At 40.3% G+C, this 116037-nt stretch overlaps 1 protein-coding gene across 3 annotated transcripts; it reads right to left on the bottom strand.

Moving 5' to 3' along the window:
* Nucleotides 1-14482: 14482 nt before the first annotated feature.
* On the bottom strand, nt 14483-109346 carry sema3c (sema domain, immunoglobulin domain (Ig), short basic domain, secreted, (semaphorin) 3C). 3 transcript variants are annotated; one of them, XM_073066582.1, is made up of 18 exons: nt 109030-109346; nt 90226-90364; nt 51465-51625; nt 50877-50939; nt 49073-49192; nt 46444-46534; nt 46234-46353; nt 44374-44516; nt 42903-43017; nt 41944-42013; nt 40503-40647; nt 37656-37878; nt 36019-36107; nt 27551-27592; nt 24637-24794; nt 21809-21876; nt 18597-18727; nt 14483-16362 (listed from the first exon to the last, which is right to left on the bottom strand). In XM_073066582.1, exons 2-18 carry the CDS (start codon nt 90326-90328, stop codon nt 15943-15945), a joined length of 2262 nt encoding a protein of 753 aa, XP_072922683.1. In that variant the 5' UTR covers nt 90329-90364; nt 109030-109346; the 3' UTR covers nt 14483-15942. The 3 variants fall into 3 exon arrangements, with proteins under 3 accessions (XP_072922683.1, XP_072922684.1, XP_072922682.1); XM_073066583.1 differs by lacking the exon at nt 109030-109346 and adding an exon at nt 107510-107529; XM_073066581.1 differs by lacking the exon at nt 109030-109346 and adding an exon at nt 102087-102404.
* Between the last annotated feature and the right edge of the window lie 6691 nt (nt 109347-116037).

The following is a 116037-nucleotide window of genomic DNA, read 5'->3' as shown; positions in this document are numbered from 1 at the left end:
TTGCTTCCTTGGATCAATGTGTTCACAAACTCACCATTAAAAGCCCTGAAAGCATTTCTTATAAGAAAACAAAAGATGTTGCAAGCTACCAAAGGTCTCGATTATCACTGAACTGTATACAACAAACCTTTGCCAGAATAGTGACTGACCAGTTGCTTACTTCTGAATCTTTTAAAGTCACCTTATTATGAAATTTCACCCCCAGTCTGTCTCATTACTGGAGGGACTGTGGGAGGAAGACAGCAATGGAAAGGCTAAAAGGACACATTTTAATGGCAGTGCTTAATCACTGTCAATACAGCCAGGAACAGAACGGAACTATAGCTGTTAAGTGACTGAACATTTACTGTAGCATTTACTGAAGTGAATAGTTAATTAGATGAAAATATATTTGCCTTCAAAGGAAACCTTCAGATTTTTCAGTATGGCACAATTTACTCAGCAACAGGGGTCCAGAATATAGTCCTCTTGCTGCATCAAGAGAACAGAACTGACGATTCACGTACAACATCTAAGTAAAAACTGTCAGCTGTCCATTCATTAAATAATGTGTAACAGGCTCCCGAAAATAAATATTTTGGCTGATCTGTTGTGTTGTCTGGGGGTGAGGAAGAAAAGTCATGTTGCTTCCAAAAGCACAACATTATCTTTTAGCAATTAAGAAGTGCACATTGACTGGACTCATTGAAATGGCATTCTGTGATTGCAATCAAATGAAAACTCTGTTTTCCAAGAGGAGGATATCTTTCACCATGTCTGCATTGGACTAACAAAACAACAGATTGTGCAACTGCCTAATACAATGATTTCACTCTTTTTAATAAGTATTGTACTTTCTCATAATGTAAAAACAGGAGATCTGTAAATTGAGAGAATCTCATGAACCGATGTTAATTCAAGAGCCTCGATGAAGAAAATCCAGGCCAGATTGCGCTCATGAATATTCTGTTAAGCAGCGGTGAGAACTACCGAAGAAACTGTTCTTGTACCTATCTGTGTGCCAGGACAAATAGGCACAAGAACAGTTTCTTTCCGTATGCCATCGGTCTTCTGAACACTTGAATTTTAGTCTATTATAAATCAAGTCCACCTGTACATTCAATGAGGCGGACCTCACTGTATATAGTTTATGATTATTTGCACTATTGTTTTTGTTTGCTTTTAATTCTGTACAGAGGGAGCTCAGGGAAACCGGCATCAAATTCCCTGTATGTGTCCTCATACTTGGCGATAGTAAAGGATTCTGATTCTGATTCTGAATAAAGAGCAGCATAACAAAAACTCTGGATGACTCTCTCACAGTCTGAAGATAAAAGAAGTACAATTTGTATCTTCATAACTTGAAGTTATTCCAGAGATGTTGAAGAGGCCTGGAGGTCAATGGCTGTCTTGCACAACTTGCCTTCCCTTCTCATGTCTTCCGTGAGCCAGTTACAGAAAAAGCTGTCACTCTCTACATCCCATAAGTGGCAGATACTCTGGAAATTATTTGATAGGACTATTATAAATGTAAACCAAATTCAGTGTTACATATATAATCATAAAGCTGGTAAAACATTTACAATCTGTGATGACAAACATTAAGGCGGTTTGTTAAATATAGTTTGGAGTGCCCTGGTAGTGTAGTGGTTAGCGCAACACTATTATAGTCGGGGTGTTCCAGAGTTCAGAGGTCAATTCCACCTGTAAGGAGTACGTACGTTCTCCTTCTGAGTGTGTGGGTTTCCTCCTACAGTCCAAAGACATACCGGTTAGTAGGTTAATTGGCTATTGTAAATTGTCCTGTTACTGCTAAAGAGGTGGGTTGCTGGGTGGTACGGCTCTTTGGGTAGGAAGGTCCTGTTCTGCTCTGCATCTCTAAATAAATCAATCAATCAATCCAAATAAAACCAGGGCTCCACACACTCAAAATAACAGGTTGATCATTCAAGATTGAGATGAGAAGACAACTCTACAGCGGGTGGAAAGATTCTTCAGAATAATTGCTCTGTGCTGACTATAGTCAAGACAGAGATCGATAGATTTTGGATTTTTGGAGAACGAAGGGTAATAGGATTAATGCAGGAAAGTCTGCTGACATAAAAGTGCAGCTATGACTCTATTGAATGTTGGAGCAAGTATGAGGGGGCAATGGTTATTAGGCTTTTGTTTTCAGTCCAAGGATGTTGGGCAGTAACAGATCTCAGGTAAGAACGATCCAAGGCAGAAATTATTTCTATCGCAATGTAATGGCTATTTATTGATCCCAGATGAAGGCATTGTAAAACAGTAACATATCTCAGTACAAGATTGTTAGCTGATAACAAATCTTGGTCAAGAATGCCCGGGCAGGAGCTCAGAAACAGATCTGGATCTATAGTGAGTGTTTAGAGTGGTAAGAGATATCATTCAAGAGTGTAATCAGGCAGTACCAGTTCAGCCCATTCCTGGGAGAGGACACTGACAACGAAGCTGGAATATTTTATTATGAGTCCAATGTTCCATTGAACTCCATGTCAGACTTAAGATAGGATTCCATTAACATCTTGAAAAGAAGTAAGAATAGAAAATATCGGCCACTGATAAAAATTAGTTTAAAAATAAAATTTAAAAATCTACTGATTTATTTGTTTTCAACTACTTACCTTTAGTTGAGAAACGACAGCTCAATTTTCAACAATGAATGGAAAGTTTCAGAAACATTTTGAAATAAATTACATTTTTAAAGCACCTTCACATAAAATGAAATGTAGAATTGCTTTTTACAATTAACGAATTACATTGTAATACTTTAATTTGGGAGTGGGCACCTTCAGGGAGTTTAGCCTCTGGGTGGCCCTAAATCATTAATTCAATAAAATCCGTAAACCTCACTAGTATTTTCACAGTTAGGCTTAATTTCTGGGCTGTAGGCATTGTTGGCATTTATTTCCTTACAATGTGACCAGCCAGCTTTTTGAAATATTGTCCATGTGATGCAGGGACTCCCATGTCACGCTGTTAAAAAGAAGGCTCCAGCAGCCTGTCCCCGCCAACACTGACCTTTCATGACCTTGAACCTCCTTGGTTTTGTTCCTACACACACCACACTGTGGCTGACCCTTTGTCGAACTTCCTTCTATCGTTTTTCCATTGCTACTTGTAGCTTTCATGCCCAGTTTAACATCAGCTGGGTCGTGGCTGTTTTGCTGTGACCCAGAGAGCAGTATTACACATTGCGACATCTTTATGAGACTGAGTGATTGCTTTTCTTTGGAGACCAGTGAGATACATTCGAGCATTTTAACCTCAGCATCTCTTTATTCTGTCCAGTTCCCCGCACCCCGTTTTTGAAGTACAGCCTGGTCTTTCCACAGACGATTATTTCTCTCCACCTTATCTCTTTCTATGGATGCAGTAACTGGGTGCAAATTCAACCAATTTTCTAAGAAGCACCCCGCAATGTTTATATGCGACTTCTGTGAGTGTGTGTGTGCCATGTGATTTTCCTGCTTATGTCTTTGTTGGTTCAAAATGTTGCAACCCTAACTCTATTCCATGCTTCTGTTAGATCCTGGGCGAAGTGTAGCAAGGATCAGCAAGTGACTTATATTCAATGCTTTAGTTTTCTTTGGAAGTATCTGAGGAAGTGAAAGTATATAAAGTGCTCTTTAGATATCACGGCTGCTTTTGGCATTGGACCTTATAGATGTGTACTTCCAATATCTATGTAACAGGAATGACCTCATTCACTTCAATATTGGACCATTTATTTGTATGATAGTCATCATTATTAGAAATTCTTTTAGACCACATGGCCAAATGCTATTCCTACCAACCATCAGTTGCCTACAACACCTTTCCATCAGTCTTATCATTGTGGCAATTTACTGCAGTGTAGAAACACTATGGCCTTCAGTGAGAAATAGATTGAAACTCTGTTATAGTTTAAATTCTCTAAACCTGCAGAATCAGGTTTAATATCACTGGTATATGTAGTGAAACTTGTTGTTATGCAGCAGCAGTACATTGCAATACTTAAAAATAAAAACTGTGAATAACATTAAATATAATAATAATAAGTAATTTATTGATCCTGAGTGGGAAATACTTTCGTTATAGCAGTGACATTTAAAAACACACTTATCAATGTGCAAACTTAACTAGTAATAACGTACAGAATAATAGACAATAATAATGTACCAATGTGCAATAATAATGTACAAAATAATAAAGCAGAGACTATTGTACTATGATAGACAATAGGCAGTAGGTGCAGGAGTAGGCCATTCGGCTCTTCTAGCCACCACCGCCATTCACTGTGATCATGGCTGATCATACACTAACAGTACCCCGTTCCTGCCCCCTCCCCATATCCCTTGACCCCGCTATCTATAAGAGCTCTATCTAACTCTCTCTTGAAAGCATCCAGAGACTTGGCCTCCACTGCCTTCTGGGGCAGAGCATTCCACATATCCACCACTGTCTGGGTGAAAAAGTTTTTCCGCATCTCTGTTCTAAATGGCCTACCCCTTATTCTTAAACTGTGGCCTCTAGTTCTGGACTCACCCATCAGCGGGAACATGCTTCCTGCCTCCAGCGTGTCCAATCCCTTGATAATCTTATTAATGATGTGTGCTCTCCCTTCACACCAAGGTGAACTGTTGTATATGCTTATTGCATTTGATGAGAAAGGTTTTCTGTAACGATCATTGTGACAGCGGAGCTGAATGAGCTATATATAATTGTTAAATTAAATAAGTAGTGCAAGCAAGCAGTGCTCAATGTCCATTCAGAAATCTGAAGGCAGACTGCATGGAGACAGGTTCTTCACCCTATCAAGTTCATGTTGACTATCAAGTAGAGATCTAGAACGGGGACCCCCAACCTTTTTTAATGCCCTGGACCCCTATCATGAACCGAGGGGTCCGTGGATTGGGAATCCCTGATCTAGATATATTCTATTTACCAGCATCTGGTCCATAGCCTACTATTCCTTGGCAATTCAATCGCTCATCAGTTGCTGCTGAAATATTGACAGCAATATTTCACTTTATCACTTATCACTTTCTCAGGTACAGTGTTCCTGAAAATTCTTTCTCAAACCCTCTATCTGTCTCTTACTTTGCACCATAAACCTCTGGTCTTGGGCACCTCTGCCAAGGGGAAATGTTCGTTACCATCTGTTCTACCTAGGTCTCTCATAACGTTCAACATCTCAATCAGGTCTCCTCTTATTTTTCACATCTTCAAACATATAGCTGAAAATGGCAGGAAAGGTACCGGTATATTCCATTCCACATAGGAACAATTCTGTGGCTCTCATTGTAAAGATTTGTTCAGGGGATGCAAGTGGAATCCCTATTTGAACCAAGTCCACTTACAGACACCCTTAGAGTGTAAATCTGGCGTCCTGGTTAAAGGAAGTTATAAGATGAGATGAGCTTTCGTCCGAGAGGACAATATCCTTGCCATGGCTTGGAGGCTTGCATGCCTCATTGAACAAGAGAGCTATGCTGGCTGGAGTCACAGCATTATGGTTTGGCTCTTGGTAGAGTCACCCATGCCAAACAGGTCAAAGGGTAGAAGCCAATCTAAGGGTGGTCCTCTGGTCCTCTAGGTTCTGGGGATCAGCTCAGGGCTAACGACCCTGACTGGTGAAACAAAATTGCTCCAGAAACAGCAACGAAGAACTTTCTATGTCTGTGTGTGACCGTATGGACAGACAGAGATGGAGGACCTTTGCAGCTGCCCTGAACACTGGTGTAATAAGCAATAAGTGAGTAAGTAAGCCTTATTTGTCATGTGTTCTGTACATTGACACATACAGGGAAATACTTCATTGCATAAACCAAATCAGCGAGGATTGCACTGGGCAGCCCACAAGCCTTGTCACACTTCCGGCGCAAACATAGTATCTCCATAACTTACTCACCCTAATTGTATGTCTTTGGAATGTGGGAGGAAACCTAGGGGACTCTCTGCTTTCTCTCACTAAGCTGTTCCTCATCATTTTGTTTAGTTCTAAACATGGAGAACAGGTGATTCCTGTTCACTTCAGGACAGGACATAGGAAAGCGGCAGCGCAGATCAAACTCTTAAAAATGCTATTCAGTTACTGCACTGTGTTTAACTCAGCTTGGATAGTTACGGTGGGGACTGTAGTTACGCTGTGGGAAAGGATGCACAGAGTGACTGACAGATGTGTCCTCATCAAGTCCTCCAAGGCAGCTCAAACTTCCATTGAGTTCCACCTCTCAGGTTGGGAAATCCCCCTGCTGAAGCATGTCAAGCTAAGCTGGTGCTCTGCAGCAGACATATTGACACCAGCGGGAGGAAATGTCTGTCAGGAGGATCGTCATTAAAGTTTGCTATCTTAAATGTTCTTTTTTTACTTTTACAAGTCTGAGTGAAGTTTGTCTTTGAACTTTTAATTAAAAAAGTAATTTCTTATTATTAATATTTTATGTTTAATGATCTGGATAAATGTGAAAATTTATGAAGATCAGAGGCAATCCCAAATTTGACGAATTAGATAACCCAAACTGATGAAATAAAAACGGTATTTACTCTAAAAGTAGATTGACATTATGCAATTCCTTTTGAGTGCAGCAGGTTTTTTCCAGCATTCTTTCCATCTTCTTGGATGAGCTCTATTAGATTTTGTTAGGCTCCAACAAAATCCAAGCTCAACACTACCCAGAATGAAGCAGCCATTTTGACTGGCACTCCACCCAGCACCCTGAGCATCCATTCCCTCTCCATTACCTGCGCACCTGTACCCACCAGAAAATTCCCTGCTGCCTATTGGCAAGGCAGCTTACAAACCTGTGATCCCCAACACTTAGAAGGACAGGGCCGCGGGTGCGTGGAGAAGTGATTGATCAGAGTCTGCGTTGAGGTTGCAGCAACTGCTGCTCCTTCACCATCTTTGGGTAAAAGCCCTTGTACTCTCTGTGTGGCACCATGCAAGTGAAAGGGCATTAGACCACGGGGTGCTTCAGGGCAGTGGTTCTCCAACAATGAGAGATGGACAATGAATCCCAGCTTTGACGATGATGCCACATCGCCCGAGTGGATGAAAATGTTTGAGAATTCCTCTTTCTTTCCCTTCTTAATTTCCTTTTGGTACCAATTATCTCGGTATCTGCTTAACCGCACCTAATTAACCTTCCAAACCACGTTTATGAATCCAAATCATAAAACAATCCATACAAATATTAACTTGACACCAATTGTCCATTTTCTTGGTGCCCGAGGTCTGAGTGCCTTGTGTTGTATTGTGCATCCTCCTAGGCTAGTGGGAGAACTAATAACTTGCAGTGATGGAAATCCTTACGGGACACCCTCAATAATCTCTCCGTCCAGAGAACCTAGCTTTGGACTGAGTCATCTGGCCATACAGTGCAGGAGTCAGTGTTGTGTAGCAGACAATGAGTGGCCTTAGCCCCAGCCACGGGGTGAGTGGGAGGACAGGGGTTGTTGTCCTGAGAAAAGGCAGTGATACACGGTGGACTGAGCTATCGCTACTCCCTTGGGGTGAACCAGAATCAGAATCAGTTAGTCATGAAATTTGTTGTATTGCGGCAGCAATACAGTGCAATACTTTAAAAAATATAGGTTACAATAAGAAATATTAAGATAAATAAATAGTGCAAAACCCCCCCCACAAAATAGTGAAGTAGTGTTCATGGACCATTCAGAAATCTGATGGCAGAGGGGACGAAGCTGTTCCCAAAACATTGAGTGTGCGTTTTGACTCCTGTACCTCCTCCCTGATGGTATTAATGAGAAGAGGACATGTCCTGGATGGTGAGGGTCGTTACTGATGGATGCTGCCTTGTTGAGGCACTGCTTTTTGAGGGTGTCCTCAATGCTGGGGAGGCTTGTGATGGAGCTGACTGATTCTACAGCCCTCCATAGCTTTTTCTGATCCCGTGCATTGGAGCTTGCATACCATGCAGTGAAACAGCAGCGACTGAGTGGCCTACTGGAGTGCTGATTGGTGGAGAGTCTTCAGACCCTCAGCGAGGAGTTATGGAGCAGGCAGCGGTCTGTGGTGAACTAGATATACCTGTCTGACTGCTCCTGTGGCTCCTCCCACAGACCCCTGCTGACTGCTCCTGTGGCTCCTCCCACAGACCCCTGCTGACTGCTCCTGTGGCTCCTCCCACAGACCCCCGCTGACTGCTCCTGTGGCTCCTCCCACAGACCCCCGCTGACTGCTCCTGTGGCTCCTCCCACAGACCCCTGCTGACTGCTCCTGTGGCTCCTCCCACAGACCCCTGCTGACTGCTCCTGTGGCTCCTCCCACAGACCCCCTGCTGACTGCTCCTGTGGCTCCTCCCACTGACCCCTGCTGACTCCTCCCACAGACCCCTGCTGACTGCTCCTGTGGCTCCTCCCACAGACCCCCCCCTGCTGACTGCTCCTGTGGCCCCTCCCACAGACCCCCCCTGCTGACTGCTCCTGTGGCTCCTCCCACAGACCCCCTGCTGACTGCTCCTGTGGCTCCTCCCACTGACCCTGCTGACTGCTCCTGTGGCTCCTCCCACAGACCCCTGCTGACTGCTCCTGTGGCTCCTCCCACTGACCCTGCTGACTGCTCCTGTGGCTCCTCCCACAGACCCCTGCTGACTGCTCCTGTGGCTCCTCCCACAGACCCCCCGCTGACTGCTCCTGTGGCTCCTCCCACAGACCCCCTGCTGACTGCTCCTGTGGCTCCTCCCACAGACCCCCTGCTGACTGCTCCTGTGGCTCCTCCCACAGACCCCCTGCTGACTGCTCCTGTGGCTCCTCCCACAGACCCCTGTATAAAGGCGACTGTGGTCTGCTGCTCTCCCTCATTTTCCCAGGATGTAGTGTTGTTCTTCAGTCAATAAAAGCCGATATCTCACTTCCTAAGTCTCAGCGTGAGTTATTGATGGTGCATCACGGTCTGCACTCTGGGAGCAGAAATAAATGCTAAATATTAACTTTGAACCGGAAAAAAGAGCAAAATATCTGCACATCCATCGAGAACGGGAGTTCAATTTATTGCAAGGAATGTTGCAAACCCATGCTGATTTCACTGGTTCATCCACTGGAATTTTCAACCTCAGTAGATTGATTTATTTCAGCACTCCCGTGCAGAGTGCTGACCTCCTAACAAACCATTAGCATCAGAATGGGCCTTGCTGAAAGATACACAAGCGTTGACATGCTAATATTTTCCTGCAGCTGCGGCCTCTGAGTGAAGTTTGATATCACCCCTTCCACAGTCGCTACTCTGAGCGGTCGTTGTTAAGCACAGAAGGCAAACCTGGCTTGTGGAAAGCCACTTTGTCCTCATCTTGATGAGATTTATTCACCGTTCTCTAAAGGTCATCGCTTATGGAAAACTCCATTGTGCTGCGAGATCTCTGCCTTCCCTTCCTCTCAGAATAAATCTAAAGGCAATGCTACTGTGACAACACTCCGAGAGAAGCAACAGGGGAAGATGTACAGTTTGCGTGCTGAGCCTCCCGAGAGTCAATAGCTAAACAATCCATATAAATATTTGTCCAGGGTAATGGAATTAATATTGATTTGTTTTATTTTTCTCAGAGACATGCACCAAAGCTTCCTGTTTAAGCAAATGCCCAGTCTGCACGGGAAGACTGAAGACTCAGGGGGCTAGTTATTCAGAGACACCGATGGAGATTGACTGTTGCTGCCAAGTGTGCAGTGGCCACGTTGGTCCCGGGCCTAGCACACTGTGAGATTCTGTGGTGATGTTATGCACACACTCTCATCTGCTGCCCCGTGACAGGATGCATGAAGAAAGTTTAGATACGTCTGCAACCAGGAAGGCCAAGATCAAGGGTTAAGGACATGGAACAGTACAGCACAGAAACAGGCTTTTCAACCCACAAAGTAGTGCTGAACCAATTAAAATAGTAATCAAATAGCCAACTAAACTAACCTCTTCTTCCTACACAGTGTCCATATCCTTTCATTTCCCCCCAAACACCTCTTAAGAATCCCTAATGTATCTGTCTCTACCACCACACTGGGTAGTACATTCCAGGCATTCACCACTGTGTGAAAAAAACTTGCCCCTTGTGGTGAACTACATATACCTGTCTGGACTGCTCCTGTGGCTCCTCCCACAGACCCCTGTATAAAGGCGATTGAGGCCTGAGCCCGGCCTCATTCTCCAGGATGTAGTGTTGTTCATTCTTCCAGTCAATAAAAGCCGATATCTCACTTCTTACGTCTCAGAGTGAGTTATTGATGGTGCAACACCCCTCACATTTCCTTTGAAATTACCCCCTCTCTCCTTAAATGCATGCCCTCTGGTATTAGAGATTTCAACTCTCAGAAAAAGATACTGTCCATCTATCAATGCTTCTCATAATCTTATAAAACTCTATCAGATCTCCCCTCAGCTTCTGCCACTCCAGAGAAAACAGCTCAAGTTTACCGTAGAACCATAGAACATTACAGCACAGAAACAGGCCTTTTGGCCCTTCTTTGCTGTGCTGAACCATTTTTCTGCCTAGTCCCACTGACCTGCACCTGGCCCATATCCCTCCATACACCTCTCATCCACGTACCTGTCCAAGTTTTTCTTAAATGTTAAAAGTGAGCCCGCATTTACCACTTCATCTGGTAGCTCATTCCACACTCCCACCACTCTCTGTGTGAAGAAGCCCCCCCCCCCCCATGTTCCCTTTAAACTTTTCCTCCTTCACCCTTAACCCATGTCCTCTGGTTTTTTTCTCCCCTAGCTTCAGTGGAAAAAGCCTGCTTGCATTCACTCTATCTATACCCATCGTAATTTTATATACCTCTATCAAGTCTCCCCTTATTCTTCTACGCTCCAGGGAATAAAGTCCAAACCTATTCAACCTTTCTCTGTAACTCAGTTTTTCAAGACCTGGCAACATCCTTGTAAACCTTCTCTGCACTCTTTCAACCTTATTAATATCCTTCCTGTAATTCGGTGACCAAAACTATACACAATACTCCAAATTTGGCCTCACCAATGCCTTATACAACCTCTCCATAACATTCCAACTCTTATACTCAATACTTTGATTTATAAAGGCCAATGTACCAAAAGCTCTCTTTACAACCCTATCTACCTGTGATGGCACTTTTAGGGAATTATGTATCTGTACTCCCAGATCCCTCTGTCCTACTGCACTCCTCAGTGTCCTACCATTTACCTTGTATGTTCTACCTTGGTTTTCCCTTCCAAAGTGCAATACCTCACACTTGTCTGTATTAAACTCCATCTGCCATTTTTTAGCCCATTTTTCCAGCTGGTCCAGATCCCTCTGCAAGCTTTGAAAACCTTCCTCACTGCCCACTACACCTCCAATCTTTGTATCATCAGCAAATTTGCTGATCCAATTTACCACATTATCATCAAGATCATTGATATAGATGACAAATAACAATGGACCCAGCACTGATCCCTGTGGCACACCACTAGTCACAGGCCTCCACTCAGAGAAGCAATCCTCCACTACCACTCTCTGACTTCTCCCATTGAGCCAATGTCTAATCCAATTTACTACCTCACCATGTATACCTAGTGACTGAATATTCCTAACTAACCTCCCATGTGGGACCTTGTCAAAGGCCTTACTGAAGTCCATGTAGACAATATCCACTACTTCCCTTCACCGATTTTCCTTGTAACCTCCTCAAAAAACTCTGATAGATTTGTTAAACGTGACCTACCACACACAAAGCCATGTTGACTCTCCCTAATAAGTCCGTGTCCATCCAAATACTTGTAGATCCTATCCCTTAGTACTCCTTCCAATAATTTATCTACTACACACGTCAAACTTACTGGTCTATAATTTCCTGGATTACTTTTTGAGCCTTTTTTAAGTTTGTCCAACCTCTTGTTATAGCACCTACACTCTAAACCAGGCAGCTTCCTGATAGATCCCTTCTGCACCCTTTCTAAAGCCTTGACATCTTGCCAATTATGGGGTGACCGGAATGGAAAGCATTATTCAAAATGCTGCCTAACAGGAGTTTGATAAACTTGAAGCATAACTTCCTGACTTTTGAACTCAATGCCTCATCCAATAAAGGCAAGCACACCTCCTTAATCACCCTATCAACCTGAATTACAAAACCTGGACCCCAAACTCCCTCAGTTCATCAACAGTTCTGGTCACCGAATGATAGGAAAGATGTCAAAAAAATAGAGAGAGTACAGAGAAAATTTACTAGAATGTTACCTGGGTTTCAGCACCTAAGTTACAGGGAAAGGTTGAACAAGTTAGGCCTTTATTCTTTGGAGCGTAGAAGGTTGAGGGGGGACTTGATAGAGGTAATTAAAATTATGAGGGGGATAGATAGAGTTGACGTGGATAGGCTTTTTCCATTGAGAGTAGCGGATATTCAAACAAAAGGACATGAGTTGAGAGTTAGGGGTCAAAAGTTTAGGGGTAACACGAGGGGGAATTTCTTTACTCAGAGAGTGGTTGCTGTGTGGAATGAGCTTCCAGTAGAAGTGGTAGAGGCAGGTCCAGTATTGTCATTTAAAGTAATATTGGATAGGTATATGGACAGGAAAGGAATGGAGGGTTATGGGCTGAGTGCGGGTCAGTGGGACTAGGTGAGAGTAAGCGTTCAGCATGGACTAGAAGGGCCGAGATGGCCTGTTTCTATGCTGTAATTGTTATATGGTTATATGGTCTTAACTCAAGCAACAACAACACAACAACAGCAACAAAGTAAAAGAACAAGAGCGAAACAAGCCCCTTTCCTCCATCCCACCCACTTACACACACATACCTCCGGAGCCCCCGGCCTCCAGTGGACTTGTGTATATGCAGACTCACATACATTGACTCCGACTCCAGCCTCGCCGACCCAGGGCTTCAACCTTCAGACTGCGAGCTTCGGTATCAAACCCAGCCATGGGATCTGGAACTCCAGGCCTAGAAAATCAGACTTTGACAGATTTCGGAACCTGGGACTCACTGACCTGAAGGGGGTGGGAAGGTTGGTGCAGGGGAGTGTGGTGAACTACATATACCTGTCTGGACACCCCCCCCCTGCTGACTGCTCCTGTGGCTCCTCCCACAGACCGTAGCTCCTCCCACGGACCCCGGTATAAAGGCAATTGGAGGCACTGCCCCGGCCTCAGTTTCCAGGATGCAGTGTGGTGGTCACTTGCTGCTTGTTCTTTCTTCCAGCCAATAAAAGCCTATATCTCGCCTCACGTCTCCAAGAGTTATTGATGGTGCATCAGGGAGTCACCAACCCTTGCCCACAGGACTTGTCGACCACGGTCAATGAACATGGGGATTGCTAGTCTTGGTCCACAGTGCCCCCCGATGTCTGGAGGGACCCGAAAGTGAGTCTGCAACTGTGGAGCCTGTTCGGTGATGAGGTGAGTGAGAACCGCCCTAATGAATACAGGGCAACTACTGCTCCCAAGCCTCCTGCTCTGTCCTCCCCCCCCGACTGTAGTGCTGAGAAGAAAGGGAGACAAGTCAAAATATGGGCAGACGGTGCTGAATACCTGCTTGTTTTCCGTTCTCATCCACGACAAAATCTTGCTCAGCACTTTCATCAGCATGGAGTAATAGAGCCAACCACAACTTTCTCATCCGCTATCAGGCCTCAACGCAGCATTCATCCCAGCGATGGATGCCCCGGCCGTCCCTGCACTTTTGAAAGTCTAGTTTGCTGAATCTCCTAGGAGATTGCAAAGGCACCAAATTGTTTAGTCAGTTCAAAAGTACATACTTAAAAGGGAAATGACTGACTGCAGTGATCGCAGTTCAGAGGAGTTATATCCCCTCGAGTATCTAGTAGTTTTGTGAGCTCTCTGCAAGACATCGCTGTTGATCGCTGGCACCATCTTGCCTTCTGTTATTGTTTTACCTTGTTCTACCTTAATGCACTGTGTAATGTCTTGACCTGTATGAGAATTATACTGGACTTTCAATGTCCTCAGTATAGGCATGTGGCAAAAATAAACCAAATCCAATTCCATCCACATTACTGGTCTTGTTACCTGTGGGATAAGGTGGTCAAAGGAAACATCTTTCATTGCCTTCTCTCCTGGGACTCTGATTGGAAATGCTCCATTTGTTAGGTGGTGGAAGTGGAAAGGACAAGGATACTTTAAGACCAGATCCTTTGGGGCGCTAAGGTAGTGTAGCAGTTAGCGCGACACAGTTACAGTCATAGTTCAATTCCCATGCATTCCACAAAGAGTTTGTACATCCTCCCCATGAACGCGTGGACTTCCTCCAGCTCCCTCCCACATTCCAGAAACAAACCGGTTAGGAGTTTAGTTGTTTATTGTAAATGGTCCTGTCATTAAGCTAAGGTTAAATAGGTGGTTTACTGGATGTGGGAAGGGCCTGTTCTGCACAGCGTCTGAATACATAAAATAAAATAAAATAAAGACAGCTGTCTATTAATCTGCTTCATTATATCCTGGAATGAGGAAAAGAACAATCGTTCTTGTAATGCACGGCATGCAGCAAACTGGAAAGAACATACATGTTAGTAAAGATTCACTGTGTCTTTGAAGATTTATTATCATCACCATGAAAGTACACTGTGTCATGTTTTACATAATTTAGATCAGGAGAATTTAATCTATATTTCATCATGTTAATCACTATTTTATATGAACAAAAAGTTCTGTTCAATTTGCCCTTTCTATGACAGCAATGTAATTTTCATAAAAACTGTACAAAGATATTTGAGCTTGCAGCTTACACTGGCAGACAGAAATACTATTTGCCCCCAATCTACACATTACAGCATACCAAACAACATTTAAACATACCAAAACATTTAAACATACTAAATAATATCTTAAACATTCACAATAAAGACACATAACACATTTATTTTTACAGTTAAGTCCTAGCAGGAATGCTAGAGATATTTGATATCATTTGTGGTTTTTTTCTGGTGTAGCTTATGTTCCACAACGTTAATCTATATGTCGTTAAGTTTGGCAACGTGTAGACTCAATAGTCGCTTACCTAACGAAAATTCATTTTTATTAAATGACCACATATTGTTCTGTTTTCATTGTGGATTATTCGTTTCACGAAGGACAATAGTGATTTTTAAAAAATTTGTTGCATCTCAAACTGGATAAGGGGAAATGCAATTACAAAACAAAACCGAGTTTGAAATAGGAACAGCAACTATTACAAACTCACAGCAAATCAATTAACGGGTCTTTAGAACCTGAAAGTTTAATGTGTGATGCTAACATTAACTTCTTTGCAAAAGATGACTGGATTGTTGTGTCCTTCCAATATGTCCTGTCAATACTTCTGATATACAGCAGCTTTACATTTTCAAAGTAACATCATTTTCTACAGTATAACAGCTATTTACGATAAATTGAAGTATATTTAATATTTAGTGAATTGATTTCTTAAGATAATTTCCCTCTAGGTTTTGTTCTTAAGATATCAACCCCCTCACATTTCACATAATTATAACATTAAAGCACAAGTTCTATTATGTCTTCGGTGTTCCTGACTCTCCCTATAGCACATTGTCATGACTAGTACCATTCCAAACTAATCATACATGTTCTCATGAAAATGAATTGAATGTTTCAGCCAGCCTGACCACTAAATTGTGATGAACTAGTCCTATGTTTGGCTCCTTTGCCTAGACTGAAGTGGTTGGAAGTCAAGGAGATAGAGCAGCTTTAGATTACAGATTAAGGCAGAGCCCTGAATTAAGTTTAAATGTTTCAGCAGAGTACAACTGCCTTCCAAGTGATTCTAACTAGACATGAAATTAAAACTAAATGTACATTTGGACATTACATACAAAGAAGTATTAAACCGAACTGTTCTGTTAATTATGGCATGCACAGGCAGTAAGAATTTATTTGTATTTTGAAAAGATAAAAATAGAAGAAAATGACTACAGATGTGTTCTGTACAATTCATATTAAATAGATTCATACTGACAAAGACATTCTTTGTAGGCAGTCCTCTAAGTAACAGGCAAATGGTTTCTTCTGTTCCGACTTTTTCTTCTGTCAATGAGGGCCTTTAATTTTGAATGATCTATTCTAATTGATAGTCCCTCCCCACTCTTTCTCTGCTTGTGCCAACTCTCTTTACAGTACTTATTGATCGCCTGCATTTCAGAGTAACTAAATAGTCCTACCAGATCCTTGTGAAGGACCTGCACTCCCCCCAAGTCGTTGGCAGCGCTCCAAGGCCACGGTGTTCCTTTGCTAATTTTGGAGGAAAGCAATTCTGTGTCAACAACCTTCAGCTTGACCTTGGTCACTGTGCTTTTAAAGTTGTTCTCAGTGGCCACACAGTGATAAATCCCTCTGTCGTTGCTTTGTACTGAACGAATCAAGAGGCCATGTTCGGTCACTAGAATTCTGTCATCTTGTTTTACCTGTGCACAAAGAGACACTCATTTTAAAATGCTGTGCAGCTTAAGGGAGAAAAGCATGTCTGAACAAATCATGGCTAGTATTGAATCACATTGTAAAGAGCTAAACTGATAGATAGGAACTAAGAGTAAGCTGGTAGAAAGCCTTGGCTAGTTCTCTTTGCAGTCCTGGGAACTAATCTCCCAAGCACCGGACGAGGCTACCAATATGAAATGACAATACCACAACAAAGGAAGAAAGCCAATAAGTATATGAAGTCCGTAAGACTATAAGATATAGGAGTAGAATTAGACTATTCAGCCCATCAAGTCTGCTCTGCCGTTCCATCGTGGTTGATCCCAGATCCCAATCAAACCCAGACACCTGTCTTTTTGCCATATCCTTTGATGCCCTGACTGATCAGGAAATGATGAACTTCCTCCTTAAATATACCCACAGACTTGGCCTCCACCACAGTATGTGGCAGAGCATTCCACAGCTTCACAAATCTTTGGCTAAAAGAATTCTCCTTACTTCTGTTCTAAAAGGTTGCCCCTCAATTTTGAGGTTGTGTCCTTTAGTTCTGGATACCCCCACCATAGGAAACATCCGTTTCACACCCACCCTATCTGGTCCTATCTAAGTTCCAGTGAGTACAGGTCCAAAGCTGCCAAATACTCCTCATATGTTAATCCCTTCATTCCTGGAATCATCCTCATGAACCTCCTCTGGACTGTCTCCAATGACAACACATCCTTTCTGAGATATGGGGCCCAAAACTGTTGACAATACTCCAAGTGCGGCCTGACTAGTGTCTTATAAAGCTTCAGCGTTATCTCCTTGCTTTTATATTCTACTCCCCTTGAAATAAATGCCAACATTTCATTTGCCTTCTTTACTGCAGACTCAACCTGTAAATTAAAGTAATCAGTAAATCCATAAGATTAAAGAAATAAAAAATATCAAAATCTTGACACAATTCAATGTTCAGACACACACATCTTGTTAATGAACGGACCCACGAACAGATTATTCGGTGACCTTTCTCGGCAGACAGCAGCAACCCTCATCCAGCTGTTAGCTTTAATGTTGGAAAAGCAGCTTAATGGGCTCGACAACAAGGCAACCTGCTAAAGCGCAGCGACATGAGAAGGGTCGACTGAGCATCTACCAAGGAAGTGGGAAATGGCGAAGTGATGAGATTTAGGAGAACAGTTTATCTTTTTCTGCTGATACCAAAACGGAGGCGAGGGAGGGAGGAGAGCTCCTCCATTCTCTTGGCTCCGCTCTGGAATGTGTGGAGGCAAAGCTGTTACGGATGGTGCACTGACGGAGAATGGAATTTTAGGCATGGCAAGCCTCACTTGATTAAAAAGCAGCAGCCCATTAAAAGAACGCCTGGTGAAACATATTTTCATTTGTTCCATCTGATGTCACTTTGACAAAATGACAGAGTACTTCGCCTATTCTTCCCTGGGGAAATGAATATTATCTTGCAGGCAGGGGAATTCTCTTGGTTTGCACAGATGGCAGATATGTGATCACCGGGACCAACCTATGGTCACGTTAATGTGAGAAGGTTCCACTCTGCAAATGTGCCTGTGAAGTCAGAAACAGAGATGAGAAGGCCTAATATTCCCAGTCCAGAGGTAATCCCACTCGAGTCTGATGAAGAACCATCCTGCATTATTGATATAAACATCACGTAGTCTGGACACAGCAGGAATACTTTTCTTTAATAACTTGAGAAACATTTCTAAGATCATTCATGCACATTGCTAGCTATTGCCCCCGTAAAAGGGGGAGCCAAGGAGCACACTGACAACCTTTAATCAGGGGTAAAGTTGAAGGGGAAATGCTGCAGAGGTTCACGCCATTGTTGATTGAACAGAAATCAAAATGGAATATCGTGGAAATAGCCAAATGGTCAGGTAGCACCTGGGGTAGTGAGCGTGAGAGAGAGAGAGTTAACATATCAGGCCAATGACCCTTCCGAACACAGAACATAGATTTAAACGAAAAACTAGGTTTAAGGTGCAGAGAAAGGATGAACGGATGGGGGAACTAAAGGAAAGGTGGAGAGATAAAAAGATGAATGGAGTCTAATAAAGGAGGGCGAATGAAAATAGATCCGACTGGAGCAATTTAACTTGGAAATAACAAACAGATTCTGAAGATTCCAGAAGATGAAGTAAAACAAAAGTGAATACTTGAAATGTGAGATGTGAAGTTGAAAATGTTGATTAAAAGTACTCACTTCCTTTCTTCTGTCATTTTCCTTCTGCATCAACCATTTGACGGATGCTTGGGGTGACTTCGGCGTGCACTCGAGGAAGGCAGTGCTGTTTTTCACTCCGTATTGCAGAAACTCAGCAGCGTTTCTGTACGCTGAGATTAATACACATCTTAAACATACTTGCGACACATGTATTACATTACTAATTAAGAGTCAAGAAGCTTGAACTGTTGACCGCAATGCAAAATATTCCTGGATGCCACAGGTTCTATTCTTTTGGACCAGTGGGACATGAAAAGCCGACTGAAGTCCATGTGGACCATGACGTGACAAGCATGCTCTGTTATCAAATTATTCAGAATTTTTCAAGGAGGTGACTACTAGATTAGTCAGGCAAGACTTCTATTTTGTCATATGCAAACCATCCCTAGATCTCAAGGTGCCAATTAATCCTGCCTCCCAGAATTTCTTTTCCCAATACTGTAACTTCTCTTTGGTGGCATATAATTTCAGAAAAAGGCATATATGCAAATAATCTATAATATTTGGATGGACTTTGATTTTGTATCAAAACAGATGCTGATGAGTTTATGGAAGTTAAGGCTTGCAAATAAATAGAAACAGACAAACTGAGGGGACATTTTGCACAAATTTAAGTGCATTTTGTGTAATTAAAATGCTTTAAGTACATTCCAATTCAAAACTGTAATTCAATTTTTCCTCCCACTGATACACAATGATAAGTTAACAGTTTTATATTTTTCTTGAAGCAAATTCCACACATGATAACTCAGGCAAACATCCGAAAGAGTGTCTCATTCAGAACTTGAGCTTTCAAAATTGTGATTTGTGAAGGGAAGTTGATAATGAATAATTTTGATAGCAAATGGTGAATGAAAGTGAGATAGATGCTCTGAAATTTTTCGGCTGCAATAATTACTTTCCTATACAATGGCTTGGTTATGTTAGTTATTTTTATACAGTCAATAGTTTGGCATGTGTTATGTATGATCTTTCAGTACACCAGTGCACATCACCAATGCAAGCAACTGTGAGAATAGGTAGACTCGAAAGGGTCTTTTTCTAGCAGCTGACACGACATTACATTATCAAGAAATTAGTTATACTTTCAGAACAGCTTATAATGGAAGAAAAAGGTCATATTTTAAGGGTAAGAAAAACGAAAAATAAACTAAGGTTATTGAAGACGCTACTGAAGGCCGGTAAAGAATTTGCCAGCTGCAAAGAAAAATATCCAGAGTCGAAAGTCTGAGATACTGTTTAATAGTGTGGTTAAGACCCAGGAGAAAATACTTCATAGAATGCATTTTTCTGTTTTTCAGGTTTCTGTAATGATAAGAAACAGGCACTCCCATCAGCTCTGATAACATTAAAAATATGCAGACCAGGGGTGGAGCCCAGCAGGCAAGCTAGCACATGCAGGGACACAACTCCTAACATTCATCTCTTGATTTACAGCACAACACAGCATGCCTGGCAATGTAACTTGGGTCTACTGACTGCTCCATTTTGTCTATGAATGTCAGTGTGAAAGCACAGACAGGCTGCAGCTTTCAAATGTACTTCATAAAATCTCTGCTCTCTTTTTTAAAGGAATGGGATTCCAGAAGAAGATGGAAAACTCTAGGGGGATTCTTCTTTATCTATAGTTTTATAAATAGTTTGTAATTTTGGTATGGCATGTAAAAAGTATTTGCTTATCGTTTACTAGGTGGGTAATTCTTTGACCTTTTTCTGACGATACTTTGCCAAGATGACATTTATGTTTCTTGGCTCCCAAATTAGAAGATGAGTCAAAATGGAATGTACTTTGCCTAAATTACACACAGACAAGGACTTCCAGCCATGCCACAAAAATATAGTAAAAACACCCAGGGAGCAGTGAGGGTGAACTTGTAAAACATGCAGTGGACTTAAAAGACGTGCTGTAATAAGACCAGGAGATTGAGTTTGTTCAGCTTTGTGAAAAAACTCCAAGCAAGCACAACTGCAGAGTATTCACATCTGGGTGGTTGGGAGAATGACAGCAATGTACTCAGACAGGAAGTGTGATGAATGATTGCCAAAATTTACCATATTCCACCGATACTATTAACTCACTAGTATGCAAACGCTGAGCCAATGAATCGACTTAGGTCTAGTCAACAGGTACAAGTGCAAACACTGAGCACACTTGAAGGCAAGAAGTCGGTCACCCCAGAATAAAAAAACTAAAAAATAATAACTTATGCAGTCTTGAACAATATCATCCTGAAGTGATCATTGGACAAGTATCTACCTTATTCATGTGGCACTTGTTTATCCAGCATTTGAACTGGGTCACTCCCTTCACTACCAGAGCAGACAAAGGAATGTGTGTGACTAATACTTGTCTATTAATATTGCCAACAGTTATCTCCAGGTTATAATGAACAAGAAGTATTTTAGGATGTAATGTTCCCAGAACATACCCAGACTCAAAATGTTCTGATGCCACAACATGCTAATGAATTAAATTTTAACTAAGAGTCAGGAACTAAGGAGAAATTACACAAATAAATTTGTCCAATGTTCACTTATGCGTTGCTTACATTTGGGACTGCAGTGAACAGTTCCATCTCTAGAACATAAACAGGAGAAAGAGGAAGTTGAGAGGTCTTTAAAAAAAACACTGAGCTGACACTTCAGATGTTTTAAAGAAATAACTCAACAGTCTGGGATCCTTTTTCCAGTAAATGTGATGAATACCTTTAAGATTGCGTAAGGGTTTGTTGATAGAAAGAAAATATTTTCTCCTACAGGCAAGACAAGAACGAGGGTCTTTATGTATAAGATTGTGACTCACACATATCGCAGGGAATTTAGGAGAAATTTCTCTATCTGCAGAGTAGTGAGAGTGTGGAACTCATCTCTGCAGAAAGTAACTGCTGCAGTTAAGAAAATGTCAAATTAATACAAGGGGAAATAAAAGAACAGAAGAATGTGTTGATGGGGCTGGAATCTAAGTGTGAAGAAGTTCACATGAAGTGAAAACCAACAGCTGGCCAAAATCTCCCTCGATACTGCGTACTGTATTTTCCATGTCCCTTTTTCTTTATTTTAAACAAATGCTAATTTGGAACATCTAACTTACTTCCTGTTACTTTGTGTTGATAAGGAATTTGGGGTATTCCATACCTAACTTTGCAGTGTAAATAACTGTCCCATCACTCATAGCAGAGTGTAATGCTTACCTTTCAGATTAAAGCCTCTGCACTGAGTCATTGGGTTGCCATGTCTCACATCCTGCCTACGACTCCTCCTGTGACCAGAACATAAAGAGAATAATGATGAGGTTTGCTCTGCGGGTATCTCTGACCACCTCATGAGCTCAAAGGTGACAGAAGAGATCTTCCATCTGCATAGTGGGCTTATTCAGGATAGGTTCTGCAGAAAGTTGCAGGTTTCGGCAGCAGATTCCAGCCTTGGCATGAAGGTCAAAATTTATCTTGCTACGCTTCGAGGAAATTGTTCGTTAAAAGGTGAAGTTTTCTTTGAAACAAGCTAGCTTTGTTCAATTTCAGGAAAGAAACTACTATTGCCTAATAATCCAGAATTTCTTCGCTCATGGGGAAGTTTTCATTTTGCGTAAGCACAAAGTCAGTCAACAGGCAATTGGACATGTGAGAGGTCAAGCTGTCTTGTTATAAGTAGGTTATTAGGAAACTTCAATCCATCTACAGGGAAGACCGCAAAGAATAGTTTGTTTGTCTCCTTCCTTTAAATGTTGAACTTCTTACTTAACGGCCCAACTGGGAATTCATCAGTGTTAAACTGAGCAGATTGGTTGTGTCATTTGGCATCATTTGAGTCCTGAGTTGAATCCTCAATTTAAATATCTTATTACCTCTCCACTTCTGCTGCTGCTGCCGTCCTCACTGAAAAACATTTCAACCTCATCTGCTCCACAAATGTGTGCAATGGCGATTATGAGCAGAGTCTGAATAAGCGATTAGTTTAATCAAAAGTAAAACTCGAAAGGAATCATTCATGGGTGTAATGTGCTGGTTCAGTGTTTGATATTCCCCTTACAGCTCCAAATTGCACACCTATTCAGAAACTCTCATTAAAAACAGAGCCATTCTCCTCAGGCTGGTGAATACATCGCCTTTCATGGGGATGAAAGCTCTATTCAAATCAGCGCTGGCCCTAGAGAATGTGACAAATACTCTACACTTAAAATACTAATTATGAGTTTGTCCCTTCCCTTGCAATTTCAGCATTACAGAACTGCTTTCATGTCAACAGGGACACTGCTTGTTTACTTGAATGGCTGAACTGAGACCATGGTTGCCCAATCGTTAGGATTCAGATGGTTGATCTGAAGGCCCCTTGGTTTTACAGACAAGGTATCCAGAGAAACCTGCCTAGCAGGGTTTGGTGGTTCCAGTATCATCTGGCCTAAGGAGGAGGAACAGGGCAATAGTCTTATAGATTTCTTTTTGAGCTGCAAACTTCTTTAACTCAATGGCTTAACATAATCTTTGAAACCCCACACAGGACACAAATATAAATATTAAATATGTATATACATGAATATAAACATATAAAAACTCTTACTTCAGTGGTTGGTAAGTTGATGGAGAAGATCCTGAGAGGCAGGATCTATGAACATTTGGAGAGGGATAATATGATTAGGAATAGCCAGCATATCTTTGTCAAAGGCAGGTCATGCCTTACAAACCTGATTGAATTTTTTGGGGATGTGGCTAAACACATTGATGAAGGTAGAGTAGAAGAAGTAGCGTATATAGATTCCAGCAAGGCATTTGATAAGGTACCCCATGCAAGGCATATTGAGAAAGTAAGGAGGCATGGGATCCAAGGGGACATTGATTTGAGGTTCCAGAACTGTCTTGCCTACAGAAGGCAAGAAGTGGTTGTAGATGGGTCATATTCTGCATGGAGGTTGGTGACCAGTGGTGTGCCTTAGGGATCTGCTCTGGGACCCCTACTCTTTGTGATTTTTATAAATGACCTGGATGAGGAAGTGGAGGGATGAGTTAGTAAATTTGCTGATGACACAAAGTTTGGGTGTGATGTGGATAGTGTGGAGGGTTGTTAGAGGCTACAGCGGGATATTGATAGGATGCAAAGCTGGGCCGAGAAGTGGCAGATGGAGTTCAACCCAGATAAATGTGAGGTGGTTCATTTTGGTAGGTCAAATATGATGGCAGAATATAGTATTAATGGTAAGACTCTTGGCAGCGTGGAAGATCAGAGGGATCTTGGCGTCCGAGTCCATAGGACACTCAAAGCTGCTGCGCAGGTTGACTCTGTGGTTAAGAAGGCATTCGGTGCATTAGCCTTCATCAACCTTGGGACTGAGTTTAGGAGCTGAGAGGCAATGTTGCAGCTATATAGGACCCTGGTCAGACCCTACTTGGAGTACTGTGCTCAGTTCTGGTCACCTCACTACGGGAAGGATGTGGAAATCATAGAAAGGGTGCAGAGGAGATTTACAAGGATGTTGCCTGGATTGGGGACCATGCCTAATGAGAATAGGTTGAGTGAACTCGGTCTTTTCTCCTTGGAGCAATGGAGGATGACAGGTGACTTGATAGAGGTGTGTAAGATGATGAGAGGCATTGATCATGTGGATAGTCAGAGGCTTTTTCCCAGGGCTGAAATGGCTAACACGAGAGGGCACAGTTTTAAGCTGCTTGGAAGTAGGTACAGAGGAGATGTCAGGGATAAGTTTTTTTTACACGGAGAGTGGTGAGTGCGTGGAATGGGCTACTGGCAATGGTGGTGGAGAAGGATACGATAGGGTCTTTTAAGAGACTCCTGGACAGGTACATGGAGCTTAGAAAAATAGAAGACTATAGGTAACCGTAGGTAATTTCTAAGGTAGGGACATGTTCAGCACAGCTTTGTGGGCCGAAGGGCCTGTATTGTGCTGTAGGTTTTCTATGTTTCTATGCTTTAACTGAAGTATCTATTTGAGTAATTTTCAAGTCAGTTGATTGCTGAATGTATACCTCTTTTATTAGGACCATGCAACACCTGCTGTTTCACTGACCTTTTGCCAGACAGATAAAACCTGGAGCATGATTTGCCATCCCAGGCACAGTAGGGGTCTCTGGCCAAGCAGCAGTCAGCACAAGCTGCACCGTAGACATGGCAGCGATGGAAGGACACCTGGGCAATTCCTTCATCAGAGCTAACGTATAGTTGTTGCTGAAACAAATAGATGATGGTGGTTAATACAGCTGATAACTTTTTATCTTGTTGACTGAAAACAACCTACTTCTGACACAGTTCAACAAGCAGGGTCAAGATGGACTTATGTGTTTCCATAGTTTTGCCCTTCTCACTTATCCAATCTCTTAAATGCATCTACAGTACTATGTGAAAGGCTTAGGCACATCTATATGTGTATAGGTAGGGTGCCTAACATATTTACGCAGAACTGTATTTGTCAACTTGTAGCAGAAAGTGAGTTTGTAAATCTGGTGGGACCAAAGGATGCTGGGAATGGAGAGAGTGGAGCGCCGTGGGAGGGGTGCGGGACAGGTGGCAGAGAAGGAATGCCAGGGAAGGGGTTGGCAAGGGTGCAGACACACTCAGCCCTGAGACACCAGGCAAGGTGTCTGATTCCAAACACCTTGTTTGATTCCAAACAATTGGTTAATTGATCATTACAGATTGTCTGTCTCGCCAGTGCTTCCCATCCCCTCCCTTCTCCTTTTCCCAACAATGATTCACTTCTCCCTGCCTCTTTCCCTCTCTCAGTCCACAGTTGAGACCCATATCAGAATCAGGTTTATCATCACTCACAGGTCATGATTGTTTTTTGTGGCAGCAGTACATAAAATTACTACAATTTTGTGAAAAACTCTCAGGCACCTAGCTATAAATATGTGCCCAGTTCTTTTGCACAGCTCTGTTTATTAGTAAAGTCAGCTGATCTTGTTAAAGTGGGTTGTATTTTATAAGCATTTTCAGGGTGAAAGGCTCCCCAAAACTCCTTATTGGATTTATTGATGCCATGCTATAAAGACACCATCTGTTCTGGTCACACCTGCAACTGGAAAATTCTTTCCAATCCAATCCATACAGTTTCGATTTTGGCCTCTATTTTCAAAGACAAAGAGCTGTAATCTCTTTTGACTGATAGAATCACTGAATATTAGTTTCACTTCAGTAAATTGTTTTGTACCTTCTCCATTGTCTCTCCTTTGATAATATGGAGACCAGTATTGTTAACAGTAATACAGATATTGCCTAAGCAAGATGTCACACTTAAGCTTTTTGCAATTAAATTTTATTGTTTTAGGACGAATGCAAGCCTTTGGAGATAATCCTATCTCACTAATTTTAGTGATATTTGCATGTAACCCATATGTTATTGTTTTCCCCCTTTAGATAGTTATTTTCCAGTGAATCTGTTTCATCCTGATTTGTTCTTCCAAAATCTACTACACCATTCTTATCCATAATGGAATTAATTTCCAGTTAATTGCAGGAAAGCAGCATCTATCATCAAAGACTCCACCATCTGGGCCATGCTCTCTTTTCGCCACTGCCATCAGGAAGAAGGTACAGGAGCTGTAGGAGCCACAGGACCCACATCACCAAGTTCAGGGACAGTTACCCCTCAGCTGTTAGGCTCTTGAATCAGTGGGTATATCTTCACTAAACTTCACTTGCCCCATCATTGAACTGTTCCTATAACCGATGGATTCACTTTCAAGGACTCTTCATTTCATGTTCTTGATATTTATTGTTTATTTCTTTATTATTTTTTTCTTCCTTTTTTGTTGTTTGTTGTTTTTTTTTGCACATTGGCTGTTGCCTGTTCAAGTTGGGCATGGTCTTTCATTGTCTTTAGTGTGTTTCTTGTATCTAACGTGAATGCTCGCAAGAAAAGGAATTTTAGGATTGTATATGGTGTCTCATATGTACTTTGATATTAAACTTACTTTGAACTTTTGAACTTTGATTCTGCAGGCTTTCCTGTATATTGTCGTTAATCTCCTTTTATTACTTACAAAATAGTGCTGAAATTACATATCTAATTCTCAATTCAAATGAACCATCAGGCTGCATACTGAAACTCATGAAATACATCTCCCAATTCCATTTGAACAATTCTTTGATTTACCCACGATCTTCTGTATTCAGCTTGCTTTCCAGTCTTTTGTTATTAACCTAGCTCCAGATGTTGTTATTTTAGTAACGTCTACCTTATTAAAGGCTCTTAGCAATATATTTATCTAATGCATGACTCAATCAATGCCTCTCTACTTCCTCAAATAAATCAATATTTGTCAAATATAGCATCCCACATTGAAAATAACTCTGAACTATATTATATTTTGAATTTCTGATTTTTATCTTCAAGTAAGAATTCCTGTATCTTGTCTACTATTAAAGCTAAGCAATTTGATCTCAAATTCTTTCAACTTTTCCATCGAGCTAATGGCTCTGCGCTGTGCAATACTTTTGAAATTCAATTCATTTGTCTTGAAAAATATAGTTCTTTCATCAGTGTGCCAAATTAAGCTGAAGACTAAAATATTTATTTTAGCAATCTCATTTTTGACCTGAAATTACAGAGTAGGTTACACTGCTTGCCAGAATTTGACAATCTCCTCTATTTTTCTACATTGAAATTGTTTGGTAATCACTTGCATCATAATGTTGTAATTTTTAAATATGAAATAACATGAATCCCCCTTTGTATCACATTACTGAAAAAAGTGATTTCACTCTGCTTGGTAGAATTTGATGTATAAACATGAGCTCCCATCTCATCTTTCCATTTTTGCAGCTCCAGAGTCAATACTAAATAATATAAGCATTTTGTGCCTGTTCAGAAACAACATTATATTTGTGCTACATCACAGCGAAACTATTTTACTAAGAACAATTGATCTTAAAATCCATATAATACATTTAATGAGATGATTGCAAATAAAATAAATATTTACCTTTTTGGATGAAATCTTCATTGTTGTGATGGCTGATCGATTCTATAAAAAGGAAAATAATCATAGTTATTCATGTATTCTTGGCATATCACCAAGTCAGCATTCTGGCAAATCTCCAAAAGTTTTATTAACTCTGCAGAGAGTGAACAGCACATAGACTAGATACAAACTTCTGTGTTTGTTATTGAAGTTATGGTTTTTTTTTCTGTGAACTACCCTTTAAAGGTTGACATGGTCTTTCGTTAATTCTATTATGGATTTATTGAGTATGCTTGCAAAAAAATGAGTATCAGGGTTGTATATGGTGACATATATGAACTTTGATAATAAATTTACTCTGAATTTTGGTATATTTTGTTTAGACTTCTGATTTTTCACTAGCTTGGCCTTAAGCATAATGCTCCTGATGGTCACCTAATGGACTAATAGAATTTTGAAGACAGCCCCAAATTTGAATGCAGCGAAAGAATGCCTGTATTGAGCACAACAGGCTGATTGGCCTTTCCTGCACAAATCTACTGATCATTATTGAATGCCTTGAAATGGCTCATGAAGGTCATATTACAAATTCAGATTGCTAAATTCATTTGCAATTAGCTATTGCCCAAGTGAAAACAAGCAATCATTTCATATTACAACACACACGAAATGCTGGTAGAACACAGCAGGCTAGGCAGCATCTATAGGGAGAAGCACTGTCGACGTTTTGGGCCGAGACCCTTCGTCAGGACTAACCGAAAGGAAAGATAGTAAGAGATCAATCATTTCATATTATCTGGATCACCTCAAAAAAAAAATTAAATGAAAAATTAATCAGAAATGAATTAAACTGAAACACATTGTTGAAGATAAGCACACAGCATTGTTACTTCATTATTTCAATATTTTCAGACAGACCACCTCGGATTGCTTAGGTTTGATTTCACAGGTAGGACGACACATTTTGTATTCAGCATTTTGTGACTGGGGCTGTGTTTAGAACTTCCAGATCTTGTTGAGTCAGACTGGAGGGTTGTGGAAACAACAATTTTCCCTTTGCTGAGAACCTGAGGTTTATTTATTTAACGATAAAGCACAGGCAGGCTCCACTGGACGCTCCAGCCCTTCAAGCAGCACTGCTCCAGCAACCCCCCAACAACCCCAACTTAACCCTAACCTAATCATGGGACAATTTTTTAATGACCAATTAGCCTACTGGGTATGTCATTGGACTGTGGGAAGAAACCGGAGCACCCAGCGAAAAAGATGCATTCCATGGGGAGGACATACAGAAACTCTTTTCAGAGGATGCCAGGATTGAACTCTGACCTCCAATGCTAGCCACTACGTTACCATGGAGCCCCCTTCATGAGATTCCCTGTATGTGCAAAAACCCAGGCATCAGCAAAACCAAACCTGAAAGTCAAAGTACTGCAGATAATAGAAATCTGAAACAAAATCAGAAAATATTGAAAAACCACCAGCTGATCAAACAGCATGCGTGGGAAGTGAAACCGTCAATGTTTAAGGTCTCACAGAACCGGGAACTGTTCTGATTAAGGGTCACAGATTTGAAATATTGACTGTTCCCCACTTCTACAGATGCTGCTTGGTCGAAAACCTTATCTGGTTTTGACACATTAAACAAATACGTTTGTCAGGTACATTGCTGCAAGATTATTGTTCATTTAACAGCAACAGGAGTTGTGGTTCAAACAACTATGTAATAGAAAACTGTAAAAGTTTAATTGAAATCCATTTGCTGGCATGTAGGGCTATGTGTGGTATATCAGAATTTTGAGAGTCTGGGATTGAAATATCCCTTTTCATTGAGAGAATTATTTCCCCCGGGTGACCCACTTGTCAGGCTTCTGAAAAATATAATCCAATGGATCTCGTTAGAGAGTGTTTAATCCCATAGGTTTGTTTTATTTTATCAGTACTTGATTAATGGCTGCACTGTAGTTGAACAGAGTGGAGATGCTTTGGGTAATTCCACTGTCAATTGGGCTTGATTAAAAACAGAAACAAAAGCAGAAAATGCTGAATATACTCAGCATCTCATGAAGCTTCTGTAAATAGAAACAGAATTAATGCTTTAGCTTGCAAACTTTTAATCAGAAATATAAATAGAAAAGAAAGCATGTTTTAGGTTGTGGAGGGAAGTGGGGAATGAGGAAAGGAAAGAGCCAGCTTGGTGACTGTACTGATGTAATTTTATGCACGTGACTAATACACAACTATCCTCTACTCATTATACCCTATCTGTATCACGAGAAGTTATTGTAGTTTGCTTAATCTACAGCTTAAACAGAGTTCATTTCTTGAGTAATTAACTTTGCTGTACAGTCAACTGCTTGCATTGAATGACATGTCTTGACCACTCCAAATTATTGGCTCATGTGAACTTGTCAATAAATGCTCCATCAGTTTCAACGATTTACAAGTGATGCTGAACTTGCTGGTGATATAAAACCAAATTCAAAATAAGCCAATTTCTTCTAAAAAAAAATGCCGTTTTAATCCGTTAAAGGAAAAGCTTGATTCAAAGTCGGCATTTGTTAAGAAATAACGTCCAACATTCTGAAATATTTCTGTGCTTTTAATTTGGATGTCAGTTGTACATAAACTTGTCAGTGACGTTCTGGCAGTCTGCTTGCTCCCAGTGGGTAAGCTCTTGGCTCCTAATCATAAAAGCAGAAACACCACCCACTGTCTCCTGTTTGCACTCATTTGGTTGAGGCCTATAGTTCTTTTCCCCCTGACACATTGACAGATCAAGGGTGAAGCAACTGAAAAATGAGACTCCCTCTAGGAAAAGAGACAAAAACTTCTGTGTTCCCTTTTGACTATCACACCTGAAGCCTCTTTGATGACTCTAATCAATCTTTAAATAGTTCCTACGTTGCTGCTACCTTCCTCAGAGAGAAAAAAAATACATACTTGACCAAAAATTAAATTATCTCCTTTCGACTGAATTTATATAATTAAAGGGATCAGTAAAACAACAGGAAATGTCAAGACCGAAAAATGTCTCCCACCAGATGATAAAAATTTTCATTAGCAAAAGTCATGGAAAATTCCTTTCCTTTTTAAACTCTTGTTCACAATGTGTTTAAAACACTGCCTAAAAGCAAAAGAGCATCAAAATAGTTTGAAGTTGAAACGTCAAAATATACTAGAAATATAGAGAAATACAAAGAGCCATTTTAATAGACGAGGGGTGATTGATAAGTTCGTGGCCTAAGGTAGAAGGAGTCAGTTTTAGAAAACCTAGCACATTTATTTTTCAACATAGTCCCCTCCTACATTTACACACTTAGTCCAGCGGTCGTGGAGCATACGGATCTTGGACCTCCAGTAAGTGTCCACAGATGGGTGATTGATAAGTTCGTGGCCTAAGGTAGAAGGAGATGAGTTATTTAACTCTCGTTAAATCCACATGCAATTCAACTCTGAATGATTATGCAGAAAATTTAAAGTTTATAACTCATCTCCTTCTACCTTAGGCCACAAACTTATCAATCACCCCTCGTAATTATCAGAAAAGGAGTCGCACCTGGAACTGTCCTATACAAAGACTTGTTTACATAAAAATAGAAAGATTCACAGGCAGAGTGGTATGGTGATTAAGGCTGATATCCAGAGGCTTCAGCTACAGTATTCATCCACAATCACAAACCCAAATGCCTGCACCACAGCTGTGGAATTTAAATTCAAGTAATGTAATTAGGATAGTTAAATGTAGAATGCCAAGATAGTATCAGTAGGCTGTGTTAAATGCCATCTTGTTCGCTGCTGGCCTTAAGAGAAGTGACATTCCCAGCCCTACCCTGGTGTGGCTTACATAGGACTCCAGTCCCAAGACATGTTGGAATCTTAAACATTCAGGGAGAATGCGGAATAGACCATAAACACTAGTTCTGTCAACAGTGCTTCTGATTCATGAGGTTCAGAGATTGCGGCAGCGGAAAGATTACAGGTCCACTACGGTGACTGAGCACTGGCTATGATGTTTGTAAATGCTCATGCCCATTCTCCTGCTCTACTGCTCGGTGATGGGGTACTGATGTGCTGCTGAGAGGCCAGATGCAAAGCTTTACACCAGCACTAGAGGCTATATGGATGGTGACTGTATTTGAATATGGCCATTCCCCTAAAGGAATAGGTGTCTTCACACTTTTAATAAGGAATAAGAAATAGGAGCAGGAGTTGGCCGTCTGGCCCATCGAGCCTGCTCCGCCATTCAATAAGATCATGGCTGATCTGGCTGTGGACTCATCTCCACCTATCTGCCTTTTCCCCATAACCCTTAATTCCCCTACTATGCAAAATCATCAATCAGCAACCCACCTAACTGCAGGAAACATGTAAATAAGGTTGAAAGACTACTGAGAAAATTTACGTGTGTTGCTGGGTCTGGAAGACCTGAGTTATAAGGAAAGATTGAATAGTTAGGACTTTGTTCTTTAGAATGTAGATGATTGAGAGGGGTTTTGATAGAGGTATACAAAATTATGAGGGGTACAGATAGGGTAAATGCAAGCAGGCTCTTTCCACTGAGGTTGGGTGGGACTACAACTGAGGTCATGGGTTAAGAGTGAAAAGTGAAAAGTTTAAGGGGAACATGAGGGTGAAACTTCTTCAGTCAGAAGGTGGTGAGAGTGTGGAACGAGTTTGGTGCATGTGAGCTCAATCATAATGTTTAAGAGAAGTTTGGATAGGTACATGAATAGTAGGGATATGGAGGGCTATGGTCCCAGTGCAAGTTAATGGGAGTAGGCAGTTTAAATGGTTTCAGCGTGGACTAGATGGGCTGAAGGGCCTATTTCTGTATTGTACTTCTCTATGAGTCTATGACTCCATAATCGAATCACAAACAAGACAAAATCTTCAGAAGTTGGAAATCCGAGCAACACACACAAACTGCTGGAGGAGCTCAGCGGGCCAGGCAGCGTCTGTAATTTAATGTATTTTAATTGCATTTATTGAATATCTTCTTAAAAACTACCGAAATCTACTTGGATCCACTTCAACAGTGACGTGATGTGATCAGAGCGCTGTGGCCAGTGTTCACACCCGTCTCGGGGGACAGCGCTTTTTCACGAGAAGCCTAATTAACCTGCGGGGGGCAAGTCCTTCAGCTCGTGGGTCTGGAAGAGGAAGCCCAGAGGTCCTGCGTGTGAGTTCACAGCCCAGGACTGCAACAGTGGTGTTGACTGAGCTGGTACTGAACTAACATTTGTCCCGTGTGGATAAAAGGGGGGAGAGGGTGGGGGGGGGGGGCAGGTGACCTGGCTCCAAATAGGAGCAGTCAGGTACAAATGTGGCCACAGGCAACAACTGATGAACCACTATTAAAGGCAGGTGGACAGGTCAGATTGGTGAGAGGGAGCAGAGGTTTTGGTGGCTGCCAATGGCAATGATAGATGCCTCATTAGAGGAAATTTATCCTCTTCTCGAGGTGGATGCAATCTTGAAATAAGGGATATGCTATTTGGGAGAGATGCTCCTCTTGGAAGGTGATGAAGCTCTGGAGGGCCGTGGAGGCTTAGTTACTGATTTCATGCACAATAAAAGTTTGGATATTAAAGGAATCAAAGGATGTGGGGAAGGAGAACAAAAACAATGAAGAAGAAGATCAACTTTAATCTTTCTGAATAACACAGCAGACTTAAGGGGCCAATAGCCTTCACGCCTGCTCTATTTCTTTTGTTCTTATACACCGAAAGGGAGGGCTACACATAAATTTCAGTTGTAAATTGGAATTACCTTCCTGCACATAATTAAGTCCTATTTGATGATCTTCTGCATGTAGCAATGATGCAGGCAACCAAACGCATGCAAGTTTTTTTTTCCTTGATATTCCAGAACTTTCTGCTCTGAAGCTTCTTGTCAACTAAAAAGATACATTATTATTTGACAAAGTTTAAATAATTAATTGAAAAATTCTTGGATGAAGGTGGGTAGAGATACTGAAAAGAAAGAAAGGAGAAAGAAATGGAGGAGATTACAAGTTGACGTGACAAAGTCCTTCTTGCCCCCACCTCTTGGTCTAATTTGAGTAGAAATATTTTGAGAATGACTAAAGATGAAGTGGACAGGAACGGTAGAGAGATTGAGAAGGCAGATTAAAGGGAACGAGGCAGCAAGGTGGCAGGAGGAGGGTGATGTGGAGGGATAGTGGACAACGAAAACAGGAAAAGCACAGGGCACATGCTGGGAGTAAGGAGGTGAAAAGAAAGACCACACCACCTTCCAAACAGGAAACAATGAAACAAAAAATTAGCAGCTGAGTAGGATAGAACACAGGAATGATATACAGCAAAGAGAGTTAGGAGGGAGACAATAGCACAAAGACAGTGGGGATGAGAAAGGACGCCACACAATTCTCCAACTCTGCAGTGACCTGCTCGTTTTCTGTTTAAATTTTAGATGTGTGAGCAATTATAAATCATGGGCTATAAATCCCTTCTCACAACCGTGGGAAAGCACCGGAGTGTAGCTGGAAATGGGCTTCAGCTGGAGCAAAGCAAAGCGCCACCCATTTCCAGGCCTCTTTGCCCCTGGTGGGTAATTCAACCCTGACGTTGTGCAGGATTTCCAGTAACACCAGAAAACACTTTCTATTGCAAAGCTTCCACAGATGCCATCAATAACAGTGGAACACGCAAAGTTCATCTGCAGTAAAAATTTGAGCCTCCCCCTGGTCTGAACAGTGACCGCGCAGAACAACCAGGATCTCCAAACCTTGCTCTGCTGAAGCCCGTGTTAATGAAAGAGCCAATACTCAAGGTGCATTTTTTTTTGTCCTCAGTGAGATCCATGAGATCAAACAGGGACTCATTTTGTAATGGGGCTGCTTCATGCTTCCTGGTCGTGGGGTCATTCCAGACATCCGCCATAGATCACTTGCAATAGTTCTCTGCTCACTACCCCATAACAGGGGTTTCCCTAAGCACCATTGCCAAACATAGTTTCTCTTTAGCCACAGGAGTAGGCATAATGATCACAGGGATTTGCCTAAATTCCATAATATAGATATTTTGATTCTGTATTCTTCCAGTGTTATTAGTACAGTGGCCTCCTTGGCAACCTCTTGCCAAAAGAAACCAATTGTAGCCCCAGCTTGCAGGATATCCCACCAGACAAATTATGTTCTTCTGTGGCCTGTTCCATCCATTCTGACAAGTGATACAAATTAGAAATACTAACTAAAACTCATTCCCACACCAAAAAGTACGATGATTAACCTCAGGATCTACCTTGTTAGAGTCCTGCACTTTCATGTTAACCAGCACTGTACTTTTTTTTTGGGTAGCTTTTACACATTATTCTGCATTGTTATTGTCACTATTTTTTTTGCGAGGGAGGGGGTTGGGGCCTTTTAGATCGTACAATGTTCCAGTTGCTGTCTTTCCATGTGGGCAATCTGTTAGTTTTTTTTTTGTGTGAGGTAGGGGTGGGGAGGGGAGGGTTTGTGGTTTGAAAGTTTTTTTTTCTTTTTTGTGCCGGGGGGAGGAGTTGATATATTTCCTTTCAGCAGCTTTCACGGTTTTTCAGCATCTCATGTCTACCCGGAGAAGAAAATATCAGAGTTGTATTGTGCATGCATACTTCGACAGTAAAAATGAAGCTTGGAACCTTTATCGTTCTTTTTTAACTTGGTCTAGTTCAATGCACTGTGTAATGATTTGATCTGTATAAACTGTGTGTGGTATTCATTGTATCTTGGTAGATGTGACAATAATTAACCCAAAGCAATATCAAAAATAATTCAACAAGATCTTGCAACTTCACAGCCCAGCCTGCCAAATCAAGGAAAACTGGTTTATGCTTGAATAAATAAACATTAAAATTGCTCTCCTCTGTCAAGTACTTTCCCTCTGAACTATTTGCCCTGCACAAATTATTACCCAAGAAGGTTTCCTCCAAGAATTCCAATAGTTGACTCAAACTTCAGAAGTATTCAAAGAAAAATCAAGCAGGGAGTTCACCCTTTGAATTGTTTACAAGAATTTCAAGAAATTATATAAATATATCTCGCTTTTATTTATTTTGATTCACTGCACAGTCCAGCTTCGGTTAGCTTAAATTTATAGCGTTGAGAAAAAAATGAAAATAAATGACTGCAATAAATAAAGAGCCATCATTTATCTCAACACATGTCCACTTCAAAAATCTACCAGTAAACTCATGGAATAACACTTCAAAGCGTGTATGGCTCGGCTGCCTTGAACACATTACAGATCTTCGGGGACTTGTATTATTACGAGCACACTCTCTACGTCTTCTGGAGCAATCTGGATATAAAGAAAGGGCTCATTGTTTCCACATTTTTCTGTGATGCAGAATCTAACTTGGCTGTTTATGGTTTCAACTAACAGCTTTTTTCTTATGAAACTCTCCTGAAATTTGGAAAGGCTCCTTACAAATTCCAACATTATGACCACATGCTGCTTAACCTGATAAAAAGAATTGCGTCAGACCTCAAATACTTCCATTTCTTCCAAGATAAGCTCTTCTTTGTTCGATGCATTTTTTGACAAAACCACAATCTTCTGGATAGTTCCCTTATCTGAAAGACATATTAGACACAAATCAGTTCACCTAAAAGAGGCTGGCTTAATGGAACCTTAAATTATCTGAATCATTTCATTTAGCATGCAATTCTGTTTGAATAACCCCATTAAGTTTCTGTGCTGTGTGTTGTTTGTTTTTTTAAACTGTTGGTGATAGTACAAAAATCAGTAAAATCCGACCCTTTCCATTGTGGAATATAGAACAACAACTGCAGGAGAAACACCTTCACTCTGTTTGCCGCAAAAGGCAGCATTTCCCAGCGACTACACATTTCAATTCAACTTTCCACTCCTATTCTAATATGGCTGTTCATGGCCTCCATGATGAGGCCAAACTCAGGTTCTAGGAATAACACCTCATATTCTCTCCGGGCAGTCTGCAACCTGATGGAATGGACATTGGTTTCTCCAACTTCTGTTGCTCCCTCATTCTCCCCTTTTCCAGTCTCCATTCTGGTTGCCCCCTCACCCCTTCTATTCTCCTCACCTCCCTCTGGTTCCCCTCCTTCTTCTCTGTATTCCATAGTCCACTGTCCTCTCCTATTAGATTCCCTATTCTTCACCCCTTTAACACCTCCACCTATCACCTAGCTTCTTAATTTACCCTCCCTCCCCCATCTCTTCATTCCACCCATCTTCCCTTTCACTTCGTCTCACCTATCACCTGCCAGCTTGTACTCCTCATCCTCCCCCAACTTTCCTATTCTGTTAGCACAACGCTTTACAGAGCTGGTTCAATTCCTGCTGCTGCCTGTAAGGAGTTTGTATGTTCTCCCAGTGACTGCACACGTTTCCTTCGGGTGCTCCAGTGTCCTCCCACAGTCCAAGGACGTTCCGGCTGGTAGGTTAACTGGTCATTGTAAGTTGTCCTGTGATTAGGCTCAGCTTAAATCAGGGGACTGCTGGACAACACGGCTCAAAGGGCCAGAAGGGCTTATTCTGCTCTGTATCTCAATAAATAAATAAAAATAAATTAAACAATGAACCGGTACACTATGAAAAGGTGCAGGCAATTCAAAGGGGGATGGGAAGATGAAGGTACTCCCAGCATAGCTTGAGGAGGTACACCAACCGCAATGCAGCCTTTTTGCAAGGGAGACAGTCTAAGGAGAACCAAGTGTAAGATGCGGTTCTGAGTTTGGGAGTGAGCCAACAATCCAGCCAGTTAAGGGGCCCTCGTCAAAGGTAGATACGATTGAGCTTCTCAGTTTATGAAACCATGGGCCTGCAGTGCAGCAATGCCTGTGGAAGTTGGAGGAAGGACACAGAGTAGGTGTCCGAGCAATCTGCTTCTAGCTTTCTGATGACATCCTTCCAGCATTATTATGTTACAGATCATTATATTTGGTTAGTACCACCTTGGTATGGTCAATAAGTGTATGCTGATTGGTAGTATCCCTAATTCTACAACTTTTTAGTAACAAAGGAACAGCTAGAACATTCTCCTCAGTCCAAGAAACAAAATGTTTTCCTCTTGTAATCCAAAATCGTAGGCCTTCATCGTCACTCTACTGGAATTTTGATTTTTTTTAAAGGTATCTTACCTGTACCAAGAAAGAGGACATGATATCTTCCATCTGCGGCCTTCACTTGGTCCACCACTATCTTTGTGTACTTGTAATCAGTATTAATCCTTACAATCAGTGGCTGCTTATTGATTGGATAAATAGAATTATACATCATGGGATGGTTCCGGATAAATGCAACTACTTCATCGGGAAACTCCTTTGTTGACAATGTGTTTGGTGTAAATGCTCCTCCAGGGCACTAATAATGAATAATGAAGGCAAAGTAAGTACAAACAGGTTTCAGTGAAATCCCTTGGCCTTTAGTTACTCATGTACTTTATCATGTCAGTTTAATTTACATTATTCTTCTGGACTTTAACATTCTTTTAGCAGTATGTATTGATTTATTATGCATGTAACTCTCCCCTTCTCCTGCTTTCAACTAGATAACTTTAGAAAGTAAATTATAAATGTTTGCTTGGTTCATACTGAATCATATTTTACACCGCTTAACAATGAAGAGCTGTGATAAAACATCGCTGACAATCTGGGAGTTCAAAGTGGCGCATAAAACATTTAAATGGGCAATGGACTTGAGTACATGAAATGCTGTGGAAAACATTAGGCCTGAATGTTCAAAATTGAATTGAAATCCTGATATTTTAATATTTATTTTTTAAACCTGTGAGTTTGTCAAACTGATGCTCCAAGATTTAATTTATGACATTTTGATCCAAAGCAAGACAGAATGATGAAGAAATAACTGTATTTAGACCTGAATTTAGTGATTTCAGCTTATAACCAGAGGTCCAAATTTTGTTTTGGAGGGAACTGCTGGTAATGTTTCTGTTACTGCAATTTCCATCACCTTTGAATCCATATTCAATTCTATTTATATTGTTACCATTCCTATTTACAATATCCTATTCCCTGCCTTCCACCGTGCAAACATACCGGTAGTTCATTGGTTTTCCTTTCTCTGCCGTCCCGTCCTCTGTACTTACTTAAATCCTATTATATCAAACTTTCTCCAGATCTGGTGCAAGCTGAACTCTGTTTCTCTAGATGTAGTTTGACCTTCTAACTACGTCCAGCATTTTCTGTTTTTATTCCAAGTTTCCAGTATCTGTGGTATTTCACTTTTGAAACTGAAGACAAATGATGGTTTTAGAATTTCTGAGATACAGGAAATGTAAGTGTTTTTCACATTGATATTATTTTTGTATATTCAATTAGTGATGAACATAAATTTGCTCTTTCAGAGTTATAGGACTGACATAGGTGACACTGATGCTAAATTGTGCTTTTAAGACCCACGGTATTATGGCCAGGTTTTGCATATATTAGCCTTTGTAATATTTAGATATTGGTAGTAATTAACAGGTATCCTATACTTATGGGCATATTTTAAGGATTGGGCGTTCAAGTGCCTGTTATCCTGACAGATAACAATGAAACAATATTTGTATTGGATGGAATTCAGTGAAGCATTAACAGATTAATTCCTCAGATAGAAGAACCAATAACATGAAGAAAGATCAGACCAATTGGGCTTGTTATATTTGCTAGAGTTTAGAACAGGGGTTCCCAACATGGGGCCATAGACCCTTGCTAAATGGTATTAGTCCATGGCGTACAACGATTGGGAACCCCTGATTTAGAACAATGAGGGCAGTTCTCAAAGAAATTTACAAAGTTTAACAGAAATACATAGATTAGAAGAGGAAAGACATTTCTAAGATTTGGGATCCAGGGTCACAGTCCGAGGATAAAGGAATTCCATTTAAAACTAAGATGAGGAGAAGTTTTTCCTCTTAGAGGGTAGTAACCTGTTGACTTCTTTACCACAGAAAGAAGTTGTAGCTAAAAAATTAAATATATTCCAAAAGGAGTTAGATAGAACTGGAGAGATGACGGGAGCTGGAGAGAAAGCTGGAAAACAGTATTGAAAATGGGTGATTAGTTATGATCAGAGTAAATGGTGAGAACGTTGACTAGCTTACTTTTGTCCCTGCTTTCAATTTTCTGATTAATGTCGACTTGCTGAAGGAAGTCTGTCTCGTAAATGATGGAGATGGTTCAGAGAGGCTGTCCCCATGGAAAATTCAGGATCACTTGACTTAAACTGATTTTACCAGATCCAAATCATTTTGCTACTCATTGTTATAGAAGTCAAAATTCAGTCATAGATGAAACACATATATTTTGCTGATTCAAAGTTTGTTTTCGAATAAAAATATCAAATGTATTCTTAAAGAGAATGGAAATAGTATTATAAATTTTGAATGGAATATATTTTCTCTTCCAGTTCGCAGTGTAGTCTTGGTTTTCATTTAGCCTTTGAGATTGCCTGTATCAATTAATGAAATGATGTATCAGGGACTCAATCAAAGTTCAAACTGACCCTAAGGGGCTGAGATGTTTGGTTTGGGCTTTGGATAAAAATAGTTCCTAGCATTATGGGAGGAGATTGGTGGGAAATCCAGGCAGACTAAGTTAAATTTGCTGAGATGAAAGTGAATTTGACAGCTAGTTTCCTGCAAAAGAAATAGCTGAGCACATAATCTTCATAAGTGAATCACATTGTTCATCCTATTGCAAGATTTAGATTGTTCACATCAAATGGAATTCCAAATGCTCTGCTCTGAAAAATGTAACATCCATCTGAAAGGTAGCATCTTCAATAATATTGCCACTTCCCCCCAGCATTCTACTGAAGTTCCAGCATAAATTATAAATTTCAAACATCCATGGTGGGGTTTGGAGCCATAATCCTTGTCTCGGAGGGAAGAGCGAAGTTGCTGTATCAAACCTGGGGTCTCCAGTAAAACTTCTAAAAAATGAGCGAATTATTAAGCAGTACATGGGGCTTTAAACACTCACAGTGCCTGGCCTGGGATATGGGATCCTGCCTTGGTATGGAACGTATTGATGGTTTGGTCCCTCTTTGTGGGCGAATGGTCCATTGAATACCGTGTGAATATCAAGCATGTTATAGACACACACAGCCGACCCTTTAAAAACTGAGCTGCAAAAACAAGCAGATTTGTGAACAATAAGAAAGAAGTTCTTACTTGCTCGGCACATAATGAACATCGCACACAGACTGAGTCTTAGGGGATTTCATCCAAATATTGAAAGCATTTTATAATAAAGACGGAGGTAGGTTCAGCTAGAGGCAGTAAGACTTAAAAGAAGATTACTGATGTTTAAGTTCTAAATCATTGTCCCTTTCACTGAAGGACATGCCTTACACTCAACTCTACAGAACAAAGCTCCAGCATTGCCTTCTGATCTGACCCACCCTCCTATCACACTAGCTGAATGCTCAACTCCACTGGCAGTTTCCAATTGCAATGAGGTAAAGGGATGATGTATATTGCAGGCATAGATATACCAAAAATAATTTGTGAATGGAAGACAGGAAACCAGCCACTGGTATGATAACATGTGGAAGAAGCAGCCTCACCTGGTTACTACAATGAACATCAGAAATAGTAATAGGAATCCATAGCACTAATAGACTTGTTTAGATAACTGCAAAATAACTCTCTCATGAAAGCTTTCAGTCATCAATAGTGATTGTGACCAAGATTCGTTGTCATCAATATTCAACAACTTGATGTAGCTTCCAAACATTTAAAAAAAATCTGTAGACGCTGGAAATTTAAAGCAACACGCACAAATTGCTGGAGGAACTCAGCAGGTCGGGCAACTTCTATAGAAGAAGGTAAACAGTTAATGCTTTGGGCTGAGATCCTTCATCAGGACCGAGAAGGAAGCAGGGAAAATTGCTGAATAAAAAGGTGGGGGAGGTGAAAGAGGCTAGCAGGCAGGTGATAGGTAAAGCCAGTTGGGTGGGAAAGGTCAAGGGCTGGAGAAGAAAGAACCTGATAGGAGAGGAGACTGGACAATAGCAGAAAGAGGAGGAGGGGACCCGGGGGAAGTAATAGGCAGGTGAGAAGAAGTGAAAGGTCAGAGTGGGGAACAGAGGAAGGGGTGGGATGGGAAATCTGTTCATCGGAAGGAGAAATCGATACTCATACCACCAGTTTGGAGAGTACCAACCAATAGGAATTGATGTCATTCCTATTTCTATTGTTTATCTAGAATAGTTTGGAGAACTTATATGCCAAAAACCCTTTGCTATGTTCAGCTTCATTCACAAACATTGCCTTACAAAGTAATATATCATGAGCGATCCATTTAAAATGATGAAATACATTACTTATTTATTCATTGAAATAATAAAGCTATTAAGAACTTCTTCAGATTAAAACCAATTGATAGAAAGTAAGAGAAGTCCTTTGGAGCTGTGCCTTACCTTGAAGACGTGAACAGTCCATAGACGAGCAAGCTCTTGGGATATTCTGTTTCTAATAAAAAGACATCCTCTGAGAGGGAGGGGAAAAAAAAAACACTTTTAGTCATTTGTAGATTCTGAAAATAATCCAGTGTTCAAAATGATAAATCCCAGGCTGAAGTGGAACCAAAGTGTCTGAATAGTTGGATTGTTTTTCCATAAAATACAAGGTTCTTGTTATTAAACGTGCTGAGTTATACTATATGGTGAAACCTCTTACAGTAATTTTATGGGAATAAAAGAGTTTCCTTGATTCAATAATTTTCATCATCTAACTAAATCAACTCCTGAAATACAGAAGTATAAATTGACAAGATGGATCTAACAAAGGGTGATTATTGCAAGTTGAAATGCTGCGTTCAAGGTTGTTTTAGGGGAAGATTCCTTAAAGCAACCTGAAGCAATGTGTGTTGAACCCGGATCCCAGTTACATCCTGCCTGAAGGATTGTTGTCAAATTTTGATGGTTGTTTTGAAATACAGAAACTGATAAGGTCACACACAAGCAATAATGTTTCAGAAGTTAGCTTATTACAGCCAAGTACACTTTTCTTTTGCTTTCTGATATGTCCTCACAGAAAGGCTTGTCAGGTAAACATTATTAGGTAGTAACTACTCAAAGGATGATCGGGACAGAGTAGCATTACAATGGAACCACAAGGGATTTGGTTAGCCTTTTGTTAAAATAAGCAGCTGAGGAACACAGGAGGCAAACTTCCATTTTTTAAAGAAGTTTATTGCTACAAGATGGACTATAATGGCTTTTCTTGAGCTCTTAACCAAGGTCATCACTGACCTGTTCTGGCACAAGAAGACAGCTACTCCGTTTCTCTCACTGGAACTCCATAAAGGAGGACTATTTATAGATTTAGTAATAAAAGATGTCAAAGATAAAATAAGTTTATAAAATTGTTCACTTACGCAGTTCATCAAAGTGAGTTTCTGTGCCATCATCATCTATTACTGAACATACCAAACGGGCCTTTAAGAATGTTGTCCATTTGTTAACAAGACTGCGCTGACCTCCAATGTCATTCTAGACAATAAACGAAATTTATAGTAAGTATGAAAAGAAGGAAGACTTTAAACATCTGTTAGCGGGAAATAGACTCAACACTGACTCTGTGTCCAATAACTCACATCTATAACGCAACATCCAAACCACATAGAAACAGGATCCTGGGTGATTTAGAAATATTTTATACATCTGTCTAGTGAAAAGTCTTAAATAATACATTTTTATTTCAATACAAGCTGCAACATGGAATATATGTACCCTTTCAGATTTGCTTAAGCATTAAGAACTTCCTATCAAAGACGGACCTGGACTGCTACGTTGCAGATATCACTGTGGTCTGTGGTAGAAACAGGCACCAATAATTATGGTGAGGAGGGAAGGGTATAGGGAAGAGCGATGGCAAAGTTGAAACCCAGCCTGGCCTGGGTACAGAGGAGAGGGTGGGCAAGCAGTGCACTTCAGACCCCCAGCAGATGGCAGACTAGAGTTTGGTACGGGAAGGAAGGTAGATTGGCAATTCTGGTGAATGGATGAACAGGACACGGTTAGCAAAAAGTGTTTATTTAAGAGGGTCGGGTGAAATACTTTTACCATTGACAACTGGTTGTCAGTCAGAATGTAAAGAGCCAGCGAATCCCATTTCCAATTCTTTACCAGGCTTCCCAGGCATGAGTAATTCAAGGCAGCAATTATTAGAGTCCAGCTGTGTAGCGGGAGCTTGGTTTAGATATTTTTCTCTCTCTCTCACACACACACACACACACACACACACACATCATCCAAACGAGAAGTATGAGGTTGAAGAGCTCTGGGTGTGGTTACCAGAGCAAGGGTGCTCAGAAGTCTGACGAATTTTGTCAGTGGCGATGAAAACAGCTTGTGCACAGTGCTTGGGAAGGGAGGATTGTGGACAGATGGGTTCTTCCTACTTATTTAATCTCAGCGGAACTTTCTTCATTAACACCTGCAGATCCTCAAAAACAATTGAACGGAACTTCAGATAATAGCTATTTCCACACTTATTACTTCTTTCCCCCAACGCTCTTCTCAATCAACAACTTCCTTCATTGCAATTGCACCACAGAGCACTTAAACATCACACTCTATGCATAAGTTCATATGATTCAATCTCCTATGCAAATGAATGATTCTGATTTTTTTTAAAAAACTTCTTGATATCTAGCCCTCCTGGATCTGTGTTAAGGTTCAAGTTGTATTGATTTTCAAATTGAAATATTTAATTTGGTTCATGATTTCAATTTCCAAGACAAGACAGGTTTAGCTTATTGAACAGCCAGATTGTCAATGCAAACACAAAATATCTCACCTGGCAACCTAATGAGATTTAAATCTACAGCGAGGTGATTTACTTACTGGACATATTCTGGCAATCCTGGAGTGAATTTGCTTGGTATTACCATTGCCATCTGTCACCTTCTCCCGGAGGAAAAAGTAGAGTTTCGCATCATTTGGGTCTGTGCCATCAGGAATGAACTGCGCATCCACAAATACAGGTTCTGACAACAGACAGAGACAGCAGTAAATACACACACACAGACAGACAAACATACTTTATTGATCCCGAGGGAAATTGGGTTTCGTTACAGCCGCACCAACCAAGATTAGCAGCTTGTACCAGAATTCAGAAATGAGATTTGATTGACTGTTAAAAGCCGGCGGAAAAGGGGCTTTCACTGAGTTAGGTTAATAGGGTGGGACAAGTATGAATCCATTTCTGGGAACACAGAATGAGAAAATGATGGAAAAATGCAGAAACGGATACATTGATAGGGCGAGATGAGGGGTGTCTGTGGCATCAGCCCCAACATAGGTTAGCTGGCTTATTTCTGAATGGCAATATCTGTGAATTTCTGTACAGGAACTCATAAAATGGTCTGAATGGTTCAAGTGACACTGTGAAAGCTTAACAGTAGTAGGACTTTCACCTACAACCTTTTGTCTCAAATGTGAGAAGTGTTAGTGAAGTGGCTAAGTAGGTGTTTCATAAAACACGCTACAATAACCAGAGTATAATTTGTTTTCATTTGTAGCAAGCAGAAACAAAGTGTAATGAAGTAATATCACACTTAGCTCACAGTTAACCACTGTTATTTTCTTTAAAATGCAACTTCAACTAAATTGGACACTTTACCAAGTAATATCCCTGATCTCTAGGTAAAATTTTGTATTATTGACAATAGGAGAAACAATTTTGTTTGTAGACCTGTAACCATAGGCATAATGCAAAAAGGTAACCAAGTTCCTACCTATAGAGAGTAAAAAAAAAGAGGACATGGGTTAAGGATGAAGGGGGAAAAGTTTAAAGGGAACATTAGGGGGGCTTCTTCACACAGAGAGTGGTGGGAGTGTGGAATGAGCTGCCAGATGAAGTTGTAAATAGGGGCTCACTTTTAACATTTAAGAAAAACTTGGACAGGTACATGGATGAGAGGTGTATGGAGGGATATGGTCCAGGTGCAGGTCAGTGGGACTAGGCAGAAAAATGGTTCGGCACAGCCAAGAAGGGCCAAAAGGCCTGTTTCTGTGCTGTAATGTTCCATGGTTCTATAAAAGGTCTATTATAAAGGATCTTGTGCTTTCCCAGAATATATGACAAATGAACTCTTCTTGAGCTTGCAGCCAGGTAGAAATATTGATTTTAGCTGATGTTTTGATGACAAACTGCCATTTTCATCAGGAATGATGCCTGGGCATGTCTAGTCTGCTGGTATTTATACCATTGTAGTCCATCCCTCCTGACTGGTTAGTGCTTATCTAATCAGTTTTCCAGTGTCCCACCTTGTTTACAATCGATTCCAGTTCTTACTTAGAGCAAGACCTTCGTCCTGTTAAAATTCTTTTCCTCTAGTTTTATTGCAAAGACCTCCCTCACCAGGCAGTCCCTAAAGCCACTGGTGCGGCACGGTAGTTTTGTGCCGTCGCAGTCAGTCTTTCGGCCATTACGAATGTGATGTTCTGCTCCTGTTGATTTCTACTGTGCCGCGCCAATAGCTTTTGGGACCCCTGATGAAGATGACAGAGTCGGTCATTGAAAAGTCGGTTAAAATTGATACCTGTACCCGGCTGGAAGTTGAAGAAGAGTTTATTCATATAGTTCTGTTATAGTTACCTTTTATTAGATTGACGCCATTAGGTGCAACTTATCCTATCCTTTACAACCACCATATCCCATGTCTAACTTGTATATAATGAGCTCTAATTAAGCATACCTACCACTTAACCACTTGGAGTTGTGCTGGTCTGTCCTTATACTGTTTCTTTTTGTTAGACTGCGAAATATTGCTGCATCAGTTCCCATGAAGTCAATGTACACCCCTGAAAATAACTCCTCATCTGAAGAGAACATGACACCATTATAAATATATTTACATTGTACTCCATTTTCAAAAAAGGACTATTTTTCTATTTCTCTGCTCTACTCACTGATCATAAAGGACACGGTGTCAACCTGAGGGTTAAATGAGCAGCGGCCCTTCCCCGATTCATTTTTTGACTCTATCATGAATATTTGATCCTGAAGAAGAAAGTGGAAGAGGAATGAGCTGTATTATTATAACTTAAGACAAGTACAACCTGCAGTTAGTTATTATACGGTTCAAGTAGAAAGAATATACAAACTATTAAAGGTTACACATACAAAATGCTGGGGGTTCTCAGCAGGTTGGCAGCATCTATGGAGGGGAATAAATAGTCAACATTTTGGGCTGAGACCCTTCATCATGTCCTCTTAACTATTGTTAAGCTCAGGTCTCATCGTCAGTACTTAGGGAGCTTCCTACTGGGTCCTTTTGGTGCAGGTGAACTCTGCACTGCTTTCTCCCCAAGAAGGCAGCACACAGTTAAGTCCCTGTTGGGTATAGAGTGGTGCAGATACAGTTGGCAGGAACTGCTGTAGTTTGGTTCAGGTGACCAGACGTAGATGGGAATCACAGGATGGCACTCCTGATCTTTTACATTTCACAGAAATGAATGCAAAAAAGAATTCCCCATCTTGGGCTGGTGACTCCATTTATCACAGAAGGATGTAGAGTGACCCAGTCTAACATTTGCTCCATCCACCCAAAGCTAGTTTCCAGCAGGAACCCCCATGTCGGAGAGTGGCACTATATTTAGATTTGGAAATGGTTTAATGTCTGTTTCTGGAACACATCAACATGGTTTAACATAATATTTGATCAAATGACTTTTGGGAAGAGTTCCCCTAATTTGTCCACATCCACAGCATGATAGATCAATTTCTATCACAATATTAGCCTTTAAAGTTAGATTTAAATGGCATTGTAGGAGTGTGATGACACGTGTATTCAGTGTTCAGTTCACTGCTTTGAAGTCCAGCTGTATATGGACTAGGTATGGACATCTGAAGCTGCCAAAAGCCACCTTTACTTTTCTAAGTGGAAGATGAGAATTTTATATGTGGGAAAACTCAATGTTGTATTAATGGACGGATAACATAAGGGATAAGAAAAAAATCAACAATTCTGGTGACTCAGCAATTTATCACAAATTTCAGCTGTGTCAAATCATTTAGCAGAGTTAACTTCCATAGCCTTTACAAGCCAGCAAGAATAACTATCCAAAAGTATTCCGGTTCTGGGCTGGAGACATGAAGGCATTTAGTAAATATAAAATGTTCATCCCACTGTTACTGCATACAATACATCTCTGTTGAAACTTGACCCTGGGGGTGTCTGGCACTCCATCTCTTTAGCATTATCTCTTTGACAGTTTTACTTCATAAGTGTCTAAGTAGCCAATGTTAAGTAAATAAAAATGTCAATTTTATCCTTTGCACCAAATGTTTTACGTTTCCGTGTTCTATTAAATAATTAGATTGGTCAGGCATTGCTCAACTTGCTGTTTCCGGTCTCAATTGGAACACTGTGAAAGGAGAAGGAACAAATAAATTATACAAAACTGGGAACAGTACTTCAAGTGAATTCTAGGCATGATCTGATGGACAACCGACTATCTTGTATAATCAGCATCGCTGCATGATTGGAAAACATCATAGGTTGGTTGCTAGTGGTAAAAATCAAAATTCCAAGATTTTAAGTAGTGCTATAATAGTCTGTTTAATATCAGAGACTGTATGCAGTATACAACTTGAAATTCTTAATTTTCATAGATATCCATACAACAGAAGAAAAACCTCAAAGAATGAATGATAGAAAAAAAATTAGAACCCAAAAGGATAATTTCAACTAACTAAATAAATTGTATTTTGGAATAAAAGGATAATTTAAATGAACTAAATAAATTGAATTTTGTTTTCGCCACAGGTGGAATTTCCTAGAATAATGGTACTAAATTTACAGGTACATGATAAGGGTTTCTTTTAACAATTTCTGTAATATATCCAATAGGTCAGTCTTTTAAAGTGAGACAGTGAGAGATCTGAGTGGGCTTCTTCCCTTAGGGTGACAGCTAAGGATGACGAGATTAGGGTAACTTGGATGACAGGGGCTATCAAGGGTCTGATGTAGAGAAATAAGGAAGCATAAGGCAGGTATAGTGGCTGAAAATAGAGGAGATCCTTGAAGGGTGTAGGAGAAACTTCAAAAAGGAACTAGAAGGAAAACGAGAGGCGATGAAATATCATTGACATAGAAGGCTACTGAGCAATAGGAACAGGATTGATAAGTACAAAGGTCAACATTAACAAGTTGGCCCAAAGGGCACGTGCCAATGCCGTACAAATACGACTCTATATTAATCAACACCAGATGATCCAATTCCACATTTTATGCAGTTTTCACTAAACTATAAATTTCTTCTATATCCCTCAAATTCTAAAATGGATTGCACACATGTAAGCAAATAGTTTTCTGCTACATTAAACAGTAACTGTACGATTCACTAATCAACCACTTGAAATGTTTGAGTTATTTCTGGAAGACAAGACAATGCATAAGAGAAAGTTTTTCAGGGCTACTGGAAATGTACAGGAAATTGAATCCATAGCAGTAATTACAGGGATTTGAATGCAGCATTTCTTTGGCAGCTATCTGTGCATTACATAATGTCAATTCATTAATGGTTTAACACAAACCTCAGATTTGCGACCTCTGTTGATGTATGTGCAGACAGGGCTAAATGCACCACTTCCACAAACAAAGAGATGAGTCCGGTTATAAACTTGAATGACACGAACAAAATTACCACATCCAGTCTGTCAAAAAATATAGAAACAAATATAAGAATTAGTCATGAATAGGCAATCTATAATGTACATATGAATAAAAAGCTGTTTTTACTAATAGATGATCACAATTGAACTAAATGATTCTGTGAGAAAGACAAGAGATTTTAAAAAATGCATTGAACATAGAACACAGAACAATACAGCTCAGGAACAGGCTGTTCGGTCTGCAATATTGCACTGAACCAGCTGAACAGCAAATCCAAAACACCCAAAAAATAATCCCTCCTACCTACAGAATATCCATATCCCCCCATCTTCCTTGCATCAATGTGCCTATCTAAAAGTCTCTTAAAAGCCTTTGATGCATTTGCCTCTACTATCACACCAGGCATACACCACTCTCTGAGTAATAATCTTGTAAACCTCTATCAGACCTCCCCTCAGTCTCTGGCATTCCAGAGGAAACAGCCCAGATTTATCCAGCACATGCCCTCTGAACCTGGCAGCATCCTGGTGATCCTCTTCTGCACCCTCTCCAAAGCCTCAACATCCTTCCCATAGTGGCAGCTGAAAATTGATTGTTCTCCATGTTCACTTAATTTGTTTAATTCCATTAATTTCATGCATATAGCATTCAAAGTCTTCATAGTTTAGTTGTTTTCAGTTCAGATGAGCTGCTCACCTTATCTCTGCCAAGTTACTTTTGTCAATTACATTTAACAGATGTTTTGTTTCAGGGAACAATCTGGGAAGGACAGAATTCCATAACCAGCTAAAGCTCAATATTATAGTAGATTTAAAGAAATGTTAGACATTAGTTAACTTGAAAGAGGGGAGATATCCTAAGGGAAAGGGGGGGGGGGGAAGAACATACAGATGTTTCCATGAAGAATGGAAATGTGATTGAAGATTGAAGTGACTTTGCAGATCAAGCTAATCCAGATAATTACAGGCCAGTCAGCTTAACATCTGTTGCAATGATGTGCAAGAGCAGAAGGATTTGCAGAATTAGCTTCATAAGATGCAGAAACTAATTCTCCAGGGAGGAAGGATATTTAAAAATCATTCAAGCGAATACAGAGTTTAATGGCAATAGGTACTGAAATTAAAAGCTAATATGTAATGGTGAATCTACATCAATTATGATGCAGTATTCTACAACAGACAAATAGCTTTAATGCAAATTATGAGGGTACAGAAAATATTTGTGAGGGTGTTGCTGGTATGAAGCAGTACACTAAAATACAAAAAAGGTCAGAAAATGGGCCCATTTTCATTTGAACAAAGCGGTATATGGGTGTTTCAAACTAAGAACAGGTAGGACACATGAAATGAAACTGATTGCTTCTCATGGTTGAGGAGCGTAGAACAAGGGACATGTTATGATAAGTGGAAGAGATTTAAGGAAAGGAGCAGGGAAATTATATTTACACAGAAGATTGAGAGACTGTGGAATTCATTACTAGATTTACTGACTGAAGTAGAGACCATGCTGACATTTAAGCATTTGATAGGTCATTGAAGGAAAGTGGAATAATAAAATATAGGAATAGACACATGGGATCAGAATTACTGCCCATGTGGAGGACAAATATTGACTCGGACTGGTTGGGCTAAATAGACCAATTCCATGTTGTAATTTTAAGTAATTCCATGTCTGTCAAAAAAAATATTCATCACCACAGGGAGGATCGAAACATTTGCTACTTACACTTGGATCCTTGCCAGCCATTTTGCATTCATCCACTTTATTGCCTGACGCTGGCCAGTGAACCTGATGAAAGATATTGCAAGACTTCAGCACAGCATTAAAACAATCCAGGACACAGTAAGTAAGCATTGCAACCAATGTGGACCCAGCACCACAGTCTGCTTATTGTGGACTGTTTTTTGTCTTACAGCACTGGAAAAATAGAGGAATAGGTCAATCGGAAAATAAAATGGTAGCATGTACAGCTGTTAGAATCAATCATCTCTGGGTACCTTATGTAAATCAGTTTTTTATTTTCAGTTTATATTGGAAGTCTTTTTGACACACAGTTTAGATGTGCTGAGAAAATTATTGGATAGAATCTCTTCAAAAGCTGCTTCTGAATTTCTTAGTTCTGCTGTACCTCTTGAACCAATGGGAAAATATGAGAGATAGCTTCCTGTCATAGCTCTGGAGGCCAGGATGGCTGACACATTACTGGGTGGTCCATACAATATTTGGATGAAATAGCGGATGGAAACCTTATAATAACGGTGTGAATCAATATCACTTCCATCATCCAAAACAAACTCAAGAGATTAAACTTACAGAAAGAGGGTTCTGGCTGATGTTGTTTACATTGAGAGACAGAACGTGATCTTTAGAGCCTACATACAGGCGGTCTTGATCTTCATCCATGAGTAGGATTCTATAATCCAAAGGATTCAAGGACAGACTGTAGAACTGTGATGTTCCGGTGGCCTTCAGTTCTATAAAATCAAGACACATAATAGCATTAATTGAATACAATTACTTTTATGGGTTCTTTGTAGTGAGATGAAATATGTCCTAGGACAGGCTAATATAGGGTTAAATGTTACATATCAGCTCTGGATACTGCCACTTCATTATCAGGGACGTTGCAACAATTTCCATCTGCTGGCCCAACCTGAAACTTTGGATGTGGTAAAGTTTCATTCAGGCCAATGTTAGGAAAAGATCACCTAGGCTACATAGCTGAATTTGGCTACACAGCCTTGGCAAACTTTCAGAACTGTTCAGCCATCCATCTTCATTGACTTCAAGCTCAACAGTCTAATCATAGAAGTTTAACAGTTCAGTGACCGACTTTCAGACCTCCCCGGCTGGCAAATCTATCCAATGCAAACAGTAACTTGCATGCAGTAATCACCCTGTGTACCTAGATGTTAATTGCTTCATTGTATAGCGGTAAAATGATTCCACGATTCCATAAGACACGGGAGCATGTCAGCCTATTACTCCTATACTCTGGCATAATGTTGCATCTTTCATTCTATCAGCTGATGAAAGACCTGATTGAAAAAAAAATCTAACTACACAGATTCTCCCATTAAACTCTTAAAACATTTTTCAAGACAAGAAATTTAGTTACAGACGTGTAAACAGCTTCAGGAGTTATGGAACTTGTTAATTCAACAACAAGCAGTCTTCAAAACAAAACTGCTTATGTGAAACCTTCCCACAGTAATCCAATAGAAGCATTGTCTTTAAGAACATAGCTGCTGGTTCACAGAAGGAGGCCACTTAAAAGATTTACCTTGGAAACTGACACGGCAAATCTGTTCTAAAATACTTGTAAAATACTTTATCAAATAATGTAACTTCCATTGATACTTTGAAGCCATCAAAACGAACTATTAGATGTGGGACATTCTGACAATATACCATTGTAACTAATCTGCAGGAGAAAACAATAAATACAAAGTGTGTATTTGTTCATTTCAAAAAATCCTTACAGAAATTGTTCATTTCTGACATCTGAAAACTTGGTTTTCTGACTGTTCTCAGGAACAGAGCTTTTACATAACCCAGGGACTGTATGTATTGTTTTAAATAACGGCATCACAATGTTAAAAATAATACATTGTGATAGTTCAGCAACTGTTATCTCTAAAAACACAAAACTGACTCAACTAAATAAATCTGTTATGAAACAAAATATTGTACTTTGGTGGATGTCTGTACTGGTTTGAGAACAAATTACAAACCAGAATTCAGTCTTAAGCATTTGGAAAAGGCTAACCTATGGTTCTCAAAGGCTAACCTATTTTCATTGAACTGAACATATTCTAGATCTTCCCAGTTCACGTTGTTTGATATTCAAAGTAAGTGCTTTTAGTTGAATCTCATGTCCCATGACTTTAAAGATCAGAGTACAATGCTTTACTAATACAATCAACAACATCAACTTTACCAAGACTACCGAGCAACTTTGAAGTTATTGTGGAGAAGCCCAATGAACGGCCCTGTTGACCTTCAAGTTCAAGGAAAGACCTATCCATATGGACAGCGTGCAGAAAGCGATATGATGTTTAGTTAGCGCACTGTGATGTTTCACATGCTGTTTCTGTGCTCCCTTCTATTCTGACCAACTTTGTCAACTATTCTAACATGTGATAAAATATGTTATGCAGAGGTCTGAGCTTTGCTAAAAATGTCAGCAATCTCAGGAATAGTTGATTAATTTTAATTTTCAAACAATACAGTAGCTGATCACCAACAAATGACAACAGACATAATGTATCTGAAGTCACCCATACCTCTAGGATTCTGGTCAGTTAACTTTGTTGTTCAAAAACAGAAGAAAATTATAATCCTGTCATAATTGACAAGGAAAACATACAGTATGTGAGGCTGCACTTGGAGTATTGTGCTTAGTTCTGGTTACCCTGTTACAGAAAAGATGCTATAAAGCTGGACAGAGTGCAGAAATAATTTACAATGATATTGTTAGAACTTGAAAGGTGGAGTTATTGGGAGAGGTTGGGCAGGCTAGGACTTTATTCCTTGGAGTGTAGGAGACTGAAAGAAGATGCTGTAGAGGTATATAAAATCATGAGGGGCATAAATAGAATGCACATAGATGATTTCCAGTTTTGGGGAATCAAGGACTAGAGGACATTGCTGTAAGGTGAGAGGGGACATATGTTATAGAAACCCTTTCCACAAGTGGCACTTGTGTGGGGAAGGGCTACAGAGGAAGACGTTGGGGCAGATAAAATAACAAAATATAAAGGCCATTTGGACATGTACTTGGATAGGAAGTGTTTAGAACGATATAGTCCAAAAATAGGCAAATGGGAATAACTTAAATGGGCACCTTGTTTGGTATGAACGATTTGGTCCAAAGGGCCTGTTTCCATCCCACACTCTATAAACTGTTGAGTTATACGTGTCCATTTGACATGCTGCAATCTAACTGCTTCAGTCTGTTACATTATCAGGTTTTGCTGAACCATGTGTGCCACTTTTATTATAGAAACTGCAAGTGTTATTTTATGCACTGTATTCTTTTTAGGATATGAATTTAGTTCAGTTAAATAAAATAGGCTATTCTTTGAGGATAATGAGAACTTGTTCCCGAGATCTTGCAGCAATAAAAGAAACTACATGCTGTACTTGGTCTCTCAATATGGTAACACTAACTTCAAGAGAAATAACTACCAGGGACCCCCCCCTATAATTTAAACACTTCTTGTGAAATATTCCTCTTTAAAGGAATGCCCAGAATAACATGATCTATAATTTTGTGGTCAACTTGTGCTGAAGGCTTGCACTTTCTTTCAAACAGCATCAATTTAGCTGACTCTGTCACCTTGCTCCCTTCCTGTAATCAAGCTTCTTCAAAAGTTCTCCCTCATCCACAGCCCCTGCCCCTGTACAACTTGACCTGAACAGTCAACATTCTCTGCTTTCTCCCCTCCTGCCTTTGCCAAGTTCACTTTGTCCACGAGATCCAAATTCTGCCTCCACTAAGATATCGACGGCCCTACTTCCTTTCGTGATTCTCCTTTGGACTGAAGTTGTTAAGTTGTCCGTTTCATTGCTTTTGTTTTCCCTGGCCATCCTGTCGCAATGAGGCCACGCTCAGGCTGGAGGAACAACACCTTATATTCGCCTTGGGTAGCCTCCAACCTGATGGCATGAACATCGATTTCTCGAACCTCTGGTAATGCCTCCCTCTTGCCCACTCCTTCACCATTTCCCACCCCCTTTTCCCTCTCTGCCTCATCTCCTTACCTGCCCATTGCCTCCTCTGGTGCTCCTCGCTCCTTTTCTTTCTTCCATGGCCCTCTGTCCTCTCCTATTAGATTCCCCCTTCTCCAACCCTCTATCTCTTTCACTAATAATCTTCCCAGCTCTTTACTTTACCTCTTCCCTCCCAGTTTCACCTATCACCTTGTGTTTCTCCCTTCCCTCCCCCACCTTTCAAATCTACTAATATTTTTTTCTCCAGTCCTGTTGAAGGGTCTTGGCCTGAAATGTCGACTGTACTCTTTTCCATTGATGCTACCCGGCTTGCTGAGTTCCATTAGCATTTTGCGCGTGTTGCAAGTACTCCAGCATCAGTAGCCTCAACGTACCATGCCATGATCCTCCAGTTTTCATAATCTATGGCCCCTTCTTCAAACCCCTTTACTCCTTCAAAATTCATGAATGTACTGCACTCCCAAATCTACTGTTCGCTTTTTTAGAATCAAAGTCTTAAATTGCACCAACCCGATACCATTTCCTGTTCAATTAGTAAAATGGCCCTTACTAAAGTCACTGACGCCTGCAATTGGGCCTGTGTTAAACAGTCTTTGCTTGTCTTCTGGACTCCTCTGCGACTTTTGACTACTCACAGTCAGACACACCGAAAGAGATTATTTGCTACATTGATTTTTTACTTTATTCCAAATTCCGATATCCAAACAATTATATATGTGTAAGCCAAATAACACCATTTGTTGCTTTCCATTCTTAAACTGACTTTTTAACCAATCCTACAAAGGATGCTAACACTCTAATTCTCTGGGTCTTCATTTTGTTAACCTCCTTGGTGTTGTACTTTGTTAAGTGGTTCCCTAAAATCCACTGCATTTCATTCATCAAGCTCCACTGATACTTTGTCAAAAAAAAACTCCGCTTGATTAGTCCAATGTGATCTACCGATCAGTGAGCACATCCACAAGAAACTCCGTCATGGGAAAGCAGCATCCATCATCAGAGATCTCCAACACTCAGGTTATGCTCTCTTCTTGCCGCTGGCATCAGGTAGAAGGTACAAGAGCCTCAGGACTCGCATCAGATTCAATACCAGTTACTACCCCTTAGTCATCAGGCGCCTCATCTATTGTCAAAGTTAGACAGACTATCTTGTAATTATATAGATCAGATTTTAAAGAACTTTATCTGTTTTCAAGTCCACCCAATGTCTTTCCATTTGCTAATTTTATCACTTCCAGCCTTACAATGTTTCAATCATTAGATGGTTTCTGTCTCCACCTCACTTTCCTTCTTAAGATGATCCTTAAAATTGCCTCTAAGAAAAAGTTGATCTAATATCACCTTATGTGGCTTGGCATCAGATCACTGGAGGATTTTTGAGATTCCAAGAATTTTACGAGCTTTTACTTGGTTAAGATTCCACAATAAACCGCGTGCAATTCAAGTCATGTTTTTACTCTCCCGTGCAAGTGGTCTTTAAGGAGTCATGAGTTTGATGGCTTTTGGCTGTTGTAAATGGTAAACTAGTAAACCAGTTGAGAGCTGAACTGCTTAAAGCACATTGGTTTGAAGTTTTTCCTTAGGAAGTTTCTACTTTGGTTCAGTATCTGAAATCAGACTGAATTATTTACATTTAAATTATTGCAAAAATAGAATATTCCTCACTAAGTCTCTAATTATAGTGTGAGAAGACTTCCATCTATTTGCCCACTTTCTCAAAGGATCTAGCTGAACGAAGTGACTGGCCCTAACTGAGCAAGGAAACTAATTCATATCTATGTACCTATTAATTTTAAGGACTTCAGCAACACTGTTGTTTCAATGGTCCAGTCCCTCTCATTACACATTTCTCCGAGTTTATGACTCATGATCACATCAGCATTCATTTGCTCAAAAATACGAAAACAAATGAACAGAAGTATTTAAAACTAAAATCTTCACATGAGGTACTAGGTCTTGAAATGAAACTCCAGGGCAGGGGTCCCCAAACTTTTTTATGCCATGGACCCAATTATTAACCAAGGGAACCCCTGATCTAGGGGAAGAAGATCAAGGAGAATTATTTATGTAATTAATATTTTCAGAGGCCATTTAAAATCCAGCTGCAGTGTGTTCACATTCTCAGCAAGCAATTTTGATGTATTTACAATTCTCTTTCACAGCTCTGACAAGCCACATAAATCTCCAATAAGATGTAAATGCGGTCTTGTGGAAGCTGTTCAGAATGATGGCCCTGCCTTCCCCTACAGAGCAGGATGAATGTGTTGTTCAGCTGTCAGCAAACAGTACCGGTCTGTATGGACGAGGTTTCCAACACTGCACCACTGTATTGTGAAAATGAGTAGTTGGGGCAGATACTTGTCAGAAATGGATCGGACTTGCTTCCATTTCCTGAAGCGTTTCAATTATTCCGGGAACAAAATTAACCTGAAATTGCGGAATTAAAGATTTTTTTTTATGCTCACTGAGTTTAACAACTAAATAAAACACCTGGAAAGTGCACCAATAAAGTTGGGGTTGGACTTGAAAGCCAAGGAAACAATGAAATCCCAAAGTTCTTATGAGGAGTGTTCTTGCTGTGTGCATCAGATACTAGGCCAAGGAACAAGGAATAGCTAGCTGAAGGAAGGCACTTGAGAGGGGGAATGGCATAAAAATGAGAGGCAAAAAAACAAATGTTGGCATTGTTGGGAGTCACAGCAGAAAAAATGAGGCTCCTCAACTTTTCAGATAAAACACTTCACTCCTGAGTTTCTCTTGGGCTGGGAGTCAAGCAGTTAAAGGCCAAAGTGAGCAGTAAGCATCGTCCACACAGCTTCAGGAGGAAAGCCAAGTGTTTTCGCTTCAGGGCTTCATACTTTCATTCTGAGTAAGTTTAAAAGTGGTGGATGATGACTAGCAAGATGACAGTGAGCTGGAACACAAGGCTGAGTGCAGGAGGCCATCACTGGGCAGTGAAGGAGCAGCACCTAGCATCTGACTGCTGGAGGAAGACTACGTCAGTAAGGTCTGGACAGGGTAAATGAAAAACGAGGGAAGAAATGAGTATTCTACTTATATAGTGAAGCTCATATAATGTTTGTATATTTTGAGTGACAGGCAATGTACAAAGTTTGCAGAGAAATAGTGTGTGAAGGAACATTAATATGTTTTTGCTCTAACTTTTAATTTTTAAAATGTGAAACAAGTTCACAAAGCTTGATTGTTCTTGGTAGTCTGCGATATTTCCAACCATTGAACCAGCGCTCTGGTCCAAGGGAAATTCATCTTCTTGAAGTGTTAGCACGTTAAGCCTTCTGATGGTTGGATGAATTGCACGTCTCATCTGATTTGGCACAAATAAAGGCTGAACCTGGGAGAGCATCCAACCAGAAATGTTAGATACCATTTGAGATGGAGTTGAGGGATATACGATATACGTTTCACAAAGCAATCCTTTTGTTTATTTACCCTGTATGTCTGCAATGATTTTCCTACTGATTTTGGTTTCAGCAGCAAGTCAGGAGCCAGTCTTCTTCCAATGGTTGCGTGGAGATGTTGCACCTGGTTTTCATTTCAGCTTTAGTTATATTTATGTTAAAGCATTGAATTGATGACTTGGTGACTGTGACAGGTGGCTGCAGATTTAGGAATGACCTGTCAGCAGGCTCAAGTGGATCATCTATTTTAAATAAAACCAATACCCTGGGATTATGTTAAACTGCAGGCTTAAATGAAAATAATACCCAGAGAAGATATAATTACTGATATAATCTAAATGTGCTACTCTTAGTTGGAAGAATTTGTGTAATCACAGGAACACATCCAAACTCAGTGAATTTTTCCACACCTTCCTTTTTTTCCTGATCTGTAAGATATACTGATGATCGAATAAATTAATTACGTGGCATATTTAAAAACTTTCTCAGTGTTGGTAAAATTAAATTTTCTTATCCAACCTTGTACTTCTCTGCCCAGATATCTCTGTAAACCGATCACTTACAGACTCTGAAGAATAGCATTGGGTTGATTTATCCTCCTCTGTCCTTGTCTGGGTCATCACAATCATATTTGTGGCTAAGTTTCAGAAGATGGGTAGCTCTGAGATAGTACCCACAGGGGTGTGCTTTTACTCTGACCAATAATCCTTCCCCATTGTAAGAGCAAGTTATACAGCCGTTAACATTTGCAGTTTGTAGCAACTTTTTCCTGCGCGAATTGCTTGCCCTGTTTCCAAAATTCTGCTACTGTAGTGGATGGCTTGAATTGACTTTATTTCTTACATCTTTCATATACATGAGGAGTAAAAATCTTTACGTTACATCTCCGTCTAAATGTGCAATGTGCAATCATAGTAGCAGCTGGAACAGTTTGTGGTTGGGGTGACTCGGGTCCCCAAAGATCCTTTGGGCCCTTTTTACACACCTGTCTTTGTAAATGTCCTGAATAGTGGGAAGATCACATCTATAGATGCGCTGGGCTGTCCATACCACCCTTTGCAGAGTCCTGTGATTGAAAGAAGTACAATTCCCATACCAGGCAGTGATGCAGCCAGTCAGGATGCTCTCAGTTGTGCCCCTATAGAAAGGATTTGGGGCCCATACCAAATTTATTCAACTGTCTGAGGTGAAAGATCCACTGTTACGGCTTTTTCAGCACACAGCCAATATGTACAGACCACGTGAGATCCTCGGTGATGTATATGCTGAGGAACTTAAAACTGTTCACCCTCTCAACCCCCAGGTCCATTGATGTCAATAGGGGCTAGCCTGTCTCCATTCCTCCTGTAGTCCACAACCAGCTCCTTTGTTTTTGTGACATTGAGTGAGCGGTTGTTTTCTTGACACCACTGTGTCAGGGTGATGACTTCTTCTCTGTAGGCTGCCTCATTATTATTTGAAATGAGGCCAATCAATGTAGTGTCATCAGCAAATTTAATTAGCAGATTGGATCTGTGGGTGGCGACACAGTCATGGGTATACAGAGAGTAAAGGAGCAGTCTTAGTACACAGCCCTGAGGGGCACCTGTGTTGAGGGTTAGAGGGATGGAGGTGAGGGAGCCCACTCTTACCACCTGCTGGTGATCTGACAGGAAATCCAGGATCCAGCTACAGAAGGCAGGGTCAAGGCCGAGGTCTCTGAGCTTCTTGTCGAGCCTGGATGGTATTACGATTTTGAATGCTGAACTGTAGTCCAACAACAGCATTCTCACATAAGCATCCTTCTTCTCCAGATGTGTAAGGACAGTGTGTTTTGCTGTGGCTCCTGCATTATCAGTCGATCGGTTGTGTTGTTAGGCGAAATGTAGGGGGTCCAGTGTGGGTGGCAGCATGCTGCAGATGAAAGCAACAGGACTCCAGTCGTTCAGACATGTTACCTTGGTCTTTTTAGGTACAGGGACAATGGTGGATGATTTGAAGCAGGAGAGTGCTCTATACTAGGAGAGCGAGAGATTTAAAATGTTTGTTAACACACCTGCCAGTTGTGTCATGCACATCCTGACTGGGATCCACCTTGGGATGCCGTCCTTTAGTCAATGGCACTACATACATGCATTTCTTTATCTTTAGGTTTGATGTGCTGCATATCCTTTAGTCACACCATTTGATCTGTTTATCTCACATATGAAAGGTCCATTTTCTTTCCATTTGGTAAGGTCTCAGACATTGGGTACGTTATATGTTCTTAAATAAATGAAGTTTGATACAGTCGTGAGATAGTGCAAATGACAGTGGTGAAAAGAGGGAAATTATGTGTAGAAGAAAATAGGCTGAAGGTTGGGTGGAGTTAAGTTACTGAAGTTTTGCCCTATGAAGTACTGGATATTTCAGAAGAAAGGCTGCATTTTTTAAAAATGAAATTATGTTGAAAGATGACTCCAGCACTATTATACACCGAGCAGCTGCCAGAGTCACACCAGCCAAGAGTTTGTGATTTTTTCAGTCTTGGCCAAACGGAGAATAACCGGTGATTACACAAATAGCTTTCAGACTGGAATACTCTAATGAGAAACACACCTTTAGTTAGAGATTCCTCTGAAACATTTATTATTTTTCAAAGGAAAACACCTAATTTCACGTTTTGAAAATCTGCCATCTGTAATGAATCACTGCCACTTCATCAGACTATGCATGCACAAAGCTGTTTTTGAAAAGGTGGGGTAGACTTGATTCATTCTGTTGATAATTCATGAGGTATTTTATACTTATGCCAACACAGAAGACCATTCTGTCAGCTTTGCACAGGTTTGCACGCGAGCAATCGCATTCCTCCTTACTTTACTTCCCTATGGCACTTCAACATATTCCTTCTCATGCATGTCCATCAAGTCCCTTTTGCTTACTTTTGTCATTAACCTACTTTACCGGGTCACATACAGCAGTCAATTAAACCACCGGTCCGTCTTCGGGAGGCAGGAGAAACCGGAGCACCCGAAGGAAACCCGAGCAGCCACAGGGAGAACTACTGTGCCACAATGCTGCCCTTTATAGTTACAAAACATATAAAAACATTGTAATTTGCTTCATGTCTTTTACGCACAGTTGCAGATCATTTCATTCTCAGTCAAACAATGAAGTGGCTTATTAGCAAAATTCACTTGCAAAGGTGTGAAGCTGCTGCGAATTCTATGCTTTCATGTGATTATCTGCTAAACTCAGTTAAGCACCTTATTAATCGGATTAGCTAAAACTGGTCATTTTTTTGTAAGGCTGCACTCACTTGTTATTCTGACTTTTATTAAACACTAAATTAATTTTTAAATGATTTACAGTTGGGATTCCTCTGAGAACTGGCACAGACTCGATGGGTTGAATTATTTCCTTCTATGCAATGAGGAATTACAAACAGAATTATGAACATACACCAAACTAAATTCTGATTACTGATACAAAGAAAAGTCTGCAAACTCACTCTAATCCACTGGATAAAGTATAAATTGGTTCCAGATTGCCACTGCTCCTTTACAAGTTACAACTGAGTATATTTTAGACTCAGTTATAGGTGAGGTAGTTTTTCATAGAATTAGTGGAGGCCTGTGAACCTCTTCTCTTACACTAATTGTAATTACTGACATGGGGTAATGCTGACTTTACAAAGACTATAATATTTTGGAATAATGTTTAAAGTGGTCGTGATGTAAAACAAGAACATGGTAAGCTTTTAAAATAAAAAGAGACCCCCAGAGATAACACAAAAAGCAGCCTAAATGCTGTTAATTATGAATAAAATCTGGAAGCAACAGGACCATAGAACATTAATAATATTCTTTGTAAGAAAGAAATGATCCCATTATAAGATGAAAAATTAGCATAATTTCACTTCACAAAGGGCCAGACTCAAAATGTTAACTTATCTTTCTGTTTCAGATCTGATGGAATTGCTGCCCAGCTCTGATACTCCCTGAGCTGATCATTGCAATTGTACAAATGGTAATGCTTTCTGTTGTACATTTAATATAGTAATATTTGAGTAATATTGTAAATATTTTGTTTGATTAAGCATTCTTTGTTGTTTATATAATTCATAATGGTTATAAGTACGAAGTACGTGAATGGTATACGTCATCGTGCGTACGATTGTGAGCGCCTCGCTGAACGTAAAAATGAAGTTAGACTTGCATTCTGGATCCTCTGCATTTCCTTCCAATTAGTTTTTATGTTTTGGAGTTACAAAACATAACAGTGGCAATGAGGTATTTTTAAATTGAACCTAAGATGGCTACCTACCTGCTAAAGTGCAGTGAGACGTTTGAGTTTTAAAAAACACAGCAAGAAATGGTCAAGTTCTAAAAAAGTCCAGTATGTGTTCTTTTTCTTTGGAGCAGTACATTTCCTTTGCAAAAGGAAAGACAACAGACTAAAAAAGAAGTCAGAAAACTGAAGAGTTCATGGGTTCATAAATAGTGAGTATCAGGTGAAAATAATCATAAAAAAAGAGCAGAAATGGCTGGCTACATTGGAAAGATTTACATGTTTACACAAAAGATAACTGGAATATGTATACTGAATGGATTGTGCAGTATTTTAAAACAAATGTTATAGCCAATAAGAAACAAGTGCCAAATTTGCTGAGTGCATTGGATTTAAGGCAGGTAGTTTGCTTCAAAATCTGACTGCTCCAACCAAACCAGCCAAAATGAGCTTTGCTGATATCTTGAGAGTAATGCAGGAACATTTAGAACTGAAACCATTTTAGGTTGCAGAAGGCTTTAGGTTTCATAAACAGAATAAAAAAAAAGAGAATCCATTTCAATGAACTTGGCTGAATTGAACTAGTTGTCTGAGCATTGTTGGTTCGATGATAGGCTTAATAATGTACTGGTAGATTGTTTAGTTTATGGAATCTTACAAGAAAACATTCAAAAATGGCTCCTAACTGAACACAACTTACATTTAAAAGACCAGTTGAAATAGCTGTATCAATGGAAACTTAAGCCAGAGCTGCAATTGAATTGCAGTCAGGAAAGAAAATTAGTGTGAACAAATTGCAGTGTCTAGTTGGAGGCCTACCTAGCCAAAGAAATAGGATTACCATTGTGGCAGAGGTTCATATACACCAGACAAATGCAGATCTAAAGGTGAAACTTGCAGAAAATGCAGAAAAGTAGGGCACATACAAAGAATATGCCGGGCAGACTAAAATAAATGGTCTGCCCAGGGAAGAGTAAAAAGATAAAAAGTTAAGGGGCAGTTTCAAAAATTGCACTAATCTACATGCTGTTGAAGATAAATCTGATAATGATGAGAGTGACACGGGACTGAGTAGCCTTGAGAGATATAATGTTAAAACTAACAATGGACAAGCAATATGGCCTACACCAGAAGTGAATAAGAAATAAACAACAAATTAATTAAAATGGAATTGGATATTGGCTCAGCTGATTCAGTCATTCCACAAAATGAGCTTGAATGGCATTTCAAAGGTACTGAACTGAAGCCCATAGTTATCCAATGAAAAACTTATACTGGAGAAAAGGTAACTCCTGTCAAAGTTACATTCATAACAGTGAAATACACCAACCAACAAACCACATTGAACTTGTATGGAGTAAAAACGTGAGGGCCAGCATTGTGGGGATGCGAGATAACTACAGCTTGATTGGAGATCCATCCACAATTTGCATGCCACATCCCCTGCAATAGAATTAACTGAAAGGGAATTAAGAAAGATACTGGATGATGCCACATTTGTCTTTATGCTGTAAATCATGAACTGTTTTCCAACAGACGGCAAACAGGTATTGGTGCCAACCTCAGTGCCTCAGGTTGGAAAGCATATTGGACCCCAAGGAAGGACCTTGCTGTTCAGAGGAATCGTAAAAGTAATGAAGGCAGTGGCTAAACTACAACAGCTTTTGTTGTCAATATATCTGAGAGAGCTTTTGATATGTTAACCAGGTAGTTACTTGTGAAAGCAACGCCAACAAAATAATGGAAGAACTCAACAGGCCAGGCAGCATCTATGGAAAAGAGTACAGTTGATGGTTTGTGCTGACTCCCTTCTTCAGCATCATTTCCACAGATGCTGCCTGGCCTGCTGAGTTCTTCGAGCATTTTGTGCATGTTGCTTGGATTTCCAGCATCTGCAGATTTTCATTTGTTTGTGATTAAGTTACTTGTGAAATGTGGTTTTGTTTTAAGCTGGAAGAGACTTCAAGGAACTTCAGAAAAGTTGCAAGCATTTGGCTTTTGTGAGTATAAAGAACCAGAATCTGCTCTGTGTGCATTGAGGTTATTGCATGAACTACAAATGGGAGATTTAAAAAAACTGCTTGCAAAGGTAGATGCAATGACTAAAGCCCAGCTGGTCAAAAAGAAAGACGTCAATGGAGGTATGAAAACAGAGGATTCATTAGATGAGGAAACCAAGAGCAGAGATCAGATCGTAAAGAGAGCAATAGAAGGATTAATAAGAGAATACTCCAGTGAACTAAATGCACCTTCCCAAGATCAAGATGTACAAACTAAAAGTAGTAAAGAAAAAGTAAGAGGAGGACATAAATACTGTGGAAATGGAAGAGGATAAACAAGGTAATTTCCTGAGAAATCAGCAAATTCAGAGATACTCTTAAGAAACTAGAAGAGGAAAATGGAATGCAAGAAAAAGGAAGACAAATATATATTAAAGCATATTGCCTTCTGAGGTACCAGGATGACAGTGGTCTTCTTAAATCAGGTGTGAACCACAGGTCGAAGCAGGGAAAGGTTAAAATTTCCACAAGCACCCTACCAGATGATCTAATCTGTGCATTGGTTTTGCCTTGTGGCACCAGATAGGATGCTCAACCTCAGAGTTACAATCAAGTTGACGTAATAGTGTCTGAGGGCACCTCATATTCCTCTCACCTGATGAAATTTGCCTGATGCTTCAGAAGATGTTGTCAGCGGTATCAATCGGCTATGTGGCTACGGATGTCTGGCAGAAGATGAATTGAAATGCCAGGCTGTTGCATGAGCCAATACATTCAGCCAAGTGTTCCCAGCCAATTTTGAGAGTTGAATGCATATGTTTAAGGGAACAAGGAAACTCTGAATACAGTGCATAATTCTCTTATAATGACACAGGGTGGGAGTTCCCTGGTCCTGTAATCTGAAAATAACACCAGAAAAGCTGTTTTGTTGAAAGATTAAACACGATTCCTTTCCAACAACTTTTCTCTTTTCCTTTTTCCGGCCTAACTGCACAGTTCTTCCTTCGCAGCTGAGGGGCCAGACTAGTGATTTGTCACTTTGAATCCAGCCACCTTGAGATTCAGTAGGTTAGGCTTCCCTCCAACTCTTCGTCTGCAAGCTCATTGCTTTAGGTTTCATTGAAACATCTTACTCTTGCCTGTCTCTTGTGATTTTCCCCAGCTGCTATACCAAATCTTCTGGGCTCACCAGTATCGTTGTGCTGCTTCAATCCTTCTGCTTTCACAAGTTGTAAGGTGTCTTTGCCCCACCAGTTTCTTGGTGGATGGCAGTCAAGAGACTTGTGGCCCACGAGACCTGTACCATCCATTCTGCACCTGCATCGTGCCATCTGCTCTCACTGACTTCACCGGAAAGTAATCACTTTGTACTGGTTCCAACAGCAACTTCCCAAACCTGCAAAGATGGAACAACACTCCCAGTTCACATCTCTCGCACTTGGCCTCTGGCCCGGGAGGAGAGCTCCGTGTCTGCGTGAGACCGCAAATAAGAAAAGCAATAACAACACAAACAAGGGTTCAACACGGGGAGCAGTCTCACAATATTGTTAAAGCTTCGACTGGAGATCAGTCAAACCTCCTATATTTGCCTCAGTTGCTTTCCATTTATCTTGATCAAAGCTTACCTTAAACACAATCCATCACATTGACAAAACGGAATGATTATACCTCAGGGACAATTCAGCACAACTTACAAGAACAAGACTGCTATCTGAATCTTGAAGTCTAGTGCCACTACTTTCCAACTGCACCAATACAAAATTAAGTCGTTTCTCTCTAGAAATTCTGGACAAAGAAAAAGAAATATCAGTGAACAAAGCTGACTGACTGCTCCCTCACAAAGCTATTAAAGCTCTCGAAGTGCTTCCTCAGAATGATTTCTTTTGAAATATCATCAATGTACAACAATTTAGAAAAGGGTTAAACATTCCCATGTTTCTAGAAATGGTGGGAACTTATTTGCAACTGGGTGTGTTATATATTTTCACATTGTAAACTGAAGACACTCAGAGACATTTTATAAGCTAACAACTCTCTCAGAGTGGTATCAAAATGTCAACCAAAACAACTTTCAAATGATATAAACAGCAAATCTATTAGATTTGCCCATCTGCGTTCTTCACAAGAACACCTAATGTATACATTCCCACACAGGCCTGAAAACAAAAGCCATGCACAGTGAGTGGTGGATTCTTACTGTTAGTGACGTGAGCTGTTTCAATTCTGAGAAGGAACCAGAGGTGGGGGAGATAATATTGTGCCCACAACAAGGTCAACAGCTGGTTAACAGGAAAGCTAGAATGGCACAAGGCCATTTCAAATCCCCTAATGGTATCATTTAGGAGAGTGATAATATTGGCAGTGCTGCTAATCTAAAGACATAAACCACAATCACTGGATCCTCTAAAAGGCTCAAATGATCATCCTCGCGATACTTTGACATTTAGAAAATGTAAAGCCAGAACCAGACCATTGAAGAAACAGGACAATCCATACAACAACACACTATTTTTGCATATCAGCAATAATTGGACATTAAATCCATTATAGAATCCTAACGGGAATTATCAAATACACTGTGCATTGTGTCGACTGTTTGATTCTCACATAGATTTTAGTGCACAACTGTTCATTTACTTTCTGGTCCAGCAATATGATGTCAGAAGCTATTGGGCCAGTGCGTAAACAGCAGGTCTCTTTTAGGGTCATGCCGCTGGCTAAAGTCAATATTCAGCTGTTGCTTAGCAGCTGCAAAGGAGAAGACACAATGAATACTCCATCTGTCACAGGTGTCACCCAGAATGATAACCATCTGCTCCCGTCTCCACGTGCTGCCCTCATGCCACTTTGCTGCCTCAATTGCTGGGACTGTGGTACCTTTAAATCTAATCATTAAAAATTGCCATATAATAAATGAGTAAATATCATATTTTTAGATAGTTTTAATGAAAACAGTGATATTTCAAATCATATCTAACTCCTTGCTAATCAAAATCTGAGTCAGGTTTAACATCACCGGCAGATGTTGTGAAATTTGCTGTCTTTGTGGCAGCAGTACAATGCAATATATAATAATAGAGAAAAATACATGAATTACAGTAAGTATATATATATATATTAAATAGTTAAATTAAGTATAAACATTTAAAAGGTATTGAGGTAGTGTTCATGGGTTCAATGTCCATTCAGAAACCAGATGGCAGAGGGGAAGAAGCTGTTACTGAATTGTTGGGCATTTGCCTTCAGGCTTCTGTACCTCCTTCCTGATGGTGGCATTGAGAAGAGGCCACGTCCTGGTGGTGGGGGTCTTTAATGATGGGCACTGCCTCTTTGAGGAATCACTCCTTGAAGAGGGCCTGGATACTGCAGAGGCCTGTGCCCATGATGGAGCTGACTAAGTTTACAAGCCTCTGCAGTTTATTTCGATCCTGTGCCGTAGCCCTGAGACTGAAACAGCCGGGTTTCATTATCAATTCAGAATGGCCGCCAATGATGGGAAAGCAGCAACTGATGAAAATAAATTCAAAACGGTGGTCCTGGTGTCACCTCTCTTACAGTCGTGCGAAAATGGAGGCACTTAGTTTGAAAAAAGGAAAGGATAAAGCACCAATTTTGGAATCCAGCAAGCTTTAACTTAATCCATACTTGTTCGACTTTCTGAAATCCCTTACCTCTTTGTTCGTTTAAGTGGTACTGCAGTTGAATTATAATGCACAAAGCTAACATTACATTCCCACACTCGGTTCTTCCTCTGTCCATTTTATGAATGACAGCTCCATACACAATCAATGCCCCGAAGGTCGCCGCAGTAAAACAGCAGCAATGGTCGGATTATCAGAGGCTGCACCATAACTATGTGAACCATCACTTGTAGTGAAAATAAAGGAACAGATGGATTTCCAAACAGAGCACTGGGGGCAGTAAAAGGGACTTTGCATCCATCACCACATTCTTCTAACAGTATGAGCACAATGTAAAGATTCCCTTTGATCAACCTGTCATTATGACAGACCATTGAACGCTTATGTCACTTTGATAATAGGACATAACACTGGGTTCCAGTCATTGTTTTGAATAATTGTATGTTTTGATAGACGCGTAGCATTTAGCGTAATGTGTTATAGCGCCAGCTATGTGGGTTCAATTCCTGCAGCTGTTGGTAAGGAGTTTTGTACATTGTCGCCGTGACTGAATGGATTTCCTCAGGGTGCTCCAGTTTCCTCCTGCATGGATTAGGATTAGTGAGTTGTGGGCGTGCTACGTTGGCCCTGGAAGCATGGCGATGGTTATGGGCTGCCCCCCCTCCCCCAGCACATCTAGAACTGCGTTGGTTGTTGAGGCAAACGTCACGTAGAAATAGGTGTGCACTTCACTCCAATCTAATATCCTTTCCAATGCTACTTCAGTTGGCCTATTTTTTGAGATTATGTATAACAACCATCATTTCTTCATGTGAATTGTTTGTGCAAGGATAGATTTTTACCTCAGAGCTTAAAATGAATAATCTCTAAAGTATAAACACATATCGGTGAAATCGTACTGCCTTAATGTTTCATGATATTACAGTAAAGATTATGGTCCTTTGGAGGAAAATTTATAGTAAATGTTCCTCCAAAGGACCATAACCTTGTCATAGAGTTTGGAGGCTTTCATGCCTCAATGACCTGGAGAGCTATGTTGGCTCGAGTTAGGGCCACGTGCTTTGCTTCTTGGTAGGGTCACCCATGCCAAATTGTCAAAGGATAGAGGACAGGCTAAGAGTGGTCCACTGGTCCTCCAGGTATTGGGCGTTCAGCTCATGGCTAACAACCCTGATTGGTAAAACAAAATATTTATAGAAACAGCAATGAAAATTCCGTCTTCTGAGTGCGATGGTATTCCTGAGTCTCCACCCAGGACTTGCTTGACTACGGTAGTGAAAACCAATAGAAGTTACTGACGTGATGAAGGAAACTCTGAACACCAGCAGAGATGGAGGATCTTCATTATTGCCCCAAACCCTAGTGGTATAATGGGCAGTATAAGTACAGTAAATGTTAATTTACAGAAACATGTCACATTTGTACTGTTAAACTAATCACACATGAACTAAATCTTTCTGTTTGCTCTTTTACTTCATATGGCAACTCTATAAACCTAAGAAAATCCATTGCATTATTAACGAGGACTTTCACTGAAGAAAACTTTGAATTGCTCATGTTGTCATTATGGTCAAGAGTCAAAGCCTTCTACAGTGAAATGATGACACAAAACATCTGTCTTAACTGATTCTAAAATGTGATACAAAAACACTTAAATCACAGCATAATTGCAGACCAAATTTAAACTCACAATTCTTCCAAGTGTTCCCAGTCAGTGAAGAGGTAATGCATATCATAATCATTGGTTGCAATATACAAGTGGCACTAGAAAGTTTGTGAACCCTATAGACCTTTCTCTATTTTTGCATAAATATGACCTACAATGTGATTGGATCTTCAAGTAGGTCCTAAAACTTGATAACGAGAACCAATTAAATAAATAATATATTTATTGAGAAAAATGATCCAACATTACAAGTATTTGTTGGAAAAATTATATGAACCTCTGGGGTAATGCCGTCTACAAAAGCTATTTGGAGTCAGCTGTTCCAATCAATGAGATGAGATTAGAGGTGTGAGTTGCAGGGGTGTCCTGCCCTATTAAAAAAAGACACACAAAGTCAGGATACCGACAGAGCCTGCTCTTCTCAGGAAAGATCTGTTTATGAGCACCGTGCCTCGATCAAAACAACTTTCAGAGGACTTTATAATAATTGTAGAGATGCATGAAGCTGGAAAAGGCTACAAAACCATTTCTAAAGACATGATTGTTCATCAGTCCACAGTAAGAAATAGTCTACAAATGGAGGAAACTCAATACTGTTGGTTTTCTCCCTAGGAATGGGCATCCTGCAAAGATCGCACCAAGAACACAATGTGCGATGCTGAAGGAGGTGAAAAAGAACCCAAGGGTAACAGCAAAAGACCTGCAGAAATCTCTAGAACTTGCTAAAGTCTTTGTTCATGTGTCCACTATAAGAAAAACACTGAACAAGGATGGTGTTTGTGGAAGGACACCATGGAGGAAACCACTGCTATTCAAAAAAGAAAACATTGCTGCACATCTTAAGTTTGCAAAAGACCATCTGGATGTTCTGGATGTGAGTCCTGACAAAGGGTCTCGCCCCAAAACGTCAACAGTGCTTCTTCCTATAGATGCTGCCTGGCCTGCTGCGTTCCACCAGCAATTTGTGTGTGTTATCTGGATGTTCTACAATATTTCTGGGACAATGTTCTGTGGACAGATGAGACAAAAGTTAAACTTTTTGGCAGAAATGCGCATTGCTACGTTTGGAGGAAAAAGGGCACTGCATACCAAAACCAAAACCTCATTTCAACTGTGATGCATGGTGCAAGGAACATCATAGTTTGGGGCTGCTTTACTGCCTCAGGGCTTGGATAGCTTGCAATAATTGAGGGAACAATGAATTCAAAATTGTATCAAAACATTTTACAGGAGAATGTCAGGGTAGCAGTCCATCACCTGAAGCTTAATAGAAGTTGGATAATGCAACAAGACAATGATCTGAAAGACAAGAGGAAATCGACAACAGAATGGTTTAAAGAGAAGAAATTTTGTGTTTTGGAATGGCCGAGTCAGAGTCCTGACCTTGATCCTACAGAAATGTTGTGGAAGGACCTGAAGCAAGTAGTTCATGCAAAGAAGCCCACCAACATCCCAGAGTTGAAGCAGTTTTGTAAGGAGGAATGGCCTAAAATTCCTCCAAGTTGATATGCAGGACTGATCAACAGTTATCGGAAACATTAGGACGAAGTTATTGCTATCCAAGGGGTCACAACAGTTACAGAAAGCAAAGTTCACATACTTTTTCCAGCAAATACATGTAATATCGGATAATTTTTCTCAATAAATAAATGAACAAGTATAATGTTTCTGTGTTATTTATTTAATTGGGTTCTCTTTATCTAGTTTTAGGAACTTACGTGAAGATCTGATCACATTTTAGGTTATATTTATGCAGAAATAGAGAACATTCTACAGGATTCACATACTTTCTAGCACCAATGTAAATCTGGTTTAAGAGTCCATAAAAGGCCATTGCTGCATTCAGTATCACCTCTGTCACATTTGGCAGGATCATGCTTTTTGGGTTTACTGTTATTTCCTCGCCTCTAGACTTTCCCAAGTAAATCACTACTTTAAAACAACAGCTTTTCTCCCAAAGCATTGTCAGTGATAATAACGTCTGTGTCTTTGACTCCCATATCTGCTTAACTTCCAGATTAAACACAACGTTGGCAAAATGGCATCGATGTTTATCAGAATTGTATAGAGAATCTGGGAGAGTACTGTCAGCTTCACTGATAAGTGTTAGATTTGTGAGATGCAGAAAATGCCCCAACTCAAACAGTTTTGCTTCAAGGTTCAAAGTTCAAAGTAAATTAATTATCAAAGTACATATATGTCACCATGTACAACCCCGAGATCTGCTTTCTTGCAAGCATACTCAGTAAATCCAATAACCATAATAGAATCAGTGAAAGATCGCACCCAACAGGGAGGACAGCCAGTGTGCAAATGCAACATAATTTGCAAATACAAAAGAAAAATAATAAATAATAATATACTTATGATTAATAATAGCAGTAATAATAAAAATAATAATAAATAAGCACAAAATATTGAGAACATGAGATGAAGAGTTCTTGAAAGGTTGTGGGAACAGTTCAGTGATGAGGCAAGTGAAGTGGATTGAAGTTATTCCCTCTGGTACAAGAGTCTGATGGGTGAGGGGTAATAACTGTTCCTGAACTTGGTGGTGTGAGTCCTGAGGCTCCTGTACCTTCTACCTGTGTTAAGAGACCTGGGAGGTGGTGGTCCCTGATGATAGCTGCTGCTTTCCTGCAACAATGCTTGGTGTAGATGTGCTCAATAGTGGGAGGGCTTTACCCGTGATGAACTGGGCCATATCCTCTACTTTATGTATGCTTTTTTTGTTCAAGGGTTTTGGTGTTTCCATACCGGGCCATGCTGCAGCCAGTCAATACACTCTCCACTACAAATCTAAAGAAGTTTGTCAAAGTTTTAGATGTCATGCCAAATCTTTGCAGACTCCTAAAGAAGTAGAGGCACTGCTGTGCTTTCTTCACAATTACACTTAGGGGCTCGGTTTTAATACTTGTGGAAAAGGATGTAGTTTCTCAGAGTTTGGTCCAAAGTCACTCTTAATTTCCCTGTGCTTCCAGACACTTGGAAAAAATCCAGAGCGCTCCGTCACGGCAGCTAGGTGAGTAGATTAAACACAAGTGCTTCCAGCCAAGTCCGCACTTCATTAATGTGTGAGTTAGCATCAGGAACACATAAATGAAAGCTGCTGAACGGTTACAACTCCAAACTTTTTCATCAATATTCTTCAGGGACTGGAGTTTTTCACCTGTGTCTGGCCTGGTCAAAAGTTCCTCTATATTGAACCCTGACCCCTCTCAGGTCAGCATTAAGTGTTGACTTGCGAATGTTGCCCAAGAACGTAAGCAAATGGGTTCACAAGAGCAGACCTTCCGACTCATTTGTCAGCATATTCCTGCTTTTCTCTGTGTTGATTGTCTCGTTGGCACGGCATTCGCTGGCCCTGAAGCACTGCTTTCCTTGGGATGAGAACTCCTTCAGAACATCATCAACTGAGGGTGCTTAACATTTGGGAGGAGTTCACCACACCAGAAACCAGTGGTAATGTTGCACAGATCACAGAAAAACAACACTGAAAATTCATCGGTTTGGAGCTGTTACAGCCTCTGCTGCTTTCATTATGGTAGGACCACTCTTCAGTACAGAGAGCGATACAACCGATGCTGGAAACTGAGGAAAAGTTTCGAGTTTTACCACCACCCACTTAACTTATCTCTTGCTAAGTAAGCTGCACCTGAATTTCTTAATAAATGATAAACTGGGAACATTGAAAAGGATGAGTTAGTTTTAACTCTATTCTGGGTCTGTTTCTTCTTGCTGAGGCTCACAACTACTTCCCTGAACAAGTCAATGGTTTATTGGAACACAATCAAGATATTTAAAGATTGGTTCTTCTGTCCTTTGACGCTTATCTATCACCACACCCCAGTAAAGCAAAACACAAGAAATTCTGCAGATGCTGGGAATCTTGAGGAGCATGCACAAAATGCTATACATACCCCTACACCCACCTCCTTCACCACAATTCAGGGCCCCAAAGAGCCCTTCCAGGTGAGGCAGCACTTCACCTCTGAATCTGTCGGGGGTCATCTATTGTACCCCGTGCTCCCTGTACAGATTCAGGGACTGCGTCATCAACCATTTTCACTCTATCCGCCACAAAAGGCAGTACCTTCAGTTCAACATTTTAGTTCAACTTCTGATCCCCGTTCTGACATACCGGCCCATGTGCCCTTGTATTGTCACGATGAGGCCATTCTCTGCTTGGAGGGGCAACACCTTATACTCTATCTGGCTAGCCTCCAACCTGATGGCATGAACATCAATTTATCTAACTAACAATAATTTCTCCCTCCTCCCCTTCTTTCTTTTTCCATTACCCATTCTGGTGCCCCTTATCTCTTCTCTTCTCCTCACCTGTACCTCATGTAAACCTGATTCTGATTCTGATATCCCTCTGTTGCCCCTCCTCCTTCCCTTTCTTGCGTGGTCCATTATCCTCTCCTACCAGATTCCATCTTCTTCAGCCCTTACCTCTTCCACTTACCACCTCCCAGCTTCTTACTTCATACTGCTCCTATCTCCTCACCTGGTTTCATCTATCATCTGCCAGCTTTTACTCCTCCCCCTCCCCCCATCTTCTAATTCTGGCTTCTGCACCCTCCCTTTCCAATCTTGATGAAGGGTTTTGGCCTGAATTAATGACTGCTTACTTCCCTCCATAGATGCTGCTTACTCGCTGAGTTCCTCCAGCATCTTTGTGCACGTTACTCAGAAAAATACAAGGTTGTAACCTAATGACGGCATTGGGAAATGTATGTCTATGTTCCTTGGGACAATTAAACTGTCTGCCAATTGAATGGGATTAAAATCAGACTAATAATCTTTCCATTTTTTTAAAATGAGAAAAGCCTTGTGCATTTCCATTCTGAAACATACTTTTAACATTTACAAGGTGAAAAACTCCACAACAAATGAAATTATGTGTTGAAAGCAATATAATTAAGCCTTTAAAACAAATTACAACCCAACTCCCTCTCCACATGTGCCAAACAATATTGGTCTTTGATAAAGTTCAGCTCAGTGATCCAATGACTTGTCAACGTTATGACCAAACTGTCAAGGGAAAGGATTTCTGAAAGTGTATTTGGTTTTTCTTCACAGCTGGTAAGCAGGCCACGGTCTGCTGCCTGGTGTTTGGATAAGGTTTGTTTTGTTACAGGAGTGTGAAACGGCCCAACATTTCTGCTCTCACAGATTGCACAATGCGGCCCATGTTTCCCAGGACAAGACTGGAGAGGTGGCATTACGAGAGGATGTGCAAAGTGGTTCTGGTATTAACTTATGTGAGGATTTCTTGCTAAGGAACGTCACAAGAAGGTGAAGAGAATAGGCACACTGTTGCTTTTGTTGAAAGCCAGGCACTTCTTGAAACTATGACGTGTAAATTTCCTTTATATGGCACTAAATTTATGTTAGAAGCAACATACCTCTTTGCTTTTACATAAGCATAATAGAGTGAAAGCCAATGTGGAATTTTTCCACTGATTAGCAGTGGCTGGTGCTGGGGCAATTTCCTGTGGAATACATTTTGATCTTCTGCCACCTTCAGGAAGTACTGAGACTGAGAGATACCCGGCTGTGTAATCACACACACACACACACGTTCAGTCAGCTCTGCTACTTCAGTTACAGGTTTTCAGTGTCAATTGGCTGATCAGTTTTCATGGTCAGAGTGCCACAGGTTCCTGCTACATACAGTCAGATCTATCTTGCAAAAAGTTTCTACGTTCACGACGAATCCTGACAGGAAAGTGAATTAAGCCTTCTGGTGCAGAAAGAAATACTGCCAGGTTTGTAAACACTATTTCCTGCCAGTTGTTACCTGCTGGAGTTGAACAGATTGTATGACAAAGCGTGGAACTTGGATATGAGACAGGAATATGAGCCTTTCCTCTGACAGCCTCAAAACATTGATAGGAAGCCTGGTAACATTTCCCAGCTCAATTTCATATGGCCTCTACTGTTCCCAAATGTGATTCAGAGTTTTTCCTGGAACCTAAAGCTGGCTGTTTCTGAGAGAGACAATGGATCAGTAGGGTCTTTTTCCATTTTCACACGGGGTGCTGCCCCATTAGCCAGTGACGTCGGTAAACTAGAGACACAACAGAAATTGTAGATGCCGGAAACCTGGAGCAACAAACACAAAATGCTGGAGGAACTCAGAGGTTCAGGCAGCATCTACAGAGGGAAATGAACAGTCAGTGTTTCACCTGACATCGTTCATCAGGACATCATAGAGATTCTGATGAAGGGTCTTGTCCCGAAACGTTGGACTGTTCATTTCCCGCCATAAATGCTGTCTTAACTGCTGAGTTCCACAAACATTTTGTGGGTTTTGCTACAATGGCAAATTAGTTGTCTAATTGCAAGTAAAATGATAATGAGTCTACCAACTACAGAATAGAATACTTTCAAATAATACTACCCATTTCCCTGGTACAGTGTTCTTCACCTTCTCTTTGTGTGCCTCGAATGCCTTTATTACAGTTCCTCTGCCTGACACACTAATATAAACAGTTTCCGTTTTCATCGTAACAATTTTCTTACAAAAACTTGACTCTATTAATGCAGGCCCTATGGACTGTTACATCTTTAGAATAATGATCTTGATTAGTTTTATTTATCTTTCTCACATCTTATGCTTTTGAATAAAACCTACGTTTTAAATTCCAAACTAAGGAATGGAACCTCACTGGCTGTTCCTGTAAGCTTTGGACAGGTGATCTCACCTCCTCTTGTCCACCCTTGCTGCCTTCACTATTCACCATTCTGTCCTTTGGGCCTTCAAATCCAAGTTAGCTGTTCTTTTCCACTTTGGGCCTTGAATTTTAGTTACCAAGTCTCCTCCCTTACTCTTCCCCCTCCTTGCTGCGTGGCCCTACTCAGCCAACTCCTCAGGACTGCATTTATTCAACCTCCTGCCACCTGCACCCCGTTTTCCATTGGCAGCGGATATTAGCTCCATTGAATTTGATCAGGCACACCTCTCGCTATTATGGTTTCTTTGCCTGACACACTAATCTAAACAGTCTGCATTTTCTTAGCAATAAAGTTCTGTCAAAATTTATATTCCTTTAGCTCAGTTCACTTATTGTCCCCATGTTCCACTCATGTTTCAGGCCTCGCTGCCACAGCTGGGCCGTAACGTATGCCAATCCACAATCAGAGACTAGGTCTCAGAAGGGTAGATTCTGAGGCCCGAGCTCTGGACCGTCCTGACAGCCATTAGATATCAATGACGTTGGATCTTCCATTCAGTCTTTCAGATGATCAAAGACACTCAATATAAATGTAAGTAAGAAAAATTAACTTGAAAGAGTAAAGGAATACAGAAAGTTTAATGAAATGTAATGGCGCCAGCATTTAATGCTCTCATTCTAATTTGGTTGGAGTCATGTACATCTGAGCTAAGTGCTTGCACCATTGCAGAATGGTTGAACCATTGTCCTAATCAGGCATCCCACTGAGCTGTTGTCCTTGATCCTAAGGGGCCATCTGAGAAGAAGCAGCAACTGATTTTCAGCATGGTGCTGAGTTTGGCAGGGTATGGGAATCAGGTATTTGATCTCCAGGACATTCCTGATCGCCACACCCTACTGCACAGGTGCAGATGTCAGGAATTAATTGTCTCACCAGGAACACCTCGCTCCTGTGTCTATTTCTATTAGACTTGCACCAGAGTAAATCCTGTGGAGACTTAATTTAAAGCGATGTTGGCGACGCAAAAGCCAAGCAACCTTGCACCCTGAAGGCATGTGACCATCATGTTTGAGCCTCCGATTTCAGGTAGTTTCACTCCAGAGGCCGTGCAATCTCAATTTTAAAAGGAGCTGAAGTTTCATCAGGCTCTGAGCTGGGTTTAACTTCACGGAAGTGAACCAGATATAATTGATCACACGAAGGGTCACATTGAGCCTTACTACAATAACGTGAAGTATTTCTCTTCCTACAAGATCCTAAACAGGATATGGAATTCACTGCAAAGCCTATGAGTTGTTAATTCACCTGCTTGGAAGCTTACGCCAGTTTGTCAAATTCATCGTGAGCTGCCTAATTCAGGGATTATAGTGAAAAATCATTTTAAAACAAGGTATCGTTTTTCCTGTCAGAGCAAAATACAGTGGGTGAATTAGACATAATTATCTGGCACCACGTCCAAGAATCAGAACAATTAAGAATTGAAGAGTTAGTTGATGACATATATATATATGTATAGAGTAATGCTCTGTAACATGCATTTGCACCGAATGTTGGGTTTTGCTACAACAAGTGTATGGGACATTGGAAAAAATGTTGAATTTCCCCATGGGGATGAATAAAGTATCTATCTATCTATCTATCTATCTATCTATCTATCTATTGACCCATTGTTGCCTCACCCTGAGTAATGGTCTTAGAAATTTATTCCAAGAATGTGCAGTAATAACAGTGCACACTCAATCACAGGGTACCACATATGGCAATATAATCAGGAGCCTTCTCAAAAGTGGATCATTTCTGCCCAGTGAGTATTTGCTGGGAGGACTGCCACTCAGTTTCTAAACCAGCACTGGGATCACAGAGAAAACTGCTTCACAACATTGGAATTTTCCTCCATGCACGACACTGCGTCATTGATTTTGGACAGGCAGAAATGTATAAATTGCAAATCCTAACAAATATTTTTATAGCCTATGCTGAAAGGATAATTTAAATGATGTTCTTTATCCAGTGGCAGCATTTTATTGCAGTTCTGTCCATTTACTTAACCCATTAATATCTCTCCCACTAAATACATTTCATCCTTATACTTGGATAAATCGTCTCCTACCCATAAGAATTTGAATGAGACATTTCTAAATAAGGTGAATAATTGCAGCCCAACATAGATTCCTGCAGTCACATCCTGCCAAGTTGACTGCCTGCCTGTTATTCCAGTTCTCTATTGCATGCTCTTTAGTCAGAGCCTATTTACTAGTGGGAGCTTGATGAACTGTCAGGAAGTCCTTGATACTTTGTAAAAATCCTCGGAAGTGGAAATAGGCTGTCGACAAGGCACCAGTTAAAATGCTGTGTAATGGAATGGATTATCTAGTAATTAAAAGGAATGGATATCTTTTGTTTTGGAAAATGGAATGTCATGGTTTAATTGTTTTCTGGAACAGAGTCTTGTTCTGAATATTTTGGCATGGGAGTGTTACATATTGAGTGTTTGAAGCTGGCTGGATTATCATTCTACTTAAAATGTGTTGCTATCAGTAATAAATGTTTCAGTGATCAGAATGTTAAAAGTGATCAGAACTTCAAATCAAAGAACTGCCACACGATAAGTTCTTTTCAAAAAGTTCCTGTTCCCAGAAATCACTGTGCATCTAATCATTTTCCATGAGGTAAAGCAGGCCCGGTTCTCAGAGAAGGAAGCTCCAACCTGATAACACTGCTCAGACCTCTCTGTAGCAAAGTATTCTTTCTCCAAAGCTTTGCGTGGCGTGGTGAGCTACTGTATTCATTTGTTATTGAGGCAGGAGACTCGCTGCCAGCCTGTTCGAGGACCGTGTAAGTAGAACATGTGCTCAGACGGCAAGGTTTATTCTGGGTCTGTTTCAACTAAAACATAGCAGGGCTGCAGAGGAAATGTGCAGCAGGAACAGAATCTATGTTTGGTGTTAATGACTGTTTTTAAAAGAGCGTTCTCTTTTGAGCTGCACAGTAGAGTGTCAACTAGACCTGCTCACAGCAGGCGTGGGAAGGGTGAGTGGATGCTGTTTGGACTAGATTCCATCACCAGGATGAATAAGTTATGTATTTTATGAAAGAAATAGAACTCTTGCAGGCATGGTTTCTATGAAGAATTCAAATAAAGTTGAATTCTTGGGAGAGAATTATTCTGCAGAAATGTTTGTTTTTGCTGTTAGAACTGGACGTGCACATACATGTCTGTGGTAGGTGGATTTCACATAGGATCTGAATATGGGGCATGAGCTAGTACCCATGCCAGTGTTGGATGCAGGTGAACACCCTGTGGCTAATTAGGTTAATTGCAGTAGCAAGAAGGCTGAATCGCATTATATCGTGGCTTCCAGAAAGTCAGAATTTTCCAGTGTTTGACAACTAGTGATGTTCAGTCTCTGTGGTAATGTAGGAGACTCAGCTGCCAATTTGCACACAGCAAGTTCCCTCGACCTGCAATGTGAGTTATGTGGCATTGCTTAAAGCCCCTGTATATCTCAAAGCACTTTACAGCATGATTTATGGATTGTCAGGTCATAAATATGATAACTAATTTAATAAGCATAGAATATAATAACAAAGCCACACAGCCCTAATATGATAATGACTGTTCTAGTCATACTGGCACAGGGGAATAAATCGGCCTAGGCGACAGGAATCAATCCTCAGCAACTCCTTAAAAGAGTGCTATAATTTATGTCCACCTGAGAGAGGATATGGGGGTTTGTTTAACATTTCATTTGACAAATAGCACCTCTAATTGATCAGCTCCTTTTCACTGCTGAGTAGGCATGTCAGCATGTGCTTACATCCTTACATTCAGACATATCCATAATCTTCTGATGGAAGAGACGAGTCCATTACCAGTTAAATCAGAGCTGACGTTTCACTGTCAGAACAAGGACACATGGCTTCTAAATGGGTCTAGTAAGGCCTGGTTTGTGTGATTACTCAGAGGCAGTCATACTGCTTGAACAAAAAGATTGAACTAATGGGGGAAAAAAAATCAGGAAACACCACTGATCGAGGAACAACTTTAAATGAAGGCAAACATTAGAAAAGAGATTCCAAGTAATCATCTCGTCAGCTGCCCTGTGTTTGAAATTCTAGTTAGTAAGGAACTTAATCAAGTTATAGTTCCTCCAGCTGATTTTTGAGTGTGGAACAATAAAGAAAGTGATAAATGTTTAAATTGAATGCATAGAATGTATACAATACTTATGTTACATTTTAGCTGAGTTAAAGGAAAATATTTTGCTCTTGTACTTCCATTCACAGGATAATTCCTAACCATTTCATGGTTGTATGCAAAGATATGGGCAGGCTTGTTAACTATTTAATTTCCATGGGACAACGGCCCATTTTTTGTAGTTTGGTGGAATGGAAGGCGAGACATTGATGAGAAGAATTATCTGTTCTCTTTCCAAGTTCTATTTCAGCATCTTAAAAAGCTACCTAATTCACTCAATACTAGCGATATTGACAATGCAGCAATCCACCATATACACAAGAAATTCTGCAGTTGCTGGAAATCCGAAGCAACACACACAAAACGCTGGACAAACGCAGGAGTTCAGGCAGCATCTATGGAATTGAATAAGCAGTCAACGTTTCGGGCCGAGACCCTTCATTTGGACTGGAGAAGAAGGGGAAGATGCCAGAATAAAAAGTTGAGGGGAGGGGAGGAAGAATAGCTGGAAGGAGTTTGTCAAGCCAGTTGGGTAGGAAAGGTAAAAGGCTGGAGAGGAAGGAATCTGATAGGAGAGGAGAGTGGACCACAGGAGAAAGAAAAGGAGGAGGGGATGAAGGGGAGGTGAAAAGCAGGTGAGACGAGGTAAGAGGCCAGAGTGGGGAATAGAAGAGGGGAGGAGAAGTGAGATTTTATTTAGTGAAAGGAGAATCAATCCATTATATGCATTATTTCCTCACATATTATACAGAACTACTGTATCATGTTTGGACACAGCCTCAGATGTAAGATTCAGTCAACAGGCATAATGCATACTAACATAAAGCAATGAGTTACTTCATATAAGTTAGTATTAATCATATCAACAAACAGATTAACTGTGCTTCTTGCCGGAAATAAAGATCAAGTGCATTTTACATTGGAAACATTAACATCCTGGATTCTGGTCCTGGGTCTCTCAACACTTTAGAAGCAGCTGTGGAAAGACCAGTCCCCCTTGATGTACAGGAATAAGGTATTAAAAAGGAGAAAAATTAAACGACTGGGTGCAGTTCCTGGAATGAACCATGCACAGAGATTAGAATCAATAAAGAGAAGCCTGGCTGCTGATCAATTCTGTATATTAACATTCAGGATGCAGAAGCTTGAATGATTTTTGAAGATCATGCATTTTTTTGTCTTTGTTTGAATTATTAAGCTTATTCAAATAATCTCACATGTCTGAGTAGAATAAAATTTCTCGAGAATTCTTTCCCACTGGAAGACTCCTATCACTCATGTCGATGAAGTACTTTACCCTGAATAAATCTAGCAATGCACCAGCTGTTCTACCGAACTTTACTTCTCCAACTATTTTTGCCAGTGTTTAATGAATTCACATTTAAAAATATATCAGGGGAAGATGCAAAGATACATATTGTTTTGATGCAATCTGCGAAACTAATTAATAGATTTTTTAAAAAAAAACATTGTATTTGCAATTTCCTGTAATTTCCGTTGCATCACATGTGCCTTCACTCAGCTGAGTGTGCTACTGTGTTCTCCTAGAGAATGATTCCCTTGTGTAGAAGCTGGGCCGTCGGTGTATGTAACATTGTGCAGATTGTGGAGGAGGAAGTTCTTCAACAATACACTGACTTCTTAATCTTTTGACCTCTGTTAACCTTTGCTTCTGTGCTGGCAACCAAGATTCCTTTCTACTGACATAGTAGAAACAAGGCTGAATGGGTGAAAGCATTGGCAATAAAAATCTGTTTGAATGCTGACCATAATCAAGAGCCAAAAATCAATATGATGATGCAGAACGTAACTAGTCACAATGTGATTAAATGCACAATCATCATAATCCAAAATTGGATAATCACAAATCCAATTTTGAACAGAAGTAATACTAGACTGGGATAAAGTGGATTGATTTTTTGAATTGAATTCAGTGACATGTCCATGATTCTGGTACCCAACTGTATATCTGTAAAATGTGCAATAAAATGCTTGTACGTCAGGGTATGTCTTTCTCTGTAGTTCCTCTATATTTAATTTATGTACCCGGTAAGTATTAAATTGTTAACATCAATCTTAAAATTGTACAGGAGAGCTTCACTACAGAAGTACATAATATTTTTTAAGAAATAGGAGCAAGTATAGTCCATTTGACTCTTTGAGCCTGCTCTATTACACAATGATATTAAGGCTGGTCTTCTACCTTGTGCATTTAACCACTAAAGTCTATTACTTTTTCACAGCTCTCAATAACAGCTCACTAGGAGAGGAAATTCCCAAAATTCATGACTGTTTGAGTGGAGAAATTTCTCCTCATCCCCAAGATAAATTTTCATTCCTTATCTGCCGAGATCAAAGCTGTCTCCAGTTGCAGTTTCACTGAGGCCCTGTATAGTTGGTGAAAGATCACCTGGAGCTGATCCGGTGGAACTAATATTAACCACTGGTTGCATTCATCTATCATGCTTCCATCTTCAGTAACTTCAGTACACGTGGCAATCAATATTCTTAAAAGCACGTATGCCAATGACTAGAGATGAACACATCACCTCTTTAACATTGTATGCCAATCCTTATATAATAATGGGTAATGTAATTTCCCAATTGCTAGCTCAGCACTCAGTTTCCCTGATCCATTGACAGATGCACAATTATCTCTGCCCTTTCTTCACTTATTCTGTTTTATCCAAACAAAGTAAATAACCTCATAATTCCCCACATTAAATTTATGCCTGCACAGTTAAATTGGTTGTTTCCCTTTACAATCTCGTAATCTCTTTGTCACAATTAATTTCTCAAATGGGTTTGTAACATAGCAAACCTGGGTATAACATATCCTGTCACAGCATTGAAATGGTTACGAGGAACTCAAGCACTGACCTTTGTAACTCTCCAAACTATAAATCACCTGTTTATTCCTATTCTCCAATTTCCAGCCGATATGTGACATCCAGTCCCATGAACTAACACTTCATTTAGTCACCCGTTAAAAACACACAATGAAATGCTTCTTTAAAATCTAAATACTATATCCAGTTCTTCACTTCACTCGAGTTTCAAAAAATCCTGACATTTCCCAATCATATATTATGATCTTCTATGAGCTGTTATCCTAGCTATCTATTCTACAGTCCCCTATTATTGATGTCAGCCTAATTTGACAACTCTTCATTGTTTTCTCTATCTACGCTTCTTAATCAGTAATTTCAGAATCAGAATCGGGTTTATTATCACCGGCCTGTGACTTGAAATTTTAAAACTTTGGCAACTGTTGAAGATCAAACCAAATGCATCTATTCTATCTGGAACTTTTTCTTAAAAATCAAGAAATGTGCCTTAATGAATAGTAGATCAATTTTTTTAAATTCAATGATTTTTCATCTCCATTTGTTTATAGTAATAATTTTTTTCAGATCCTTAATCTCTCTGGACCTCTTGATTTTTATTATTTGTCCGATTTCTCTTTTCCACCATGAGTACATTTGTTCAACGTGTGTTATTTCTTCATAAACACAAGAGATTCTGCAGATGCTGGAAATACAAGAAACATACACAAAATGCTGAAGGAACTCAGCAGGTCAGGCAGCAGCTATGGAAAGTCAACAGTTTAGGCTGAGACCCTTTAGCCCAAAATGTTGACTCTATTCCTTTCCCAAGATGCTGCCTGACCCATTGAGATCCTCTAGCATTTTGTGTGTGTTATTTCTCATTTATTTTTATATTACTTTGTTTTTGTAAAAGCCCCTGTTTATTATTATTTATCTACTCCTTTTTACACATATATGTACGCTCACTCAAGGCAGAAGTCAAAATATATCTTGGTAGCAAGTTCGTTCTACATGTGGGACAATTCTATTCTGTAACATTTCTCGATTCTTTATTCCTACTGATGCAGTATGCAGTATAGCCTGTGGCTTCTGTCATGACCACATTGTTTATTTTGCTAGCTCAAAAATAAATTAATACAAAATACATGATGTTATTGCACCTTGGCTTGATTATTGATCTTATTTCAAATTGCCGCTATGAAGTGTTTTAACTTCAGATAAGGGAACTGTGAAATGATAGATGTTTCAAGGAGACTGTGTCCCACTAGAGTTAAGTTCAGAAAACAATAAGAAAGATGAGGTTGAGACTTTAAAAATCATGTCCAAGAGATTTCTGTGCTGTTAGTTCACCATATTTGATTTGGGATGAACGCTGGAAATCCATAAAAGCTTAGAAGTCTCCACATGGTGTTGCTCAATGGGAATTATTTTTAAACTGCCTCTTTCTTCCTGTAACAATTGGCTTGCTTGTCAGAAACACAGGAAAAGGCCATTTAAATGGAAAAATATATTTGATAAATATCACCTCAGGGTTCCCTTGACGCACATTGATGGCCTAAATACAATTGACTCCTTCCTGCGATATAAACATCAAAATATTGATGTAACACATCAAATAATTCATCAGTTGTGCATCTCAAGTCCCAGAGTTAGCACACCACCTTAAAGAAATCAAAATATTTTAGGGTTAGTGCTGGAATCTGGCACTGAGGTGAAAGACGAGTCATGATTGTAATGAGCGTCAGGAAAGGCATGAGGGACCAAACAGCTTTCTCTTGCTTTTATTTCTTATTAAGTTTGCACGTTCCTCTGAAATACACTGCCAGTAATGAAATATCTACAGAAAGGTCCAATGTTTAGAATCTCAAACAACGATTAGAACACAGGGAGACTGTATAAAGGTGAATCTACTCAGCACCAAACTAAAATAATACGGGCACAAGGAATCTGAAATGAAAACAGAAAATGTTGCAAATAACTCAACAGGTCAGGCACATCTGTGGAAGTAGAAGGAATGCTAATGTATGAGGTCCATGACCCCAATCAACGGATATCAACCTGAAACATTAAATCTCTTCCTCTTACTGTGGATAATGTCTAGCCTTCCTTGTTTCAGTATTTTATTTTTATTTCTGAATTCACAAGCTATTCGATTGGCTGAAAATATGATTTAATTCCTAGCAAAGCAACAGATTAGGTCAGTTGATTGAGTAGCGGGGCCTAAGACAAAATGCTCAAATCCTTCAATAGCAGAGAACTGCAGGATACTGCAGCTGGACGTCTTATCTAGGAATTGGCAATGTGGATCAGCGCTGCACACATTAAGTACTTACATATCTGATAAACTCAATCATTTCTCTCCCTTCAGACAAGTACCAACCCTTATAGAATTTGTGTATGTGCTCTGTCAATTAAAGGCACATGTTTCTTGTCTAACGACCATTACTAATAACTTTGCCCTCTTAAACTATAATGGGTGATTTAATTGATTAATGGAGGAACTGAGAGAAAAAAAACTTGGGAAGTTTTAATGACCCTTACTCATTTTTCAAATCTAATGATTGCTCAGAAATCAGACTTGTGCAATATACCGATAAAAACTATCAGAAAAATAAAGAGACATATTAACACAAACAATTCTGTTTAGTGGTAGCATCTGAAAGGTTAATAGGCACACTATTTGTTCAATAACAGTTCTCCATTAGAGCTCAGGAACTAATGGGGTGGGCAGCTTGAGGGTTAAAGAAATCATGTGGTCTGTTGATTTATGATCAGCATTCATTAAAAATGGCTGCAAAGTCCATTTAAACTGGTTCTGCATTGTAAAACCACAAGAGTTTGTTATTTCTGCAACATAAGCAATTATTATTTAGGAAAATTCTACAGAACGACCACAAATAAAACTTAAGTTGGAGGACCCACCCCTGCTGCCCTGTCCACCTCCCCCCCCCCCACTCTTCATGTAAGGAAGAATCTTGGTTCATTGTAAGGAAAAGTATGATACCTCTGGAAATGAAAATTACTTCAGTTCTTCGGTTGCAGCAGGAAGCTTGATGGGGTTGTGAAAATGTATGCAACTGTTAACGAGTATATGCTACTGCGATTGAGTCTGCTCACTTACACTTGTACAATGCTGTACTATCGTACACATCACTGAATTGTACTGGGAAGTGTTCTCAATGCAGCGACTATGTGCTTCCCTCTTCTCTCTCACTGTCATGAGTGCCGTAGCTTTGAGACCCGTAACTATGCGATAGAATGGCTCACCTGATGCAACTTTAATAAATGGTTATAGCAATTGCGATCAAACAAGTGACTTGCAGCCCTTTGAGTGCACTGGCTCTGGTTGGGGCTACAACATTTTGCTTTCCCGTGACCCAACATATGTCTCCTTTGGATATTTAGCAAATCCCTTTTGTAAGGTGGCAATGAATCTGTAACCCATTGCCATTCGTTCAGGCTGAGTTTACTAATTCTATTCTATTCACTGTGTTAAAAAAATGTTTCCAAATGGGTCTTCTGGTCCCTGAGATTGAACTTCAGTAACTGTTAACTGAAGATACCAAGTGGGACCTTCCCCCCCCACCCCAATAAATACACGGTCACTATGCAATGTCAAGCTACATCTATTTGGCAATGCTAACACACTAAGTGGAGTGTGTACTGTGTCTTTTACCACTGGCTCCTTGCAAAAGTGTTTACTCACTCCCTAACTGCTCGCTTGCAAGGTAAAATTAAAGTTACTCAGTTTTCCTAAACTGAGTTTCACCAGTGAGATTTTATCCCTTGTGCAATAGTGGTGGTAAATGTCTCCAGTTTAACCCTGAATAGGGCCTGGAGCACATTACTGCCCTGGGATCCATTTTCACTACTCTAGCTAGGCACTAATAAACTGGAACAGAAACTGGACAGAGAACTCTGCCTCTCTTGCCAATTCCTCGTTTTTATTGTGCTTTATATTCTGTGTTTTTTTTGCTCATTTTTGTTGTTGCTGTTTGCGAGATTTTGTTTCTTTTGTGTGTGTGGGGGTGGGGGAGGTTGATGTTTCTCTTTGAATGGGTTCCATGGATTTCTTTGTTTCGTGGCTGTCTGTGGGAAGACAAATCTCAGGGTTGTATACTGCATACATACTTTGAAAATAAATGCACTTTGAATCTTTGAGCCAAGCCTCAGTGCCCACTATAATCATGCCAGGCACTAATAAAGAAAGAAACAGAAGATTGAGAGAAACCTCAAACTAGCCTCTGCCTCTCTTGCCAAACCGTCTTGAGCCAAAGCCTCAGTTCCTACTATAACTTTATTAGCCTCTGATAATTTGGTCCATAGCCTTAAGACTGAAGTTGTGGCAGCTGGAGGTGGCATTGCCATCTTGAAGGAAGGACATGTCATGTCGAGTGAATGTGATCTCCAGGCTACAACCCTTCTTCCCCCCTACTCTTCCATCTGCTCATTCCCCAGGCCACTCTCAAAAGAGTGTGCAACTGACTCTCTGGAAGCTTGAAGTGAGGTCCATGTCCTTCTGTACCTTTCCTGCTACTCCTCGCAGAGCTTAGCAACTTTAAAAAAACATTGGAAGCAAATTGATGGAATTGTATTTGAAGCCATCATAAATCAATAAACAATTAAGATGCTTTTCATGAATGCTCTCTTTTGATGTTGCTGGTGGAAGGTCCTGTTTGTTCATGAACATGTGTTCAGTGTGTGAAGCTAAGGATAGATATTACCTGGAGTGTGAAGTGGCAACTTAGTAATGCTCACATCAAATTATTTGACTGTTTTGCATGCTTCCATCTTAGTAAACATCAATGTTCCTACACTGTGTCAGTGAGCAGGCTTTACATGACAGATGCCTACGTATGCATTAACCACCATATTGGCATCAAGTTGGCACCTGTGGTAGAAAGCAACAAACACAGACTGCGAAGCTGGATTTTGCAGACTTCCCCTGTGCCACCTCTGGGGTTACCTGCCCGAGACAATGGATGCATCATCCAGACCTTTCATCAGCAGACAATGTACACTGGCAGGATCAGACAGGTCAAGGAGAACTCAACCCAGTGATTCATTCAAGGATGATACTTGCCCTCAATCCAACTGGCTCCAACTTGTCAGCTCAAATTCCTCACACTTGATTCAAGACATGGTTATAATTTATGGAGTTACACTGACCTGAGACTTCCATCAGGAGCAGAACACCCCCAGAGTGGAATGTTGAGTCAAAAGATAATATTTCTCCACGGGGAACAGACGCATCACTGAATCTTCTTTTCTTTAATTTATTAGTTCTGGGGATGCTGACACCACTGGGCATACCGGCTTTTGTATTTTTATTTTTATTTAGAGATACAGTGTGGAAAGTCCTTGTCGCATTGCACCACCCAGCAACCCAGCTATTTAAGCCTAGCCTAATCATAGGAATTTACACTGACTTATTAACCTATGAACAAGTATTTCTTTGGACTGTGGAAGGAAACCAGAGCACCCAGAGGAAATTCTCGCACTCACAGCAAAGCCCCCACCTAACTATGCATGAACTGAAGAAGTGATTAAGAATCAATCACAGCGATGGGTCTGCAGTCACTCAGACTCCAGACTGGGTAGGAAGGTAGTTTTCTTCTCTGAGGGACATTTTAAGGATCCTTTGAGATATGTTTAACCTAATTTGAATTTTGTAGATCAGGGAAGTATTTTACATATGTATATTTCAGCTAGCAAATATAAAAGTGTAAAAATACATTACTTTTTCATTACAGCCACTTTCCAACACAATAGAGTGAGTCTTCATGGTAATGACCATGTCTTTATGTCTAACCCAATCCATTACTGAATGGACACCAGAACTTCAGCCCTCGGTTCTGTGCTGATGTCCTCCGGGATTGGCTTTTAGCTAGTGTCCCTACTTCATCCTGCCTCCACCCCCTGTAGCCCCATCCTTTTCAACTTCCAAACTTTGAATTGAAAGATCGGTACAGGTATAAAACCTCTCAATGTACAGGACCGAACACCCCATGTGTTGGTATAGAGATAGTAATGGTCAATAATCTTTCAGCTTGTCAAATTTTTCAAGAGGTTTTGAATCCTTCAATCACACTCAAGAATTTCATTCCCATCGGTAAGTCAAAGAAATCTTTTACAGGTCAATGTTCTTCCAAGTCCTGTCACTTTCAACTCCTTGCATTTATTGTGTCTCCTTCAGCACAAGATCGGAATGGATCAATCATACTGACTTTGCCAATATCATGACAATAAAATCTCCAAAGTTCCAGAGAGCATTACCTTTTTTAAGTAAATATAAATGACACAAAGTGGATTTAATGTAAAAAGGCTAATATGTGGATACAATTCAGATGTTGATTTGGCTCAATGGACAATTCACTTACTACTTAGGTAATTCCTGATCAACAGTTATCAGTTCACAGATTATGCCCAACACAGCATTATGGAAAAGCATGCTGCTCAACACTACATGCTTTCAACTCAATAACTTGTACAGAAAAGGGTTCATGGTCTTTCCCATTCTCCATCCTAGATTGACATTTTTAATCTATGTCTTTAGCAGTATCTTTGTTTAACAGAATATCCAACACACCAAGAAAAGGATATTTAATAGTTCCAAATATAGAAATAGATATTTTTTAATGTTGCACTGACCTTTAGCTGTGAGATACACTCGTGGCAAAGTCTGCTGCAGGCCAAAGACTTTGTTGTACTCCAGAAAGACTCCCACAACCATAAGAAGAAATAATTTTGCCATTTTTGAGCTGTAATTATTAGGTCCAGATAAAATAGTCTGCAGGAAAATGAAGGCACAGCTGTTAACACAGATATTTTAACAACATAATATCACTTGATAAGACATGTGAAAAGTTATACTTGTTTTTATATATTAAAATGCTTTGTCTTCAGTAAAACATTGCTTGATCTAGGGTGCAATCAAAACAGGAGGTTTAAAATGTTATGAATATGTATTAATGTTCCCATAAAATGAATTATCCCTTAACATGTCTGCAAGAATGGCCTTATTGCTTGTGGAATCTTGTTGAACTTCCAAACACGACTATAGACAATGAGTAATCAGGCAATGCACTAAACTCAACTGCTAAAATGAATTCAAGTAATAAAAAGGTCCGTTGCACTTCTATAATAACGTGTCACTCTGGTTTAATAGCTGCATTTCGTGCCACCTCTGGAGCTTAAACCTTGGGAAGGTTATTTTTCCGTCAGCACGATGTTGATATGATCTCTCCAGTTATTTGCATGACACATTTGACAGGTCTGTCTCCAAGGATTAAGCAGTGATTCCATCAATCACATGAGCAGTAGGACAGTACAAGTGAAAATCTCATATTCCCGTTTATCATTGAGAGAGCCCATTCAACTCATTCCCTTTTGACCTTTCTAACATGCCCATCGGCTTCCTCTGATCCTTTGCCATCCACTTGAACTGGGGATACTTTACAGTCACAAATTAACATACAAACATCACAGCTTTGGAATATGGCAGGAAACTCGAGTCACAGGGAAAGAAATCCTATTCTGCACAGATAACTTGCAAGGTCAACATTGAAGCCTAGTGCATCCAGGTGAGAGGCTGCAGTACTCATTATTATTCCACAGTGCAATCTCAATAAACACTTTCTACTTCCTTGTTTAGAGAACAACTGATTGCCTCGGAAACCGTATCAAACTACAATCAACCCCGTATTCAACCTGACATTTGTTAGTCACTTGGGTGAACTCCATGCTTGACTTAATCATTCAGCGGGACCAAGCTCTTAAAAATTTGCATGAATTTATCACTGACAAAATACTTCTTGTAAGCAGAACACCCCCTTAAAAGTAATCACCTGATTTCATAAAACAAATACAAATCGAAAATGATTTGTCAATAAATCAATGGTAAAGGAAAAGCTGTGACATAAAGAGGGAAGATAAATTTGAATCATCTCTAGGTAACAAATAAATGCAAAAAGATTGGAAACCCCCCCCCCCCGGTTAATCATATTTGAGAGGTTAGTCGTGGAGCTTTGGGGGCTTTCATCCTAGACGACATATGGCAAGCAGATTTAAAAGCTGCTATCGTGATTCAAAGTTGTGACTTACAACTTAATATCCTATTACATCCATTTGTCATTTATGGAAAGCATGTAAGGTGAGTGTTCTATGAACATTCATACTGGAATGTAAGAAATTCAATCAATATTAAATCCAAATTTCATCACTGAATTCTCTTATACTGATACAAATGACCAATTCAGTTCCTCGCTTTCCATTTCTAAGCCATTGCCTTTGTCTGTTGGAAATCAGCATTGATAATGGATACAAATACACATTAGCACTAATTTGTGAAATAATTTTCATCATCGTGGGACTGTCTCTAGGATCCTGAGTTTCAAATGGGACCATAGGTCAAAAGTGTTACTCTGATTTTGTAACCGATACTTCCCAGGGACTACAAGATCATAGGGTTCTCTCGTAGTATTTCATTCCTAGCATCACAAAGCCTTAATATAACCTTGCTGACAGCAGAGTTTTAATTTTACTATCTAGATGACGACAAAGGCAAACTGAAAGTTGAAAGAGCAGGGGAGACTGAGGGTTGGCATAAAAAGAATAGGAAGCTTGTCACAATAATCTCATGGTAATTTTTGACAGCACGACGGAACCACAGATGGCTGGGAGTGCGTTCCAAGGCTTAGTTATTATCTTGCAGCACAGATTGCATTACAATGTTTATGAAAACTCATCTGATCACAAGAGTACATTATAACTTGAACATATTCATCCAGCCTTTTTTGAAAACATCACCTACATCTCAAGGTGTATTTCAGTAGACCAATTCCCTCCAAAATTGGAAACAGGCTCCTTAGTCCAATGTCCATGAACATCAAGACTCTCCTTTAAGCTGGTCCCATTTCCCCACCTTTGCCGCATATCCCTCCAACCTTTCCTATACATACGCCTGTCCATTTGTATTTGAAATGTTAACGTACAGTATCTGCCTCAACAACTTCCCTTGACACCATGAACAAGTTCTCCCATGTTCATGTTGTCAATTAGTACAGATAAATTTTCTCTCATAAACAAAGATCAGAACTCTACAGATGCTGAAAATCTGAAATGAGAGTAGAAAGTACCCAGCAAGTTGGCTGGCATCTGTGGTGACGGAAACAAAGTTAAGGCTTCAGGTTAATAGCCTTGAATCCAAACTAACTTGTTCCATCCACCAAACGATAGCATCAATAATTGCTGGATGAGTCAACCACCTTCAATACCTTTTAATACCTTATATTCTGCTGTAAATCATTAAACTGAATTGTAGAGTCATGTTTCACAGGAGTCAGGTCAATGAATCTACAGGTAACAATAGCCTCAGCCAGGAATGTCAACTGTTTACTCTTTTCCATAGATGCTGCCAGGCCTGCTGAGCTCCTCCAGCATTTTGTGTGTGTGGCTTTGCATTTCCAGCATCTGGAGATTTTCTTGCCTTTGTGATTCTACTACAGGTAATGAACTTGTTTAACCAACAATTGTGAATGTCAATGAAGAAATCTAATGGTTACTGGTTACTGCTAGCAGGTGGCTGTTGACGAGATGATAACTGGGAGTGCTTCTCCATTGTTTTCATTAGAGAGGATTGGAGTGAGGGACAGAGGTAACCTTTTAGTTTTTTTTAAAAAACACTTTGTTCATGCTTAAAGCACCTTAAAGTATTTTTACTTGTTGTATGTTTTGCCATTTTTAAATCATTTTACAAAACTTTATGAAGTACTGTTGATCGTTTCTGAATGAGCTATGCAGTCCTTGATAATTCAGACTAAGACAGTGCATGTGGTTTAGCTGGTTGTTCATTTTTTCCCTCCTTTTCAGGGCATCTCTGAAGAATTGGGCCAACTTACCACAGGTGTTCCTGTAGAAACATCATTTCAGGTAGCTGTGTACATTTCTACAGCTAGTTGGTTAGTGAATGGCAAGTACTCATTGGAGTGTCCTATAGCAGAGGGAAGGAAAGATGTGGGGAAACTGAATTTATAGCTTTCTGGTTTCACACTGGGATGATGGTTTTGCAGACAGTCATAGAACATAGAATAATACAGCACATTACAGGCCCTTCGGCCCACAATGTTGTGCCAATCCTTAAACCCTGCCTCCCATATAACCCTCCACCTTAAATTCCTCCATATACCTGTCTAGTGGTCTCTTAAACTTCACTAGTGTATCTGCCTCCACCACTGACTCAGGCAGTGCATTCCACACAGCAACCACTCTCTGAGTAAAAAACCTTCCTCTAATATCCCCCTTGAACTTCCCTCCCCTTACCTTAAAGCTACGTCCTCTTGTATTGGCAGTGGTGCCCTGGGGAAGAGGCACTGGCTGTCCGCTCTATATAGTCCTCTTAATATCTTGTATACCTCTATCATGTCTCCTCTCATCCTCCTTCTCTCCAGAGGGTAAAGCCCCAGCTCCCTTAATCTCTGATCATAATGCATTCTCTCTAAACCAGGCAGCATCCCGGTAAATCTCCTTTGTACCCTTTCCAATGCTTCCACATCCTTCCTATAATGGGGTGACCAGAACTGGATACAGTACTCCACGTGTGGCCTGACCAGAGTTTTCTAGAGCTGCATCATTACATCGCGATTCTTAAACTCTATCCTTTGACTTATGAAAGCTAACACCCCATAAGCTTTCTTAACTACCCTATCTACCTGTGAGGCAACTTACAGGGATCTGTGGACATGTACCCCCAGATCCCTCTGCTCCTCCACACTACCAAGTATCCTGCCATTTACTTTGTACTCTGCTTTGGAGTTTGTCCTTCCAAAGGGTACTACCTCACACTTCTCCAGGTTGAATTCCATCTGCCACTTCTCAGCCCACTTCTGCATCCTATCAATGTCTCTTTGCAATCTTCGACAATCCTCTACACTATCTACAACACCACCAACCTTTGTGTCACCTGCAAACTTGCCAACCCACCCTTCTACCCTCGCATCCAGGTTGTTAATAAAAATCACGAAAAGTAGGGGTCCCAGAACCAATCCTGGTGGGACACCACTAGTCACAACCCTCCAATCGGAATGTACTCCTTCCACCATGACCCTCTGCTTTCTGCAGGCAAGCCAATTCTGAATCCACCTGGCCAACCTTCCCTGGATCCCATGCCTTCTGACTTTCTGAATAAGCCTAGCGTGTGGAACCTGATCAATGTAGTCCATGTAGAAGTGAGGTCAGTGAGTTATCTCCAGTCTTCTTCATTCCACTGAAGTTGGCGGGGGGACATTGTCTGCATAATGCTATGTTGTGCAGCATACAGTTGCCAATAACCAATCTCAAAACCCACCCTGCTCAGTACTGCAGGACTCTTCCAGAGTGGTTCAAGCTGTAAAACTTTGCTTCAGCATTTCAGCCATCTACTTGAATAGACTTTGTGAGTCAGCATGTCATCTATTGTCATTGTCCTCGAAGTCCAATAGCTTTTGGCTTCAAATGGCGTCCCAAATGTAGCTACTGTTGTAGACCAACTTAGAAAGAAGGCATTGTGGCTGCTGCAAGGATCCCAGCCGTTAACCTATATCTGCACCAATGGGTTGGAGTTTTGTTTGGTTCTGGTGTCAGATAGAATTGGCATCCAACATTCAAAGTCAGGTGAATGTAGTCAAAAGCACCTTATTCCATGAAAAAAAGCTGCAAATCTACAAATTTCTTTCCTCTCTTCAACAGTTCATCACTGGCAAGAGAAAATGAAGTGTGATTGGCTCTTTTTGAACAGGTAGCCTCAGTGTTCTTCCCGTACTACAATGTATGACTGACTCCAAAATGGCAAAATACCTCCCTGATAGTTTGATAAGTCAATTGCTTTATGAACACTAAATGTGAAAAGAAGGATTTCTCCAATTCATTCTCCTCTCTCCTCCTGCAACTTCTCGTTCTCCCAGTCAAATTCTCTTCCAAGACGGCTGCCTACTAATGGAGTCATGTGGGAGAGAAAATGGTTTGTACAGAAGCCTAGAAATGAAAACCCTGGGCTTCTAACCCAGCCTCATCACACCATGAAGAATTCAGAAACGAAACAACCAAGGAGAGCACTAAACAAGAATTTGCAGCAACAATGAGAATAATTCAGTCAACAACTAACTCATAAATAGTTGACGATTCCTTTGAACAGATTTATAAAGGGGCATTGCTTGTGCTGAGCAAGTGGTGTGAAGTAAGGTCATTAACCAGACCACTGAGCTCCAGAATGATTGAACTGGAAGCCAATCTGTATTGTAAGCTGACTGATGATGCTCTTCATTTACCCTACAGAAGTTAGCTGTGCTGACATTAACACCCTTGCCAATGCAACATTCAATGCAATTTGTACCACCAGCATGCTGTAAATCTGAGTGTGTACGAGATGTGCACTTCACAGTAGAAGCACCAATGAAAAGATAAAGTAAACAATGCCATTTTCTCTCTGAAAACATTCATTGTTTCTCACCAGTCACCGTATCTCAACCCTGCAGAGATAAAACTGCATCCATTCCAAACCTGGTGCTTCCTATCTGTTAACAGAGCCTCTCTTTTACAGTTGATAAGGAGCTTCAGGAGAAACAGCCAAATACAGAGTGTGCTGCGATTTGATTCACCGAAGAGATGAAGTATGCATGGAGGTTTTACTGTTGACCTTGTGGGGTACTAAGATGGCCAGACAAGACCTAAATCTTACCCAAACCCCCTTCCCTGACAGCTTGAGAGCTGTGAAACCTCATTCCTCTATACTGGCAGATGGACCAGACTGGCAAATTGTTAGGCCTCAGCCCTTCAACCATCTGTTGTAGATGCTCATGTACCTGTGATACCGGGTTGTGAAACAAAGGTTAACCATTACAGAACATCTGGATTTGTCCCCAGACTTCACCACAAAAATTGAAGTGCCCATTCTAAATAATTACATCTAAAATCATTCTGAAATTAGAAGACAGGCAACTATTATTTGCGGCAGTATCTTATTTCAGCAACTAACAATGGACGCTAATCCATTTACTTACAGTCTGTAGCAGGTAATCACTGCGTTTCAGTGAGATTTTCAATGTTTTAATCAATACTTTACGAAGATGCAATTGTTGAGGAATTCTGCAGATCCAGAACGATTCATGGAATGAAGTGGTAGCACATCCAGACAGTGACAATTTGGTCATCGTCCTTCAGTCCAAAATGGAACTAAGATCTGAGAACTCAACCGCGGGTAACTGGGTATTGGAACTTCGGTAATGATGGGTCGTGGAGCCAAATCTGAGGCTGGGATCTAGCCACGGAGATCAGTGGGGGGAGGCCTGCCTGTGCCAGGCAAAGGAAGGCCCAGTAGCATAGGCGGAGAGATGACTGCAGCGAGTGATAGTGGAGGGAGGGGATCAGAGAAACTAGAATTATTATTGAAAGGAGTATGAAGAACATATAACAGTGGAGCTCAGGAACAGGCCCTCCATGCCACAATGGCAATGCGGATCATGATGCCAAATTAAACTAACCCCTTCTGCCGGCATGTGATCCATGTCACCCTATTCCCTGCATATTCATATACCTATCTAAATGGCTCTTGAATTCGACTATAGTATGGGAATGAGGTCAGAGGTAATAGCATGGGAGAAGGTTTTGCTGGGCTGCAGATTTGGGAAGGGAGGAATTTTCCCTTACCTGCTGACCTTCCATGTTGGCCTGTGGGATTATGTCTGTGAGGTCCCTGGAGTTTCCTATTGCAGGCACCCCATGACAAGTGGGTCCAAATCCCCCTGCATTGCCTCAGAAAGTGTGTCACATTGGGAGCAATACAGAAGTCATTTCAGAGCTGCCAGAGTAACGTATGACTTCAAGTGCCCAGTTTTATTTATTGAGTGGCCCAACTTCACCTGGAAAACGGTTGCCAGCATGATTTCCCCAAGTTAAATCAATTTTTAATTGCATTGCAGTACAAAGATCTCTGTCAATGAATAGCTAGATAACTAATTATGAGAATAAAATATGAACCACTTGTGAAGGAAACAAATATGCCATTGCCATCTAGGATATTTAAAGTTGATAAATTACTCCAGTTATTGGTAGAAATTTGGTGAACAGTTTAGGAGTTTGCTTAACCCTTGGCTTGCATGTTGCTGCAACTCTTCAGTACTCTGGTTGCATTCTTGAATATCTTCAAATGAGTAGGATCCGAATGGATTTAGAGTGATTAGGAAGATACTATTGACGTAGTGCAGGAAATTTTTCTAGTGTTGAAAATAGATTTAGTTAATTTCCATGATTGTAATATGTTAAGTGATCAGTGCTCGCATTACCCATGTAATGCAATAATAAGAAGAGTCACCATAAAAGGATCAAAAAGTGATGTCATTATATGGAGTAAAGTATCAATTGGCAAAATATCTATGGATCTGTTTGGAACTGAAATTTCACCACCATTTCTGCATGTCGAATTGAAGGTAAATGTAATATAATGTTTGAACTGCAGCAAATGTAGAGGAAATCTACATTTCTTAATCCAAAGCATTGTGTGGAATGTTCAAGTGACACACACAACATGCTGGAGGAACTCAGCAGGGAAGGCAGAATGTATGGAAAGGAGTGCAGTTGACAGTGTGGGCCCTGCCGCAGGACCTTTCTCCAGTCCTGCCGAAGGGTCTCGGCGCGAAATATCAACTGTTTACTCTTTTCCATAGGTGCTGCCTGGCCTGCTGAGTTCCTCCTGCAGTTTGTGTGCATTGCTTGAATTTCCAGCATGTGCAGATTTTCTCTTGTTTGTGCAGGGATGTTCATTCCATTGCGAATCATTGTAAGTCTTTCTTTGTTATAAGTATATCACTGGGCACCTCATATTTTGCTGCAGAAAATATTTTAGTTTAAAATTATGGCTAAAATACAAATGGATTTTAGATATGGCAAAATTAACATCACATGCATTGTTGATAAATAGATGGAGGGAGATTCCTTAGATTTCAGAAAACCAAACATGGGAATTTTTCAATAAGATAGCCTCAACCTTCTCTGCCAAGCTGAGGCTCAATTACAGGGAACTGAAAATGGCCAGGAACAGATGTCAGTTACAAGACCATAGAACAATGTAACACAAAGGAGCAGACAATGTTGAATCCAATTTGACATTCATTAGAAGTGCACAGAATTCTATTCCTCATCAATTCTAAACCAATTTCGGTATACTCGGGATCGAACAGATGTACTCGGGTACCTTGACCTAGAAAGGCAGCATCTGGGAAGTGACATGATACAGAGATTGTTAAGGCTGGAGGAAAAGTTAATCCAGGCTTTGTCATCCATGGTTATATTGTGATCTTATGGCAATACTTCCTTGACATTGCTCTCATAAAATAAATCCAGACACATATAGCAGGTCTGTTGTTGCTACATGTGTGTCAGGGAGAACCAGCAAATAATAACAGAGACAGCAAATAAAAAATTACTACTCTTTCCATGATTAAAATGTGCAGAGTCCCATGGAATGTTTTGAGAAGCTGTAACATATTCAGGACTAGGAGGACATTTTAAAAAAACATCAAGATCTGTTCCAGGCTGTAGCCGTTCGAAGGAGATGGCATTATTAAGGATATTGATTAATGTCTGATGATGAATTCTGTCTCACAACGTCCAGGAATGAATTAAAATCACTATGCTCATGCTAGATGTTATCTAATATTCAGAAATGTGACCATGTTCATTGGCAATTGGGAGATTTCGCAGCTGTGGCATTTGATTAAAAATGTTCCCTATCAAGCATATCAGCTGAAAGTTTTATATAACTTTCTTGGACTTGATTGTTCATTTAGATGTTGCCTATATCTTACAATCTGGGCAGTTTCATAAATATACTCAGGTATCTATGAACATAAAATATTGACTTATATTGAAGTAATGTAAGATGATAACTAAACTGTTTGGAAAAAAAAGTCACAACACAGTTTTAGCCCACCGATATCTGTGAAAAAACTTGGATTCACAACCTCTGTTGCTTCCCATTCATCTGAAGCCCAACATATTATTGGGAGGACTTTCCTTTAACGAATCCTCCCTGCAGACTCTGGATTGGATTAAAGTATTGAAGCAGCGTCCCTTTTAAAGCACCAAGATGCTCCAAACTAAAGTCACAGAGGACACCATTTTTAACAGATAAATAAGAGGAGGGCACTGCTCTTTGAACATGTTAGGGTATTGGCCACCGACTGTCATCATTTCCACCCATTCATATTTACATAAGAGGACATTCGGCCCATTAGCCCCATGTTGGCTCTCACTGCAATTCACCTCCCTCTACATATTCTCTCAACTATACTTTTTAACATCTCTCTGACTCACTACCCACCTACTATATACTACATGTAACTTATAGTAGCCAATTAACTGGTAGCCAGCATGTATTTGGGATGTGGGTGGAAACTGGGCTACCTGGAAGAAGCCAAAGTAAAGCCCACATAGACTAGAATAGGTACAGATGTCGGTCAGAATTGAACCTGGATTGCTGGATCTGCACTATTTGCAGCACTTTTGTGCTATCCCACGATTCCACTGTGCCCTCCCATGACTCCCTTGACTTGTGGGAGGTGAGTAAAATAGCAGGGTTTGTTTCCATGTTGGGGACCAAAGACAAGTTTCTCCTTATAAATAGCACTCTTCTACGCTGGTCAGTTTTTGATGCCATAATCGTTGAATACATTCGGAGCTCTGTTATGGACATGGTCTAAGGCATTGCGTAAAATAGAACGAACCTTACACAATGTGTGTGCACAAAAGCCTTTCCTTTATCGGAAGTCAAGCGAATCGGAGATTGCTGGACGTAGGTCATGGGCAATGGGGTCACGGGGTTGTGAGCAATGGATCAGGCAGCAGAGACAGGAAGGGTCGGAGTGCCTGGAGGGTGGAGAAGAGATTGCTCAGAATCCTTAGGGTCATTTCAGCACGGAGAATATCATGATACACAGTGTTAGATGGAGTTCAGGGCCATGATTGGCTGCTTTAAGAGATAGAGGACTTGTGGTGGTGGCATTTAGGTCATGGTTCAGTTGATTGGGGTGGGAGTGGGGGCAATCAGGTCAGATTTGAGGGTCTAGTAGTGAACTTAAAAGGAACTTACCTGTGGGTGGATTTATCCTCAGATCTAAGGATGTGATCATATTCTTCAGCGTGATATTAAGGTTTTGATACATGAAAGAATTTATAGCCTAATATATCTTGTGAATGGCTCCAAGGAGTCAAGAATAGCTTTCATATGTGTGGAGTGAAAGTACTTTTACACTTAGATCTCAGAAGTGGACACGAAAGGTGCAACGTCTTCCACTATTCTAACAGGCAAATATACCAATGCCAGTTATTAAAGGCTATGAATTGTTGGCTCATGCATTACTGGTTTATTATCCTGTCAATTTTTCCACTCCTGTAACATTTGCTTCATGTCTAACAACGTGAGAGAAGATTTCATATCATAGAGACCGACATCTGGCGATAACTCAAAGGAAGTATTTTAATCTCCTTGAAATTTTGTAATGACAAGATTTGCCTGAGCTATTTATTACATCATCGTATAGAACTAGGATGATTATATCTTGCACATGTTCTTTATAAATAAAGCACATAATCAATACTTTTAAGAACCAATTATATGTCAAGGAAATATCGTAGCTAATGGGGATGTCAATTTATACAATTACATACAAATTTAAGTGGGAAAATATATAGCTTTATCACAATGATAGTTCTTTCTAAAGTCATTAATGAATGTATCTTTAACTATAATTTAACATAGAACATTATAGAAAAGACAGAACAAAACCAAAAACTTAACAGATGGGAGATGGGAACTATATTTGATCATGTGAACACGAATTCAAACTGACAACCTTTTTGTTCAGTATATCCTTCTGATTGTCTCTGTCAGAGCCAACTGAAGCTGACGGTATATTTTGAATGACAGTAATATTAGCTGCTGGAGATTGCAGCGTGACAGCGTTACAACCCTCACATGGACTAAAACGTACATGTAAAAATATGTGAAGTATGCCTGCTACAAAGGGACTTCTAATATCCCAGAAAGCTACCTGGGCTTTGTAATATATGAATAATAAATCAAATAGATTAAAAAGCACATTTGACAGAGATTAATGACATAATTTCATGAATTTTATCACCCTGCCCTGGGCATACTTTGATTTATGTCTCAAATTTACTCTGTATACAATATTGAAGTACACTTTACAATTTCATAACTCATCAATATCACAAAAATACAATGAAAACACAAAGAACACTGATCTTTACTGTTCCTTAAATAATCTTAATCAGAAAGTGAAACTGCAAATCATAGTTAGAAATGTACCGTTGTTATTTTTCATTCTAAAGCAAGTCCCTATTTAATATTACTAAATAGTTAATCTTGTTTTAACTAATTTTTCAAAGATCAATAATGCATTCTTCCCCCCCCCCCCAACACGCATTTCTAGATCACAGCACAATACGGAATCAGTACCTACCAGTAATCAAAGGAGTGTCCTGTAGCAAAGTGCTTTGAATAACTAAGGGCTGGTAGTTTTGCAGTTAATCAGTTTAACGCTGAACAATTGACCATGACATGGTTTGTTTAACATCTCATTGGAAAAGTCATTGTCTGCTTGCTCCCCGCCAATATAAAGGTCTTTTCTCAAACAGTTCCTTAAGATCCCCGTGACAGCTGAAACGCACGCTCATGCTGCTTACTGTCAGAGCAAATAGCAGGGCTGCAGTCAGGACTCCCGATGATGAGGGAGGGACCCACACCAAACTGTAGGTCTCCAATTACATTCAGCGCTGCGAGATCTGCTCCACTGCCTGCTTCGCAGATCCCGCAGCTAACCCCACACTAGATTGCATAATTAGCAAAGCACATGAGGCACTGCTTGTAAATAATGATCAGATGACATCCCCACTGATGAAATATTCTGTTGGAAAATACAACATCAAGCGGTGTACAATTCTGAATATAGTTTAGGCTTCGACCTTGTTTTTACCTCTCCCCAATCTCACTGTGCTTCACGGGGAAATAATCAAAGCCTTAGACAGGATCTGTGAGAAGGGCACGGCCTTGGGTAAAGTACCAGCTTCTTGAAGGCAACAAGAAGGCGTCATTAAAAGGAGCAGTGGTCCTCATATCAACCAGAGCACCAATTAGTGCACAGTAACCAAGAAGTTGTGATACCTGACTTATAACCCCAAGGCTTTGCAGTCCAGAGCCCGTTCCCCCATAGGAAATTGAGAAACTGAATTAAGTAATGCCACTAATTTTAAGACCAGAGCCAGAAGGGGAATGATTAAGAAATCTGTTGCAAACCGCAACCGTCTTATAAATGACTTGCTCTACACTGTGTGGTGACACTAAGTACTGCTCTGCCAGTGTGGTACTCTGGTTGTTAATAACCAAGGCTTTTTCAAGAGCAGCAGGAGATTCCACACCCTTACTGTGCAGACATTTGGCAATCATTGGAATAATCTTATCAGAGCGAATTTCATGTTTCTGAGAAACATAAGACTCCTCATCCCGAAGCCATCGCAGGCTCCCAGTGGAAATAACTGCCCAGCCCAGATGGATTCTGGTGAATGAAGGGGATCTGACTGCATCCGTAACTGTGCACGCCGGGGAGAGCAGCTGAGCTCAGGTAGAAAGACAGCCACACGGTTACCAGAGGGCCGAGGCACAAGGCCGGGTTCCATTGCCTGTATTGTTCTTGGGGCGTCCTTCGAGGTACAACAAGCAGGCCTCAGCATTGTGTGCTGTATAATCCAGCAAAAAGGAGACAGCAGCAGCAGCGAGTGGGGCTGCATGCTGAGGAACGGCGGTAAGCAAAAGTAATAGATAAAGATGACCACTAGGGGTTAGAAAATATTGGAGGAACTCAGCATGTTAGCTCAAGATGTAAGTCAGCATTTTGGGTCAAGATCTTTCATCAAAGCTGAGAGTGAACGAGGAAGGGTGGGATGCAAGCTGGTAGGTGATAGGTGGAATCAGTGATGTGGATGACCTAAAACTGGAAAATTCAGCGTTCATACCAAATAGAATAGAAGACGCTCTTCGCCTCTCTGTAGCAATGGTTGCTACGGGCAGACCGGTCAGTGTAAGAGTGTTGATAACAGAGGCATTTTCAAGAGAAACTGGAGTACCTGGAGGGAGGCCACATATCATGGGAAGGATGGACAAACTCCTTACAGACGACGTTGGGAATTGAACCCTGATCGCTGTAAAGCTTTATGCTAGCACTGTACTACCATAAACAAGAAGACATGCTGGAAATCCGAGAAGCGCACAAAAAATGCTGGAGGAACTCAGCAGCCCAGGCAGCATCTATGGAAAAGAAAGGTTTTGGCCCGAAACATCGACTGTACTCTGATTTATAGATGCTGCCTGGCCCGCTGATTTCCTCCAGCATTCTGTGCGACTATGCTACCATGTTGCCCTAACAACTATCCTAACAGAATTTCCCAAAGGTACAGCAAGTCTCCGCTCCCAGACTGTGATCCATAACACCAGTACAGGTCACCGATAACCAGGTGATACACAAAAACACACGAGATGAGGAAGTGTCTGCCTATGCCTCTGCCAAAACAGAGCCAATGCAGCATGTGCCCTTAAGGGTTGACATCCTTTCTGAATCAGTGTGACAAAGTCTTGGAACATGTGTTGCAAAGCTGGGTAAGGTCCTATTGGGAAATGTGCACGTCTCCTTACTGTGTGTGTAAACCACCCCCTATGCTTTTTCACACTGGATTTTGGCTGAATTTACAATATAATTCTTTTTATTAGGAATCAGGTCGTGTGCTCGTGCTAGACACAACCATGTTTTAGTACTCCATAAAATGGTGCAGCTTCCAGACATTAGTTGTCATTTCTGAATGTCCATCATAAATTCTTTCAACCAATTTGTAATGGAAGCGGCTGAAACAAACGTGGTACGTTGTCATATACCTCGCTGCCACGGGTGGCGCTGTAGCACCTTCACGGGCGTGAGACCATTGATGAATGAGAAACAGAAAGACTCCTTGTCAGAGTCTTCACTTCCCACAACACTTGCACAGTTTCAAATGAGTCTTTTGTTATAAGTACGTCAGAGGAATTCATTCTCATTATGGAATATTACAGTGGAAAGGAAGTTGAAATAATAAGTTAAACCACTTATATTTTTTCCATTATGACAAGAAATTATTAGTCATTTCAAACATTACAATTTGACGGAGTACTAAGTATGCACCAACTTAACAACAATTCAGATACAACAGGGAATTATAGATACCTGGAATTAGAGAAACAAAGGATTCAGATAGCTTCTGAAATTATAAGAACAGAAACCAAGGAATTTCTCATCATAATTTGAAAATTATGGTTGTTACTTTCTTTGTAAAATAGTCAGAATTGAGTTGTTAATATTTTTATAATGGTGTGCAATAATTTTCTAAACTTCATAAAACTCATTACTTCAATTTTTGATATGCTAATAAAGGGTATATGGAAGGCTAACACCCAATCAAAATTTCCTGCAAACAAAAAACCCCAGTGAATTACGAAAACCCGTGAGGAAGCTCAAATCCCAGCTCGTGCAGGTCAGAGATGACCTGGGACTCAGGACAGCTGGCATTTACGGGATTCCCTGTGAATGTGGAGCAGTGTATGTCAGCCTGATGGGGCACACGGTGGAAGCCCTCATTAAGGGGCAGAGAAGGTGCATCCATTTGGGTTACCTGGAGAAATCGGCCGGTAGCAGAACACTGCATTCGCAATGTCCATAGAATTGACTTCGACGGCACTAAACTACTGAGCCGCACTGATGGCTTTTGGGACTGCCTGGTGAAGGAAGCCATTGAAATAAAACTAGAGAAGAGAATTTTAACAAAGATAAAGGTCTTGCTAAAAGTAAGAACTGTAAATCAATTGTAAAAAAGGAGCGACAGCGGAAACCTGTTTGGTTGAGGACTAACCAATCAGGAGGAACGGATGACAGTGATATATATACCACTGGACTAGACATGCCTAGGCAATATCCCTGATGAAGATGGCAGAGTTTGTCATTGAAACGTCAGTTTAAAATCCATATCCGTACCCGGCTGGAAGCCCAAGAAGAGTTTATTCGACTATACACCAGGAAAGCACTAGGTTCTTTTTCAGTAAATTACAAAATCAGCTGAAATCTAATGTGGAACTTCATTAGTGTGCTTTGTATTCCAAAACAAGATCTTAAACGGGACCTGCACCACACACAACTGGACTTTGCACAATAGTGCAGCACATTCCCTGGCACTGTGAACTTCAAGCTTTGAACTTTGCTCCCCTGCAGCTGTCACCTTCATAGCAACTAAAACATGGACGATTGCTGTGTGAATCTAACAGTTAAGTTGCAGTACTTTGGGTCCTCGGTGGATGCAGGATTATTGTTGCAAGGGCACATGCTTATCACCGATGACTCTGCTGTTTCACATTCTAACATTCTTGCTCTGAAATACAAGATGCCTTCATTATAATCCATCATGAGACATAATAAGTAGTGTAGAATACAGTCAGTGAGTATGGAACAGCATCACTACATGAGCCATTTGACCTAGGTGAGGAAAAATAGTTGAAAGAGACAGAAGAAGAGAAGAAAATTAATAGAATCATCAAGGATCCACTGATCGCTTGGAATAGGAGAATGGACAATCCCAACAGCAACAGGCCTGAACTCTCTCTGCTATCACCGTTCAGGATTCCTGGTGCTCGGCTATTTACAGTACGTCAACATACTGTAAGAGACATGACGGGTGGGCTCAGCGAACCCGAAGAGTAGGATGGTTTTTTTTACACAGAGAACCGTTGATATATAGAACACAATGCCAGTGAAATCGGATACAAATACCACACTTAAGGGGCATTAGGCAGATAAATAAATAGGTAGAAAATGGAAGGATATGGGACAAACGTGGGCAAGTTAACTTGGGAAAAATGGCTGTAACTGATGTGGTGGTCGAAGGGGCCCATTTCTGGATGACTCAATGATCATGGAAATAGCGAAGTATCTCATTGGAAATTTAAAGCAGTTTAATTTGCCAGCTTTAGTTTTGAACATTTTAGACAGAGACCTTAATATTCAATTCCTACTGAAACATATTAGCTGTTAACTTTGAATATACATTTCCATACACAGCCTCCAGTTCTATATTTACAATGTGTAGAGAAAGGAACGTACTCATTTCCAGCGGCGAAGAAACTCAACCTCTCCTTTCTACAGTAATCCACTTTTACATTCAAAGTAAGTAGGCCCAGGTAGACGGGACGCACTGGCAGCTGGGCAAATATGATCACTAAATACACACCAAGGTGACATCATAACTTCACTTTTAACAAGCTGTGGTTAATTTTGCTGATCACATACAATGCTATTGCTTTAATCCTCACTGGCTAAGAGCCCCCAATTTACTGCTTCACATTGCTACATTCCCTCTTAGCCATTGAGGATAAAAGCAATTGCATTGCACTACCCAAAGCACAAGTGACCAACAGTTCCTATGCACAAACGTACATGCTTATGAGGCTTCAAGTACTGGATGGATTCACTATACACAGTGCTTCCTTTGAATTGCATATGACATTCACATCTCCTTCTTCACACCTACATCCCAGACACCCAAAATGAATGTTAAATCAGCATCATCTGTTTTTCCAATTAACTGCTGTTCACAGCTCTAGGAACCTATTGTCCAGAGTTGCATTTTAAATTTAATCTACAGTCCACGTTCAGGTCTAAAGATTGGTTGTTGGTTAATATTTTCTATACACCCTAAATCCAGAATATGCTCTAACACCCATCAACACCATATTATGAACTACTACATGGTAGAATGATCTACATACTCAAAGCTATAGAATCCACAGATCTAAAATCAGTAAATAAGCACTTACCTGTCTTAACGGAGTCACTAATTGGTGAGACAATTGTTTCCTTTGATCTGCACATCTAGGGAACTGTTATCATGGAAGATTTTAGTTACAATATCTCTGTGATTGGGCTGCTGAGCAAAGTGCTCAATTTATTTGGTAATCCTGTAACTATCATTAATGTTACGTCGCTCTCAGTTGACTGATATTAGTCATCATACTTTATACGACAGAATGCTTTCTGGGCATTCAGTTTCCACTGGACATGACTCACTGAATAAGTAAGCATTGTGCAAATAAAGAATGTTTTTCAATTTGAACTAAATAGTCAACTCTAGTTACCTAATCAAATATCACAGAACAATTCCTCTCATAAAGTGTAATCTTCCCATATTAACTGCTTTTAAAGAAAACTTAGCTCCACCACTTGAATCTACTCATTGTAATTGAAGGTCTAGATACAACCAATCACATTTTGGAATTTTAGTACACAAATGTGTTAATTGGTTGCATATTAAGAGTCAGTCATTTCATATACAGCAGGATATAACTTTATTATTGAAGTTAACAAGCTACTTTGCATCTTTCATCAAGAAAATGGTTCTTAATACTATTAATAATTACAAATATTAGCTTCAACATTATAAATTAATGGATTTTAATATTTCCAAAGCAAGATTTCACTCCTCTCAAGAACATATTAGAATGTCTTTAGCCCAGAGCAAAGATATTTCATTTTCAATCCCCAGTTATAATAATCTCAACATTAGCAATGGGGTCAATGAAATTTTCTTCCATAAGTAGAGAAACTCATTTAATTATGTTTAATCCAAGGAGTTTAAGAATAAAGATTTCTGAAGAAAGGCAGTGTTGATTTTCATAATGCCACATGGGATTCTTGCCTGTTTCCTTTCTTCTTCCATTCATGTTATTTTATTGTCAATTGGTGAATTAGCCCCCTTCACTATGTAGTTACTCAATAGCTAAGTATATAGCTTTTCTTTGGATCAATAAATCTTTATGGCATTGCAATCTCACCATATATGCTCTTCCACCATCTTCCAACACATTTCCCAAGAGTACAGAAGTGTTCACTCATGAGAATTGGTTACTAGCTTATCCAGCTCAATTGAATGAACACAGTGACTGTACAAGAAAAACTAAATATTTCCAGGGATCTGTAATCTTAAACTAAACCAAGAATGAAGCTAAACAATTTATATCATCTGCTCAAAAATTTCCTTTCCTGAGTAGCACTTGTTGAAAATGCAGCAGTTCTTCATTTTCCCAAACCGGACCATTAAAGTTCTTAGCTGTTAGGTAATGGTGCAATCTTTAACAATGCACTTTGCGTCCTTAAACCCGATTTAGGTTGACTAAACGGACAAAAGGTATAACAGAAAAGATTTCTCACCTAAGATACAGAAAACATCTGTGTAAATTCTGATCAAGAGCCAAGAGCAAGTTTAAAACAAGTGACATATTTTCCAGGACAATATATTGAGCTCCACTGTAATTTCAAAACAGATTCTATGACTCCTTACCTCACGCTCAGCGATGCAATAGTTCCAGCAGCTCTCGGGCAACTGGTTCCATACCACTCTCTTCCCACTCTGTACTTTTTTTGGGGTCAGAAACTTTCAAAGAGATTAATCATCAGAAAGTTACTCAAACTTCAGTTGCTTATTAAAAGGAGGATCCTGCACTGAATAGAACAAGATTTGCCATAGAAAATCTGTAGCTTTCAGTGTTAGTCAGTCACTTGTGGTGACCTAATTTAGTACTGAAGGAAGTTAGTTTCCAATCTAGCTGGCTCATACATGACTTGGGGAAAACAAAACCAGAGAATATTAAAGTTAACGTGATAAAGCTGTCAGTTTAAATGTTCGCATTTATTCCAGTAACAGAAAACAGGCATTATTTCTCTTCTAGTTGCTATGCAAATATGTCTGTTTGTATCTGCCAGCTAATGCCAGCATTCCTGTGTGGGGGCAGCAGGCACATAGCAAACCAATTAGACTGCGCTCACAATCCATTGTAATACCAAGTTCAAGCTCTGAAAGACTCTTTAATATTTAACTTGATCATTTACGGCACTATCAACTAAAATAATCATCCAGTAAATGAAACCCACCTCGACACATTCCACATATGTAACTATGTAATTTTAACTCAACACTGCACAGATTGAGCACAGCGAGAGAAATGGTCAGAAAATGATTGAACGCACTGTTTCAATGCTGACATCTGATTTAACTTTGACATTTTACTTTAGTTCTTCTGCCTGAGCAGTTGGGTCACGCACAGAATTGCTGCTAGGCCTGGTCAAATTCTGACAGCACCAGCTTCCTGAGATCCACCAGCTAAAGGATTACCACTGCTTTACTGGATCTTGCTTTACATCCACTTATTATAAGAATCTGTACGCTGGCAACATGCTGGTATGCACTTTGCCCAGGCTTACTATTTTGGAGCTGAAGAGTACTTTATCATTGGGCTTTATTGTCTCATTATGTAATGGCTTTGGCTTGTAGCAGCTAGTGGCAGGTGGAATTGACCCACTGCCATGCTAACACATTAAACGACCAGACCAGCAAGCATACCCTCAGTTTACTCAGTGAGCCTTTGGCATCTTTATCTACAGGGAAGTGCTCAATATACAGACAGTACCATCTGTTAATGCAACACACACACACACACACACGGTAACACTCGGCATATATCGTGCTCTTGATTATATGACCCAATTGAGAATCACATTCTATTTAATGGTTGTTTGCAAGGGATTAGCACGACAAAAACAAATAAGAATTTAACTTGTACTTTGGTGTTGCCACTGACAACACTTGCATTGTGGTTTATGTAGCCAGGACCACAAGGATAGGCAGTTGTTTCCCACATTAACAGTGAATTGCCATTTAAGGATGAGACAGTGTCAGACAAAGCCCTTTAACACAGCATGAGAATGGGAGTTTAGATCTTAGTAGATATCTTGGCTCACTGACAACAATAACATCAGGTTTGAAACTGTGACACATGTGTGGCTTTCAAAATCCTTCAGGCAAGTATAAAAAGGGAAATTTTATTAATTACCTCAATTGATGTTCCATTTTCTTGTGAAAACTTCCAAAAGCTTTATTTTAATTCCAATTTTATGTCAATAAATTTGAAAAGAATTGCACTTTGAATATGAATAGGCTTTTCGGGAGCAGATCCTTGATATCTTGATTGCAATTAACACCTGAACATTCCTTTAAAGGTACCAAATTACAAGGGTGTTGAAATAAAATGGACAACCTTCAATGCCGAAACCCCCCCCCCCCCAGTAATTACTGTCAGCAAGTAAAGAGCAACAAGAATATAGAACTAATAAATCCAATAACAAATGCAAAAGATATCACTTTCTCCCAAGCGGTACCATCAGCTACCTGGGCAGTGGTTGTGATCAGCTGCAGATACACAGTTATAAGAAACCTGGTGATTATGTAAAGGAGAAAGGAATCTAACGATGTGCTGATCAGGTTTGATGAATTTGGATATTGGGAGGCTTTGTGGACACAGGCCAGTTAGGCCCTCTTCAATGCTATAAATTCAATTTAATGTAGCTCAAGAATATTCTCTCTAAACCTCTCCACCTCAAGATGTTTTTAGTATTATTTAACCAATTGATGGATTGCCTGTCTTGTAAATTGAAAAATGGAAACAAAAATTTTAAGATGCTGGAAAGCTGAACTAAAAATAGTATATGTTGGAGAAACAGCAGGCCAGCCAGACTGCAGCAGGTCTCCAACAAATTGAAAGAATGGGCAAAAAAGTATTAGATGGAATACAGTGTTGGGAAATGTATGATAATACATTTTGGTAAAAGGAAAAGTAGTGTGGACTATTATCTAAATGGGGAGAAAGTTCAAACATCAGACATGCAGAGGGACCTAGGAGTTCTCGTGCAAGACTTCCAGAAGGTTATTTTACCAGTTGGGTCTGTGGTAAAGAAGGCATACACAATGTTGGCATTTATTTCAAGGGGCATAGAATATAAAAGCAAGGAGATAATGCCGAGCCTTTATAAGATGCTAGTCAGGGTGCACTTGTAGTATTGTCAACAGTTTTAGGCCCCATACCTCAGAAAGGATGTGTTGTCATTGATGAGAGTCCAAAGGAGGTTCATGAGGATGATTCCGGGAATGAAGAGGTTAACATATGAGGCGCATTTGGCAGCTTTGGGCCTGTACTCACTGGAATTTAGATGAATGCAGGGGAATCTCATTGAACCTACCAAAATGCTGAAAGGTATAGATAGGACGGATGTGAAGAGGATGTTTCCTATCGTGGGGGTATCCAGAACTAAACGGTGCACACTCAAAATTGAGGGGTGACCTTTTAGAACAGAGGTAAGGAGGAATTCTTTTAGCCAGAGGACATTGAATCTGTGGAATGCTCTGCCACAGACTGCAGTAGAGGCCAAGTCAGTGGGTATGTTTGAGGCGGAAGCTGATAGTTTCCTGATCAGTCAGGGCATCAAAGGATATGGCGAGAAGACAGGCGTATGGGGTTGAGTGGGATCTGGGATCAGCCATGATGAAATGCTGGAGCAGACTCGATGGGCTGAATGGCCTAATTCTGCTCCTATGTCTTGTGGTCTAACCTGTGGGTAGAGAAACAGTGAACATTTTAAGTTGAGGGCACTTCAAAACTGAGAAAAAGAGAAATCAAGTTAGTTTAGGCAGCAGGGAATTTCGAGAAATGTGTGAAATGAAAAGTATGTATGTCATGGGGTGAAATAACATAGTTATTAAAAGGACAGTTAGCCTCCTTTGGCTATGTAATGTGTTGTTAATGTAGTAAAGTTTGGATGATGTATAGCCTGGCCTCCTGGTGCATGCCAGTCGAACCAGAATATTCAAACAAAAGACAGTAATATATAAAAAAGCAAGTATTTATGTCCAGTCCTGAAGAAAGAGCAAGTTGTCTAAAGTTGGAGAATTCAGTATCGGGTCCTGAAGGTAACAACATGCCCAGATAATAAAGGAGGTGTTGTTCCCCAAGCTTATGTTAGACCTTGCTATAGTGCTGCACAAGGCTGCAGACAGAGAGGTTCCATCTTAATATCTCTGCTTTTGGCTTGAAACCAAATTTTAAGTGATTTTGCTCATGTGAAATGGCATAGAATCTGTCATTGAATGGAAAGTGTCTGTAATCGCAAAGTTCTTGCTGTAGAAGTTTTCGTTGGATAGGGTGATTTGTTTTAGGAAATGTATTTATGGTATCCGGGCGAGGCTGTCCACATCAGGCATATGTCGAAACAACGTGCATGAGGATTTATGGCCGTTACTCGGTATCATAAGCTGCTGCTGATTGCTTTACCAGATGAGAATGGTTCCCTGCATTGGCAACATCCTCTGGAAGCTCCCACCACAGCCAGATCTACATAACCTGGACATGACTGTTCAATTAGGACTCCAGTTGAAAACTCAGACCAGTGCTCCTCTGCCTCAAGCATGGGCTCAGCAGGCACAGACAGTGAGAAAGAGGCACTGCCCTCTCATCACAGGACACTGCCGTAAGTGGAATGCAAAATGGTGATTAACAGTCTAAGGCTAATTCCTGACAGCATCTTCAAAATTTTAAATTGGTTTACAAAGAGCTGGGTCCTTTGATTACAAAGACATGGTGGCCCAGACTTACAGTGTGGTTGGGAAGGAACTGGGACATATATTAGTTGTCAAAAAAACCTGAAATAGCAGGAAATGCAGAGGCTCTGAGGCTGAAAATTTATACACTCTGCAATTATTAACCATTTGTACAGAGGCAGTTTCACCTCCCTTAAAGACCATTTCACATTGATATATTTATTTGTCACAGGGGGAATATGCTGGAAGTATCAATCACAGTAAGTGAAATGTTTTCTGAGGCGATTTCAAAACAGAGAGAGAGATAGTGGGGGATGAGAGTCCTTGGGGGAAGAGATTGTGGTGGAAGAAGGATTGCGTGGGAAGTAAGATAGTGGGGGAAGAAGACAGTGAAGAAAGATGTTGAGATTGGCAGAGCATTTGGAAGGGATGGGCTGGGCAGATGTAGTTGAGGGTTTGGGGCCACCAGCAGGCAGTGTTGGGGAAGTTCTTCCTTCCTGGATTGGGAGACTTGGTATTTTGGTGTGTTGTTCTCTGAGTTCGGAGAAACCCTGCTTGAGATGCTTACATCAAACTGACAGCAAAGTTAGAAGCAATGTAGCCTCATTTAAATTTTGATCTACTTGGTGACCTCTGCAGGATGGATACTAGACTTAATCCAATCATTCTACAATTAAACCTGGGGATTGCTGCACTTTCAGCAGGTTACATCCCTGTTTTTTAATAGTTTAAGTTCCCTCTGATCACTTCTTCACTGCCCCCTAATCCGTATTGAGGACGGCGAATTAGATTAGAATTACTCATAAATCTCCCGGTGTAATGTAGGAATATTAAAATGAACTAAGTCAAGACAGGTAATGTACAAGTACTAAACCACATCATTGGTATCAAAATTAGATCAATGTATTTGTAGCTATAAGCATACATAAATAATGATAGCATTTGTGGAGCAAAACAGATAATATTTCAGACCAACGACCTTCTTCGTACTCATAACGGGTTAGAAATTGAGCACGTTTTAAATTGCAGAGAAGGAGGATGAACAAAAAGGTGGTGATCAAGAGAGACAAGATGACGCTAGTGGTGATGGTTTTGGTTGAGGGAGGACGGTGAAGGGAAGTTAATCAGAGCTAATCTGCCTGGAGGAGGACAGAGAAAATAACACTTGAAGCTTGGGATAATAATAAACAGGTGGTTGAAATTTGAAACTAAATGTAATTATGACGAAGGTCAGGTAGCATCTGTAAAGAGACAAAAATTAAGTTAATTTTATATGCTAATGCACTGTCCTCAGATATGGTTAATTCTGAACCAAGCTGGAACAATTCATTGCTAATTCATTGGTGAGTCCAGAAACCAGAAAGATGCCCAGCTGGAAGATGAGATGTTATCCCCCAGTGCACATTATCTTGTGTTCAAAGGGTTTATGAGTACAAAGACAGGGAGATCAAAGCCAGAGTGGGAAGGAGATTTAAGGAGACCCTTGTATACTGAGCTGAGGTGCTCTACAAATGCAATCTGCATTTAGATTCTCCAGTCTGAGCAATCTTGACGGGGGATGGGGGTCATTATTTTGTTATAGCACCTGCTGCCTCATGAAAATCCCCTCTTATTTCTTTCATATACATTTAAGTACTAAGCAGTATAATTCATCACAGTAAAAACCAAGAGATTGACCTAAAACTGAGCTGTTTTGACAGAGGGATTAATTGAGGAGTTTTTTAATCTCCCTATTTTGCAGGAATTTAGTAAAAAGCTTGTTCCTATTAAGATCTGGCATGAAAGTTTGTGAACTTAGAGACATGTGTTTCTCATTTGATTCGTGAGCAAAGCACGCTGCCTTGTCAACGAGAAGGATGTCTGGAGGAATGTTCGGAAGGGCAAGAAACAGAGCTCAGCCAATGCAGCTGTATGCTAGTCCCAGACCAATGAGTCAGTCTGGAAAATGTTGCAACTTGGTGGAAAAGTAGGCAAAGGCTGTTGTTTGTAAGAGCTGTAAATATTCCTGTCATCCGAAAATTTGGGAGTAAGAAATGTAGAAAGTAGGCTAGAAAAGCGAAGTCAGGGAGAAAGTATATAGGAGGAAGAAAAGCTAGATGAAAGAAGGAAGAAGAGGAGGTGAGATGGGGGAGAAGGTGTGAGAAAAACTAGAGAAAAAATTAAGAGTGGTGAGAGGTGCAGACATAAGGGAGAGGTAAGAGGAGGGGAATATGGTGGAGGGGAGGGATCATAAAGGATGCGAGGGGGAGGAGTGGAAAGAAGTGGGGGGAGAGGAGAATGGAGGATAATGGGTAGGGTATGGGATAGAGGAACAGTGTAAGTGTAGGAAAAAAGGAGTCTTGTCTAGGCATTGCAGTGTTCGATTGCCATGCCATTGTCCTTAGTGGGTCAAACTCTCTATGGATTCAGTTGTGGATTATCTCCCATGGATTTAGGCTGAAAATCTGCTCAAACATTTGACCTTGAGCAATAACAGCTGCTGGTGTTTATTTAATGCAGGAAAGCACTCCATTGTATTTCACAGGAGTGGTCTCTGATGACACTTAGCACTCATTTAAGCAATTGACCCCAAAATTGTACAAAGAGGGAGAGTGGTGGAAAGTTTTACAAGGGAATCTCTGGGGGTTAGGCTCTCAGCAGTGGAGACCAGAACCGGAGGACTAGACCTACTTGGCAGCTTCCGAGTTGAAGTGGAAGCTGTAATCCTGAAAGATATTGGTAGCTCACTGCCAAGGGCAAAGCAGTAAATGTGTCCAAAATACCTTGCTGAGAAGCTGTTCGTCATGCCTGAGAGTTAATGGAGGACCTTTATTTTAAATGGATCAATGAAACAAGATCAAAGGGGAGGCAATACATGTCAGAGGTAGACAAAGGTAGGGTTGGATGATCACATCAAAATCTCCACTGTTACAGAGCATTACA

The sequence above is a fragment of the Hemitrygon akajei genome, chromosome 14 (genome assembly GCF_048418815.1).
Source record: "Hemitrygon akajei chromosome 14, sHemAka1.3, whole genome shotgun sequence".
NCBI classification, from domain to species: Eukaryota; Metazoa; Chordata; class Chondrichthyes; order Myliobatiformes; family Dasyatidae; genus Hemitrygon; species Hemitrygon akajei.
The sequence above is the reverse complement of the archived record's forward strand: the minus strand, read 5'-3'. Positions and strand labels throughout refer to the sequence as shown.

Bases quoted from the DNA above. Each gene is read 5' to 3' on its own strand.
- sema3c (XM_073066582.1), bottom strand. From the start codon at position 90,328: ATGGCAAAATTATTTCTTCTTATGGTTGTGGGAGTCTTTCTGGAGTAC. The intron at 51,626-90,225 runs GTCAGTGCAACA...TTGATTTTATAG, and splicing joins AGTGTATCTCACAGCTAAAG to AACTGAAGGCCACCGGAACA. The intron at 42,014-42,902 runs GTAAGTGAACAA...CCTCCCTCTCAG, and splicing joins AACTCACTTTGATGAACTGC to AGGATGTCTTTTTATTAGAA.